Source organism: Bidens hawaiensis, unplaced genomic scaffold, assembly GCF_021521415.1.
Source record: "Bidens hawaiensis isolate Kalapana, Puna unplaced genomic scaffold, B.hawaiensis_p1.1 tig00001758_1, whole genome shotgun sequence".
NCBI lineage: Eukaryota > Viridiplantae > Streptophyta > Magnoliopsida > Asterales > Asteraceae > Bidens > Bidens hawaiensis.
Genome location: NW_027491099.1, coordinates 3,054,738 through 3,198,916, shown reverse-complemented (window position 1 = coordinate 3,198,916; position 144,179 = coordinate 3,054,738). Strand labels below are relative to the sequence as shown.

The window sequence follows — 144,179 nt, the reverse complement described above, 5'->3', positions numbered from 1 at the left end:
GTATTAATTGGAGAGAGAGTGCGTGTGCATTTATTGTTGCATTTACATCTTTTTTATTTATTTTTAATTATTTAAAACCTAAAATAAAACTAGTAGCTCATATTTATTTCTCTCATTTTTTGTAATAATTTGATTTCTTTCTTGAACTTAAACCTATATATATATGTGTGTGTGTGTGTGTGTGTGTGTGTGTGTGTGTGTGTAGACTATAGAAACTCGGATTTGAAACTATTATTTTACAAACCGTTAAACGACTCGTTTTATGTTCGGAAAATTTTATAGATAAAAGTATCGCGTTATTCGATTAACATTATTTTATTAATATTTATTTATCCTAATTAATTAATATATACACAATTACTTTGAAATATATATGTTTTTAACCCGAAACCAAACTTTAGCCTCCAATTGATCCCAACCCTAATCTCCAATGACTATTTTGCAAAATCTAATAACTGTAATCCAATAACCCTTAACCCGAATCCATATACCCGAAACCTTGAACCCACACCCGTTTATGTAACTTGAAGCATAATTTTCGTCTTAAAATTGGAATTGATTGGTGGATTTTGTTATTCTTGTCATTTGCGGCCTCATAGACTAATGCAATTAAGAGATGTAACATCACGAAAAATTAGAAGTGAAAATTCTGTGTTTCTGTCATATCGCAATACGCGACGGGACAAAGGACAAGTCCATCGCGTACCGCGACGGGCTTAGTTAACCTGTTTCTAGAAGAGTCAACAGCGATACGCGATCGCTGTTGAGCCTACGTCATCGCGTATCGCGATGACGTGGCCTGACACCTCTGGCACAAGACTGCCACGCGTCCACACGTGGCACATCTCTCGCCACGTGTCCGGACACCTGGCACATCTCTCGCCATGTGTCCGGACACGTGGCCACACATGGCATGTCGTCCGCCACGTGTCAACACGTGGTACACCGTCTGCCACGTGGCGACACGTGGCAGACCTATATGGTGACTGTTCTGGCCTACGTAGCGCTACGCGACGGGTGCCAAGGAGGCCGTCGCGTACCGCGACGGGTTTCAGAATTTTATCTATAAATAGCCACGGGATTTCATTTCAAGCACACCAAAACACACATACATATATCTCTCTAACTTCTCTCTAAACCCCGAGAACCCGACCCTCGATCCATCTCGAAAATCGTGCCCCGATTCCTCGTTTATCGTGCCAATATTCCTCGAAGTTCTTGCCAATAACGTATCGGCCAAGAAGGTGTTTTTAAATCTCGACATCAAGATGGTGATGAGTCTCGAAAGGCGTGCTAGAGAGTGTTGAAGTGTTTGGTGTTAATCTTTTGGCGAGCATAACGAAAGGAAGGGTTGATCGAGAAGAAAAAGAAGGAGAAGCGGCGTTGGAGTGCTGCTCGAGTAATTAAGGTTTCTATAAGCCGACAAAGGTAGGCGTGACGCCAATGAAAATAATAATAAAATATTATAAAAGGCTTAAACCTTAAGTCGAGGTTATACTCGATACCTCGATAAAAGAAAAGAAAATATAACAAAGAATTAATAAAAGATAGATTATAAATATTTAGAAATATGTATATATGTGTGTAAGTATATATATTCTTTGTTATAAATCTTATTTAAGGAATAAATAACTATTCTTAAATAATGAAAAGAAAGAATACGTTTCTTAGAGAAGAAAAAAAAAATAGAGTTTTATAAATAAACTAAAGTTTTATAAATTACTATTAAAACTAAAGGTCTTAAAGTAAAAGAGATTTTGAACTAAAGGTTCATCGAGGTAAAGTTGATCAAATAAGACTAAAGGTCTTAAGCCGGATTTTATATCCGACTAACAATTGGTCATACTTGTACTATAGGTGCGAGATAGCAACGGGAAAGACCCTCGGACGGTGTTGGAAACCGATCCAAATCAAAAGGTGAATACGCCCTTAACTTTTTACAAACTTGTTTTCAAACGAGTTAAACTTGTTATATGAATAACTTTACATGAGACTAAGTGTCTCTAAAACATTTATAAACGAGAGTATAAATACTGGTCTCAGGCTATAGTATATGTTTGTCTGGATCATTACATATGTGGTGGGACATCACACCTGGTCACAATTACGCTCACCTGCGGGGAGTATGACCTTGTGTATACGTATAGGCACTCAACTAGTCGAACGCTGCGGTGTTTGCTGGGGGAACCGAGTATAGAGACTTGAGTTTATGAATTGTGTTGTTTTAAATTGATTATTTCTAAGCCACGTTGGGCCGAGACCTACGTAGTCTCGAGGGGTGATTAAGTAAAGAAAATATTTTTAGCGTCAGCATATTCACTAGCATTCGTTGCTGACGTATTTTCTTACTTTTTGCAGGTGACCAAGATTAGCACTTGGAGTGATGAAGTGCAAGAATCCGATGGCTCGGATATTTTTGTTAAATATAATATAATGGTGGTTTGTTTTGTAAAACTTAAACAAGTAAACTTAATACGGGAACTTTTAAATCCCGTCTTTGTATGTATATATTACATTTTAAATCCACAAGTTTTTAAAGACTTCCGCTATTAAAACGTAACTCTGATTTAATTACAATTGTGGTACCAACATATGTGTCATACTCCTAGGCCACAGTCAGGGTGTGACAAGTGTTGGTATCAGAGCCATCGATCTTAGCGAATTGAGTATTAAAAGATAATACCCAAGCTTCAATCCAAGTGTAGGAAAATATTTTACTTGTTTATTTGAATAGGGATAAAATTGGCTGGTAACCCTTTCTTTCCCTCTCCTCATTCTAAACTACCTATCAAAGATGTTTTTCGAGAAATTAATGGAGTATTATGATAATGAAGTAAGAAGGACAAGGAAATACTACAAATTCCCAAAGGACATCAAGAGTAAGGACTATTTTGAATCATTCTTCAATTCCGTTGAGAAACATAATCAATACCCCAAACAAAGTCCAATCTACCATCTAGATAACACTCCAAATCAAGTATACCAAGCACCAAGGCACTCGAGCTATCATCCGTCAAGTTTACCCATATATCAGCCATCCGAAGTACCAACATATCATCCTTCCGATATTTTGACCTATCAACCGACTGAGATCCTTCCATATTACCCATCTGGAGGTTCGACACACTTACCACTGAATCCTCACCCTTCATACACTTTCCTCTCCAACCGAACAATCAAGGAGGAACCAAGGTCTTCCTGATCCGACTGGATGCAATGCCACTCAGATCAGCGAACGTGGCGTACCGGAACTTCTACCATGGATTCTGCTGACTCCTGCCTTAACAATGAAGGACCATCTCACAAGCCCAAAATGAGGGTGATGATGCCGTACGAGAACTTTCGTATGCCCGCAATGTCAAAGGAGACTGCCCAAATAATGGAGGAAGAGGACCCGGAGGAAGAAGATCCGGAAGAAGAGGAGGAGACAGAAGAAGACCCAGAGGAGGAATACCCCGACAATCCGAATGAAGTGACAACACCAGAGGAAGAACCATACTCTCAAAACCCAAGCTATGGTTCTATTGATCCGTACATGCAATTTCTCCATGAACTCAAAGGTAAGGCGTCAACAAGTTTTCCATCATACCAAGGTGAAATTCCGTCCATTGAAGAACAGGCCAATGAAATCCGTGAACAAAACGAAGCTGCCGAGGCCTTCTTCAACTACCAATCCGATGTGACTGCTTATCCATATCCGGATCCAAGGAATCATTTTGACGTGGTTATGATGGGGTACCGTGATCCATCACCTCGCTACGGTTATCCCAACGACATTCCCTAGTCACAGGAGGATCATCTTGACTGAGCCTTGCATGAGACGGATGAATTAAGGAAGAAGTTAGCTATTGACGGAAAGAAAAAGAAGAAGATAGGAGAGACGCTACTTCGCAAATGTAAAAAGCTAACGAAAGTGGTGAAGAAATTCATGAAGGAGTGAAAAGATGAAGATGGAGTTAGGTTATGGGAGCTTGTGTGTTAATGTAATATTATATGTTATGTGGTATGTGATGTATGGATAGGAATAAATATATACATCGAGTGTAGATGTATATATATATCTATGTGTTGTAATAATCCGTGTATATATCTTGTATGGTATATACATATGTTGAATAAATAAAACGTATGTTTAATAAGAGAAAATTTGTTAAAATTTCAGTTAAAGAAAACGTGAAAAAGAACAAATGTCTCAAAAAAGTAACAGCATAGAGAATGCTCGAAAAGAAGAAGAAATAAGAAAAGAAAAAGGGAAAAACCTTGAAAACAAACAAGATGAACCCATTCCTGATAAATATATGAGTCAAATACAACGAATGATAAAAGATGCGGTTAGGGAAGAATCCGAGGCTAGATCCCAATCTTGGAAATCTAAAAAATCTCAGTCTACTAACCCTTCTCGAAAATCTATTTCTAAACCTCGTTCTAGACCATCTCACCAAGACGCAAGTGTTCATGAGTCAAATGCCGATGGAGGTATTCATCAAGAGTTTAAAAAGTTGAACATTGGAGGTTGTTCTTTCAAAATTTTCAAGTATTTCGGGCCGAAAGAATTTCATGGAGACAAGGGAGCTATCACAACTGTAAGATGGCTCGAGGCGATGGAGTCGATTGTTATTATAAGCAAGTGTTCGAATCAAGAAATGATAGAATACTCCGCTCAGATGTTCAGAGGCGAGGCGTTGGAATGGTGGAACACTTTAGTTTGAGCAAAGGACATCAAGTTCTCTATAACCTCTCGTGGGAAGAATTCAAAGCGATGTTGTTGGCAAAATTTTGTCCCATGCATGAAACCGACCAAATTCAAACTAAGTTTCTAAATCATAAGGTCGTAGGACAAACCTCCGAGAGTACAACACCAAGTTCCAGGAGTACAGTCGCCTTGCTCCCCAACTGGTTAACCCTGAGTCCAGCAAAGTCACACGATACATTTGGGGATTGCCGCGGGAAATCCGCGACATGGTGAGGTCTCATTTACCTCAAACCGACGAATCCACGATGGAGTTAGCCAGTTATTTGATGGGCGGCCTAGTCCACAAAAAAGAAGAAGATAAGAAGGTGATAACAACCAACAACCAAGGAGAACTGGTGGAAGCACCCACTTCAAAGGCAAGGGTATAAATCAAAATCGATCTGTGTTCAACTCGAACGCTCCATTTTGCAAAGTCTGCCGAAAGCGCCACCGAGGGCAATGCCGACTTGTTTCGTCCACCGTTTGTGAATCATGCCAAATACCGGGCCATGCTGTTGCTGACTGTTGGAAGAAGAAAATGACGTGCTATACTTGTAAGGAGATGGGGCATCTAAGTTTTGAGTGCCCGAAGAACAAACCGCAACTAGAGGTGTGGGTGGAAGTGGTCAAAACAAGAAAGGAAACGCAAGAGTCTTCGTGCTTGACACGAAAAAGGCCGCTTGACCGGTACGTTTCTAGTCAACGACACCTATGCTAGAGTTTTGTTTGATTCAGGTGCCAACTTAAGTTTTATAGATTATAGCTTTTGTAGTCTATTAAACGAACCTTTAATAAAGTTAAATAAAACTCTAAGCATCGAGACTGCTAGTGGTGAAATAGTTAAAATCTTCGAAGCCCTTGAAAACGGAAAAATTTTCTTAGCTAGTTATATTCTGCCCATTCAACTTCTACCAATGACTCTTGCTGGTTTTGATATTGTACTTGGTATGGATTGGTTATCCGATAATCATGCTCGTATCATTTGCAATAGCAAAACCGTCGAACTTCAAGCCCCCGATAAACGAACCATTCGAATTGAAGGGGACAAAAATGCTGGCCATTTTAGCATAATTTATATGATTAGGGATAACAAATGTTTAAATCAAGGATGCTTAGCATTCATGGCCTACGTCACTGAAGAATCCAAACCAAAATAAAGCCAAGACGTTAATTTCTGAATAATCTGATGTCTTTCCTGATGAACTTCCTGGAATTCCTCCGGATCGTGAAGTAGAGTTTAGGATCAATCTTATTCCTGGTACTGCTCCGATTGCCAATGCACCATATCGTCTCGCTCTGACGGAAATGAAAGAACTAAAGAAACAACTCGATGAGCTTCTCGAGAAAGGCTTCATTCGACCGAGTTCATCACCATGGGGAGCGCCAATTCTATTTGTTAAGAAGAAAGACGGATCCATGAGGATATGTATCGACTACTGAGCTCTCAACAAAGTAACAATCAAGAATCGTATCCACTCCCTCGAATTGATGATCTATTTGACCAACTCCAAAGTGCTAGCTTCTTTTCTAAAATCGATCTTCGTTCCGGCTACCACCAACTTAAAGTCCAATCTGAAGATATCCCAAAAACCGCCTTTCGAACAAGGTATGGCCATTATGATTCCACCGTTATGTCATTTGGACTTACTAATGCGCCAGCTGTGTTTATGGACATGATGAACCGAATTTGTAAGCGTTACTTGGATAAATTTGATATCGTCTTCATCGACGACATACGTATTTATTCTAAGTCTAAGGACAATCATGAAAATCATCTTCGAACCCTACTTGAAATTCTAAGAACCGAGAAGTTGTACGCCAAATTCTCGAAATGCGAATTTTGGCTTCCCGAGGTACAATTTCTTGGTCCCATCATCAACGTCAACGGTATTCAAGTGGACCCCGCCAAGATTGAAGCTATCTCTAAGTGGGAGATCCCAAATTCGCCAACTGAGATTCGAAGTTTATTGGGATTGGCCGGCTATTACCGAAGGTTCATCGAAAATTTTTATGGTATATCCGTTCCTCTAACTTCTATAACTCGTAAAAATATCAAATATGAATGGAGAACAAAACAACAAGAGGCGTTCGATATACTCAAGCAAAATCTTACCCAAGCACCTATACTGGCCTTGCCAAAGGGTACTTAAGATTTCGTTGTCTTTAGTGATGCGTCTCATTCCAGCTTGGGATGCGTACTAATGCAACGAAAGAAAGTAATCACTTACGCCTCTCGTCAACTCAAGGTGCACGAGAAGAACTATACAACTCGCAATCTAGAGTTAGGCGCCATAATCTTTTCACTAAATATATGGAGACACTATCTCTATGGAGCAAGATTTATCGTGTACACTGATCATAAAAGCTTGAAACACATCTTCGATAAAAAAGAGCTCATTATGCGCCAACAACGCTGGATGGAAACACTCAACGACTACGACTGTGAGATCGTTTATCACAAAGGTAAAGCCAACGTTGTGGCTGATGCCTTGAGTCGTAAAGAGCACGAAAAGCCAAAAAGAGTCCGAGCGTTAAGAATAGAACTTCAAGTTGATCTATTTGAACAAATCAAATCTGCCCAAATTCAAGCGATCAATGAAAACCAAATCTCCGACGAAAAACGTAACGGCACCATTGACTCGCTAGTCAAAGGTGACGATGGTATCCTTAGAATGGGAAACCGGATTTGGGTACCAATCGTTGGAGACTTGCGCGAGAAAATTTTGAACGAAGCTCACAAGTCTAAATACATGATGCACCCCGGTAGTGACAAAATGTATCAAAACTTGAGGCCAAACTACTGGTGCAATGGAATGAAAAAGGACATCGCTTCGCATGTTGCGAAATGCTTAACTTGTTTAAAAGTCAAGGCTGAACACTAAAAGACTTCGGGATTGCTTCAGCAACCCGAACTTCCCGTATCGAAATGTGTAACATCCCAAATATTCTAATATTAAATAAAGAGAGTTGCTTTAAATTGTCGTGTGTTAAATAATTAATTAGTGTTAAATAAAGAAGAATGATGGACTTGGATAATTAAAAAGGATTAAAGGGTAATGGGCCTTAGGTCCATGTGCTTTAAGGGATATAAATACCCCTTAAACCATCCTAAACCCTAAATCATCATTCTTTCCATCTTATTCTCTACACACTCAAAACACACACACATCCTACACCACTATATACGGCCGAGAGGGAGAAGCGAGATCCGAGCAAAACAAAAGTCGATTCTTGATAGATCCTCGTAGTGCAAGATAAATACAAGACCTAAAGTTCATAACCAAGCTAAACCATAACTTTAAAACACGTACATGTATGTCTTTTATCCTTAAAGATCACGTTTTTTATGAACGGTTAGCCTTGAAACTTGAACCTAGGATAGATCGGGTATAAACGAGTATTAAAGTAGCGAACTTGATGTTAGAAACGAACTTATGAACTTACGGCTGCTATGACTCATTTAAAATAAACCCTAGACTTAGTACTGGACGTTTTAATCTTAAGGTCCAAACTTTATACACTTTCGGGTCATGTTTTATCCAAAAATGGCCATGGGAACGTTTGTGAGAATTATTAACATCTTATCAATGTATTACACATTAAAACGGAATGATTATAGGGGTTTTGGGATGAGCCGTAGCTGCTGCTGGGTAACTCCGCCTGCAGAAAGTTCGCCCAGCATGTTCGCTAAGCAAGCTCGCCGAACAAGTTCGCCGTATAAGTTCGCCTATGTCAACTTCGCTGTTGATTAAGTTTGCAAATGGTTAATTTTGTTTACTGACATGTTCTCTTAGTACTAAGTTCGCTTAATACTAAGTTCGCTTAATGCTAAGTTCACTTAATGTTTAACTTCGCCAAGTTAAATTCGCCTATATCTAAGTTCGCTTAATGTTTAACTTCGCCAAGTTAAATTCACCTAAGTTAAGTTCGCTTACACGTATGTTCGCTTACATTTATGACCGCTTGCAAATACAGGAGAGTTAAAATAATAATTTAAAATCCTAATGAAAAATACATTAAGACAGTTAATGGAAATAAAATTTTTCCAAGCTGACCTGGCAGCTTAACCCCAGCCAGGGGCTCTGCCCCTTGAACCCCACTAGGGGCTGCCGCCCCTAGAACCCCGCTGCCAGGGGCGCTACCCCCGGACCCCTGTTCGTTGTGGGGTATAATTGAACTAGAAACGCAATATAGATAGCGATAGTTGATTGATACATGTAATTGTTATATAGTTAGCCGTGCACATCTCAAGAAGGGAATAACAATTAAAGGTGAACGTAACAGTGTTCAGGTGAGTTTCTAGCCCCACTTTCTTGTTATGTTTTCGGGGCTGTGTGCATACTCTATGTGATAGTTAATACATTTACCTTAAGTGGTAAGTGTATGCGATGTATGATTTATATGTTATTTATGTATGTATATGTTGAATGTGAACAAAAGCCTGTCGGTATATGAACGATCTTTGGATATTGCACGTATTGACAAGGGAGGTATGTATATGATATATGAGTGTGTATGATAGATATATGTATAACATATGAATAAGTATGAATGAGTAAAGAACGTTTATGTATGTTACGGGTATGTAAAAATTTAATGTACGAAGATGAAGAAGTAAGGGATCAGACCCTAATAATATCTGAGATAGAGAAGAAAGCGATCAGACCCTAATAATATTTGAGATAGAGGAGTAAAGTGGGATCAGACCCTAATAGTATCTGAGATAGAGAAGAAAGAGATCAGACCCTAATAATATCTGAGATAGACAAGAAAGGGATCAGACCCTAATAATATCTGAGATAGGCAAAGGAAAGAGGGATCAGACCCTAATAATATATGAGATAGAATGTACAGTAACTATATAGTATGAAAGTAATAAAGTATGTATGTATGTATGTATTTATGTATGTATGTATGTATGTATGTATGTATGTATGTATGAAGTTATGTAATGAAAGTAAAATAGTAACGTAATTGTTATGTATCTTCGGATGCATAATCGAAGGTAAGTGTACGTGTTGTATGATATGTGATTAACTAAAACTCACTCAGCGTAGCTGACTTTTAGTATGCACGCAGGTGAGTAGAATGAGACATCTGACTTGAGCGGGGACACATGGCAGAAGAATAAGAGTCTGGCATCTGAAGACTGATGATGTTTTGTACTTATTGTTTAAATTTAAAAGACAAGAATGTTTTAAGACAAGTTATGGTTTATTATTGTTATGTTATTGAAAGTTTTATATTCCACGCAAAGTTTTAAGTAACTCTGATATTTAGAATTGTGTTTATGAGTAAATCCAACGTCCAAATGTGAGGCACCGGTAACGGGGCCTTACAAAATGGGAGTTAATAACCATGGATTTCATAACCAAACTCCCGAAGATGACTCGACAACATAATGCTATATGGGTAATTGTGGATCGTTTAACAAAGTTCGCACACTTTATACCTATCAATGAGTCATACTCAATGGATAGATTAGAACGTATTTATGTGAACAACATTGTTGCTTTGCATGGAGTACCGCTATCTATAATCTCCGATCGAGACAGTCGTTTCACGTCTCATTTTGGGAATAGCTTCCAACAAGCGCTTGGTACAAAATTGAACCTTAGCACCGCCTATCATCCACAAACCGATGGGAAAAGTGAAAGGACGATTCAAACGTTGGAAGACATGCTCCGAGCTTGTGTGATTGACTTAGGTGGAAGTTGGGACGACCACTTACCCCTAATGGAATTCTCGTATAACAATAGTTATCATACAAGTATTCAAGCTGCACCATTAGAGGCGTTATATGGTCGAAAGTGTAGAACGACCGTGTTTTGGTCTGAAACCGGAGATAATTAACTATCTGGACCCGAAATAGTCCAAGAAACCACCTACAAAATTCTTCAAATCCGAGAACGACTTAAGACGGAACGTGATCGCTAAAAGAGTTACGCCGATATCCGTCGTAAGCCATTGGAATTTAATGTTGGTGACAAAATTCTTTTGAAAGTCTCGCCATGGAAAAGCGTAGTTCGCTTTGGTAAGAAAGGAAATTTAAGTCCTCGATTCGTTGGACCTTTCGAGGTACTTGAACAAATTTTTACTGTTGCATACCGCTTGCGACTACCCGAGGAAATGCAAGGGATACACGATGTATTTTATGTCTCAAATCTGTGTAAATGTTTAACCGATGAATCTTTAGCTATGCCCTTAAAAGACGTCGAAATAAATGAAAACTTAAAATTCATAGAACGTCCAATTCAAATAGAAGATTCGAAAACAATAAAATTGAAAAGAAGAACATTAAAAATCGTGAAAGTAAAATGGGATTCCCGAAGAGGACCCGAGTATACTTGGGAACTCGAAACGGAAATAAAAAGGAAATACCCCCACTTATTCTTGTAAAGCAATCTCGAGTACGAGATTTATTTCAAGGTGGGGAGGATGTAACATCACGAATATTTCGAGCCAAAAATGTTAAATTTTCAAAGTCAAAGGACCAATTTTTCCAAATTCCAAACTCCAAGGTTAGAAGTGAAAATTCTGTTTTTCTGTCCTAACGCGATACGCGACGGGACAAAGGACGAGTCCATCGCGTACCGCGACAGGCTTAGTCAAACTGTTTCTAGAAGAGTCAATAGCGATACGCGATCGCTGTTGAGCCTACGTCATCGCGTATCGCGATGACGTGGCCTGACACCTCTGGCAAAATACTGCCATGCGTCCACACGTGGCACATCTCTCGCCACGTGTCCGGACACGTGGCCACACGTGGCATGTCATCCGCCATGTGTCAACACGTGGCACACCGTCTGCCACGTGGCGACATGTGGCAGACCTATATGGTGACTGTTCTGGCCTACGTCGCGCTACGCAACGGGTTCCAGAATTTTGTTTATAAATAGCAGTCACGGGATTTCATTTCAAGCACACCAAAACACACATACATATATCTCTCTAACTTCTCTCTAAACCCCGAGAACCCGACCCTCGATCCACCTCGAAAACCATGCCCCGATTCCTCATTTTTCGTGCCAATATTCCTCGAAGTTCATGCCAATAACGTATCGGCCAAGAAGGTGTTTTTAAATCTCGACATCAAGATGGTGATGAGTCTTGAAAGGCGTGCCGACAAGTGTTGAAGTGTTTGGTGTTAATCACTTGGCGAGCATAACGAAAGGAAGGGTTGATCGAGAAGAAAAGGACAGAGAAGCGGCGTTGGAGTGTTGCTCGGGTAATTAGGGTTTCCATAAGCCGACAAAGGTATGCGTGACGCCAATGAAAATATTATAAAAGGCATAAACCTTAAGTCGAGGTTATACTCGATACCTCGATAAAAGAAAAGAAAATATAACAAAGAATTAATAAAAGATAGATTATGAGTATTTAGAAATATGTATATATGTGTGTAGGATGAGTGTCATTACAGAACTGCTAAATTATTTAAGAACTTGAAGGAGCCATTGAAGCCTAATGTTTTTTATAAAAAATTTTGTATGTTAATGTTATGTGAGTGTAGTTTCATCATTTTGTATATCTATATTTACAATTACAATTTTGAAAATTAGTTTTTATACATATTTATGTTTTGTTTTACACCTATGTAAATTTGGTAGTACATAAATTTTACACATATGTAAACTTGTAATTAATATATGTAATCAAAATTTTTTATATAAAATATGATAAAACTACTCTTAAATAATGTTAGTATATAAAAAAATTAAAAAAATGTTTGATTGTTTAGGGTTCCTAAGAGTTCTTAACTTTTTTAGAGTTCTTAAATGATACCAACCCTATGTGTGTAAGTATATATATATTCTTTGTTATAAATCTTATTTAAGGAATAAATAACTATTCTTAACTAATGAAAAAAAGAATACGTTTCTTAGAGAAGAAGAAATGTAGGGTTTTATAAATAAACAAAAGGTTTATAAATTACTATTAAATCTAAAGGTTTTAAAGTAAAAGAGATTTTGAACTAAAGGTTCATCGAGGTAAAGTTGATAAAATAAGACTAAAGGTCATAAGCCGGATTTTATATCCGACTAACAATTGGTTATACTCATACTATAGGTGCGAGAGCAACGGGAAAGACCCTCAGACGGTGTTGGAAACCGATCCAAATCAAAAGGTGAATACGCCCCAAAGTTTTTACAAACTTGTTTTCAAACGAGTCAAACGTGTTATATGAAAAACTTTACATGAGACTAAGTGTCTCTAAAACATTTAAAAACGAGAGTATAAATACTGGCCTCAGGCTATAGTATACGTTTGTTTGGATCCTTACATATGTGGTGGGCACATCACACCTGGTCACAATTACACTCGCTTGTGGGGAGTATGACCTTATGTATACGTATAGGCACTCAACTACTCGAACGTTGCGGTGTTTGCTGGGGGAACTGAGTATAGAGACTTGAGTTTATGAATTGTGTTGTTTTAACTTGATTATTCCTAAGCCACGTTGGGCCGACACCTACGTAGTCTCGAGGGGTGATTAAGTCAAGAAAATATTTTTAGCGTCAACATATTCACCAGCATTCGATGCTGACGTATTTTCTTACATTTTACAGGTGACCAGGATTAGCACTTGGAGTGACGAAGTGCAAGAATCCGATGGCTCGGATATTTTTGTTAAATATAATATAATGGTGGTTTGTTTTGTAAAACTTAAACATGTAAACTAAATACGGGAACTTTTAAATCCCGTCTTTTGTATGTATATATTACATTTTAAATCCACAAGTTTTTAATGACTTCCGCTATTAAAACGTAACTCTGATTTAATTACAATTGTGGCACCAACATATGTGTCATACTCCTAGGCCGTAGTTTGGGGTGTGACAAGAAACAAGATCAAAAACAATATCAGTTTACTATATTATTGAAACCGTCTTTAAACCGTTATTTGTTATACATTAAGACGACAATAATAACTCAATTAAACCTGCATACACGACCTCTAACCCATCGCCCTCAATACCCCCTTACTGAATTAGATTATAATTGACGTCTATATCGTGTTCTTATTATGTTTCAAGCTGTCGCTGGCATGGCCAATTAAACATAGTTAAATCATCGTTAAAGGTAATATATATATATATATACACACACACACATTGAACTCATCTATAATCACTGGATAATAACCCTAAGCTTAATTACTCGAAGCATTAACGGATTAAACGATTAACGAATTAGGTTCATATGACTATCTTGGTTAATTCTGCTTCTGCATATAACTTTTTGGTTCTGTATTAGATCACACGTCCCTGGTTAGCCCAGTTGGTTAAGTCATTTGTTACAAGGTGGCAGGTTGCGGGTTCGAGTCCCTGCCACCCTGTTTTTGGATTTATTTTCGGTAATTAACCCTTTTAAGCCAATTTATTTAGTGTAATAATAATAATTATTATTATTAAATAAATTATTTTATTAAGAATCGATTACGGAACTTGTGTTTCTCGTGTCCCTCGTCCGTGTATGTATAATTAGTTATACATATATGTATATACTAGTTTTATCCCCCGTATTACGGGAGTTGTTTTATATTATTTGTTCTAATATTTATTTATTTTTTAAATTTGTATTTTTTTATTGTATGAAAGTTAATAATATACTTATGGTTTGATGATAAATTGTTTCACAAATAAATGAGATGTTATAACCCAGTTTAAAAGTTATATGGTTTTGATGAGACCCAATACCCGTTTATTTATTTTACTATAAAATTGGTTTTTTAATTATAAATAATATTTATGAAAGTTAATAATATAGTTATGGTTTGATGAGACCCAAGACCCTTTTTTTATTTTTTTACTATAAAATTGATTTTATAGTTTAAATAATACTGAGTATATATTACTTTTTTAAAATAAATAAGATATTAATTTTTAGTATATCATATTTTATAGAATTTTTACATCAATAATTTGGTGAGAATAATTTTTAATTTAATGAGATGTTATAACCCGTTTAAGGAAAATCTGGGTTTGGTAAGACCCATACCCATGAATTCGGGTTAAATGCATGAGATACCTCCATTTAAATATTAAGCAAATAAGGTGACTCCAAAAAAGAGGGGAGCGACCACATCGCGACACGTAGGATTTTTATGTTTTCGTTTATATATATTATAGATACGTATATATAGTATCACGCAAACTAATTTTTTTGGTTTCAGATAAACGAAAGGCAAACTTTATATATATCTATATACTTTAGTAAACTGATAGTCATTAAAGATGTATTTTATTCATATAATATTTTTATATATTATTAAATATTATAATATACTTTAAATGGATTAATAAACTAATATATCGTTAAAGATGGGTTTTACTTATACAATATTTTTATATAATAAAGTACTACATACTTTATTTGTAATTTAACAAACTAATAATTTTTAATATAATATCTTTACATAAAATAAAATATTAAATTAATTATGATTAAATAGAATATAATATCGCTTAACAATAATTATAGTTACCAAGCTTTCTTAATCGATCTAGTTCTTTAACTCACCGTATCCGTATTTCTTTTTTTTCCTTAGTAGACTTATCGTCAACGCATGATTTCCGTGAATCATCATTCCTAATATTTCTCTTTCCACTTTTGTTCGTCTATTGAGCTGAATACCACATTCCCCTCTTTTTACTCGTTTTCTCACGTTTTGAGGACATATGCGTAAATTGTATTTCTTATATATACTTTTTCACAAAACTACAACTATTGTCTTATATGTTAACAACTTATACCTTACTTGTTTATGTGCTTATATTATTTATGTGAACCGCATTCTGAGAGGTCCAACATAATCTCATAATAGAATGATCATACGCCAGTCTTTATAGCCTTTGTGCTTCTCGACATCTCAGATATACTTGCTCATTTGGTTAATTTGTTATTCTCATATGACTTGTTGCAATTGCTTATTTTTATATATACTATATGTACATTTAAACTAGTGTGTTGCTCACTTAACCTTGTGTTGACAAAACTACTTTATTTTAAACGCATATGCAGGTAATCGTGTGATGGGACGTAATTAAGGATGTATGCTAGAAGAAAATTAAACTGGTGTGATTGGACGTAATTAGAAAATCACTTAAGGATGTATGCTAGAAGAAAATATTAACGAGGCAATATTATTCATGATTTTTGATTTTTTGAAACATTATTGTTTTGTTTGAATATCGTATGTATTTTGTTTTATATGTAATTTAATTAATAGATATTGAAACTTATAATATTGTTTGATAGTAACTTTTGAAAACCTGTGAGCAATCAGTTCACGCCCCCAACATTTCTGCCGTAGGTTGGGGTGTGATAGATTGGTATCAAAGCCGAAGGTTTAAGATAGGTCGTTAGAAATTTCCTTAGACACATGTTTAGGAGCCCTATACGTGCCTATCTGTTTACCTTTATGTGTTCAATTTTAAATTGCTTACATCTTTCTTAGATAATTATTTATTATTTATTGTTATTCACATACTCAAAAACTCCAAGGTCATGCCTCAACATTTAAAGAAAACTTTTCGAAAATTAGATTGCTTTTATTTTCGGGAAATTCCTTAAGAATTCCCACCTGTTGTTTTTGCTCGTACACCTTAGGGCTAGGTTATGCGACATGTCCCTATGATAAATGAAATGGGAAGAGAAACTGTGAGTTGGACCTTGGCAAAACGGTTCCATGAACCAAAGGTAAGACGTTATTCCTTACCTGGGAGATAACCTAACCACAGTACTCGACCCTATGGACCCGAGCGAGACCCGCAAATGCCATATGACCGACAACCTAGGCTGTTAACCATAACCATGTTAGTGGTTGCATCTCTATAATATTTTAAACCGAATTCACAGTGATTCGTGGATAAAATCGGTTTTCCAGATTATTGTGTTCCGTTATATAATTGGTTAGTTGGGTGAAAAATCCATGAAATCCTTGGGCACTCCTACTATCCATTTCTTATCTTCTTTTTGTATTTATGTTGGTGTAATCAACGAGGTGATTCTCAAGATACTCCGATTACCCATATTTATTTCGATAGTTCGTTATTTAGTTTGGTCGGTTAAAATGCCATATAACGCTCATTAGAAAAACTATATTGCATTGATAATTCGTTAATTGGTTGGACAGTTAAAATGGCTCATGGGCCGTCCAACCCACCTGTTTTAATCGTTATTTAGTTGGTACAGTTAAAATGCCATGTAACGCTCATGGGCCGTCCAACTACCCTACTTTTAATTGTTAATTTTGTTGGGCCATTCAAATTGTCATGGAAAGCTCACGGGAGGCCAACATCCACAATTTATATTTCATTAGTTTATTGTAAACTTAATTATCTAAACTTTAAACTAACTTAACTCCTCATGTAGTCATCACACATTAATCATATCGACTACATCATTTAACAAATATTTATGCAATGTACCCCCCCCCCCTCATCTTATAATCTTTTACTCTTAATCCTTATGGCGCAAATCCTCTTACTTCTTAAGGCAACGTTATTATAAGTTATCTACATAATTAAACATTTTATTATTCTAGTGTTTTCCTCAACTTATCATTCATCTTATAAATTTTTATTTTTGGTCATCATAGAATATCTCATTTAAGAAACCACCATCATCCTCGACATCAATCGTTTGATTCTCACAACCACAGTGTGGCTGCCAGTATCGCCAAAGAGATAGCTGCTGTGATCCATAGGATATTGACCCGAATTCAGGACATCAATGCAACCGATTCAACTCTTCCCACTAATACCTTTGATGGTGACTACAAATCATCTACCACCACTCATCCTCACAACAAGAAACGTAAGAACGTTGCCGCAACAAATCCTACCCACCCGCAAGTCTCCTCAAACAAGAAACCTTACCTCAGTCCTTATCCGTTATGCTCCATTTGCAACCATCATCACCCAGTTAAATCCCTAAGCCGTCGCTGCACCCAATGTAACCTTTATGGTCATCTTGTTAACACCTGTCGTGTCCCGCCTACTGCACAAGCTGTCCCGCAACAACCTACCCCTCATGCTCAACCTGATGTTCCTAATACCCGTGCTCGCTACCATTATAAGGACCCAAATCATCTCCGTAATGCGTGCCCTCAACTTACCCAAGCTCATTGAGCCCAATCTACGTTTATACCCTACTACTTGACCCATGCTCACTAGGCCCAAACCCATCAACCTCATGTCCCTCAAGCTTCTCCCATCAATCAAGGTCAACCTTACTTAACCCAACACTACCAAACCCCACAACCGCAAGCTCAAGTTTACCAGACATATTTCCACCAAACAACCTTCTTGCACACCGTTCAAACTACAGTTATTCAAGCAATGCCGAATCAATCTGCCTCGACTGCTTCAACTCCTATGAATGCGACTCCTCATGGTGCTTCAAGTCACGTCAATTAAGCTACTCAACGATAGTGACGACTATTGCCGTTCCCTTTATCTATCTTACTTTATTTCGTATTTTTCTTAATTATGTATTGTAACGCCTCGTTTTGGCCTTGGATTATTTCAATTTGAACTATTTATCTTCTATCTAATAGATAAAGTTTCTTTTGAATAAATAGATTGTTTATTAAAGCCTACTTCTATCCTATTTATTTGCCTTCATTAACCTTAACTATTTATAAGCTACCCCTTCTTCAACTTTAAATACCTATATTTTTGCTATGTCTTGAAAAAAAAATACTTGCTTTAGTAAAATCCACAACAACTTTTGGAATTGTTTTATGCATTGGTGTTTTTCTAATTAAAACTCCTTAAATTTTTGTTTCCTAAAAATCATGTCTACTCAAATGTTTTGTAACCCACACAATGGGATGAGTTATGCGGACCATCCAATTATCTAAGTAATTATGGATGCATACATAATTACCAAAGCATGGAAATCATAATCCGAATAATTGTGTGTCATAATATGGAATCGTAAGTAGTTGAGATAATGGTACAAATATAAAGGTGACAAGGACATGGTGGATACGCCGCTAGTACATCATATATATAAGTGCGCTTATCGGATTTGCATTTGGAGCATTGTTTTAACTATTCAAAGTTCTGTGCTATGATAAATTTTAAAATTTTATTTTAAAATTTTCTTATCCTCAAACTTTAATAGTTTTGTTATTATATCCTTTAATTTCATGACGAAATTCCCTAAAGTAGAGGTGATGCAGCGGTAAAACGAAAACGAAGATCGAATCACGTTGATTCAGTGAATTCCGGTGATAAACTTCCAAAACCCTCAAATCCCTCCCAAAGGGTAAGGGAAAATAAAAAGAAAAATGATTATTAATAAAATTCAAGTCTGACCATCCATATTAGATAAACATGATATAAATAGAGTTTCTAATACGGAATGGGCCGAAAAAAGGTCATGGGCCAAACACAAACCCAAAAATAAAAATGCAAAAACTGCTGAAAATACATAAAAAGGCCCATACTTTATTTAGAATGCGTTTTTGGGCTTCGGACAGGCGCTAAACTGCCGTAGATTCTCTCGACGCTAGTTATGGTATTGGGCTTGGTAGCCACTGGCTTGTCCCCTTTCGATAGCTATTCTGAGTTCTTCAGCCAGTGTTCCAACCGAAGGCGGGGTTTTGATACCTCAAGGGGTTGTTGACGAAGTCAACCTCCTCCTGATGGCTACTAGGCTTAACAGGACAGTCAATAGTGTCGTGACCCCCTCGGCAAACCTCACACTTTGTGATGCCCTTAACGGTAAGATCTCTAACGAGTTTGTTCAAAGCATCAATCTGCACCTGCATGCTAGTGTTCGAATCCAGCTGAAGTACTCCTCTCAATGACATGGAAGAATTTCTGCCCCCGTGCCCCTTGTAGCTTGCTGCTAGATCATCAAAAAGGACTACACACTCATCGTGATCTTTGTTTTAGAGGAGGTTTCCGTTAGCAGCTGGATTCAACATCTCTCTAACGTGTTGTGTGGCTCCATTATAGAATTTTTCGATGAGCATCAACTTATCTAACCCATGATGAGAAAAACTGATGCAGCGGTGATATGATAATGAAGATCGAATCACGTTGATTCAAAGAATACCCGTGATAATCTTCCAAACCCCCAAATCCCACCCCAAAGGTCAGGGAAAGTGAAGAGAAAAATAATTATTATCAAATTCAAGTCTAACTTTTCAGATTACATTACAAGCATATAAAAAGACTTCCAAATACGAAATGGGCCCTAAAAAGGCCATGGGCAAACACAACCTCAAAATGAAAAATGCAAAAACTGACAAAAAAGATAAAAAGGTCCATAACTTTATTTAGGAGTCATTTTTGGGCTTCAGACAGGGGCCAAACCGATGTAGGCTATTTACCACAATGTGCTCATCGTTTCAAGCTTCGATTTGGCTAGTAATGGGCTTGAAACAGAGCTTCGTGGGCCAAGTTATGCCCGTTTTCGTGGGCCACCTTTGGAAGCGCGATCATGGGCCTCCAAATACAACATAGCACGTTCTTCAATACTTGGGCTTCCATCAACAACTAAGAAGGAGGTTCTTGAATCTTTCCAAAACTTCCCCGAAAGACTTGTCGGATCTCATACGGAAGGAACAAATTTCCTCATGGAGTCGAGCGGATTTAGATGGCGGAAAGAATTTGGTCATGAACTTCTCTTTAAGGCCCACCCAAGTAGTGATTGTGACATTCGTCAAATTCAGATCTCGAATTATATTCGTTTTTGTAAACTTTTAATACGTAAACCCAACTCAACATTTTAGAACCTTATTTATTTATTATATAATATTATAATAGACATCGATATTTAATAAACCGATGTTGTCATACTATAGTGACACTAAGAAAGACATAAGGAGTTCAAAACGATTTTTCGTAAAGTCGTTATAAGTTTTTACGAACCTTTAAACTCGTTTTAAACTTTGTTGAAACTTGAGGGGGGGGGGGTATTTTGAAAATATATATTACATATTTAAACACACAAACAAACCCTACATCACAAACACATCAGCCGCACCCTCTCCATCTCTTTCTTCCTTGTCCGGCGCCGTTTTCCGGCAACGGCGAGCCCGAACCTCCGGCGAACACTCACCTCCGGCCACCTAGTTTTCCGACGCACCACCACCACTGAACCACCACCTCCACCGCAGCCCGTAACACCTTCTCCGCGACATCCGGCCACCCTCACACCACCACCCCTCACTTTTCCTGTGAGCCTCGAGACTCCGGCGAGCAGCTCCGCCTCTCCTGCAGCTCTCTCTCCCTCCTTCTCGTATCTCTCTCTCACTCCCACTCTGTCCCGTTCTCTCTCTATCTTTCTCTCTCTCTCCGTGTTATCTCTCTCGCAGCTCTCTCTCTCTCGGCCTTCGTTTTCTGGCGACTGTTGTTGCTTTGTCTCCAGCGGGTTCGGTTTGTTTACTTCCCGGTATAGATCCACGACTCGGGAACAATTAATAGGTAAATTAATTTGGGGTTTTGGTATTATTAGTTTTCATATATTGATTTTCAGATTTAGATTGTTAGTAACCGGTTTTAGTTATCGGATTACATTCTTTGAAACGAGTTGGATGAGTATGGATATTGGTTTGGTTTGGGGAAAATATGAACAACCGGGTTCGAGTCTCATCCTAGGCCGATCTTGTGTTATCATTGTTAAAAATCGTATATTTAGTATAGAACTATTTAAATATATAAAACTCATGATTTATAACGATTATTATTATTATTATTATAAAGGAATATTATTAAAATTTGATATTGTTAATACTATTCATTTGTTTTATCGAACCGAAACCCATGTCGGGCCTAGTTACCATTTAACGTCGGCGTCACTTGAGTTATATTCTTATCACTAATACTATTATTATTAAAGGTTATAAGTAAGTTATTATCATTAATATGGCATATATAATTACAATAATAATAATTATTATTATTAGTAAAATTCGAATATATTAATAATGTAATCAACAACAAAAGTAATTATATGGTATTTGTTATTATTATTACTAGTATTAGTTTTAACAACAATCCTTGAGTTGTAGTATATTTAAATATCATCAACATTATCTTATATATATACCTATATATATATAAATATATATATATATATAAAACATATTTTAAAATCATTAATATCATTTCTATCTTTAACTATTCTTATTAGTATTATTAATAATAATCATTGTTATAATTATTATACGATATTAGTGTTATTAGTAGTAGTTATTGTTATTATCATTAACTTATATATCTATAATATATATATAGATGAGAACATATTTTAAAATCATTATTATCATTTTTATCTTTAACATTAATAATATTATTATAAACTTTATTATCAGTTCATTCATATAAAACCGAATCTTTGATTTAAAACCCGTCTTGTTTCTATTTAATTTTGGTTTAGTTATTTAAAAGCCCAATAAAATAATATTATTCTTATTTTAAATTATCAATTAAGTACGAGTCCCTAATTGTTAACAAATTAACCGGTAATCCGATCTATAACCGAACCTCATCGTTCATTGTTTCCAATATAGTTTCTTCATGGTTCCAAGTTCATTAATGTATATTACATTATTTATTTTAGCTAAGGTGTTTATCGTTTCAAGTCGGATCTGTTTCGTTTACCGTTCGAGCTTCATGTTTTTATCTATTTACTTCTCGGTTCATCAATCGAGGTGAGTACTTTCATACCCCTTTTTCCATCTTTTGTTTTAGGGTGACATTTCATACCTATCTAAACTAAATGGTTTATACTTGAATCTTAAACCAACAAACGTGATTGTATACTTTACTTAAATAATTGTTCGATTTGGTGTTCTATGCTTACATGCTTATTTGCCTATGTGTTTATCGCTTTTGGATGGTGGAACTATAAATCCTAGACCATATGGAAACCCCTCATGGCAAGGTGTCGTTAACGTAATGCAATTAACGATAACTATTAAATCCTAGACTACTTGGCAACCCCTTGTAGCTAGGTGGTGCTAATGTGTTTAGCAACTGTCTATAAAATCCTAAACTATTTGGCAACCCCTTATAGTTGGGTGTCGCTAACTTGTTAGCGATAAGTATTTTATCCAAATTTATAGCTTTTATTTATTGTTTTGTATACTAGTTTTGTGGCTTTTTATTACTATATACTTGTATGCTCAAACTTATGAATTGCTCACCAACCTTTGTGTTGATAAACTTTATTTTATGAAATGTTACAGGTTTGACTTTTGTCGACTCGAGGACTTGACAAAAACGTTACCAAGACTATTAGGATATTAGTAAAACGAACAATATAATTTTTGCTTGTATTCAACTTATTTGTGTAGACGAGATGTGTTGTTTATTGATTTGTTGAAAGAAAATGACTTGATTAAATATTGTCACTTTAAATAGTGTCTTGTGTATTTGGGCAATCGGTTGCACCCCGGCATGTTCCGCCGCCTTTGTCGGGGTGTGACAGTGATGGATCCAGCAGGTAGTGACTTCAGCCATTTGTAGGATTTGTCGGCTAGTGATAAGGGAAAAAGGCGAAGATAGATGGCTTCATCGTTAATGTTGCTGATATTTAAAGTTTCACAGATTTGAACAAACATGTCAATGTGGTTTGAAGGATCTTCTCTCTCAAATTGGAGTGCGGTTTTGATTAGTTGCTTGTCGTGGGCAGGAATGGACCAGTTGCCAGCGGCGGCATCGTCTGGTAAAGTAATGCTAGAATGAGGATTCGGGGTCGGCCTACTATAGTCAGCTACTACTCTCCTAGGCGGTTGGTCACCCATATTCCTATCCTTAGAAGATGTGGAAGAAACAGAAGACAAATCAGAACATGTCGGTGAAAAGATGGCTCTCTCTCAGGTTGGACTTTCTCGGTATCGGAAGTCGTTTCAAGCTTCGGTGATCCTTGTGAGTGGGTATGACGCATATGACTAAAAATAAAAACTAAAATTAACTAGGCTAAAATTAAACTAAAAACAAATAAAAAGCATATAAGCAAGTAAAAAGAAACAGGTAAGTCCCCAAACTTGGGTTGTTCTCTAATCGCCTCAAAATGTGTCCCCGGAAACGGCGCCAAAAATTTGATGTGCGAAAAATTATATATAAATAATAAACACGAATCGCAACTAACCTTTGAAAACCAAACAACCTATCCTAGTCCACACAAATGGCAAGTGTACCGGTTGCGTATAGCAAAGACAAGAAAAGTCCGGATATCGAACTCGAAGACACGTGAGAACGGCTACCCTAATCCAAGTCCTACCTAATAATATTTAATTTAATTTATATTAATTTATTTTATTCTAATTAATTTAAACTACTTTAACTTAACTTAACGAAACTAACTGGAATAATATTTAACGGCACTTACGGAGCTATCAAATATGATGGAGGGGAACCACCTAGGTAAGGTATCTTAACGACTATCAACGACGCTCGGGTGATAACGAACACATAAAAACCGAGTTCTAAAGATTATCTAACTAGACATGATAAGGGAAAATAGGTCCCCGGTCAATTTTACTAAAGACCCCTAAAAACGTCTAGAAAGAAGGATAAAGCACGGTTCATTTTCTAAGTACCCTAATGATTTATTAATTAGTGCGTATCAAAATCACAAACTACTCTAAGGATAGTAATCCTAACAAACCTAGGGAATAAGGGGTAATTCTATATTAAAGATTAAATAATTCAGTTTATAAATTAACCTAATCATCGGCTAGAAAACTGATCAAGGTCTCGCAACGGCTAACTAAATCAACTAGACCAAAGAGATAAACCAACTCTTAATGTCTTGGTCCGACTAAAAGGAGATAAACAACTGAGATAAACAACTCTAACCAATTAAACCCTATGGTGACGTATACCACAAACAACCGAAAACACCAAGTAATCAGTGTAGCATGCAATCCTAAACCAACACAGAACTAATTCATGTAAAGATAAAATCAAATGGGGTTTAATTATTATTAAATTGAACAAACTCTATAGAAATCATAGAATAAAATCATAATAATATGGACTTGACAATAGAAAATCAATCATATGTTCGTTAATCAACCCAAAACAATGGTTAAAAATCGTCAATCAACCAAACCTAGGGAGTTCCAACAAGTTTAGCCATTAATCATGTCAAACATTAATAATAAAAACATCAATTTTCAGATTCATAATTAAAAACAAAAACAAAATATAAGATTGTATGATTAGAGAACCAGAAATTCGAACCACAAAACCTTAAGAGTCAATCTAGTCCTTCACTCCAAACAATGATGCTAGAATACCACTAGCCAAATTATCTTCAAAGAACTCTTATTTAATTACGTGCCTTGCTTCTGGCTTCTTCCTTCTGTGGCCTCCCAAGCCTTGTTTATTTTATTCCAAAAGTTGTCGCCAACTTTTTGTCTTGTGGTCCAAGTATGTTGCTGTTATGTCCGACCCCTCGTAGGTTAAACCATTATTATTTATATTTGAGTACTCCATAAAATCTCAGTGGGCTACTTCCATTAACTGTGGGCCACAACATGTTCCTAACTCAAATACATAAAAATAAGATAATATAATTCAATTTAGCCTTTATTCAAACTCTCGTTTATATGTTTAATTTTTTATATGACTTATATTGAACATACATATGTTCACGGGACTTCCAAACAAATCTAAAATTGATTAAACTGAGTTCTTCTTCCATTTTTTCTTTCATTTTGATATTTAAATACTTAGTTTCTGTTGTTAGAAACTCATATCTGAACTCTTATTATATTTTAACATATACAATTTAAATATAAACTAATTAAGTATAGTGTTCACTAAAAGTAACCCAAAAATAAAACAAAGTGTAGGAAATATTACTGTATTTTACATATAATTTAAATCATATCAGAGACGCAATACCATGCTTTTGTCATGTAAAAGTTTTAAACCATGGGCGTTGTAATGACCAGGGGAAGGTTCATGTATATTTTGATCTTAAAATGAGTACGTAGGAAATATTGCAAATTTATTTAAAAATGCAAACGTAAGAAACAATACCAACTACAATACCAATCTACATAAACAATGACTTATAATAACAAAGAAAAGAACATAAAAACTACAACAAAAGAATCAAAATCAACAATAAAATAATAACAACATATACCAGCAAATACTTATAACAGCAAATGAAAACATCTAATAATAACAACAAAATATAAATAAGCAAATACTTATAACGTCTTATAATAAAAAATGGGCAAATACGAACAAAAAATAGCAGCAAACACCTAATCATAACAACAAATTGGTTCTCACCGTTTTCATGTTAAGAATAAAATGTATTTGATCCTGTTTCGTAATGACCATACCCTGTATGCCAACGCTTGGTAGTAGAATCTGTCTTGGTTGTTGCTTTGTTCGTGATGTTGCTTTCAGTCTTCGATGCATCAACAAGAAACATGTTGTTGTTGGCCACCATGACACTAATGACGACCTCATTTGAAGCTTTGCATCTAATGACACATCTATTGAAGAGGTAGGTCCCAGCAGGGCTCAGTTGGTCCCGCATGACTCACCTTGAACAGGGATGTCTGCGCAAAGACCATCTACTCCCGCAGGACCCACCATGCTCAGAGAAGCCTACGCGCAGTATGCAAGCTGCATACGCAGGGAAAAGCCTCCCAATGGTAAAGTAACCCGCCTGTTCCCGCAGTTGCGGATACAAGCCATCAGGGAAGGCTACCCGCACAGCATAGCTACACGCATAAGGCTTAACACTTACAAATATTCAGTGTCACCTGAAAGAATGAGCAAAGGCGGGAGGGGGAAAACTCCCGCCAAAATGGGCCAGTCCGTATGATGGAGGATCTTTTGCGTGATACCTGACGAGGTAAAGACAAAAGATCTGACCAAGAATGCGACAGCTCACTGACAGCAGCGTGGCAGACAGCATGCCACAGCACTGTGACCAATAGCCGCCGCCTGCCCACCAACTCCTGCCAGACCACGTGCCTAGCCTGCAGTTGGTAGAAGACGAAGAGTGCACGGCACGCCTGCTCTGTGTCAGCCGCTACCTATCCACCACTCACAGGTAGGGCACGTGCATAGGTTACAGTTGGTAGCGTGTTGGGCCGGCTAAACCCCTTGGAAACCTACCTTCGGCTATAAAAGACAGCAAATGGTATTATCATTTCATCATCTACTATCTCGTATAACTTACTTGATAACTGCTCTAATAGTATTCATATACTTTTATATTCAAAGAGCAATATAGACTGATTCTCACGCCGGAGGGTGGTCACAAGGAGGAACCCCCCCTTCTCAGTGACGAGCTTACGGTGTCTGTTTTGCAGGTTCCCTGAAGTACAACTTACTCTGCTGGACCTAACCTTCGTGGGAAACATTACTTAGCCCCCAGATTACCTATAATCTGCCCGGGGTCACTTAGTGTTTCTTCATTGGCGCCATCCGTGCATAAAGCTAGAACTACATCTTTCTCCAGTTTTTCAAAACTTCCAAGATGACTAGAGAAATTCCGGTAACCACAACCCCAGCCACTGGGGTAAACACCGGCAACACAATGTTTACAAACACTACCCCAGCCACCCAAGCTGGGGCAAGTGAAGTACATTTTACGAACACTACCCCAGTCACTCATGTAGGGGCAAGTGGAGTAAATATTCCACTGGGATTCACTGATACCCAGCTGAAAAAACGAACTCGAGCCCCTCGCCAAACACTTGATCAAGTGAAGGCATGGGCCGAGGCACGTCAACGAGAATTTCAGGCTGAGTTGGACGAACGCTTGCGTTCAGTCCAACAAGCTGAGGAATTCGGTAGTACTCGCCAGCACCTCAACATGAGTAGTGAGTACGAGCACTCGGACGACGAGAGGGAAGACTCCGACACCGACGCGAACCCTCGCCATAGGGCGAAAGGGAAGCGTAAGGAAACGGATCCCCAGCCAAAAAGGAATTTCGGAGAAGCATTCCAACCAGTCACGGAAAAAAGCTCGCGTGACTTCTCCAAGGCCTTTAGACCTACTGCCACAAACGCAGGAAGGTCAAAATTTGCAAGGGACATTGCAGAAGCAATCGCCCCGAGGAGTGCCAAACAAATGTCCAACATTGGCACATACGATGGTCTATCCGACCCAGATGACCATCTGAACAGGTTCATTGCGGGGGCAACCGTCAGTAACTGGACGGAACCCACGTGGTGCTACATGTTCCAGATGACTCTGGTAGGAGCAGCCAGAGCATGGTTCGACCGTTTACCGGTCCACCACATTTATGACTGGGCAGACTTCCAGAACAAGTTCAGTCAACAGTTTAGTCAACAGAGGAAGCACACTGAGGAGCAGTGGACGATCCTCAACTGTGTGAGAGAAGAGGATGAATCCTTACTGGACTTCATCACCCGCTTCAACTCCAAGAAGCTGAGTCTGGGCAACATCAGCGAAGACCTCGTTCGCGCCGCTTTCATTCAGGGCGCTGAGTACCCAGAACTTATCCGCACTCTGACGGGTAAAGACGGCATGCCATCCACATGGGATGCCATAATGACGGCAGCCAAGCGCTTCGCCGAAACGGAGAAACAGCTGGGAAGAGATCTCCCTCAGAATACAAACCTCTACACACAGAGGACAAGGGAGAACAATGTGAGAACCGCCCGGCTAAACAAAAAGAGGCGGCAAGGTATTTGGCAGTCAAGGATAAACTTTGACACCCCCTCAAGCTCTCGCCCTCTGGTTGGCGGAAGGGACAACACGCACCCTTCGAACCGGAAAAACCGTTGGACGCCACTCACCAAGAGCGTCACGGAGATATTTGCCACGGAAAAACTGCCATGGCCAAAAGCCCCAGCGATCCGACAGAAACCCAATGCGGATCAGAGCAAGTCTTGTGACTTCCATGGGACAAAGGGCCATAGCACTGAGGAGTGCACATCCTTGAGGGACATCGTCGAGACATTCGTCAAGGATGGGAGGCTCGCACACCTCGTGGCATCTATCAAGAAGGGAGGAAGGAACGACAACAGGTACAGGGGTAACGGACGAAAGCCCGTCGACATCAGCATCAACATGGTCCATGGTAAGGTCAGAGGAAGAAAGAGACCGATGACCGAACCATGCGCATGGAAGGAAGCAGAAGTGCGCTTCCCGCGAGTGCCGGGAGGCCCAAACAAAGAAGGCCCCATTATCATTAAAAGCCAGCTGGGGCACTACATCACCTCCCGCACCCTCGTTGACAATGGCGCATCGTCGACAGTGATGTACAGGCAGTTCTTCGACAAGCTCGATGATGAAGACAAGGAACGCCTGGAGACGGTCTACGCTTCAATGGAAGGGTTTGACGGCAGCATGAACACTCCCTTGGGCATCCTATCTTTCCCCGTCACTCTCACCGATGGGAATTATTCACGCACGGAGGATGTGGATTTTGTTGTGATGAAAAAACCACATCATACGTATGACATCCTATTCGGGAGAGACGGGATGGCAAGATTCAACGCCGTGGTATCCTCAGTCCACGGCATGATGGGATGGCCAACAACTGAAGGCGTAGCAATGATCACGGGCATTCCCCAGGTATGCATCGCATCTGTCTCCTCTAAACCCAAACCGAAGATGGCCAAACAAACCATCACTGAACCTGAACAGTGGGCATTCAATGGGAAATATCCCGATCAGGCCGTTACCATTGGCCCGACAATTGTTGATCCAACACGCACCTTACTCAAGCGCTTACTGCAGCGAAACGCAGACATCTTCGCGTGGACACCAGCCGACATGACTGGTGTACCCCGGGGAAAGGCAGAGCATAAGCTCAAATGCGATCCGGCCGTTACGCCGATCGTACAAAAGCGCAGAGTAATGGGGCCCGAGCAAACCAACGCGTGCAGAACCCAAGTCAAGGAACTCCTTGATGCGGGCATCGTGCGCGTCAGCAAATATCAAACATGGGTTGCAAATCCCGTAATGGTACCGAAGAATAACAAACAATGGCGCATGTGCATAGATTTCAAAGATTTGAATAAAGCATGCCCCAAAGATTGTTATCCGTTGCCAGAAATTGATCTCAAGGTGGATTCGGTGGCACCATTTCGCCTTAAATGCTTCTTGGATGCGTATAAGGGGTACCATCAAATCCACATGGCTGTAGATGACCAGGACAAAACCGCCTTTCGGATGCCCGATGGCACATTTTGTTATAAAATGATGCCATTCGGACTTAAGAACGCGGGGTCCACGTACCAACGACTAATGGACAAAGAGTTTCACGCCCAAATTGGGAGAAACTTGGAAGTCTATATGGATGATTTGGTCATCAAAAGCCCCGAGCCAGAGGCGATGTTGAAAGACATTGAGGAAACTTTCAACACACTCAGAAAGATAAACATGAAGCTCAACCCGAGCAAGTGTTCATTTGGGGTCGAAGAAGGGAAGTTCTTAGGAGTCATTATTACTAAAGATGGCTTCAGAGCGAACCCTGAAAAGGTCGAAGCCATTGTCAAAATGGAATCACCTACCACCATAAAACAGGCTCAAACACTTAATGGACGACTAGTCGCGCTTAACCGCTTTTTGGCAAACCATGCGGATAGGTCGTTCCCTTTTGTGTCAACGCTAAGAAATTGTTTAAAGAAAACGCACTTCCGCTGGACACCAGAAGCGGAAGCAGCTTTTCAGGAGATTCGATCACGCCTGATCGAACTCCCAACACTCACGGCACCACAAGCGGGGGAGGAGTTAATCCTATACCTCTCCGCAACAGATAAAGCAACCGGGGCAGTCCTGCTTGTAGAACGAAAAGGCATCCAGATGCCAATCTATTATGTTAGCCGCGTGCTGGCAGACGCGGAAACCCGGTACTCTACCCTGGAAAAACTGGTCTTGGCACTTATACACGCTTCACGCAGGTTGAGACGATATTTCCAGGGTCACCCAATCACTATTCTCACCAACTTCAAACTCTCAAATGTTCTAGGCAAACCCGAGTTATCGGGACGTCTAGCCAAATGGGCAATTGAATTGGGAGAATATGCGATTCAATACAAGCCGAGACCAGCCATTAAAGGTCAGGTCCTGGCTGATTTTATTGCAGAAGTCCCCGCTTCACGGGAGAAAGAGTGCCAGGAGGAGGTTCAACCCTCCCCAGCACACGAAATCGATGAAGTCTGGCGACTCTACACTGATGGAGCAGCTAGTAACGAGGGTTCAGGCGCAGGGTTAAAATTAACAAATCCAGCAGGCCAGGAATATACTTATGCTATTCGGCTGGATTTTCCAAGTACGAATAACGAAGCTGAATATGAAGCATTCCTGGCCGGATTGAGGATTGCGCGAAAGATGGGTGTAAAAAATTTGGAAGCCCACGTAGATTCCATGCTAGTGGCAAACCAAATAAACGGGACGTACACGGCTGTGAACGACACAATGGCCCTGTACCTTGCCCAAGCCAAAGCCATCATGCGCGATTTTAATGATTGTAAAGTGATACACGTCAAGCGCAGCGAAAACAAATCTGCGGATGCGTTAAGCAAGCTTGCATCACTGGCCTTCACCCACTTGGGAAAGGACATCCGCGTGGAACTCCTCGAAACACCATCAGTCCCGCACAAGGAAATTTGTGTCATCCAAACCGGTACAGAAACATGGATGACCCCAATAATAAAATACCTTGAAGCAGGAACGTTACCAGAGTCGAAGTCACAGGCAAGAAAACTACGCTGTAAAGCACTGAATTATCAGCTGGTTAATGACACCCTTTACAGACGTAACTTTCTTGGCCCATTGTTAAGATGCGTGGACAACCAAGATGCTGACTACCTCCTAAGGGAGGTTCACGAAGGCATCTGTGGAGTACACGCAGGCCCCCGCGCTGTGGTAGCCAAGCTAAACAACGCGGGATACTTCTGGCCGGGGATGCATATGGACGCGTTGGCATACATCAGAAAATGCAGATCTTGCCAGCTTTACGCACCCAACACGCATCGCCCGAAAAACGAACTTGTTCCTGTCACTTCCTCGTGGCCATTTCAGAAGTGGGCCATTGACGTAACAGGCACATTTCCAACAGCAGCTGGGAATGTTCAGTTCCTAGTGGTAGCCATTGACTACTTCACCAAATGGATAGAAGCGAAACCTTTAGCCCAAACAACCGCAAAGCATATCAAAAAATTTATTTGGGAATTTATTATTTGTCGTTTTGGACTTCCACAGAATTTGGTAAGCGACAATGGCACCAACTTTGCTGACAAGAAGCTGCAGCAGTGGCTGAAAGAACTTCAAATCACCCACACCTTTACCTCAGTGGCACACCCGCAAGGTAACGGTGAGGTGGAAAGAGCAAATAAGAGCATCGTCGAAGGCATAAAGAGAAGACTCTTGGAACATAGATCCGGTTGGGTGGACGAGCTTCCACACGTCCTTTGGGCAAACAGAACGCTGAAGAAGACCAGTACGGGAGAAACCCCGTTCAGTCTCACTTATGGCACTGAAGCCATGATCCCAGTCGAAATCGGTTTACCCTCACCAAGGGTCTTAATCCAACCAGAAGACAATGATGCGGAAAGACGGTTAGACCTTATGCTAACCGAAGAGCGCAGAGACTTAGCCGCCGTGCGTGAAGAAAACTACAAACGACAAATGCAAAAATACTACAACACGCGGGTAAAACTCTGCAACTTCAAGGAAGGAGACTACATACTGCGTAACAACGAGGCTTCGAACCAACAACGCCCAGGAAAGTTGGCCCCGATTTGGGAAGGGCCATACATTATCAAAGAAGTTCTGGGAAAGGGCGCGTACCGGCTCGAAAGGCTCGATGGCACTCCCATCCCTAGAACATGGAATGGAGCTCAATTACGCAAATGTTATATGTAGATCAATTCCAACTTGTAAAGAAAAGGCCTAGAGCCACTTCTAAGGGAAATGATTCTCCTTTCATGATGTATTAATAGCTTGTAACCTATGAACTTCCCTTACGGGAAGAAGTAGTTGCGTGTGGAAGGCGGCAATACCCGCATAAACACAACGCCAAAATGTTAAAAAGTTCTAAGGAAAACCTACACGCAGGTCAGATGTAGGTAAAGTTTAGCCATCCTTGTAAGTGCAAGTGACGGTCTTACCCGCACAATCACGAACAAGGAAGCCAAACTTAACTTACCGTCTACCACGTTAAAAGGTTAACTTATGAACACTTAAAGGATAAGAAAAACCTACACGCAGGTCAGATATAGGTCTAAAGTTAAAGCCATCCTACTAAGTGCAAGTGACGGTTACACCCGCACAATCACGAAAGAGGAAGCGAAAACTTTAGTCCATTATCAACCACGTTCGAAGGTTTAACTTAATGCCTTACAAATTTCGAAAAGGAAAACCTACACGCAGGTCAGATAGAGGGTAAAGATTAGCCATCCTACCAAGTGCAAGTGACGGTTTTACCCGCACAATCACGAAGGAGGAGGCGAAACTTTAACCCATCATCAACCACGTTCAAAGGTTCTTATTCTAAACACTTGGGAAATTGCTAATTTAAACTAAGTATGCAAGTCATAAGTTTATAAAGCAAAGAACCCAAGGAAATAACAATCTTATACGCAAAGAGATTAATATTTCACAATCAATTACAAGAATGGCTGGGTAACTACCCGCCTAAAAGAAATCTATACAAGGCTGTCTATCCTAGTAGTGGGAAGGGATCTTCAGGATCAGGCTTCAGGGCCACCTCCGCTTGGACCAGCACCGTCAGAGCGCGGCTGCCCAAGGAAAGCCTTAAGGATGCTTAGCCCATCATCAGCAGCAGCAGTTTCATTCACCTTCTCCACCACTGGATGCGGGAAGGCAGCGTACTGATTCACAGCTTGGTCATAAGCAGCTTCAGTATTAACATTGAATAAAGGGAAGTTGGAGGGCGGAAAGCCTCTCTCAGCAAACCCTAGACCAAGCAGGAAGCCAGTCTTCTGCCCATCCTCATGAGAAGCGTTGAGGGCTGCGCTCATTGCATCGTCGTAAGAGGTTTCTGAAAGGACCCGACGCACAACCTACAAAAGAATATTACAAGTTAGAACATTTTCTAATTACGAGCGGAAAGCGTAAAGAAAAAGATAAAGATACCTCAGGCAACGCTTCTCGAAGCAGCCATTGGAGGGTAGCTTGACTTTCTTTGTAAGCACGTTCGGCTCCGCTTTTATCAAGGTTGGCAAGTTGAACTTCCTTGGCGGCAGCTTCTTCGACGCTTTTGAGTTTCCTTTCAGTACGGTCAAGCATCCCCCTCTGGTCAAAGATCTCCTGCAGCTTCTTGGCATCTTCCATTGCCAAGGCGTCATGAGCATGCTGAAGAGCCTTTAATTTGCATTTAAGCTGCTCATTCTCTTCGCGAAGTGGCTCAGCAACAGCTTCAGCCTTGGCAGCCCTCTCAGTTGAGTTTCGCGCAGTCTCCTTGGCCAGCCGAAGCTGTTCATTCACAGCTTGGGCAGCCTTGGAGCGGGCCTCGAGTCGCGCCTGGACTTCAACCTCGAGGGCCTTGAATGCCCTCTCCTTCTCGGCTGCGGCAGTGGCCAACTGCCGGTTCTCCTCCCGAAGAGCCCGCGCTTCAGATACATCTTTGGCGCGAGCTGCTTTTAACTTGTCGTTTTCACGACAAAGCAGCTCGACGCGGGGCTGCGTTCGGGCCTGGAGAACCCGAAGCTCATTGGTTAGCCTACCCTCTTGGTAGCTAGCCATGGCTTCCCCCAACGCACCATGAGGAGCAGCGTGGCGAGCCCAGTCCACGCACTCCACAGGGGTGCGAAGGGTTGTTCCTCGGCGTATGTTCCATCTTGGAACATACACTTCATTGGAATCCGACACTGCAAAAGAAACAAAGGCAGTTAGGAAAAGATGACAAAAATATACAAAGAAAAAAGAACCCTACGTACCTGTAGGGTCAATAACAGGCCGATAGCCGCCAAACCCATCACCTGAACCTAAAGGAAATCCATCCAACAGGTCAGGCAGACGGGAAGGTGGCGTAGATCGGCGGGAAGCCCGGCGCGTACCTGATGGTCCGGCCGTCGGTGCCGGTGGCGCAGGTATAGTGGCAGCCGCCGTGGTAGCCATTGTTGGCGCCGTCTCCTCAGCAACAGTAACCGCCGGCTCCGTGAAAGATGCTGTAAAAATTGCACTCACGGCCGGCGGAGACACCTTCTCAGCTGGAACAGCCTCAGGAAGGCTGGAACCAGCGGAAGCAAGCGTAGACGCCTGGGTCGACGCCTCGGGAAGGCTGACCGAGCCTACCGTCATTGGCGGGGGAATACTTACTCCAACTCCACCCTGGAATGCGTCAACATCCACACCTGCACAAGCAAAAGTGTTAGAAAAATTTATTTGAAACAAATCTAGACAAGAATTATGGGGGTACTTACGGGGTTTCTTGAGCTTGAACGCACGGACGAGCGGGGGCGAACCCGATGGAGCCGGCCTCTTGACACCGGTAACCGTCGTCGTCGCTGCCTCCCCGGAGGTAACACCTGCAGCCTCCGGAGCGGTGGTCTCCTCACCACCGGCCTTCCCCGCCACCTCTGCATTATCTGACTCCGAGTCAGATAGGACTACCGGGTCGGCCGTAGAGGCCACCTTCTCCTTGCCTTTCCCGACGGCAGCCTTTTTCTTCCGCACCAGTGGAGGACCTTCTGCGGATTCCTCAGAAGAAGAAATGTCATGAACTCCAGCAGCAGGCACAGCATTGAGAGGTTCAGGGTAGAAGATAGGCTTACCTGGCCGTCGGTGGCTCAGGATCTCTTGGCCTGGCGGGTAAACCTCCACGAACCGACCCGCAGTCTGCTCTAAGATGGGCAACTCGTTCTCGTCCAGAGCACGAGTACCCATCCGCGCAGGACCATCTTCCTCCCGCGGATTCAGGAGCGACTGAAGATCGTTACCCTCTGAAATCAACAAGAAAGTTAGAAAAAATCGTAGTCAGCAAAAAAGAAACAAGACATACCATAAGGGGTAGAGTTCGAACCATATTCAAGGACGATCGGAACCTTATCCGCATTCGCCGCCTTCCACACCCGGCTCATCCCCAGCATCACCATCGCCGACTCCGGAAAACGGAAAACCGGGGACTGGACCCGGGATATCTTCGCGAACCATTCCGCCTCCTCGTAGTTGATGGCGGGAAGGTTCGGAAGCGGCTGGCCATTCTTGAACTTCATGGCAATGGGGATGGCTCGAGCGGATATAAAGAAGAACTCTCTTCTCCATGAGCGAAGACTCCGCTCGGTGGTACAAATCTTTAAACCCTTGATACGGGTTGTAAGAGTGTACCACCCTTGGATGCACCTCCAAGTATAGAAGGTCATCAGGCGGTCAACAAGGGGCTCAAGGCCCAGTATCCGGCACACCCACTCAAAGTGCCGGACCTTGGCAATGGCCATGGGGTGCACCTCTGTCAGGTGCACACCGTGCCTCTCTAGGACACGGTACACAAACTTTGTCAACGGAAACCTAAGGTTCCCGTAGACAAAGAATGCAGCATAAACCCCGATTTTGCCACTAGGGGCATCGTACACAGTATGGTGGGGCTCAGGAAACTCAGGCTCGAGAGACTCGAGCATGAACTTCCTGACGATATACTGGTACAGCTCGACAGGAAGATAACACTGGCATTCGCCAGCAGTCTTCTGATCATCAGCATCGTGAGAAGACATGGTGGAAGAAAGAAGAGATTTCAGAGCAATGCTTTACTGAAAAAGATAAGTTCGCCGGAAATTACTGGAGAAGAAGAGATGAAAGTGGAAAGTGTGAATTGCAAATAACCTTCTCCCCCTTTATATAGTAATCGCAATTAATGCGATGAATTTAATACGGAAGAGAGAGAAATCAAAGGTGCAATGAAACTATGACGCGTGGCAAAAGCAAACTGGCAACAGCTGTCAAAAAGGACGTGTGCCAGAGATTTCGCGGCTACGCGCCCGAAATCCCGTGCCCACGCGCCTGAAAAAGCAACTGGAATGACCACATAATGTCATGTCGCCATAACTTCTGGCACGTCCTGACACAGTCAGAAGAAACCGTCGCACGACGTTTGAGGTATTGGGTTGTTATCCATCCAACTCTTCAAATTTCAAAATTTAAAAATTTGAAGACTAAGGTTCAAAAAAGTAAGCGGGAAAATATCCCTTACCTTGGCAAACAAGTAACCATAAGCCGGGTGTGGGTACAGTGTAAAGGCAAAACCCTTCACATACCTAACACCCGCAGGGAATTGAAGCCAAAATATTTGGCAACCAAGTAACCATAAGACGGGTGCGGGTACAGTGTAAAGGCAAAACCCTTCACATACCTAGCACCCGCAGGGAATGGACGCCAGGAATACCTTGGAAGTAAAGTAACCGTAAGACGGACGCAGGTACAGTGTAAAGGCAAAACCCTTCACATACCTAGCACCCGCTGAGAATTGAAACCAGGAAGGATCTTCTGGGCAATGCTTGTGAAAACGGAAGTAATATCCCCGCATTGCGGGAACATCGAGTACTACGTTGTTTGAGGCTCCAAGATGGAACTGGTGGTTTAAACATAATTGATCACTATGTTCAAAAACTACCAGAACCACAGGGAGAATCCGCACAACTAAGACTCAATGCTCCTGACTTGCGAGGAGGTTACAGACCTACCCGCATCATACCCAAAGACCAAGCAGGAAACTCGGGAATTTCTGCAAGTGACAAGGACTTCCGCGGGAAGAACCCCCATGGAAAACCTTACAAAAACCCCTTTTCAAAACCCTTTGCTTAAGTCCAAAAATTCACCTCACTTTATTAGACATTCGTGAGAAGAACATTGGACTGGGGGGACTTGAAGAGGTAGGTCCCAGCAGGGCTCAGTTGGTCCCGCATGACTCACCTTGAACAGGGATGTCTGCGCAAAGACCATCTACTCCCGCAGGACCCACCATGCTCAGAGAAGCCTACGCGCAGTATGCAAGCTGCATACGCAGGGAAAAGCCTCCCAATGGTAAAGTAACCCGCCTGTTCCCGCAGTTGCGGATACAAGCCATCAGGGAAGGCTACCCGCACAGCATAGCTACACGCATAAGGCTTAACACTTACAAATATTCAGTGTCACCTGAAAGAATGAGCAAAGGCGGGAGGGGGAAAACTCCCGCCAAAATGGGCCAGTCCGTATGATGGAGGATCTTTTGCGTGATACCTGACGAGGTAAAGACAAAAGATCTGACCAAGAATGCGACAGCTCACTGACAGCAGCGTGGCAGACAGCATGCCACAGCACTGTGACCAATAGCCGCCGCCTGCCCACCAACTCCTGCCAGACCACGTGCCTAGCCTGCAGTTGGTAGAAGACGAAGAGTGCACGGCACGCCTGCTCTGTGTCAGCCGCTACCTATCCACCACTCACAGGTAGGGCACGTGCATAGGTTACAGTTGGTAGCGTGTTGGGCCGGCTAAACCCCTTGGAAACCTACCTTCGGCTATAAAAGACAGCAAATGGTATTATCATTTCATCATCTACTATCTCGTATAACTTACTTGATAACTGCTCTAATAGTATTCATATACTTTTATATTCAAAGAGCAATATAGACTGATTCTCACGCCGGAGGGTGGTCACAAGGAGGAACCCCCCCTTCTCAGTGACGAGCTTACGGTGTCTGTTTTGCAGGTTCCCTGAAGTACAACTTACTCTGCTGGACCTAACCTTCGTGGGAAACATTACTTAGCCCCCAGATTACCTATAATCTGCCCGGGGTCACTTAGTGTTTCTTCATCTATCATCGTTGAAAAGGAGAGAATAGCCTTTCTTTGTGAGTTATCCCACACTTAGTAGGTTATACTCAAGTTTGGGAGCATAGTAGACATCATCTAACAATTTGTACCTTCCGTCAGCTATGTCAATTCTAATCGTGCCTCTCCCTTCAACCTTTATTTCTTTCTTATCACCAAGATACACAACTAGTTTAAAAGTTTCATCTAGGTGTGCAAAGCTTGCCTTGATTCCTGTCATGTGATTAGAACAACCAGAATCCAGAAACCAAAAGCAAGATGTGTTACCGGCTGATGTTGAGTTTGTCACTAGGGAGAATTGCGGTTCGAGAACAAGAGCCATAAACAACCGGGGCTCTTCTTTTTCCGTTCTTTATCATCAGAAGCTACATTAACATGTTGCTTATCATTGTACCAACAATCGTTTTTGAAATTTTCAAGTTTGTTAAATATTGTGCACCGTGGTACACGACTTTATCCATATTTATACCTCGCCCTCTACCCCGAAAGAACCATGACCTCTGCCTCTAGATCCACTGTTAAACCGGGTTCCATTGCCCATTTGGGACTTATCAACATCACTTGTAATGCATGTTCATCACTTTTTACTTGATTCTCAAATGTTCTTCTGATGATCATGTCTTCATGGGAATGCAGTGATCCCATGAGTTTCACTAGTGAGAGTTTATATAGGTCATGTGATACTTCAATTAAGGGTACCACATAGTCAAACTTAGGAGTAAGACTAAGTAGGATCTCTTCAACAATGACTTGATCTACAATAGTTTCATTGAATGATCTTTTTTTGACTTACAATGGCCATAACTCATGAGAAATAATTTCCAATTTATTCATCTTCTTTCATGTAGAGATTTTCAAAATCCCTATGTTAAGTCTTGAAGTTTAATAGCTTGGACTTGAGAATCACATGGAAATTCCATTTTGAGGATGTCCCATGGATGATGAGGATAATTTATCACGTGACTGAGTCATTGACTCTTATTCAAATTCAAAGAAGCTGAAAAATAGAACTGGATAATGAATCACATGATGCATAAGTTTGTATCATTATTCAATATACCCCCTAGAAAAAAAACAACTTTCATATTATACCTTTAAATCATATAATTAACAAATTAGCCTAAATTTTAGGATTCTGGATTATTTTCTTACAATGTTGCGTATTCTATTTATGATTTCGAGTTTATGGTTTAGGATTTTGTGTTTAGGGTTCGGGTTTATGGTTTATTTTATATATATATATATATATATATATATATATATATATATATATATATATATATAGGGTTTGGATCAAATACAAATGAAATCAACGTGCTAAACGTGAGAATCAAGTAGAGTAATTATATATACAAGTAGATTAATTATTTAATGATCAAATTATAGAGTAATTAATTAATCTGTAATTTAATTATATAATTACTTTATTTGATTCTCATGTTTAGCACGTTAATTTCATTTTTACGTTTACTTTCCCCTATATATATATATATATATATATATATATATATATATATATATATATATATAACAGCACCCTTATATATACCTTAAATAAATTCAAGGTCCACCTGATAATTATTTTGAAATGCGTGCACGTTTGCTATTGAATATTTTGATCATTTGAAGGTGATAATTACAACTTTTGAGGAAGCTGTTGTAGGCATATCTTTAAAAGGTAAAATATGAACATATGATCATAACTTTTCCCACACAATTTTTCTATGAAACTACGTGTTGTAGGTAATCTAGAAACGGGCTCAAACAACTGTTGGAAATTTTGAACCGGTCCGATTAATATAACACGGCCGACCGAGTTACACCTTGAGCAACGAAAGATAAACCCGCTTAACTTGCTTAATTGGTTATGACTAAAAAACTAATGGAACGCATTATGTTTATATAATTATATGGCCCAGGATTCGTTTCATCAGTAAAGCGGGCATCACGAGATGTAAGAAAGTGATTAGAATGGATAGGTATGAGAAACCAGATTTGAATCGAGTTCCTGACAAAACTTGATTTGTTTGGAGAATCGACTCGAAATGGAAATTAAACAAATCGAATCGAAATGAAGCAAATCGAATCGACTAATTAAACAAATCGAATCGAACTGAAAACTCGATTCGATTAGAATGAAAACTCGATTCGATTAGAATGAAAATTCGATTCAATTAGAATGAAAACTCGATAAATTAGAATTGAAACTCGATTCGATTAGAATGAATCTCGACTCAAATGAAACTCAATTCATTTAAACTTTAATTTTTGATGAATTTTACGTAAAGGCATATTAATAGAGTTTTAAACTTCAGCTCGACCACAGCCACGGGCTCTGCCCCTTGGACCCCGCTAGGGGTTATTGCCCCTTGGACCCCACTGCCAGAGACGCTGCCCTTGGACCCCGTTTGTTAGGGGTTTTACTAACCTAGAAATATGATTTAACTAGGGGCAGTTAACTAACGTTTAAATTGTTAAACAGTTAGTCGTGCGTAGCTGAGAAGAGGTGTGAGCGCATACCCAAAAAGGATCCTTCACTTTGAATGTTTTGGGGGCTGTGTGCATACTTGTAAGACTGAAAGTGTGTATATATATATATATGATGAGTGTGAATGATATTGTAAAGAATGAAAGAATGTTTGTAAGAATTTGTAATGTGTGTTTACTTTGCTTTCTTATATGTAATTGTAAGAGACAATAGTAGAATGCAAGATTCATGGTGGCAGGCTTTTCCAATACCTGGGCATGAGTAGAGTGGCCAACTCTATGATATATGTGCAAGAGTTAGGGCGGCAGACCCTTATAATATATGTGCAAGAATGTATGAATAAAGGTATGATTATGTAAGAATGTATAAGACTAAATATATGTACATGTAAGAAGTAAGAAAGTAAGTACAAGTCAAGGGTAAGAATATTATCTTCGGATACGAATAAATGTGTAAGATTAACTTGTGACCTGTTAAACAAGAACTCACTCAGCGTAGCAGACTTTTAGTAAGCATGCAGGTGAGTAGGATGAAATAGTTGGCTTAAGGTGGGACACATGACATCGAAGAATAAAGATTGGCATCCGAAGAAGCAAGAGTCATGTTATGATTTATGTTTTGATTTTGAAAGACACGTGTTAATGTTATTTGAAAGAGTTTTTGATATTTGTAACAAATGGTTGATATTATTCCGCCCAAGTTTTAATTTACTCAAGTATTTAAACTATGTACATGAGTAAATTCAATATCCAATGTAGGGCAACGAGATCGGGGCCTTACAAATATTTTATACAAAACAATATATGTGTCTTATTTGTTTATTTCATTTCTCATTTTTCAACTTGATGTGTCTGTGCTATATTTCAAATAAATATTGTAGCCTTAATAATGTCATATGTGATATGAAATCTACTTCATGTTTCCATGTATAATCATTCATTGGTCGGGGTTGTGACAACAATTCACTTGTAGAAGGTTTAGGGTGTGTTTTAGAGTCTCCTTCCGGGGGAAGAGCTCTCCCCAAGTTGACATTGTAGAATAATGAAAACCCCATAAGGTGTAATCTATTATTGATAAGCTATATATAGGAGTACAATAAGATAAATACAAGGAAACATAATCAAATACAATCTCCTAATTAAGGTAACATTATATTACTAAAACTCTAATAATATATTCTATAATATTCTCTACTCTCTAATATTCCCCCGCAGTCAGAGCGGTAAGAAATCCGACACTCAGACTAAAGCGAAAAGTTTGTGAAGATACATGATCGGCTGTCACGTAGAGCAGGAACTCGATCGGTTGTAGAATCTAAGAAGATCGACGACGTCTTGACCGTGGTCAGGCGGCCAGGGATGATGACAAAAGCTTCTACTACAACGGTAGGAGCTATAATTGAGTCGGCCGAAGCAACGACTTAGCAGCCCATTGTGGTAATTTGTTTCTTGCGAAGAATAAAACTAAATAAATAAAAACTAAAAGCAAATACAAATAAAAATTTCAATAATTAAAACAAAACCTCTATGTTTCTGTCTCGTCGTTCTTATTTTTTTTAAATAATAATAAATAAACAAAACAAATAACTTTAAAACAGAAAAGGATAGATAGTAAAAGAAGGAAAAAGAAAGAATATTAAAAGAAAAAACAAATAAAGATTAAATAAGAAATCCGGCTGGGTTCTACTTGTAATTGAACGGAATGTAAACTGGTGGCAGTTGTATCATTTACTTTAGCCCGAAGGCATGTAAATTTGATATAGAACAGCAATAAGAAGTAAATAGTCGAGAGAGGATGAAAACAAATATATCAAAAAAAGAAAAAAATAATAATAAAGATCAAATACTACAAAATTGGTTCTCCATGTTTAAAAAGTGATTATACATTACGTCGGGAACCAAAAAACAAAATTGGGTAGTTGGCGACGCTTGAGGAAGCGGTGGCGCATAGACCGTAGTCAACTATATATTGTGTGTATAAACGTCCCCGGGGCATGACAAGTTTGAGAAGAAGAGAAAGACAAGCCCAGAACCTTAAGGCTCTGATACCATGTAGAATAATGAAAACCCCGTAAGATGTAATCTATTATTGATCAGATATATATAGGAGTACAATAAGATAAATACAAGGAAATATAATCAAATACAATCTCCTAATTAAGGTAACACTATAATACTAAAACTCTAATAATATATTCTATAATATTCTCTATTCACTAATAAGCATGACCATTTAATAGATTGTATGTGTCTATATATGATGTTCTTCATTTAAATAATTCGTGTATTGTAATCAAATAATCAATACAATCACATAATTACACATCAATTATTGAGGGTTTCATATAATTGTTCATTCTATTTATTTCTTATGATGTATCAGGCCAGCACAAATGTCTAGATTAATTCAAGAACAATTACATTTTGTTATGCAACCCGATCAATATGTTCAAATTTCGTATTTCATGCGATTTTCGATCCTGTCAGGGTGTTTATTGGTTTTCATGTTTGTATAAAATTTAGTGTTATGGTAATTTCATATTTGATTTGTATTAGAGTTTATGGTACTTTTATTAGAAATAAAATGACGTCATTTTGTATGATGTTCTTATTGGTGTGGCGTTTACAAATTTGGTAAAAAAAACCTGGGTAAAAAACAAAAAAAATTAATAAAATAAAAAATCTTCTACCTTTATCAAATATGACGATTGCAGCAAATACTTCCGGTTATTGCATAGAATAAGTTGCGATGAAAGCAATCTCCATGACATGTCGTTCACATAGTTGCAACGCCAAATGTAGAGGTAGGGTATGAAACCCACAATTTGATATAAAGTATAACACTAACTGCATACGTTGGGCGGAGCACTAGGCGCCAAGAAATCACTAACGCCAGGCGAAGTACATGGCGCGATGAGTGTAGTCCAATATAACTTTTCCTGACACCTCGGGAATGGTTAACCCAACCTTCGTTCCAGTGGTACAGAAGCGAAGGAAGATGGGACCGGAACAGGCAAAAGCCTGTGATGAACAAGTTCAGCAATTGATTGACGCGGGTATAATCAGAGAAATCCAGTACCAAACATGGGTAGCCAACCTGGTAATGGTAGCCAAGGCAAATGGCCAATGGCGCATGTGTATAGACTTCAAAGATCTTAACAAAGCCTGTCCAAAAGATTGTTATCCACTGCCAGAGATCGACCTTAAAGTTAACGCACTAATACCCTTTCAGTTCAGATGTTTTTTAGACGCGTACAAAGGGTATCACCAGATCCACATGGCGGCGAAAGACAAAGACAAAACGGCGTTCAGAACGAACAGCGGAACAAATTGTTACAAAATGATGCCATTTGGTCTCAAGAACGCCGGGTCTACTTACCAAAGGCTGATGGACAGAGAGTTCAAACCTCAGATCGGAAGAAATTTAGAAGTCTACATGGACGACGTGGTCATCAAAAGCAAGACGGAAGGCGCCATGTTAAAGGATATCGAGGAGACCTTTGGAACTCTAAGGTCAATTAGCATGAATCTTAACCCAGGAAAATGCTCCTTCGGCATGGAGGAAGGAAAATTCCTGGGAGTAATCGTGACGAATGGTAGATTCAAAGCCAACCCAGAAAAATTGGAAGCCGTGCGGAAAATGCCGTCGCCAAAATCGATCAAACAAGTGCAAACGCTTAACGGCCGATTAGTCGCATTGAATAGATTTTTATCTAGTCATGCGGAAAGATCATTCCCGTTCGTCTCAACCCTGAGAAACTGCCTGAAGAAATCTCAATTCCGATGGACGGAAGAAACAGATACGGCGTTCCAAGAAATTAAGTCACGCTTAGAAGAACTACCAACACTTACAGCCCCTAAAGCTGGGGAACCGTTAATAGTGTACTTAGCAGCATCATAAAGAACATTCAGCGCAGTCTTGATAGTGGAAAGAAATGGCGTTCAAATGCCCATTTATTACATAAGCCGCACCCTGGCAGACACAGAAACAAGATACTCCACCTTGAAAAAGTTAGTCTTATCCTTGGTCCAGACAGTGCGACGATTGAGAAGATACTTCCAAGGCCATCCGATACATGTTCTCACCAACTTTCGCTTACAAAAGGTGCTAAGCAAGCTAGAATTGTCAGGGAGGCTCGCGAAATGGGCAATAGAATTGGGAGAACACGCCATCGAATATAAACCAAGGCCAGCAATCAAGGGCCAGGTTTTGGCCGACTTCATCACAGAAATCCCTCAAGAAAAGGAGGAAGAATGCAAAAGAGAGATCGAAACCCCTGAGGATCAAACGAAAGATGAAGTCTGGAATATGTTCACAGACGGAGCTTCCAACGATGAAGGCGCTGGAGCGGGCCTAAAGATAACCAACCCAGAAGGGCAGCACTTCACGTACACGTTACGCCTAAAAATCAAAAGCACAAACAATGAGGCGGAGTACGAAGCATTGTTGGCAGGGTTGAGAATCGCTAAAAAGCTATGGGCGCGCTACTTGGAAGCACATGTAGATTCCATGTTAGTGGCAAATCAAATTGAAGGATCGTACGATGCAAAAGACGATAAGATGGCATCATACCTAGCGCAAGCTAAAACGCTAATGGCAACTTTTGCCACATGCAAGGTGAAACACATTAAGAGAAGTGAGAACAAACAGGCGGAATCAAGAAAAGGTTGGCAAACCACGGATCAGGATGGGTCGATCAACTACCGCATGTACTATGGGCCATAAGAACGCAAAAAAACACAAGTAATGCAGAAACGCCGTTTAGCCTAACCTATGGTACCGAAGCAATGATCCCCGTTGAAGTCGGCGTTCCTTCTCCAAGAATCACTTTACCAAATGACAACGATGCAGAAAGGCGGTTAGACTTAATGCCTCTTGAAGAACGTAGAGATTTGGGCGCAATACGAGAACAAAATTACAAGCGCCAGCTGCAAAAGTATTATAACACCAAAGTAAAGATATGTGAGTTCAACGCCGGAGATTACGTTCTTCGCAACAACGAGGCATCAAGAGCACATGCACAAGGCAAATTGGCGCCGTCTTGGGAAGGCCCATATCAAATCAACAAAGTGTTAGGGAAAGGCGCCTACACTCTGATGCATCTTGATGGCTCAGCGATTCCTAGAACATGGAACGCAACACTATTGCGAAGGTGTTATATGTCAATCGATTCCAATTGTAAAAACAGGCCAAGGGTCGAATTTGAATGGAAACGATACTCCGCATTTCACAAAATAAGCATTCATTTCATTTATATACAAAAAGTTACAAGCGAGCAATAATGCTCGCACACAAAAAAAAACAAAATATAATACAAGCCAAGATGATAGCCTAATCTACATCGTTGACACTCTTCACGGAGTCAATGACAGCGCTATCTTCTTGACCGCCAGCAGGAGCAGCGGAAGGACCAGCTTGCGAAGTCTCAAGCAAATTCCTCAACAGCTGCACGCCATTTTCTTCCTTAGCATACTCAGCAACTTGCGAAAGAATAGGAAACGTAAGAGAATCATATTCCGTCTCGGCGGCAGTATACTCCTTATCCACATCAACAGCGTGAAGAGCGTAGGCCTCAAGCGGAAGGTTCTCACGCAAATGCGTAAGGGCTTCCTAAAAACCAGCTTTGTGGCCAAGCTGTTGGGAAGCATTGACAAGAATTCCAACGCAACACGTCAAATCATCATCACAAATGATACGTTGGGCAACCTACATAAAAGAAGCGTTAGTAGGATAAATAAAAAAAACAAAAAAGCATTAGGGGATACCTTGCGAATAGCATGCTTCAACAACCCATCGCGGTCAGCAGCAACGGCAGCAAGCTCAGAAGTTAAAACTTTAATGGCTTCCTCATTAGAAGCCAACGTGTTAGCTAGCTTGCTAGCATCCGCCTTCCTTAATGCAGTTTCCGCCTCCAATTCTTCAATACGCTTGCGGAGCGCAGCGTTTTCACTCTCGAGTCGGGCGGAAGCCTCCTTCGCAGCAAGAGCGCGACTACGTGCGTCTGCAAGATCAGCATTAGACTTCTTGCATGCAGTCTCAAACTCCTTATAACGGGTGGCGCGTTCGCGGGCAGATTCCGCAAGATCAGCCTCGGCCTTTGCCAGTTTCGCCTCCACTGCGCTTAACGCTTGGCGATGATCAGACGACTCATTACCAGCTCTCCAAACGCCGGCCTCAGTATCTTTCACCATTTGTTCCATTTCTCTCATGCGAGCACCGACATCAATTTTGTCCGCGTGAAGCGCACGGTTCTCGCGCAGCAACTCCGCAAAACAAGAGAAAGCCTGGACTTGGTGAAAAGCGGTGTCGGAATACAAAGTGCCGCGAGGCTGGATCTTACGGGCAATGCGCTCACCTGGAGGAATAGCATACTCCAAAAATTCGGAGCAAGTGGCAAGATCCTCAAAATTAGCGCCACAATTAACGTTCCAGCGAGGGCGGAAAATTTGGCTCGCCTCCATAGAATCGCGGGGGTCCATATCCACATCAAGAACACCCCCACTCAAACATCCGCTAAACCCGCAACTTCTACTTCCTTGGAGTTTAAAAAATTTACCTTGCACCGTCGCACCAAGTTGAAAAGGGGGCAGCGGCACAGCCTCATCACCATCAAGAACAAAACCCTTGTCTGGTGAAGACTGTCTCGATCTCAATAAATCAGCAACGGAAAGGCTTGCTGATTCAAGACTAACCTTAGGCGATTCGTCCACAATAGCCTTCATCGGTTGAGCAGACGAAGCTGGTAGTGCGGCAACTAGAATTGGCCCAGTTGGCGCACGAACAGTCGTCACAATGGTTTTGGCCTCAGATGGGCCAACCACACCTGTCATCATCGGCAAACTCAGCATTTGTACAGTAGCCCAGCCTCCAACAAGCCGCCAACACTTGTCATCATCGGTAAACTGGCAAACAGGGCCGCCAGAGATGAAGCAACGCCAGAGGTGGCGGGAGAAATAGTCAATGAAAAATCGCCAGCACGCCTGAAGTGAACAAAAACGATTTTAGAAGCGAGTCAATTTTAATCAAAAGAAAGTTGTAAAAATCATACCTGACGATTTAACAAGACTACGCTTGACAAACCCGCCAAGACGAGGTTTCTTGAAGACGTGGGGAACCTCTTCACCATCTTCATTAATCACAGGGGTGGGGCCCAAATGGTGTGGAACAGTGAACGCCCCACCCGCAGAAGAGGAGAAGGAAAAAGATGGACCGGTAGATACGAAATTTGTATCCACAACGGTTCCAGAAGTTGCAGCTGCAGAAACCACATCAGTTGCCACCAAAATTGGAGTGGCAACCGCTGTAGCAAGCGCAGACACAGCAACCACAGGCCGTGAAACTGTTAGCGAGGAGAAGCCAACAGAAACCTGTGCGGAGGTGGTTGGGGAAGACGCCATGCTGGCACTCAAACCGAGTGCTTCAAGCAATGATGCCGAAGAAGGAGCCAGTTCCTCAAAAGGAACATTAGAGATCATGACGACATCGTCATCATCATCCACGACGTCTCTTACGGCGGCGTCTATCGGAGATGCAACCGTCTCCCCAACACCGAGTTGTACGCCCCTACTACTGCACTTAGGAAAGCGCACAACGTTAGATCTTCTACCTGAAAAAGAAAACGAGACGTTAGCAAGATAACCAAATAGAAAGAAAAATGATAAAAACAGTTGAACCTACCACTCTGAAGGGTAATAGAGCTAGGAGGTGGCAGCGGTCGCGAGGCAGGTGATCGCCCCATAGGAAGTGGAAACACGACGTTTCGGGCAGTCTGAGTGAAAATCGGCTCCTCGCGGGGACCTAACTCCCTTCGCGCCAACATCTTGACGCCCTCAGACGCAGGCTGCAAGAGGAGCAGGCGGTCGTTCACCTCTGAAAGAAAAACAAGTTAAAACATCGCAAAAGAAAACACACTTCGGAGCAAAAAATAAAAACGACACTAACCTTGACCTCCGTTAAGAATAATCGGCGCCAACGCCGCATCATCCCAAATGCGGCTCATGCCGAGTAGCACCAACGCACGCTCCGGATAATGACGGAGTGGAGAGAGGCTGGCCTGCAAAGTGACAAACCAGTCCGAATTGGTGTAAGGAGCCACTTTCGGCTCAGGAAGCTCTTTCACATCCGTAAAGAACATAGGATGTGGAACCACGCACGCGGAGAAGTAGAAGAACACACTCTTCCACTCTTGCAAACTGGGTGGCGCATCTAAGGCGATAGCCTTGGCACCAGGGCGAGTATGCAGGTTATACCATCCCTCGGTGAAACGCCACCGGTAGAAAGCAGATAACCTGTCAGCCGTCGGAGTAATGCCGAGGCAATGACAGGTATATTCGAAATGGCGAAGACGAGCCATTCCGAATGGGTGAATCTGGCTGAGATGAAGCCCAAACACAGCTAGAACGTCCACCAAAAACCGGGTAAGGGGCAACCGAAAGTTAGCCAAAAAGAAATACTCCCGGTATACGGCAATCTTGCCGATGGGAGCCTCTCGAGCCGTCTTGCCGGAGGCAGGCAACTCATGCTCATACTCAGGGGACAAGGTTATAAACCCTGACCACATTGTTGTTGTCGGCAGACATACGATAACCGACGAACTCCATGCTATTATTCTTCTTAGTCTTCGAGGTTTGAGACGATTCAGCCATAAAATAAAGAAGGCTTGGAGGAAAAGAAACGGTGAGAAATGGTGTTTAAGATGGTGTAACCTCCCCCTATTTATACTAATCGCAATTAATGAGAAAGGAGGGATACAAAAAGGATAATTAACGCGTGGCCCAATCAGAAAGCACCACGATAATACGATGGCAGAGGATATGTGCTACAGCTGGGCGCGTCACCGGGATTCTCGCCCACTCGCCTGACACAGGCAGAAAGCCTGCAGGGCAGAGCAACCGTCGTCAAACTGTCACGTCCAGCAGTCGTTTCACTGACTTGCATTTAATTCACCCATCAACGCCAAACTACACGTTATCCATATAAAGGGAAACAAAGATAATATGGGTTGGCCAAGTTAGGCTCCGCCTTGGGATGATTTAAGCTAAATCACCCGCCAAACCAGGCTCCGCCATGGGATGATTTAAGCTAAATCACCCGCCAAACCAGGCTCCGCCATGGAATGATTTAAGATAAATCACCCGCCAAAACATGCTCCGCCATGGAATGATTTAAGATAGATCACCCGCCAAAACAGGCTCCGTCAGAGAATGATTTAAGATAAATCACTCGCCAAAACAGGCTCCGCCATGGAATGATTTAAGATAAATCACCCGCCAAAACAGGCCCCGCTATGGGAATGATTTAAGATAAATCACTCGCCAAAACAGGCTCCGCCATGGAATGATTTAAGATAAATCACCCGCCAAAACAGGCCCCGCTATGGGAATGATTTAAGATAAATCACCCGCCAAAACAGGCTCCGCCACGGATGATTTAAGATAAATCACCCGCCAAAACAGGCTCCGTCAGGGAATGATTTAAGATAAATCACCCGCCAAAACAGGCTCCGTCAGGGAATGATTTAAGATAAATCACCCGCCAAAACAGGCTCCGCCATGGAATGATTTAAGATAAATCACCCGCCAAAACAGGCCCCGCTATGGGAATGATTTAAGATAAATCACCCGCCAAAACAGGCTCCGTCAGAGAATGATTTAAGATAAATCACTCGCCAAAACAGGCTCCGCCATGGAATGATTTAATATAAATCACCCGCCAAAACAGGCCCCGCTATGGGAATGATTTAAGATAAATCACTCGCCAAAACAGGCTCCGCCATGGAATGATTTAAGATAAATCACCTGTCAAAACAGGTCCCGCTATGGGAATGATTTAAGATAAATCACCCGCCAAAAACAGGCTCCGCCACGGGATGATTTAAGATAAATCACCCGCCAAAACAGGCTCCGTCAGGGAATGATTTAAGATAAATCACCCGCCAAAACAGGCTCCGTCAGGGAATGATTTAAGATAAATCACCCGCCAAAACAGGCTCCGCCATGGAATGATTTAAGATAAATCAACCGCCAAAACAGGCTACGCCATGGGATGATTTAAGATAAATCACCCACCGAATAGGCTACGTCAGGGAATGATTTAACATAAATCACCCGCCAAATAGGGATGACATAACATGAATCAATCGCCAACCTGCGGTTACGATTAATAAAGTCACCCACCTGATACATGGAATTATCCACAAAAATAAACCAAACCAACAAGGAAAATCAATGAAAACCAAAAGCCCATGATAAGTCCACAGCCCCCACTTTTTGAAAGAAGGGCAACTATGGACTAGGGGGACTTGTAGAGGTAGGGTATGAAACCCACCATTTGACAAAGTATAACACTAACTGCATACGTTGGGCGGAGCACTAGGCGCCAGGAAATCACTAACACCGGGCGAAGTGCATGGCGCGATGAGTGTAGTCCAATATAACTTTTCCTGACACCTCGGGAATGGTAGTGCAAAGGTCCCACCAGCATGGGACAAAAGATGGTAACCCACATAGGGATAAACATCAAACCAATGGGGATTAGACAACACATAAAGGACGGTACAAACAGTACAACCACGTCCTTGTCAAAAGGCCATGATGCCCACCAACTTCTACCAACCACCACGATTGCACGAGTGGAGAATATTATTGGTAGAAAACCTGATAAGGTGGTTGGTCACACTCTCTCTCCTCCGGCTATAAATACCAGTAAACCTCCAAATGGTAAATCATATACTTTTGCCTACTATCACTATCAAATTATACTACTTCGTACTATCAAGTACTGATTCTCACGCCGGAGGGTGGTTACGAGAGAATCCCCCACATTCCTCGTAACGAGCTAACGGTGTTCTGTTTTGCAGGTTACACTTGTCTGCGCCAAGAAGGTTTTATAACCCCTCGTGTAGAATACTTAACCATTACCCTCGGACTAACGTGTTAGACCTTGAGGGGTGGATTCGTGTTTCTTCATCAAACGTAAATCATAGTTTTGCTAAACAAGCGGATGAGTACATAAGTACTTAATATATGAGTTAACATGAATGAATATACCACATATTCGACAATTTGACTAAATCCAATACAACAAAAACAAACAAAAAGCATAAACATATAAAATCAACACACCCCGTGGGTCAACTTGTATTAAAATTTAGTGCAAGAATAAATACCATAACCTGAATGAGGTAAAACAACATTAATCACCAACTATTATCATCAACATCTTCATCTTCAGATGTAACTACATAAGAGAAGGATTTAATGAACTTTTGTTAGCTATTTCAGAACCAATGATTTAAGATTTTGCTAGCGAATCATGCATAATGAGACAAATAATAAAGTTATGTATGCCATTTGAATAGGTGAATATATTTTGTAATGTTTATAGTTTGTAGGATATTCTATAAAATATTAAATATTATTTATGTTAGCAAAATCTGTGTCTAAATTTCTTATACTGTATCATTGTTCAGAACAATAAAACTTCCACTACTCTTTTCCGGAAGAACTAGAATGTGATGTTCATTTTCTTTTCTTTTCTTTATATATATATATATATATATATATATATATATATATATATATATATATATTTTGGACAACTACAAGTCTAGAAGTCGAATGTTGCCTGAAGAATCAATTCTGATTTTTGGAATATGAAAAACTTTAGGCCAACTTTTTTTGCACCATTTGCTAACATGTTTACATTCCCTTATCTCAAGTTCTGTCATATCCTTGAAACTTTGGATCTCAGCAGGTAAAGAAATTAACGCTCCACACCCTTCCAATTTTAAAACCTTGAGTTTTGGAAGTTTACTTGGCAAGGAAATCAAATTTGGGCACATGATAATGTTTAATTCTTGCAAACTAAGAAACATATAGGTGTTGTCTACTGACTTCTTTATTTTCTGATCATGGAAACGCTCCAAAGAATCCATGCCCAGCAACTTGACGACCTTGAGATTGCGTAAGCTTCCAAGAGATGGAATATGTTTACACTCCTTACATCCAAAAAACTCAAATTTAATCAAATTCTGTAAATTGACCATCCAACTTGGAGAAATTGTGTTTCCCATGTAAAAAGATATTCTCAGTTCCTTGAGACTCGGATTTGGTTCTAGTCCTTCAAGCACTTGTTCATCATATATAAACGTTTCCCGTTTACCTTCTCTCATATAAATGCTTGACCAGCTTAGCTTTAAAACCGAAAGGTTTGTTTTGTATTTGAGATTGGCAGTCTTGGCCTCATGGAAACCACCAACATTCTCAAGCGGTGTTATCTCCAACTCCCCCTCAAGAGTATTTAGATCCTTCAATTCCCCTAATTGGGCCCCAATCTTGTTACCAACAAGAAACTGAGAAAGTATTCGGAGGTTAGTTAATTCTTTGATTCCTAATGGCAGATGCTGGAGTAAATCACAAGAATTGATATTCAAAAGGTGAAGACTTCTCATGTATCTCAAGCCATCAGGCAACTTACACAGGTTATAACAGAAAATGAATAGTGGTCAAAGAATAGCTGTCACATTTAACCAGTTTGGGCAACCTGTAGGAGATGAAGGTACTGAACTTGTTCAGTACCTTGGGACACTTGTGAGGATGTCCGATCATGTATCGATAGAATATACTGATTGGAGAAAGGTTCCCGAGCAAAAGAAAGAAGACATGTATTTACTTGTTAAGGTATAGTCTTTTATCAAACTTGATATGTGGTGACTCATTAAGATGTATATGCTAATATATAGTTTTTATTTGCAGTCCAAATTTGTTATTCATCCGAAAGAAACAGATGAGATTAAGAAATGGATCTTATGTAGCATGGGGAAAAAATGGAGAACGTGGAAAGGTTCATTGAAGACACGCGCATATGATTCAAGCAAATCTGTTGATGAAATTGTGGCACAACAAACCAAGGATGACAATAGATTGGATCCAACTCAATTTAAAAAACTTGTTACTCGTTGGTTCACTCCGGAATTTCAAGTAACAATGATCTATAACTTTGATGTCTTATACAATATATATAATTATGGAACTATATTAAATAAATCTAACCATGTATTAATTAACTATTTACCATAGAGTACATGTGATGCTAAAAGGTCGAGCTGCTCAAAGATGAATGAGCCTAATGTTACCGGGACAAAATCATTTACTAGACTTTCTCATGAAGAGGTATTATTTTAGCTATTTTGAATTAAATTATTTCCTTCTTTTTGTTTCTTGTCCCTTACTAAACATCAAACACAATTGTAGGCCATGAATAATAATGGTGTACACCCAACACGAGGAGAATTATATATAAAAACTCACACTCGTAAAGATGGAACAATTGTTGATGCGGAAGGCGCTAAAGTTGTGGTAATGTATATATATGTAGGGATGAGCTTGATAATTAGTACCGATAACGAATTAGCCGAATTTCTTGGTTCGGTACCGATATCGAATTCTAAACATCCCAAAATTGTACTATATAATTGTAACCATGAAACAAAAAACAGAAAATAAGATAAAAATCTAAATAAATGTTACTGATTTTATTGCATTTTATAAATCTAAATGGTACCGATTTCATTGCAAAACAATGAAATCATAAAATTAATGAAATTAGAGTTGGCAAGCAATCCATTCAAGAACCGAATACAGGAGCCAACCATATGCAATAATAATAATAATAAATATAGAAAATTGACAAGAAAGAAAGTAACAGTGATCAATTTACTAACATTAAAAAAACATCAGTTTATTAATATTGTGTGCGCTTAGGTCTTTTTAAAATTACTTACCTTTATTATTTTGTATTTAGGCTTCATTAAAAGCTATAGCAAGTGACTCTACAAGTAAATCTTGAGATCCATGTGATTTTTCAAATGATGACTACTCAAAAGTTAAAGGCCCGGAGAAAAGGGGATACATTCGATTAGTTGGAAGGATGCCGACCGCAAAAAGTAAAGGTGATTCTTCAACAAATTCACATAAAGTTTATCGACTAATGAGTGTTGTCAATGTTATGTTGAACGTTATTCAAGAACATATTCCCAATGCAAACTTGTCTTCGATTCTTAGCGATATGAACATAGAGGTACTCACATTCATAAACTATTGTTTATTATTTTTATTGTAACATATCTATATATTGACATTTTTTCTCATTTATATGTTTTAGGTACCGAGTGCAATTTCTTCGGTTAACCAAGTATCATCTACAATAATGGTAATTTGTTTTATGTGATTTGTTTGTAACTCGAGGTGCAAATCCTAACTGGTTAACCGAACCAAAACCGGTTACTTTTCAATTGTAACTAATGATTAGGAACCGGTTAGGGATTTTCACATAGGAACCATTTAAACTAAACCGGTTAACAAACATATATATATATATATATATATAATAAAAATATTTGCCTCGTTAACCGGCTCGAGCTCGACAATGAAACTTGGGCTCGTTTATTGAACGAGCTTATTTTTAGGCTCGGGCTAGTTTAGTTTTTTCACAAGCGTTGAGATTGTTGAATTTAATAGGTTATTATCGATTTTAGATTAATAACTAAGTATGCTACATAAGTTAGTGTCCATATTACTTACATATTGAAAAGTTTTTAGTTTTCTTATTAGGTACCTTGCATAAAGATTGAAGATGGTGAAAGATGTTAACAAGTGTGGTGAAGTTTTTAGTTTTTATATGATTGATATTTGACTTGACTTGAGAGTTATTAGACATATAATATGCATATGTAATGCGATTGGTGTGTTTTTAGAATGCGGTTGAACTTTTAGTTGTGGTAAAGATATTGTAATTTCTATGTTTGACGATTTTATTTTTATTTTATGTTGGTAGACGGATAAAAATGCCATTGAAAGTCCAAAATGTTATTAATGGCATACGGAAACAAATGCCACTAAAAGTCCAAAAAAATTTTAATGGCATAGGGATAAAAATGCCACTTCATAGCCAACATTTGGGTGGAATGAAACCATTTGACACCCACAACTAAATCACTTCATCCATTTCCACTTCATAGCCAACATTTGGCACGTTCCTTGGGATCATTTGACACTTCATAGCCAAGATTCTTGAATAATAACCACGAGTCCTCTTCTGACAAACAACTCAAATGATGCTGTAATATGGGAATTTTCGCCAACATTTGGCACGTTCCTTGGGATCGTGTTGTCGTCACAACAATACTCCCTTCTGCCCCACAAGATAATGTTTCACATAACAGGTCCCACTCTAACCGTCTATCTTCTTCAATCCAAACATTATCTAATACAATTAGAATTTCTTTCCCCGTAAGTTGTTACCAAGGGACTCTTGCAACGCCACTAGCTGCGTAAGTCTGCACTCATAGTTCTCTATGGATGTAATTATACTTTTCATTATGTCGTCAACTCGATAGTTTTCAGAGACATCACTACAAATAAAAAGCCATTTAATGGCATACAAAAAGTGTCACAAGAAACCAAATAAGTGCCTCTAAAGAACCTTGTTGGAATGAGTGGCACACAAAAAAAGTGCCACTAGAAGCGCTACCACTAAAGCCTTTTAGTGGCACTTTTCTCGTCTGCCACACAAACTTTTCGGCTTTTAGTGGCACTTATTTTCGTATGCCATTAAAAATATTTTGGACTTTTAGTGGCATTTTTTTTCTATGTCATTAAATATTTTAGACTTTCAGTGGCATTTTTATCCGTATGCCATTAAAATTTTTTGGACTTTTAATGGCATTTTTTTCATATGCCATTAATAACATTTTGGACTTTCAGTGACATTTTTTTCATATGCTATAAAAACATTTTGGACTTTCAGTGGCATTTTTATCCCTATGCCATTAAAATTTTTTTGGACTTTTAGTGGCATTTGTTTCCGTATGCCATTAATAACATTTTGGACTTTCAATGGCATTTTTATCCGTCTACCAACATAAAATAAAAATAAAATCGTCAAACATAGAAATTACAATATCTTTACCACAACTAAAAGTTCAACCGCATTCTAAAAACACACCAATCGCATTACATATGCATATTATATGTCTAATAACTCTCAAGTCAAGTCAAATATCAATCATATAAAAACTAAAAACTTCACCACACTTGTTAACATCTTTCACCATCTTCAAACTTTATGCAAGGTACCTAATAAGAAAACTAAAAACTTTTCAATATGTAAATAATATGGACACTAACTTATGTAGCATACTTAGTTATTAATCTAAAATCGATAATAACCTATTAAAATCAACAATCTCAACGCTTGTGAAAAAACTAAACTAGCCCGAGCCTAAAAATAAGCTCGTTCAATAAACGAGCCCAAGTTTCATTGTCGAGCTCGAGCCGGTTAACGAGGCAAATATTTTTATTATATATATATATATATATATATATATATATATATATATATATATATATGTTTGTTAACCGGTTTAGTTTAAATGGTTCCTATGTGAAAATCCCTAACCGGTTCCTAATCATTAGTTACAATTGAAAAGTAACCGGTTTTGGTTCGGTTAACCAGTTAGGATTTGCACCTCGAGTTACAAACAAATCACATAAAACAAATTACCATTATTATTTCGTGTAGATGATACTTGGTTAACCGAAGAAATTGCACTCGGTACCTAAAACATATAAATGAGAAAAAATGTCAATATATAGATATGTTACAATAAAAATAATAAACAATAGTTTATGAATGTGAGTACCTCTATGTTCATATCGCTAAGAATCGAAGACAAGTTTGCATTGGGAATATGTTCTTGAATAACGTTCAACATAACATTGACAACACTCATTAGTCGATAAACTTTATGTGAATTTGTTGAAGAATCACCTTTACTTTTTGCGGTCGGCATCCTTCCAACTAATCGAACGTATCCCCTTTTCTCCGGGCCTTTAACTTTTGAGTAGTCATCATTTGAAAAATCACATGGATCTCAAGATTTACTTGTAGAGTCACTTGCTATAGCTTTTAATGAAGCCTAAATACAAAATAATAAAGGTAAGTAATTTTAAAAAGACCTAAGCGCACACAATATTAATAAACTGATGTTTTTTTAATGTTAGTAAATTGATCACTGTTACTTTCTTTCTTGTCAATTTTCTATATTTATTATTATTATTATTGCATATGGTTGGCTCCTGTATTCGGTTCTTGAATGGATTGCTTGCCAACTCTAATTTCATTAATTTTATGATTTCATTGTTTTGCAATGAAATCGGTACCATTTAGATTTATAAAATGCAATAAAATCAGTAACATTTATTTAGATTTTTATCTTATTTTCTGTTTTTTTTTTCATGGTTACAATTATATAGTACAATTTTGGGATGTTTAGAATTCGATATCGGTACCGAACCAAGAAATTCGGCTAATTCGTTATCGGTACTAATTATCAAGCTCATCCCTACATATATATACATTACCACAACTTTAGCGCCTTCCGCATCAACAATTGTTCCATCTTTACGAGTGTGAGGTTTTATATATAGTTCTTCTCGTGTTGGGTGTACACCATTATTATTCATGGCCTACAATTGTGTTTGATGTTTAGTAAGGGACAAGAAACAAAAAGAAGGAAATAATTTAATTCAAAATAGCTAAAATAATACCTCTTCATGAGAAAGTCTAGTAAATGATTTTGTCCCGGTAACATGAGGCTCATTCATCTTTGAGCGGCTCGACCTTTTAGCATCACATGTACTCTATGGTAAATAGTTAATTAATACATGGTTAGATTTATTTAATATAGTTCCATAATTATATATATTGTATAAGACATCAAAGTTATAGATCATTGTTACTTGAAATTCCGGAGTGAACCAACGAGTAACAAGTTTTTTAAATTGAGTTGGATCCAATCTATTGTCATCCTTGGTTTGTTGTGCCACAATTTCATCAACAGATTTGCTTGAATCATATGCGCGTGTCTTCAATGAACCTTTCCACGTTCTCCATTTTTTCCCCATGCTACATAAGATCCATTTCTTAATCTCATCTGTTTCTTTCGGATGAATAACAAATTTGGACTGCAAATAAAAACTATATATTAGCATATACATCTTAATGAGTCACCACATATCAAGTTTGATAAAAGACTATACCTTAACAAGTAAATACATGTCTTCTTTCTTTTACTCGGGAACCTTTCTCCAATCAGTATATTCTATCGATACATGATCGGACATCCTCACAAGTGTCCCAAGGTACTGAACAAGTTCAGTACCTTCATCTCCTACAGGTTGCCCAAACTGGTTAAATGTGACAGCTATTCTTTGACCACTATTCATTTTCCATGTTTCAGCCTTTTGTGTATAACCTCTGACATTTTTGGGGTTACCTAAACAAGTTGTTACTAATAAAAAAATATGATACAACCGGATAAAAAATAATAGAACTGAATCAATGAAAACCAAAAGTATAACCTGGACAAAATATTTGTTTAACGATCAATACCTAACTACAACTAAATAAACATTATTATAACTAGGTGTACATGTACAGGGGCAGTTTTGGAATAATGAATTAGAGCATATATGTGCTCATACTTATACGAGTCAAATACTCGAAACCAAATTTCAATAACCTGAAGTTTAATTTCTAATCAAAATTATAAACTAAGTAACACATGCTACATGAAACAAAACATCATACAGAAATACATATATCTACAACAACAAAATAAATTGTACCACTAGTGTACATAGATTTACACAGTCAAATTAGGTTAAATCGTTACCTTGTCCATTTGTAAACCTACATTCTTCGAAATCTGATTGATCACCTTGAATTTTGCTGGTATCATCACCTTGAGTTTCATATCGCTCATTATCTACAACATTTTCTTCAACAGTCTCTTCCATGTCGCTGGAAACTATACATAGCCTCTTGCGCTTACCCATACTATCTATTATAAAACATATAATTCAAACATCATTACTAGCATATTAATTACTAAACAGCCTGTTTGACTGTATCATTCCTTGAGAGACACTAAGTAATCAAGCAATTATATGAGAATAGATTGTATCCGCTTCAAAAACATTACATTCGAGTATCAAAATATTATATAAAATGTAACATCTTATCATTTACTAGCATATTAAACCTAACAACAACTGATTGATTCGATAATCGATAACAATCAATTAAGAAATAACTAAGCCGCAATTAAATGATTCAATAACCTAACAGCTCAATTATCCAGTTAACCTAATTTCAACTAACATCTCAATCACAATTCAGGACAATTAAGCTCAATTGCATAATCACTATTCATTACAAATAACCTAATTTCAGTAAGCTCAATTACATAATCACAATTCAGAACCGTTAAACAATTAAGATCGTATATCAGCTAAGCACTTAAAACTAATTTCAATTCGTATACAAGTCGCTAGAGATTTGGTGATGTGTAGAAGTTACCGTCGTCGGAGATTTGGTGTGTCACGTCATCGGAGATTTGGTCACCAGAGAAATATCGCCAAAGAAGTGTCACGTCATCGGTGATAGAAATATCGTGGGTTTCTTTTTAGTTTGTGCAGAACGATATTATTATTTAATAGACTTAATGGTTTTCTATTGATACACTTGATGGTTTTTCTTAAACAATATTACTATTTAATAGATAGGATATTAAAAAAGTTATCAAGTCCATTCACCTTTTTATTAAAAGTTATTAAAAAAGGTTGAAATTTATTATTTAATAGATAGGATATTTGTTGCTCAGTGAATATAACAGACAAATAATAACTAAACGGAGTTTGAGCATATATATATATATATATAAACTAATAAGCCAAAAGAGCTAATAAACCAAAAAAGAAGAGTTATTATGTTTGTTAGTTACTTATTTGAACTTCTATGAATACCCTTGCACGCTCCAAGTAAAAGTAATCATAGTTGGATGGAGTCATGGAGAATGTATTTTACTTTTGCCTGTTTGTTTCTTCAATTTCTTGTAATTGTGTTTTTCATTTGTTAATTTCATGTATGTAGCTGTTTAGGTTATAATAGTTTTTCATTTGTTAATTTCAGTACTGATATATTATAGAATGATGACAATAATATAATTATGATTTTGGATATTCAAACTGCAATTTGATTCAAATGGTTTTCTTCAATAATCTAATAGTTATTGTTTGTTGATTTCAGGTATTAGTTAACTAGTGTATTATATCAATCTTTAAATAGTTTAACTTAACCAAATCAAGAGCAATTTTTTAAGTCGAGATTGTGATTTCTAACACGGTTAACAGGAAAAAAAACGACAGATGGGATAATGGATGAGAAAACCCATGCATTCCATGAGCAATTCAGACACAACATATTTATAACAACCATAAAATGTCCAAAAACACAAACAAACCAGCCAAACTTTCTCACAATCAACACTAAATAACAGACACAGTCAGTCACACATGTTTATATTTGTTTCTAAGGCTGGAACAAGGTGTACGGTTACATTCTGGTTAAAAGTGTATGATCGCATTTGGGTGACTGCAAATCGCTAGAGAGTGCTCGTTGTTCCTGGCCACGTGTTCCAGTAGCTCAGTCAACACATGCGGGCAGCTTTCTTTTATGTAGTCAAAACTGTCTGTCTGCATCACAGCTGAACAACAACAGAAGTTTTAGATTTATTATTTAATCATATGCTAAAAGACAAGAAATGAAAACTTATGTAACTACGTATAACATATGCTCACTTTACTAACTATTATTAAAAAAAAAGTTTGCTCGACCCGCTTTTTGGTATGCCAAAAGTTGCCCACCCTTTTTGCCACATACAAACAGAATGCATCACGTATATCGAGGGTGACAATATCGAACACAACACGACAAGAAAATAAACAGGTTTTGGGTTCACGTGCCTAACTGTTAAAATTATATATTAATTGTCATTTCTAATTCTCTTATATTTACTCTTTTGTGAGGTTTAAAATAAGAAGGTCAAAGGGTGCGTTTTGTCAATAAGGAAAGGAGTAGGTGACTTGCACAATTGAAGAGATCTCGTGGACTGGCTATGAGCTGTGCTCGTATTGTGGCTGCTATTTAATCTTCCTATTCTACTTGACAAAAAGAAACACACCAAAAACATCATCTTCATCACATCTCTTAAATCATTCGACTGGGACAAAGTGTCTCGAAGAATCATTGTGTTACTTGCTCGTGTTTCAATCTGTGATAACTAGTATTTATACACTACTAGATTGTTTGATTGGTTCTGCAATTGTAACCCTACTTTAGATTCTGTTTATGAACATTTGTTCTTGTTCTTTTGGTATTCAATCAAGGTTTTTTTACATGGTACCAGAGCCTAGGTTCCTACTCGTGATTGAACTCTTCGATTGATTCTTCAACAAAACCGATTCGCTGTTACTCTCCGGTTTAGGGTTGATTGCCATTCTTTGAACTGTTAATCTTACCTATAGTCGAAGAAAAAATATTGCGGAATTGGTGTCAGTCCGTTCTTACTGTGAACGGGAAGATAAAATTGAAGCAAAATTGGTGTTGGTTCATTCTACAGTGGACGAGATTTCAAGGATCCCTAATCTTAAGGGTTTGTTGCTGCAAGTGTTATCCTGGATCATATTACTTCTTATTTGGGATTTAATCACCCAAATCTGATACAATATTCTGATTATCATATCTGTATCCCTAATCAAAGGATACAGACTCGTTTACCCTATTTAAGGGCACACCCACTGTAGGTATTTCTTTGCTCTTATTTTTTTCCCCTTATATTGCATTAGGCTTTTATTTGGCTGAGTTAGAAGGACCATCAAGTGGTTTTCTTAACAGGGAGAGTCATCTCCTATTTTGTGGTGTGCATTGTGATTTTCTAAATTGCTATTTTTTCCGTTGCTTCTGAGTTTTTCTTATGACAGATCAGATTGTTAACATTAATAATAATAATAATCAAATGAGTAACCTTGACTTCGGCGACACGCTTTATCTTCATGCCTCGGATACCAACAATCTGACCATTGTTAATATTAAGCTAATAGGGACAGAAAATTATAGTATGTGGGCCAATTCTATGGAACTAGCTTTAAATGTAAAAAACAAAATTGGTTTTATAGACAAAACATGTAATCGGCCCACCACAAATGAAAACCTGGGGAAACAATGGGATAGATGCAATGCAGTTGTGTTATCTTGGATTTTAAACTCTATTTCCGAAGAACTATTTATGGGTCAAGCGTGCGTCAGTTGTTTGGGAGGAATTAAAAGAAACTTATTCAAAAGTTGACGGGTCTATCATGTTTAACCTTCATCAAAAGATTTCTATGTTTAAACAAAATAGTTGCCCTATTTCTGAATATTATCATAAACTTACATCTATGTGGAGGCAATTTGACTCGTTGTCAGATTTACCTTCATGTACCTGTAATGCAGCTAATGCGACAAGTAAATTTAATAAAAATTTGAGATTGATGCAATTCCTTATGGGTTTAGACGATGTTTATCAGCCTGTGAGAACCTCCATTCTAACCAAGGATCCTTTACCCACGGTAAAGGGTGCCTTTGCCATTATATCTAGTGAAGAGTCTCATAGAACGATAACATCATCTAATAAATCTCAAGCTGCTGCATTTGCATCTAAAACTTCTAATTACAAGAAACCTAGAAGTCCTCTAAAATGCACTCATTGTAACAAAAATGGTCATGTGGTTGAGAAGTGTTATGAACTTGTTGGGTATCCAACAAATTATAAGGCTAAAATAAAAAACACAACAAGCAACAATGTTGTGTCGGAAGCAAAGAAGACCGATGAAGTCCGATGTCAATTGACTCCTGAACAATACTCTAAACTCATGATCATGCTAAATGGATCTGTCACTCCGGATCAAAATACTTCACATGTGGCTGGTAACTTTCACTCCGCTTGTACTACCTCTTTTTTCACATGTGCTACTCCACCTAAAGAGGGAAATTGCAGGGGTTGGGTAATAGACTCGGGTGCTAACCAACATATGGTCTTGTTAAGCTAAAACATGTTTGACCTTGTCGACGTGTCAAACTACAACATGAGTGTTGGTCACCCCAATGGGACTAATGCAAAAATAACATCAATTGGCAAACTTAAAATAAGCAAAAATGTTGTCCTTATTGATGTCTTAGTTGTTCCTGAGTATTGCGTTAATATTTTGTCTGTCCACAAACTTGCAAAAGATAACAAACTTGGTAGTTGGTTTAATGAATTTGAATGTCTAATTCAGGACCTTACTCGCACGACGACACTTCTGACCGGTAAACAGGTCAATGGCCTGTATTACTTTGGGGATATCCCTTCAGGTATGTTTGTTTGTGACAATGTTATTGGCCCTATTAATGATAGCTTAAAATTGTGGCACTCTAGACTTGGTCATCCCTCACATCAAGTTTTATCCGTTTTAAAACCTGAGCTCAATCTTAAAACCCATGTGTCAAACACTCCATGTGATATTTGTCACCGGGCTAAACAAACCCGAAACCCATTTCCTCTAAGTGAACATAAAACTCAAACAGTAGGAGAACTTGTTCACCTAGACTTATGGGGACCTTTTAAAATAACAAGTAAGGATGGGTTTATATTCTTCTTAACTGTGGTGGATGATCATTCTAGAGCAACATGGGTATACCTAATCAAGTCAAAAGATGAAGTCTTTCAAAATATCAAGAGCTTTGTAATGTTAATTAAAACTCAGTTTGATAAACAAGTCAAATGTTTTAGAACCGATAACGGAACTGAATTTGTTAACAATCAATTTGAAACATATCTTAAAACTAATGGTATTCTCCATCAAACGACTTGTGTGTATACCCCACAACAAAATGGGATAGTTGAAAGAAAGCACCGACATCTCTTAAATATTGCTAGATCTCTACTATTTCAAAGTGGCATTCCCTTACACATGTGGTCTGAATGTATTCTAACTGCTACCTACTTGATTAACAGGACTCCGTCTTCCGTGTTAAACGGAAAGTCCCCTTACGAGTTGCTAATAAATAAAAAACCCTCTCTATCGCATCTTCGGTCATTCGGTTGTCTATGTTTCTCAACTAATCTAAACCCAAAAACAAAATTTGATAGCGAAGCCTCAAAGTGTGTTTTTATTGGATACGCTTTTGATAAAAAAAGGCTACAAAATGTATTCCTTAGATGACAAAACTGTGTTTTACTCACGTGATGTAAAGTTTTATGAAAACTATTTTCCCTTAAAAGATAAAATAAAAACTTTACTCGAAGAAAACGGTCTAAATAATCTGAATTTTTTTTACTTCTGTTTTGAACCGAATGATTTCGATATTAAAATGCCCAATGATGAAGGGAGGGAATCCAACGATGTCAACCAAAACTTGGATGGTTCGACTGAGAATGAGTATAGTCATAAGGACAACTCTGGGAACCAACAAAGGTCAGCAAACAATAACTTAGACAGCAGCCCAATAACTGTTGCCCTAGATATTGGTTCAGACCCGTTGGAATCCGATGTTCCAATGGACAACAACATTCCCAGTTATCAACCAGTTGAGGTTGAAAATTTCAATGAGGAAATAGCTGATGTTAACTTCCTTGAGGGCACCTCCACCGATCATAATAAAAGCACTCGTAAGTCAAGTAGAGTTAGCAATTTTCCGAAAAAATACACATACTATGTGGTAGACGGGAACGTTAAATATGGGATAGAAAATTCTGTTAATTATTCTAATCTATCCTATAATAATAAATGTTTTGTTTCTCTTCTTGACAAAAGTATTGAACCCAAAACTTATTCTGAAGCGTGTAATGACATTAACTGGGTAAATGCTATGAATCAAGAAATGAAAGCTTTAAACATAAATAAAACATGGATCATAACTGACTTACCCCCTAACATAAAAACTATAGGGTGTAAGTGGATCTATAAAGTAAAATACAAGTCAAATGGTGAGATTGAGAGATACAAGGCCAGACTTGTTGCTAAAGGGTACAATCAACGTGAGGGTCTTGACTTTGATGAAACATTCTCTCCCGTTGTCAAAATGGTGACCATACGTATCTTACTTGCCCTTTCGGTTCAAAATAATTGGAATATTTTTCAGCTTGATGTTAACAATGCTTTCCTCTATGGGAAGCTAGATGAAGACATCTACATGACCATACCCGAAGGTATGGTAATAGTGTTGATGTCAAATCTGGAAAAGTTTGCAAACTTGTTAAGTCACTATATGGTTTAAAACAAGCACCAAGAAAGTGGAATGAGAAACTTACCTCAACCCTAATCAACATTGGTTTTATACAAAGCAAAAACGACCCATCCTTATTCATGAAAATTACAAAAAAATCTTCAGTTTTCCTTCTTGTTTATGTAGATGACATTGTCATAACTGGAAATGATGATTTAGAAATAAATGAAGTTAAACAAAAATTAAGTCAGTGTTTTCAAATTAAGGACTTGGGAAAATTAAAATACTTTCTTGGGATTGAGGTTTATGAAAACCAAAATGAATTGTATCTATCTCAACGCAAGTATTGTCTCGACCTAATTCATGAGTTTGGTCTCCTTGTAAGTAAACCAGTTGGGAATCCCTTGGAACAAAATGTTGCTTTACATAACAATACTAATGCAGAGAAAGATGATTTTGAATTAAAAAACATTACTCAATACCAAACTCTGGTCGGAAAATTAATTTACCTAACCCTTACCAGACCTGACATCTCCTACACGGTGCAATATCTGAGTCAATTCATGCACAAACCCTTAAATTCACACTTAAAATTTGCCTTTAAGGCTTTTAAGATATCTAAAAGGCTCTCCGGGAAAAGGGTTAAATTTTAAAAGGTCGTCAGATTTTTCTTTAGAAGCTTACTCTGACTCAGATTGGGGAAAATGTTTGGTTACTTGAAGGAGTGTTACTGGTTTCTGTTTGTATCCTGGGGACAACCTAATTTCTTGGAAAAGCAAGAAACAAAGTGTGGTTTCAAGATCCTCTACCGAATCAGAATATTGGGCTATGAATACTACAGGAGGTGAAATAATTTGGGTCTTAAACTCCTAGAGGACTTAAAGGTCAGTCACACTCTCCCTGTTCCAATATATTGCGATCACAATGCTGCAATTCTAATATCTGCTAACCCTGTTTTTCATGAATGCACTAAACACTTTGAAATAGACCTTTTCACTTTAAGAAAAAAATTTATGGCAGGAGTGTTCAAAATTAAAAAGATTGACACTACAGAACAACCTGCTGATATATTTACTAAAGGTCTAGGCGTGACACAACATAAATTCTTGTGTGATAAATTGGGGTTAAAAGATTACTTTGGGAATAGAACTGAGAGGGGTGCTAAAATTATATATTAATTGTCATTTCTAATTCCCTTATATTTACTCTTTTGTGAGGTTTATAATAAGAAGGTCAAAGGGTGCCTTTTGTCAATAAGGAAAGGAATGGGTGACTTGCACAATTGAAGGGATCTCGTGGACTGGCTATGAGCTGTACTCATATTGTGGCTGCTATTTAATCTTCCTCTTCTGCTTGACAAAAAGAAACACACCAAAAACATCATCTTTATCACATCTCTTAAATCATTCGACTGGGACAAAGTGTCTCGAAGAATCATTGTGTTACTTGCTCGTGTTCAATCTGTGATAACTAGTATTTATACACTACTAGTTTGTTTGATTGGTTCTGCAATTGTAACCCTACTTTAGATTCTGTTTATGAACATGTGTTCTTGTTCTTTTGGTATTCAATCAAGGTTTTTTTACACTAACCCGTTTTAAAGAACGGGTTGTGTTTGAGGCATTTACAATTTGATTACTACTCGTTTGACCCATTTAAATAAATAAGTATTTAAGTTTGTGGGGTTATCCTACCCGATTAACACCCTTAATTTATATTGGCACACACCGTTAAGCATTGTAACCAAGTTTCGGTCATCAATCCAACCATATGCTTATGAGCTGGTTATTTTCACCAAAGGGTCAAATTGGTGAAGTAGAAAATAAACGGGCAAACCAGGTACACAAGGCTCCCAGATGCGCGAAATCCAGATAGTGTCGGGCTGACTCAGGCCCACTGTACGCATCCTATTTGATCAATATAACAACCTCCTAGTTTCAAAAAGTGTGCATAAACTAACTAAATTCTATCCTTATTGGCCCAATACTGAATGAAGACCAGCCTATAAGTTCTCTTTCTATAATGCATAAACTACCCTTCCATATTTTACTTCAATTTCTAAAGTATTTTGTCTTTTCCTACAAAAGATGTAGACTTTTATTTTGCCAAAAAATGACCAATTTGCCCTTGATTAATATGAGAAGCAGCAGAGTTACTGACCCACAGCTTCTCCCAACATATAAAACGAACCTAAACAACTGGGCCTTCCAAATGTCAAGTTTGACCATAAATAGTCAAACATGACCAAAATGCTCAAACTGTACAACTTATAATCTTTATTCCAACAATCTTTTTTATTCTAAAGTAACAGACTGGTCACTTGATTATTTGATTATGCTTTCCTTCGTAATTTAGAATACTTGTGCCAAAAGACCATATTATCCTTATAGCAGAAAAGAGTATATTAAAATACTTGTGCCAAAAAGACCATATTGTCCAAATGTACCCAGAATACCAAGTATTTTGACTTTTGACCTTTTACCAAGATCATTTTAGGATTCTTTATTCTTTTCACATTCTGAATCAAGTACAATCAAGTAAGAACCAGAACATATGATTTAAGTATATTTATTATTTTAAATATATTATATATTATATATATGTATACGGATATATTACTAAACATAAATAAATATAACAAATGCATATAATATAGATTACTATATATTGGCAGTAAATAATACTTACAAATTTATAATATTGATGAGTAATCAAAAAAGAAATGAGTCGTCATCATTTTCTTCAGCATCTACTTCACGTTCTATATCAGATGTAATGTCCATGCCATCTTCACCATCATTTCCAACCCGATGCAAGTTAGGCACATCAAATGTGCAATCAGTCGAATAAGGACCAACTTGATCATCAACAATTCCCATATCAAATGCATCTCTTACTTTTACATATCTAACGTCCTCCCAATCTTTATGCTTAGGATCCGTGACATAGAACACCTTATCAACTTGTGATGCCAAGACAAATGGATCATCATTTAAATCAGCCCCTGTATGTGTCTTGTATGAGAAATTCACCAATGTTACACCATTATCTATCTTGCAACCCCTATTGATGTCAACCCAATCACATTTGAATAAAACTACTCGTATTTGACCGGAGTAATTTTCTCAATAATGTCATTCAATTTACCATAGTAGTTACCCACGCCATGATTAGGCCCTCTACCTCTAATATCAGCACCTTCTACAATAACAACAACACCACTATTTTGAGTTTTTAAAACTTTCTCTCGCTTTTGTGTGTGAAAACGGTAACCCTTAACAAGGTACCTAGAGTAACGTTTCACACTTCTAAGTGGACCACGAGCGAGACATTTTAGATCTTCCGTTACATCTTCATCTTGCTCTTCCATACGTGCAACCTACAACACAATTGTTCATATTTATTACACTATGATTACAAATAACAAGTAATAACATATTCAATATTCATTTAAAATTACCCTTCTCTTGAACCAATCAGCAAACGTTTGCACATGAATCTTGTTCATTTCATAATCTCGCATCCTACGAGAACGATATTGTCCCTTGACTATCCGTTTGTGTTCCCTTAAAAAGAAAACTTATATTACTAAACAAATGATATTTTCCTTAGATGAATGAAGAGCAAGAGTATCTAATAACAAACGTAGATTATCTTACTCTCGAAATGGTGTAATTGACTCAACATTAAATAATACATAACGATGTGCTTGAGTGAGAGACTTCTCATCAATCTTTAAATTTGAAGATCTCTTTCTTTTTTAACGAATACCTTCAAAGGCAATTTACGACCTATGGCACGACCAGGGCAAAGATTGTTGGATTCTTCAATGTGATTTTGGTCACCCTCATCATCATTCCTAATTGCTCTAGTGAAGAGAGTTTCTACTTTCGATAGATATCTCGAGCAAAATGTTATACTTTCCTCAGCTATATAACCTTCAGCAATTGATCCTTCAGGATGAGCTCTATTATGTACATATGACTTGAGTTTTAGAAGTTCCCTGTTCGAGTCATACAAGTCACTCATAATTTAGAAATTATAAAAAGTAGCAAATTAAGATTTATAGAAATGTTATTTACCTTTCAATAGGGTACATCCACCTAAATGCAACGGGACCTCCCAACTTAACCTCTCTAGTTAAATGAATCACCAAGTGCACCATTACAGTAAAAAATGACGGAGGAAATATCTTCTCGAGTTTGCACAAGGTAAGAGCAACTTTAGACTCAAGAAAATGTAGATCAACTTCAGATAAATCCTTGTAGCAAATGGTCTTAAAAAAATCACATAACTCGATTATAACCGAGCTTACATGGTTTGGTAAAGTTCCACGTAATGCGATTGGCAAATACTCTTGCATCAACATGTGGTAGACATAACTTTTCATCCCAATTAATTTGCGCTCATTTAATTGTACACATCGAGAGATATTGGATGAAAATTCATCGGGAGGCTTGATGAACTTGAGGATCTTTAAAAATTCTGTCTTTTCGTCTCGAGTCATTTGATAGAAAGCTTTTGGCATGAAAGTGATATCACTTCTAAGTTGCTTTTTTGGATGAAGTTCCTTTCTTATACCCATTTCTTTTAATTCAAGCCTTGTTTTATAGTTATCTTTTGACTTTCCTTCTTTTCCCAATAAAGTCCCCACTATGTTGTCACAAACGTTCTTCTCAATGTGCATCACATCAAGATTGTGACGTAACAACAAATGTTCCCAATATGGCAACATAAAAAATATACTTTTCTTTTTCCATGGACCACCAGCATCATTGTCAACAAGAAATTCCATATCATCTAGCTGTTGTATAACTTCCTCTCCAGAAGGGGGAATCTGAGCAACTCTAAGTTCCTGGCCTCCAACAAAGGATCTAATGTCTGAACGCCACCGATGGTCAGGTGGAAGCCACCTCCTATGACACATGTAACACCACTTCCTTCCATGAGTTAGCCATTTTGAATCAGTATCAAAACCACATACATGACATGCAAGTTCTCCTTTTGTGATCCACCTGGATAGATTGGCATAACCTGGAAAGTTTGATATGGTAGAAATAATGGAAGCCTTCAATTGGAAGTATTGTTTGGTTGATGCATCAAATGTATTAACTCCATCTTCCCATAACTCCTTTAATTCTTTAATCAAAGGTTGCATATACACGTCTATTTTGTTTCCAGGGCCTTTTGGACCTGGGATGATTAATGAAAGAATTAAATTCGGTTGCTTCATAACCAACCATGGTGGCAAGTTGTATGGAATTAGAAAAACTGGCCAGATACTATGTGCCACATTCATTGTCCTAAATGGGTTAAAACCGTCACTTGCCAGAGCTAGACGAACATTACGAGGATCACTAGCGAATTCAGGAAACTTTTCATCAAAATATTTCCAAACTAATGCATCTGCTGGATGTCGTAACTTTCCATCTTTCACACGCTCTATATGATGCCACTTCATAAGGTTTGATGTCTTTGATGACATATACAATCTTTGAAGTGTAGGCTTTAAAGGAAACCACCGTAATATTTTTGAAGCCTTCTTTGGGGGAGGACTTTCTTCATTTTCTGGATTAGCTGCATGAACTTTCCATCTAGAAGATCCACAAAAAGAACAAACCTCATCTTTCTCCTTGTTATCCCAAAACAACATGCAACCATTAGGACATGCATGGATCTTTTCGTATCCTAATCCCATGTTGGCCATGATTTTTTTTCACTTGTTGTGTTGTTTTAGGTAGCACATTTCCTTCAGGTAACAAATCTTTTATAAACTCTAACAACATAGACAGTGATTTGTTACTCCATCCATTTAGACATTTTAAATGGTACAAATGCACCATACATGATAATTTGTTGTACTTGCAATTCGGGTACACCTTTTCTTCAGCTTCCTTGACAAGGTTATCAAAATTACTTCCTCTATTGTCCGTCTCTTGTCTATTACTGTAAGTATTCTCATGTATCTTTTCTCCACTTCCGTCTTCTGGTAGAAAATTTTCATTCAACATTTCATTCATTTCATGGTGAAATACTTCTTCCTCATTAAGGGTTGTGCTCATCGATGTAGTTGTTGTGTCTTCCCCATGATACACCCATTTCAAGTATTCTGGTCGGAACCCTGAACATATGAGGTGATCCAGAACAATCTGCCTACTTTGAAATTTCATGTTTAGACAATGTGTACATGGACACTTTATCGTGTCCCCATTGACACATGCTCTCTCAAATGCAAAATCCAAGAAGGTTGACACCCCGTTAACAAAAGTTTGACTTGTTCTTGGTGCGAAATACATCCAAGACCTATCCATGACTAATCAAAATGAAAAGTAACAGATTATTATCACAACGTAAACATTTTTATAATTATAAAAATTATATATATATATATATATATATATATATATATATAATCATTCAAATACAATGTAACGAACCTAATCTTAGTTTTTCAAATTCAAACCCCTCAAAGAGAGTTGAATGATAAGGCTGGAAAGTTCGTCGGGATGGTCGTTACTGTTTGACCACATATTTTAGTATTTTATTTTACCACATGATTATTTTTTTATTTAATTCAAACTATGTGGTTTATATATAATATTGCATAGTTATATTGATTTTAATACCACATGATTCAAGCAAGTCATTAAAAGCAGGTAAAATTAAGGGGGGGAAACATATATGAATTACAAACAATTCAAGACATTATTAGTACTTAATTGCTTACATCACACAAGTAATGAACCCTAATTGTAAAGAAACTGAATCAAATTGAAACCATAATGAAGAAATAATTTCCTTACATCGCATAAGTAATGAACCCTAATTATTAAGCCGTCGAAACCATGAGGCAGATTGCTTTCGGTGGGAAGCCGTTAAAGTTGTTTGGGAAGCCGACAAATTGAAAGAGGATTGATTGAGAAGTCTGTGCGATTAAAATAAACCTATAAAGTTCATTCTCATGAGAAGTCTGATTCCTAACCCATTCAAGATCGATTGATTTAATCTTTTTATTTTTTGTTCATTCTGTGAATTAGGTAAGTTTGCTTAGTGTTTCACTTTAGACCCCTTATATCCTTAAAAGAACAAGTTCGATCCATGCTTCCTGAATTTCTTTTTATTTTTCCAAAATAAAGTTTTCCCATAAAAATCCAATTTTATTACAAAATCGTAGCTGGATCATTAATAGCAATAATTAAGAACACCTTTTTAACTAATTAATTTTAAAAACACCTCGTTAAGGTATATTATGTAGAGATTGCGCCAAAAAACAAGATTTTTAGTTAAGGTCATTAAAACGTGTGGCACTAGATTTTTAGTGGCATAAAAAAGTGACACTGAAATCATAAATTAGTGGCGTTAAAACTAAGTGCCATTAAAAATCTAACTTAGTGATACAAAAGCTAAATGTCATTAAAAACGTGTGGCACTAGAATTTTAGTGGCATAGTAAAGTGCCACTAGAATCATAAATTAGTGGCACTAAAACTAAGTGCCACTAAAATGTGTTATAAGCAAAGATGGTATACGAAAAGTGCCATTAAAAACAAAAAATAGCGGCACAAAACCTACATGCCATTAAAAACGTGTGACACAAGATTTTTAGTGGCATAAACAAAGTGCCACTAAAATCATAAATTTGTGGCACTAAAACTAAGTGCCACTAAAAGTTTGTTATAAGCAAAGATGGCATACATAAAGCGTCATTAAAAACCTAAATTAGTGGCATAAAAGCTAAATGCCATTAAAAATGTATACTACTAAATGGCTTTTTATTTGTAGTGCATGCATCCAACATCTTAAGTCAAAACTTTTATTCACCCTTTCATGGTTATAGACTAACTCAGCTAGAGTAGTCTTTCCCACACCTCCCATACCCCATATGCAATATACATTAATCTTATCATTATCATACTTTCCTATATCTTTGTCACATATTTTTTCAATTACCATCTCCATGTCTTCATTTCTTCCAATAACTAGCGAATTATCATATATAAGCAATCTAATTTCGTTTTCTGGCATCTCATGTATAATGTCAACAACGACATGACTTGTGTCAGTAGGGGTCAATTGTAACATAAATCTCCTGGATGCAACAGCATCAAGTTTCCTTTTAACGACTATAACTTTGCGAGTGAGCCTAAGACGAACCATAAGCTGATTATGATCGGAGGAGAAAAAGGCTCTTACCCTGTACTTGATGCCTCTGTCTTTGTGTAGACGTTGTACCATAACTTCGGTTGAGATCTCGTCCAGCACGTTTTCTACCATCAAGGAGGCAGATTTGAGTGTCTTGAGCCATAACTCTACCTTCTTATCTATGCTGAGTTTCTCTTCGGCATCACGAAGAACAGCTTTAACCTGGACCAAATCATCCTTGAGAGTCAAAATATAGTCTTTGAAACCCCAGATTAGACCAAGATCCTGGATAGATTCAGAAGTCAGTCTCCTTAATACATCATTGACAAGAACCGAAAGAGCCACATCTACCATAATTAATATTTCAAATTATTTTAATCAATAATTCGTACGTGTGCAATTGAAAGATCGATCGTGTATGTATAACTAAAATTAGCCAAAGCAAGAATTTGGGGACCTTGAAAATGCAAAGTTAAAGCGTTAACGTCTGGTCTCTATAATTCTTTCTTTCTTTTTAAAAAGTATTGTTCTTTATTTAAAGAAATCTAACAGCAACATTTTTATTCTTCTTCAAGTGTAATGCCTTACAGCTCACGCAACTTAAAGTTACTTGATGACATACGTACGTTACACATTAGTTCATAACTTTCAGCTCCCACATGCAGACGGAATTGGTAGGGATAACTAGGCGGATTCTAGGCGGTCGACTGAGGAGTTGGGAGGAGTACTCGGCCTTAGTCAGAGAGTATTCGAGGATGGCTCACCGAGAAATTGGTCTAGACGGGGATAACTCGTTGAGTACTCGATGCTTAGATGCGATTTTTACAACCATGCGTGTAATTATCGTATGCATGTTAGAATACAATGGATTTCATAACAAGATTTTTTTTCTTTTGTCGCAAATGCGTAGAAATGCAAAAGAAATACCCCATAAATCATTATCGCTAAACTAACAAAATTAATGATTGAAATGAATTAATAGTATTGAACTTATACAACTGTTTTCATGGATATTCTCTAATAAAATTAATGATTGAAATGAATTGAACATTTGAACGTATGCAACATTAGACGATTAAATCAATTTTAGATATTTACAATTTTCAGGTCCTAGAAAACCAACCAATCAGTGTAATCAATACGCCAATGAACTGGTGATAGAATTATAAAAGAAGGAGTTGAGGTGTTTTCTTCTACCCAGATTTGATTCTTGCTTCCATCATCTAGTTTCGGCGACATCAGGTAATGATGGGAGACAAGATTGGATCCTTCAACTGAACGAGTTTTATCTCACCGTACTGTGCCTTCAGGCGAGTGTGCACAAGCGCTGGCCTTAGGTGAGTTTTTCTCGGATTAAAAGACAATTATATCATGATGTGATGAATTTAGACAACAGCTCATTAGTAGAACGTTAAAAAAGAGGAGAAAGAAAAAGAGAAAAGAAAAGTGTAATTAATCAGGAGAATAAAAAAAATGGCACCCACATATTCTGTCGCTTTTAGATATAGATATCTCCATTTTCCAATTATAAAATCACCTCCGTACGTAATTTGTTGAACACTTCTTAAAAAAAAAAAGAATTCACGTTATGCATATTCTTATCCTTGCAAATTCCTCACTTGAGTGATTATTTTGAGGAGATCAATCAAAGCAAAGCAAAGGTTATAATGTTGATCAGTTTCTATAATCGATGATATAATGTAAACAAGGAAATATGTAATACCTGTTAATCCAGTGATGTTTGAGATTGACATCTTCTTAATCTGATCGAGTTCCCCTTTAGGGTGTATGGTTAGGATGGAGATTAGGTGTTCTTGATGAACACGATTTGAGGGAGAGAGGTAGGGGATGATTCTTATGGTGTTATTATTCATCATTAGTTATTAACCTCTCTAATAAGCTCTCTATATATACACCCAAGGGGAAACCCTATTAATGTTAGTAAGGGTAATTCCGTCCATCAAGGATTTACCTGTTATAAACATAAGGTTATTTAGGTCAATGATCAATAATAAGATAAATAATTATAAGGGCCATATATAAAATATATATAAAATATATATTTATTCTAACATTCTCCCACTTGGCCTAGTAATTATTTATTATGAGCATTAGATTAGTTTGATCAGAGGTTAATACTCATTTTAGTTCTAAACCCAAATTGCAGCAGAGAAATACAGTCGTTGAATCAATATTCGACTCAGGACCCCCATTAATCATACTACAACTCAAATTTAAAACCTAACTTTAGGATCAAATTGACAAATAAGCCCTTACCGTTGATTTGTATAATTAGTGTCTATACGTGTCACACCCGGCCCTGAGCGGCGGAAACAGCCGGGCGCGCGCGAGTGGGGATTGATAATTAAGCACGGGCCATTGCAAACATTCAAAGATTTTTATTGCGCATGAAATGTTTAATACAAATACATTACATTGTTTAAAAATTACATAAAAACATCCAAGTATAAAAACTGTTGAAGATTTCCACGCCATATCCCCTTGCGCGGCGGGAACAACCACGCGCATCGAAGGGATAGAACTAAAATCTTCCAAAAAGCTAGTTTTAGATGTTCAGCGTGAGGTGCTCTAAGTGTGACTCCATGCGCTACCTAGTTATCTCCTGAAAGACACGTAAAAACATTTGAATCAGTATAAACTGAGTGAGTTCACAAGTTTTAGTAACTTGATAAATCGTATTGCATCATAATCTTGATACAAATCATTCTGAAACATAATTCTGATAGCATCATTAAAACACATGCTTGGTAAAACATAGTCCTATCAACATATTCTGATAAAATCGTTCCGCGGGTTACGCGCGAACATTTCTGGGAACTGTGCTCGTCTATGCAAAGTGGCGCTGCCACTACGAGCTAAAATAAGTAATACCGTCCCGCGGGTTACGCGCGAACGTTTCAGGAAAATGTGCTCGTCCATGCAAGGTGGCGCTGCCACTACGAGCTAATCAATAATTCCGTCCCGCGGGTTACGCGCGGACGTTGTGCCGGAAAACAAGGCGCTCGTCTGCGTAAGAGGAGCGACCTCTACGAGCGGGCTCAATCCCATAGTACTGCCCCGTGACATGCTAGGCACTCGTCTGTGTAAGAGGTGCGACCCCTACGAGTGGGTGGATCAAACCAGCAGTCCCTACCCTTAGAGTTCCAATGGTAAAGTGATCACTTACTCGTATCGCACTCTCATCGAAAACCATAAATAACCGTTTGCATTGCTCGTAAATATACCATAATGAAACATTATTTAAACACATAAATGTTTGCATTGCTTGTAAGAGTATCATGATAAAACATAATTTAAGTACGTGTCCCTCGCCCCAAAAATAGTTTAAAAAATAGTGAAAACGGTGAAAATAGGGGCTGTGAGACTCACCTGTGGTTCTTGTTAAGGGATTAATCGAGATTCGGGTTTTCTTGGTGTTGGCCTCGGAATCGAAGGTCTAGAATACGATTAAATAACAAGAAGTATATATATTAAGATCAAGAAATAGGAGAATATAAGGGTTGGAAAGTAGATCTCAAGGTTATATTCTCGGCTTACCTAGTAACAGGATCGGAAATGAAAACAACGGATGCTTGGGAGAGGATTAGTGCAAGTTTGCAGTTCTTTGAAGTGTGTTTTGGGTGATAATTTAGGTTACATATTTATAGGCAAACTCAAGGGAACACAATCCCTTGCTTTAGGGGATTGTAATCTTTTCATATCTAGGGGTAATGATGATAAAGTATAGAAATTATTATTATTTATTTAAAAGTGGAGTAGTGGATAAAAGATTTTGATTTTGATTTGGTCAGGACATGCAGGTCTGGGGTTGGTGAGAATAGGGTGGCTGACAGTTGACTTTTCATGTTGCAGTGTGCTTTTTCAGGTACTTTTGTCAGTGTACAGTAAAAAAAATGGAAAATCTCTGAAACACGCTACTGTTTCCTTTTGGGCGGGAGTAATCTCCTTACGTCTGGAGAATAGACTAAGTGTTCCGTGCGTATCACTTTGTGCGCATAGCTTTCTGCGTGAAGGACATTTCTTTGCTGCGGGTAGGTGCGTAACCTTCTCGCAGTTAGGGACATTGAGTTTCATTTGTAGATTCTCCAGGTGGTCTTGGTATTTCAACATAGTGATCAGTCATGTTGAAGTCAATTCCATCTTGGAGCTTCTAGCTCTCAATGTTCCCGCCATGCGGGGAGGTTAGTTCCCTTCCGCACGCGCATAAACGATTTAGGATGCACCCGCCTTAGCATCATGCGGGATGGCCAACCCATTAGACAACATAACGTTAAGTTACATGAAAACATAAAGCCAAAACATTCGCGCATGGCGCATATAACATATGCCCACGCTGGTTCTTAACATGGCGCGCTCGCGCAGGGCGCACATAACAAATGCACGCGCTGTTTCTAACATGGCGCGCTCGCGCAGGGCGCATATAACATAATTACCTAATATTTAGGTTGATTACTTGGTTTAAGGGATTGGGAATTTACCGGGTGTCACATTCTCCCCTTGTTAAGCGAATTTCGTCCCGAAATTTAGGAGACGTTGCTGGCAGAAGCCATGCTCTGAAAGAGGTGAGGGTATTTCATACGCATCTGGTCTTCTCTTTCCCAAGTGAATTCAGGCCCACGCCTCGAGTTCCATTGAACCTTTACTAACTTGATTCTGCTTCTGCGTAACTTTTGTTCTTTCCAATCGGTTACTGCTATAGGTTCTTCTACGAAGTGCAGCTGTTTGTCGATGTGAATCTCTTCCAACGGCAAAATCAACGTTTCGTCAGATAAGCACTTTTTGAGGTTGGACACATGAAACGTATCATGAACTCCACTGAGTTCGGCGGGTAAACGGAGTTTATAAGCAACCGGACCGATCCTTTCCAGGATCTCAAATGGTCCAATGAAGCGCGGATTCAACTTTCCTCGCTTGCCGAAACGGGGGACTCCTTTCCATGGAGAGACTTTCAAAAGTACTCTATCCCCTACTTGAAACTCCAACGGTTTCCTTCGCACATCTGCGTAGCTCTTCTGTCTGTCGCGCGCTGTCTTAAGGCGATCCCGTATCTGAAAAATCTTGTCTGTTGTTTCTTGGATCAATTCTGGACCAGTCATTTGCTTGTCACCCACTTCAGCCCAGCACAGTGGGGATCTACACTTGCGCCCATACAAAGCTTCGAACGGCGCAGCCTTAATGCTTGTGTGATAGCTGTTGTTGTAAGAAAATTCAACCAATGGGAGATGAGTGTCCCAGCTACCTCCGAAATCGATCGCACACGCGCGTAGCATATCTTCCAATGTCTGGATTGTTCGCTCGCTTTGCCCATCCGTTTGAGGATGATAAGCTGTACTCATATCAAGGCGAGTACCTAGAGCTCCTTGTAACGATCTCCAAAACCTTGATGTGAACCGACTATCTCTATCAGAAATGATGGACACTGGGACTCCATGTTTTGAAACTACTTCTCGAATATACAATCGGGCTAACTTTTCCATCTTATCGGTTTCCTTGATCGGCAGGAAGTGCGCTGACTTAGTTAGCCGATCCACAATAACCCAGATCGTGTCGTAACCCCCAGGTGTCCTTGGCAGTTTGGTGATGAAGTCCATAGAGATTTGTTCCCACTTCCACATGGGAATTTCTGGCTGCTGAAGCAACCCTGATGGTTTCTGGTATTCAGCCTTCACCTTCGAACACGTCAGGCATTTACTGACATACGTCGCGATGGCGCCTTTAAGATTGGGCCACCAATACAGCACTTTAACATCTTGGTACATCTTGTCTGCGCCAGGATGTACGGAATACCGTGTCTTGTGAGCTTCGTTTAGTACTTGCTCGCGCAATCCTCCCTTGAGAGGGACCCATATGCGGTTAGCGAAATATAGATTGCCGTTCTCTTTAAGCTCCAAACTCTTAGTCATACCCCCAAGGCATTCGTTTTTAACACACTCTGGTTTCAAGGCTTCTTGCTGAGCGTCTCGGATGCGGGTAGAGAGATCTGCGTGAATGGTCAACCTTAGAGCCTTGACTCGTAGCGTTTTTATTCGCTCCTTCCTACTTAGCGCGTCTGCTACCACATTCGCCTTTCCAGGGTGGTACTTAATTTCACAATCATAATCATTCAACAACTCCACCCATCTTCGTTGCCTCATGTTTAAATCCTTTTGATCAAATATATGTTGAAGACTCTTGTGATCCGTAAAAATTATACACTTTGTACCATAGAGGTAATGGCGCCAAATCTTTAGCGCGAAGACAACCGCTCCAAGTTCCAGATCATGCGTTGTGTAGTTCTTTTCATTGGTCTTGAGTTGGCATGAGGCATACGCTATGACTTTGTCTCGCTGCATAAGGACACATCCAAGTCCCTGATGTGAAGCGTCGCAGTAAACAACGATGTCATCCGTCCCCTCGGGCAAAGACAAAATTGGCGCACTACATAACTTCTGTTTTAACGTTTGAAATGTTGTTTCCTGACTTTCGCCCCAAACAAACTTCTTGTCTTTCTGAGTTAGCGCGGTCAGAGGTAGAGCTATCTTGGAGAAGTTCTCAATGAAGCGTCGATAGTAGCCAGCTAGTCCTAGGAATTGCCTCACCTCAGTTGGGGTTTTTGGCGCTTCCCAGTTTTCGATGGCCTTGACTTTGGAAGGATCAACGTGTATTCCTTTCTCGTTTACAACGTGACCGAGAAAGTGAACTTCTCTAAGCCAAAACTCGCACTTGGAAAACTTCGCATACAACTTTTCTTTCCTCAACAATTCCAAAATCAATCTCAGGTGTTGCTCATGCTCGGCCTTGGTCCGAGAGTAAATCAGAATATCATCTATAAATACAATCACAAACTTGTCCAAGTATGGTTTGCATACGCGGTTCATCAGATCCATGAATACAGCCGGCGCATTAGTTAGCCCGAAAGGCATCACTAAGAACTCATAATGGCCGTATCTAGTTCGGAAGGCTGTTTTCGGCACATCTTCCTCATGGACCCTAAGTTGGTGGTATCCTGACCGTAGATCTATCTTCGAATAATAACTGGATCCCTGCAACTGGTCAAATAAGTCGTCAATCCTCGGTAAGGGATACCGATTCTTGACTGTCAGCTTATTCAGCTCCCTGTAGTCAATACACATTCTGAACGAACCATCCTTCTTTTTAACAAACAGTACTGGAGCTCCCCAAGGTGAAAAGCTTGGGCGTATGAAACCCTTATCCAATAGTTCCTGTAACTGATTGGATAGCTCTTGCATCTCAGATGGAGCTAGTCGATAAGGCGCTCGAGCTACTGGCGCAGCTCCTGGGACTAAATCAATACGAAACTCGACTTGTCGCGGCGGCGGTAATCCGGGCAAATCTTCAGGAAAAACTTCTGGAAATTCGCGCACTACTGGTAAGTCTTCAATTCTTCGCTCATCTCCTTTCTTCTCTACGACATGCGCCAGGAAGGCGTAGCACCCTTTCCTTAGGCACTTACGCGCCTTTAGGCACGAAATCAGTTTCGTCGCAACTCCCCTTCTTTCCCCTTGAATTACCAGGGCTTCTCCGTTCAACAGTGGGATCCGAACCTGCTTCTCATGGCAAATAACTTCCGCGCGGTTCTCGACTAACCAATCCATACCTACCACAATGTCAAAACTTCCCAAGTCTATTGGCAACAAATTAATATTGAACCCGTGACCTCCCATGACTATTACACATTGTTCAGTTCTTTCGTTCGCGCATAACTGCCTACCATTGGCTAGTTCTATAGTATAAGGCGTGTCTAGCCTACTGGTTGCTAGGCCTAGGGAGTCTTTAAACTCAGCGGATATAAAACTTAGGTCAGCGCCAGTATCAAATAAGACAGATGCAAAATGTCCGTTAAGCAAAAACGTACCGGTTACCACATTCGGCTCTTCTTTAGCTTCGCCTGCGCCGATCACAAAAGCTCTCCCGCGAGCTTGGTTTCCCTTTTGCGGGCAATCCCGACTAAAATGCCCTGGCTTCCCGCATGCGTAGCAGTTGTCGCTTGCTCCAGCTTCTCTGACACGGCAATTCATCGTCTTGTGCCCTGGTCTGCCACATTTGGCACATTCGATTCTTGCGCATTCACCCTCGTGGTGATACTTGCATTTGCTGCACCATGGGCGAGGCCCGCTGTATCCTTTTCGTGGTGGCTCCGCGGCCTGAATCGCGTAAGTCCTTGCGCTCTCCTGCTTCTTGAACGGTGGCTGCTTGGAGTCGGACCCTCGGTGGTGAGAGTTCCATTTCCTCTTGGGATCAGAGGTTCGCTGCTCGATTCCGCGCGTAGTTAACATACCCGCACGGACCGTATCCCTTGTAAGGGTGATGGCCCGCGCTACCCGCCTCATCAAAGGTTGGAGGCGCTGCGGCGTTGAGCGGAACCCTAACAACAGGAGGTAACCCAAAAATATACCTCTCGATCTTCTTTTCCTCCGTGTTTGCCATGTCTGGCACCAACTGGCAAAGCTCGTTGAAACGGTTGTTGTAGGCGTCGATATCCGTTCCTACCATGGTGTGGTTCCAGAATTCCTGTTGTAGACTCTGGATTTCTGCGCGAGAGCAGAACTTTCTCATCATCATTTCCTTCAGTTCCTCCCAGGTCTTGTGGAGAGCAACTTCTCGCCCCAATGTTTTCGTTTGAAGCTTCCACCAAGACGAAGCTGCTTCTTGGAACATGCAGGTCGCGTAAAGGACCTTCTGGTTCTCACTACATCCGCTAATGGAGAGAACTGTCTCCATCTTGTCAATCCAGTTGTAGAGCCCAATGGCCCCTTCGGTACCCTTGAATGGCCAAGGCTTACAGGCCATGAATGTCTTGTAGGAGCATCCTTTGTCCAAGGCTCCTGATTCGGGTTCTGGGGTCTCATTCTGACGACCCTGACTTGATTCGGCCTTGCTGGCCTCATGTGTTGCGTTGCTTGCGCGATTATTTCCGCGAGTTCCTCGGGTGTCATGGTAATTCCTTTGGCTTTAGTTGGAGGCATTCTCGCTTTAAAAGAGAATGAAAATATATCAAACTTAGCGCATGTACTCTGAGCACATAATGTTTTTCTTTATTTACTACACTGTGTGACCCGTGTTCCTAAGTGTGTGTATAGTTTCTTTTGAAAATATTTTCTTTGAAAAATATTTCATGCGATTCTCCAACGGTTATAGTCTAGGTTAAAACTTCTTTTCCTAGTTCGCTATAACCAGTGCTCTGATACCAATCTGTCACACCCGGCCCTGAGTGGCGGAAACAGCCGGGCGCGCGCGAGTGGGGATTGATAATTAAGCACGGGCCATTGCAAACATTCAAAGATTTTTATTGCGCATGAAATGTTTAATACAAATACATTACATTGTTTAAAAATTACATAAAAACATCCAAGTATAAAAACTGTTGAAGATTTCCACGCCATATCCCCTTGCGCGGCGGGAACAACCACGCGCATCGAAGGGATAGAACTAAAATCTTCCAAAAAGCTAGTTTTAGATGTTCAGCGTGAGGTGCTCTAAGTGTGACTCCATGCGCTACCTAGTTATCTCCTGAAAGACACGTAAAAACATTTGAATCAGTATAAACTGAGTGAGTTCACAAGTTTTAGTAACTTGATAAATCGTATTGCATCATAATCTTGATACAAATCATTCTGAAACATAATTCTGATAGCATCATTTAAACACATGCTTGGTAAAACATAGTCCTATCAACATATTCTGATAAAATCGTTCCGCGGGTTACGCGCGAACATTTCTGGGAACTGTGCTCGTCTATGCAAAGTGGCGCTGCCACTACGAGCTAAAATAAGTAATACCGTCCCGCGGGTTACGCGCGAACGTTTCAGGAAAATGTGCTCGTCCATGCAAGGTGGCGCTGCCACTACGAGCTAATCAATAATTCCGTCCCGCGGGTTACGCGCGGACGTTGTGCCGGAAAACAAGGCGCTCGTCTGCGTAAGAGGAGCGACCTCTACGAGCGGGCTCAATCCCATAGTACTGCCCCGTGACATGCTAGGCACTCGTCTGTGTAAGAGGTGCGACCCCTACGAGTGGGTGGATCAAACCAGCAGTCCCTACCCTTAGAGTTCCAATGGTAAAGTGATCACTTACTCGTATCGCACTCTCATCGAAAACCATAAATAACCGTTTGCATTGCTCGTAAATATACCATAATGAAACATTATTTAAACACATAAATGTTTGCATTGCTTGTAAGAGTATCATGATAAAACATAATTTAAGTACGTGTCCCTCGCCCCAAAAACAGTTTAAAAAATAGTGAAAACGGTGAAAATAGGGGCTGTGAGACTCACCTGTGGTTCTTGTTAAGGGATTAATCGAGATTCGGGTTTTCTTGGTGTTGGCCTCGGAATCGAAGGTCTAGAATACGATTAAATAACAAGAAGTATATATATTAAGATCAAGAAATAGGAGAATATAAGGGTTGGAAAGTAGATCTCAAGGTTATATTCTCGGCTTACCTAGTAACAGGATCGGAAATGAAAACAACGGATGCTTGGGAGAGGATTAGTGCAAGTTTGCAGTTCTTTGAAGTGTGTTTTGGGTGATAATTTAGGTTACATATTTATAGGCAAACTCAAGGGAACACAATCCCTTGCTTTAGGGGATTGTAATCTTTTCATATCTAGGGGTAATGATGATAAAGTATAGAAATTATTATTATTTATTTAAAAGTGGAGTAGTGGATAAAAGATTTTGATTTTGATTTGGTCAGGACATGCAGGTCTGGGGTTGGTGAGAATAGGGTGGCTGACAGTTGACTTTTCATGTTGCAGTGTACTTTTTCAGGTACTTTTGTCAGTGTACAGTAAAAAAAAATGGAAAATCTCTGAAACACGCTACTGTTTCCTTTTGGGCGGGAGTAATCTCCTTACGTCTGGAGAATAGACTAAGTGTTCCGTGCGTATCACTTTGTGCGCATAGCTTTCTGCGTGAAGGACATTTCTTTGCTGCGGGTAGGTGCGTAACCTTCTCGCAGTTAGGGACATTGAGTTTCATTTGTAGATTCTCCAGGTGGTCTTGGTATTTCAACATAGTGATCAGTCATATTGAAGTCAATTCCATCTTGGAGCTTCTAGCTCTCAATGTTCCCGCCATGCGGGGAGGTTAGTTCCCTTCCGCACGCGCATAAACGATTTAGGATGCACCCGCCTTAGCATCATGCGGGATGGCCAACCCATTAGACAACATAACGTTAAGTTACATGAAAACATAAAGCCAAAACATTCGCGCATGGCGCATATAACATATGCCCACGCTGGTTCTTAACATGGCGCGCTCGCGCAGGGCGCACATAACAAATGCACGCGCTGTTTCTAACATGGCGCGCTCGCGCAGGGCGCATATAACATAATTACCTAATATTTAGGTTGATTACTTGGTTTAAGGGATTGGGAATTTACCGGGTGTCACAATACGTCTTTAGGCATGCATGAACGTATTTAGAGACAAAACAAATTTTCAACGTATGAGGAAAAATTAATAATTAATCATTCATAGTACGATACGCAGTTGCGCTTGGTCATTGGTAAAACCCGTCTCTATTATTGGCCATTTAGGAGACTTATGGGTGACAGACCTTTAATTAGTGGATCCATAAGCATATCATGAATGCATTCGATACAAAAGTTTAGTTTCCTCTATTTGTTCTTAAGTCATAAGCGAACAATAATTTAGACTTGTATCGAATTCTAATGCAGCTCCGCTTGAACTGTTACTGTTCAAGAAATAAGGGTAGCTGACTTTATCACAATAAGTCTTCAATATTGGATTTATATGAAGTTAATAAATTATGAGTCAACTGATAAAGTTTTCCAACAACATTTAGTGACACGTTGCGTTATGATCAGCAACATATTATGTCATTATAACTTAGGTCGTTGTTATCAGTTAGTTAGGACTCCTTCATGAGATAGTAATGTCTGCTGACATAAGGATATACCCAGAAGTTGACAAAGTTAGAATATTAGTAGTCAACCGTTTTTTTTTTTTTTTTTTTTTTTTAGTTCTCACTTCTTCTTCTTTAAATTATTGTGTCTCGCTTCTTAGAGATATTGTGATATTTTATCAGATGCTTCACAATAGAAATAATTAGTCTAGTGTTTAGCAATGTGACCAATATCTAAACGAGTATAGATTTGAACCTTCTTAAGGCATCTAATTAATGATGCATAAGGAAATAATCTCATTTATCCTATTAGCCTCTAAAGGAGAGCAATATTGTATGTTACAAGTGTAAGGACCCGTTTCATGTAAAACATATAAAACTAATGAGTCTATCTCGGTGTATTTTGATAACTATTAAATAAGAGGTATCTCCGAGATTGATTAGGTCAAGATATGCGTTAACAATACTTTGACTCATGTAACATATACTTGTCAAAAGAATGTCATCTATATAAGGACAAGTTTACATTAGTTGCTCCCACTCATCTTGAGGTAGGTAAATCAATCCACTTAGTTCTTGATGAAGAGAGTTGCATTATGATTTCATTATTGATTCTTGCATCAACCCATACATGGATTTTATTGACTTACAAACTAAGTGTTCTTAACCTTCAGTTTAGAACTTACAAGTTATTTTACGAACATGTAGGCCAGTGTTAGGGAAAGTTGTTTTAATGTTCATGTAATGTAGCTCTAAATTATTATAAGCTACTAGAACAGTGATGATCCTCAATGTAACCTTTTGTAAGACAAGGAACTAGGTTCTTTGATAATTTATTCCCTCTTGATTATACCTTTATCAATCAATCATACCTTTAGTGTATTAACGTTATTCATTCATATTTAGTTTAGTAATGACTACCTTTTAGGTAATTCAACCAAATCCCAAACGTTATACTATTTTAGAAGATTGATTGATACTAATGGTTTAATTAGAAGAGGTAGGATCATTAAACCTTCCAAAATCCATTTAATCTTTAGTCAGGTAGGGTACATAATCATCAAAGTTAGTAGGCCTTTGAGACCTAGATGACCTCCTGAGTTGATTATTGGGTTTATAAGGAGTTTCATATTTTCAGGTATATTAGGAGCAATATTAGTTTCTAAGTATGTAAGAGTTGGTGCAGTATGGTGTACAAGAGGTGTAATCGGAGTTAAAGTAAGCGACAATCTCTCCCCCCGCGTCTTGTACTTAGCCAAGTTATGATAAGGACTTTTACTGCTCCTACTGACCTTAGAAATATGTAAGAATTCAGCATGCTTAGGGTCAACATCAGAAGACCAAAAAAATTCTAATTGAGGATTATATTAATTAGTCTTGGTAAGAAATCTAAGTTTTCCCATATTTAGGTATCCAACAAAATTTGTTAGGAGTAGCATTAAATGTTAAGGAGACAAGATATAATGGAGCAGTGTCTTATACAAGGGATGTTTTATGAGGTAGATTAAGTTGTTTCTCCCCCATCTCTTGCATATAAGGACACTCAGTGCTCCCACTGATCTTTTAGGCCTCTAAAAGTCCATACAAGTTTTGGCGATTCATGTCATAGGAAACTTTCATACATTTTAGACTTGATTTCCTTATTGTCCATATTTCATAAGAAATTTTAAGGACATATTTAGAAGGAATACTGATAAGTATATATGAATTGATTTCTTTAAAGAACTTGTCCAGTAGGAAACAGATTAGATACAAGTTGATATTCTTCTAAGCTCCACTAATAGCAGTGAATTATAACTTATGGTGGACCTCACTTACTCCCTTTATCCAGTTTATATTTAGGGCATTTAACACATGCTTTCAAATCACTAAGAATGAGATTTAATGGCAATTCATCCTTTGTCAACCGAGTCATGATTTCTCATGAAAATTTTGGTCTTAATGGATGAAGTACGTAAGTCTCATTTATCTTTTGTTAAATTCTCATTTCTATGATAACAAAAGGTTGTGAAATTTGTAGCATCGCTTAGTTTTATCTTATAAGGTTTCTATTCAGATAATAACGACCGATAATATGATAGTTTTAGTTAGTAGTGACTTTGTTTTGGTCATTTAAAACCTTATAACTGTCAAAATGTAGCTTTAGTATTGATACTAAATTCTGAGTAAACTCTAGAATGTTTAAGGTATCATAAAGCTTAATACAAAACAGCTTTTATGGTTCTTACAACCTTAACACTAAATGAGTCACTGACTCTCATCTTAATTATTATCGATTTCTGATAAGGAAACGTATAAAACTAAACTCAACTAACATGTGTTAATAGGGATATTAATATTAGTGGAGTTAAATATCATTAATTGGTAACTACCTTTCTTAGCCAACTGTTCCCTTGAGGTATGGATAGTCTCTTTGCTCGTGCCTAGTCTAATGGCATGATTTTGCAGTGAGACTTTCCCTTTGAGAACTTAGAGCTGGAAGCAGTACTTGTATTTTGTTTCAAGACTTTAGAACTATCCTCTTTTAAGGTTTAGTGGTAGTAAGGTGAATAACATTTGATTTTCAATTTTAGGCATTCCTTTTCCTGTACATATATTGCTAGCAACACACTCAGTTTCCTTTAGTACTTCTGAGTGTTATAGTTGATTCTTAAGGCATCTAATTGTACTGGTGGAAAAGTAATACACTGAAAAGACTTCATTAAGTTCCATGTATAAGCTCTCAGTTTATGGGTCATGGAATTAAATATTAGGATGTATTCACAAATGCCAATTAACCTTTTTATTTAGAATTAGAGTGTTTTGCATGCATCTTAGGAATTGTTTTGATTCTATTATTTCCATAGAAAAAAAAAAACGTTAGTCTTAGGAATTTTAGAATCCGTAATTGCTCACCTGATAGGAATCATGTAAGGAGTTCTTGATTATCATAAGAGACATATTTATTTATCCCACTGATTATGCTCAAGTGTTTTTCTGTAATACTTTTATCAGAATGAGCAGTAAGAATTTCAAGTCTTTAAGGATAATCAAGACTCAAAAGGGCAAATTTTATAAGACCCTTTTAGAAGCAAAACTCTTCTTAGGTTTTGTAATAAGAGTGGATGATTTAGGTTTGAGATTCAAACTTTATAGAAGAATTTTAGAGTGATTTATGTTATGAGTAATCTAATAAGGCAGACTGAAATTAGGATCATTAATGAAGGATCATTAATGTAAGGATCATTATGAAGATGTGATAATTTTAAGTATAACACCAAAATTAATTTTATTATACTTAAATAAAATAGATCACCGTTGGGCAGAAAATGTATTATTTAAGTATAAAATTCTTGTGCGAAAATAATTGTAACAAATCACTGTTGGGCAGAATTGGAACAATCAAGTTGTTATGCACAAGGTAAGTTTGCAATACATAAATGTAACCAATCACCGTTGGGCAGAATTGAGACATTTAAGGTATTTAAGGCAAAGTTAATGTCATTTGAGTATCTAGCAATTTTAGGATACTCATCTTTTAGATGACTATGCTTAGTTAGACTAAAACAACTTTGTTAAGCTACCACATCACCATTGGGCAGAAGTGAACTCATGAAGTGTTGTTTAAGTTAAGCAAAACTAAAGTCATGCGAATGTCTGATAACGTTAGGACATACACTTTTAAGTGACATACTTAATTAGACTTAAATAACAATATTAGGTTACACATCACCGTTGGGCAGAAGTGAACTATAAGTGTTATTTAAGTTAAGTAATTTAACGGAGCAGGGCCCCTTAATCAGTTAGGTTATATATAAGGGTTTCTGATCATTTCGCAACATGTAAGATATAAGTAAAGTTGCGATTTCTTCGAAGTGATGTTGCGAATTTGGTTAGGGGATTTTAGATGTTGCGAACAGTGCAGTCATAAGTAATGTTGCGATTGATGTTTTATAAGAGATGTTGCGAATGATGTTGTTATGAGAGATGTTGCGAATGGAGTTGTTGTGATGTAATCAGCATTGTTGCGATTTAAAGCACTCGCAACATAATTGTTGCGATTAAGAGTACTCGCAACATCCTGTGATTTTATGGGCTGATCGCAACATCAATAGGTAATACTCGCAACATCTTGCAAAATTAGCTCGTCGCAACATCTTAAGTAATACGCAACATCTTAAGGTTCGCAACATTAGTGACTTTTCGCAACATATGTCCCTTCGCAACATTCTGTGATGCTAGGTTCTGATCGCAACATAATTAGTGGACATTCGCAACATGTTACTCGCAAGATAATATGTAATTCTCGCAACATCATGCGATTTCGCAACATTTCATTTGTTGCGATTAGAGTCCACTTGTTGCGAATATATGCCTTGATTCGCAACATTAGCAGAATTCGAAAAGAATAATCAACCTGATAACCTTTTCCTAATTTTAAGGGATTTGGGAGATTCTGTTATAAAGTTTTAGATTATCCCAAAATTTAATAAGATTTCAAAATTATATCTTTTATCTTATTTAAAAGATTTTGAAATTAAACTTAGAGATAATATTATCTCTTTAAAGTTTTAGATTATCTTTAATTTTAATAAGATTTCAAAATTATATCTTTTATTTTATATTAAAGATTTTGAAATTAAACTTAGAGATAATATTATTTCTTTAAAGTTTTAGATTATCTCTAATTTTAATAAGATTTCAAAATTATATCTTTTATTTTATTTAAAAGATTTTGAAATTAAACTTAGAGATAATATTATCTCTTTAACAGATTTCATTTTCCCAAGTTAATCCTAATTAAGGTTAGTTTTCGAAAATTATGATGTTCTTCAAGAACATCTTCGAAAAAAAAAATAAACAAGAACAGTTTCAAGAATTTTACGAAACTGTTTTCGATTATATTATCAGATTTAATACTGGAATCGAAATCTGAAAGTTTTGTAAAACAGATTTCGAAAATAATCAGGTTTTTATAATGAACAGGTTTTAATCAGACCTAACAATTCGTTAGAAGTAATACGAACATCAGATCCAATCAGTTTTATGATGATGATCAAAACCGTAAACATAAGGGTTTTAATCAAAAACTCGTTTCCTATTTTAATTCCAGTTTTTTATGGACATCGAAGAAACTGATTAATCAACATCATGCTCTGATACCACATGTTGATCAGTTTCTATAATCGATGATATAATGTAAGCAAGGAAATATGTAATACCTGTTAATCCAGTGATGTTTGAGATTGACATCTTCTTAATCTGATCGAGTTCCCCTTTAGGGTGTATGGTTAGGATGGAGATTAGGTGTTCTTGATGAACACGATTTGAGGGAGAGAGGTAGGGGATGATTCTTATGGTGTTATTATTCATCATTAGTTATTAACCTCTCTAATAAGCTCTCTATATATACACCCAAGGGGAAACCCTATTAATGTTAGTAAGGGTAATTCCGTCCATCAAGGATTTACCAGTTATAAACATAAGGTTATTTAGGTCAATGATCAATAATAAGATAAATAATTATAAAGGCCATATATAAAATATATATAAAATATATATTTATTCTAACATATAACACATGGATGTGGAGCGTGGAGATGTTGCAAGTATCGTTCATAAAGCTGTCCAAAGTCTTTTGAATAGTGTGGAAGAAAAAAATAGTGTCACCAACAAATTTTCACCATCTATATACGAGGCTCCTAGTACCCTCCGAGAACTCAGCCCGAGTTCTTTCCAACCGCGGGTTGTTTCTATTGGGCCTCTACACAGAAAAGACCAAAATTTGCAACGGTTTGAAGTGCGGAAAGCTACCTTCGTGCATGATCTACTGATTCGTCCTCCAAATTCTCCACCAACATATACGCAAACGTTAAAAGAATGTGTGCAGAAGGTGAGCACCATAACAGAGAAAATCAGGGGATGTTATGCTGACGTGAAGTCTTATGACGACGTCGAACTCTTAAAAATGATGGTTATGGATGCTTGTTTCATACTTGAATTCATTTACTCTATGAGAAAGGTTTCAGCCTTAAGGTGGGAGGACCAGCACATACCCTATGACCTGTTTCTGCTAGAGAACCAAATCCCATTTTTTGTTCTTGAACAAATATATGAGTGCATTAAATATAAATTTAATAAAAATCCACCTCGTCTTGCGTGTAATTGTACCAATCTCTTCCAAACAAACATAAAACCCTCATTTACCAGTCATAATCATATTCTTGACTATTTGTATCATTGTTACCGGCCTCAAAATAATATTTCATCAGATTTTCCGCGTTCAACAATCCACACGGCTGTAGAACTTTACAGGGCGGGAGTAAACTTTAAGCCTAACCAAGATATGCAGAATGGCCAATGGCCATGGAAGTGAGAAAGCCTAGGTACAGTTTAAGCAAATTCTGGTTTTCGTTTAAATATACTCTCACAATGCCGACATTGCGTATCGATGATTTCACAGAGTTGGTTTTAAGGAACCTCATTGCATACGAGCAGTCGTATAAGCTTTATCCTTACGTCACATCGTATGCCAGGGCCATGGACATGCTAATCGATACTCATGAGGACATTGCATTGTTGGTGCTATCAAAAGTTATGGTCAATCATATAGGTTCAAATGAAGAGGCTGCAAAAATGATAAACAAGATATGTAAAGAACTTGTCCCTGAACAGTTCTATTACACCAAACAGTGGGAACAACTGGATATCCATTTCAGAGGTTACTGGCCCACAAAGATTGAGAAGTTGAAGCGTACTTATCTTAGTAGTCCATGGAGTACCATTGCTCTATTTGCTGGGTTCATCCTTTTTGTGCTTGCTATGCTTCAAACCATCTTTACCATTATGTCTTCCTAAAGAAATAACAAAGACTAAATTATTCTTACAAATGATTAGCTCAATCTCAACCATGTGGCATGTTTACCAGATTTGGGTGTAACGGTATTAAAAGTACTTCAAATAATGTCTATGAGAGTCTCCACGCGTTGTTTTTCTTTGTTTATTTAGTGTCTTCCTGTTATCATCAAGTACGTGGGTCAATTACTTTCTGTACGTTTATTTCTCATGTAGTGTTGTTTGTATTTTGCTTTTATATTGTAGAGTCTTTTGGTGATGAATGAGAATGATGAGTCTTCTGCCAAGTTGATGTGTAGCTTATCTACCACCATTAGTTGTTAAATCGGTAACAAGAAGCGGACCTATTATGTCCCCATGGGGGTCAGCCGCATCCATGAAATTTTCATTTGATAGGTGGCTGCGTAACTTCTCGCCCGCTTACTTGCCTCTCTATTGTATAAATTGAATCCTTTTTTTTATAGAAAACATTATACACGTGATTTAGTTCCGAGCAACCCCATGGTATTTTGCAATTAAAGAGGAAAAGATATAAATAGAGACGAACACACCAAGATTTTGAAATTTTGAAAGCATAAACCCTACTTCTTCATGTTCCTTTGCATCACATAGATCTATAGGAAATATAAATGGTTAAATGGCTTTAAAACAAATGGATATTGGTTTTTAATACTTTCAACTTTCACCCTGTTGGCTGATATCGCTTCTAACTTTCGATTTGTTACTCACCAATCCCAACATTCACCCTATTTGTTTCTGGTAGTCCCAAACTTAACAAACCCTAACCCTATTAGTTTTCTTGTTGGCGTACTTCACTGACGTGGCATTTGTTATGCTGACTGAACTAACCACCCACCCATATCATCATCATCCCTTGCCTTCTCCTACCTTCGAGTCATAACTCCTACCCACCATAACTACCACCACAACACCACAATCCACATTTCTTCTCTATTTCCAAGAAATCCAAATCACCCCCCCTCTCTATCTGAACCAATAACACACCCCAATCATCAGCACTTCTCTTCAAAAACACACATTTAAGAACGCACCTTAGCTTCCACCACCATCACATAGCCATGACCATCGTCATCAATAGCACTGCACCGGAAACCACCACCAATCCCAACTCCGCATGAATTCACCATTGCCGCCACCTCCTGTAACTCATGCTCACTACTACCAAACAGCCACCAACATCAAAGCCCTAAATTAAGAACTAATTCTCTATCCAGTTTCAGCTGATCTAATGTTTTAACCTTAAATTAGGAATTGATTTGCGGTGACGAAGTGGTCTCGTGATAAAGGTGGATGGTGGTATATTATATGGTATTAGCTTTTTTTAAAGGTATTTCCACATAAGCATGCCATGTGTGTTAAACAAATGTCACGTCAACAAAAATACTAATGGAGTTATGTTCTGTTAAGTTTGAGAGTGCTAGAAACAAATAGGATGAAAGTTGGGAGTGGTGGGTAGCCATTGATAGTTAGAAGTGACATCAGTCAACAAATAAAATTGAAAGTATTAAAACCCAATATCCCTAACGATGGCAAACGAGCTTAGTTTGGATTGAAAATACCCGACACTAACAACACACACACAACAACGGTTCCCGCGAGATACAGTCACACCACCCGCAAGCTTCGTTGAGCAGAATAAAACTAGCTCAGATTCTCGATACAGCCGCACCACGAGAACATGAACTAACCGTCCAAGATCACCTTGTAAAACCTGCCAAATTTTAGAATAGCAATGGAACAAAAATACTCTCTTGGTGCAGAGAATAATATTTTTTTGAAAACTCAAAAACTGCTTTTCATTTCCTTTTTCCCAATACATATGCGAAACAAAATAACCACCAAACACTACCGTCCCACGTGATACTAAATTTGTGGAAATCTCACAACTACTTACTTTGAAAAAGTTCAACACAAGAAAATACTTAAAACATAAAAGAAAGTACTAATAATAGAAACAATATGAATTAAAAATAGAGTGGGAATACAACTATGAGTGCATTAAGTCTTTGAAGCCTCCAACTGAACAGAGTGACCCATTTCCCATTCGGGTTTGGTGCCTCCCTATCATACTCCCCAGCATAAGTTTGTCCTCAAACTTGGAAGGGGTTCATCAGGATCAAAATATGGTTGCAGGTATGCCACATTGAAGGCAGCCGCAACACCATATGTCCCGGGCAGATGATCAATCTTGTAACCATTATCGTTTACCCTGGCAATGACTTTGAATGGGCCATCCGATCGTGGACTCAACTTAGAACGACGTTTAGTCGGGAATCGTTCTTTACGTAAATGTAACAATAAATATGATAAACAGACCCAGCAAGACTGCCTGTTTCAAGAGTTCGGCAACAGAAACCAATAGACACTCAGATCCGGCCTCGGCAGCTTTCGAGGTGATTCTGCCGGAGAAACTGCCGGCGTAAAACTTGTATGGGATGTGAACGTTGGTGGCCGTTGGGAATTGTACGGAGAGTGTAGAGAGAGATGATTCTGATAAGAGTTCGGCAACATAAACCAATAGACGCTCAGATCCGGCCTCGGCAGCTTTCGAGGTGATTCTGCCGGAGAAACTGCCGGCGTAAAACTTGTACGGGATGTGAACGTTGGTGGCCGTTGGGAATTGTACGGAGAGTGTAGAGAGAGATGATTCTGATATCGTATCAGAATCATCTCTCTCTACACTCTCCGTACAATTCCCAACGGCCACCAACGTTCACATCCCGTACAAGTTTTACGCCGGCAGTTTCTCCGGCAGAATCACCTCGAAAGCTGCCGAGGCCGGATCTGAGCGTCTATTGGTTTCTGTTGCTGAACTCTTGAAACAGGCAGTCTTGCTGGGTCTGTTTATCATATTTATTGTTGTTGGTGGAAACGAATCCTACTGCCGTACGCTGTAACGTTTTTTCAACATCTGAGGTGGTGGAAACGAACGCTAGCTTATGTACGGCGACCACCACCGTTTTCAACATCTGAGGCGACAGAATTTGAGCTGTTAACGGCGACCACCACCGTTTTCCGTTTTTACGTAGGGAAGAGAGTCATCTACGGCAAATAGACTCGTTAAAGGTTGAGGTAGCATTCATTGTTTTTTTCAGGCGACCACCATTCCAGGACACATTTCCGGCGACCTAGATACGACCGCCGCCCATCTCCAGTCACTCTTCCCGTACACGGGAATAAAGATAAGCTTTTTTTGTCTCTGTTCCTATTATTATTATTATTATTATTATTATTATTATTATTATTATTGTTGGTATTATTATTATTATTGTTATAATCTGTTTCATATACACTTTGTTAAGTGTATGTCACTTTGTTTACAATTAACTTTAATTATTATAATCTGTTTAACATACACTTTTGCATTAGGCAGTTTATGTCTCTTTGTATGTGCGCAATTATTACCTATTTGTTAAGTGTACATTAGGCGAATTTTTATAAGACTTTTTCATCAACGTCTGTTCGTGGTGTGTTTGCGTTGGTGTTTTGTGTTTTGTATTGCTTTAAATAGTTAAAGTTAATTGTAAACATAGACGACAGTAGTCATGTCAGTCCGCTGAGATCGTGTCCAAGGACGAGGGGTGCGGGAAAGGGAAAAGGTAGGTGGTATAGTTTGCGAGTGGCATCATGGAATGTAGGAACTCTAAGTGATAAATTGTTAGAGGTGATAGATGCTCTTAAGAGAGGTAAGGTCAATAGCATGCCTCCAAGAGACTAGGTGGAAGGGGCAAAGAGGGGTAGAAAGAAATGGGTACAAGCTATTGCATTCGGGGGCGGATGGAGCTAAAAATGGAGTAGGTTTTCTACTAGCTATAGAATTGCATAAGAATGTGAATGAGGTGAAAAGATACAACGATAGGGTGATGGTATTAAGGTTAGTGTTAGGAGTTGAAGTAGTGGCTGTGGTTTGCGCTTATGCACCACACATGGGACTAGGAGACCAAGAAAAGAGGGAGTTTTGGGATTGCCTAAATGGAGTAGTGAGGGACGTATCTAGGGAGGAGACCATTTTCGTAGCAGGTGATTTCAATGGTCATATCGGTAAGGATAGTGATGGATTTCAGATGGTTCATGGAGGTTTTGGTTTTGGGGATAGGAACGAACCTGGTAGGGATCTTTTAGATTTTGCAGTGGCCCATGACCTAGGTATTCTTAACTCTTTCTTTAGGAAGAGAGATTCAAACCTAATCACTTTTATAGTGGGGGAAGGAATACACAAATCGACTATATCTTGATGAGGCGAAACGATCGAAGACGGTGGAGAGACTGCAAGGTGATTCCGGGGGAGACCGCAGCAGCCCAGCACCATTTACTGGTGGCAGATGTAGTACTGAGAGAGAAACTGACTATGATGGAGAGAAAAGGGCGGTCTAGGATAAGATGGGGAAATTTGAAAGGCACAAACATTACGTTGTTCAAGGACAAGGTCATCTCTACGACAACAATTCATCCTGTTGGGGACGCAAACCAGATGTGGGAGGATATGGCAGCTTCCGTCACTCAAGTGGAAAAGGAGACGCTAGGGGTAACGACAGGCAGGACAACTGGAAACAAGGAATCTTGGTGGTGGAACGAGGATGTGCAGAGCAAGATCAAGGATAAGCAACAGAGTCTTAGGGATCTTTTAAGGTGCACAAACGAGGGGGAACGTTGGAGGTTGAGGGAGAAATACAAAAACGCTAGGAGAGAGGCGAAGAAGGCGGTGATAGAGGCAAAAAACACAGCGTATAGACGGATGTATGCACGTCTAGAAACAAAGGAGAGGGAGCATCATATGTTCAAGATTGCTAAATCCAGGGAACGTAGAAGACAGGACCTAGGAGTTGTGAAATATATAATGGGAGAGGATGGGCATGTCCTAATCAAGGAACAAGACATTAAACAAAGATGGCAAAATTATTTTAACAGTCTTTTTAATGGCAGACAGACCGACCAACGAGAAACAGACAACCCAGTTGCGCAGAGAAAACAAAGGAATAACTCCTACTGTAGAGGTATCACACAGGGAGAGGTGAGGATAACACTGAGGAAGATGGGAAGGGCTAAGGCGGTTGGTCTAGACAACATACCGATTGAGGCTTGGAAGTGTTTAGGGGATGAAGGAGTTCAGTGGCTCACTACTCTATTCAACCTTATTTTCAAGAATGGAAAAATGCCAGATCAGTGGAGGAGTAGTGTAGTAGTTCTCTTATACAAGAACAAGGGAGACGCACAGTGCTGTGGAAATTACAGAGGAATTAAGTTGTTAGGTCATACTATGAAATTATGGGAGAGAGTAATTGAGACCCGAATTAGGAGACAAACGCAGGTTATGATTAACCAATTTGGTTTCATGCCAGGATGGTCAACCACGGAAGCGATGCACATATTGACAAGATTAATGGAGAAGTATAGGGAGAAAAAGAGGGACCTACATATGGTATTCATCGACCTTGAAAAAGCTTATGACAGTGTGCCACGCAGACTAATTTGGGATAGTTTAGAAGGTAGAGGGTTACCTAGAAAGTATATAGACTTAATTAAAGATATGTATGACATGACTAAAGCTAGTGTTCGTGCACCGGTAGGAGATACTGATTTTTTCCCGGTGGAGATGGGACTCCACCAAGGATCGGCGTTAAGCCCGTTTCTTTTTACGGTAGTGGATGAGCTGTCCAAGTCGATTCAGGAGCCTGTCCCATGGTGCATGCTCTTTGCGGATGATATTGTGTTAGTGGCTGAGACTAAACAAAGCTTGAACGAAAGGCTAGAGGAGTGGCGTGTAGCTTTAGAGGATAAAGGTTTAAGAATTAGTCGCTCTAAGACAGAGTACCTTTGTTGTGACTTCAGTGGTGTTGGTGATAGCGAGGACACCCAGATCACTATCGAGGACCAGGTGGTTCCGCAGATAACGAAGTTTAAATATCTAGGATCGTTTGTCCAAAGCAATGGAGAGATAGACAGTGACATAACCCACCGCATACAAGCTGGATGGTGTAGGTGGAAAGCAGCCACTGGGGTTTTGTGCGACAAGCGGTTCCCATCTAAATTAAAGGGGAAATTCTATTGACTCGCAGTTAGACCTGCAATGTTGTATGGAACAGACTGTTGGGCCATCAAGAAGACACAGGAGCGTAGGATGGAGGTGGCAGAGATGAGGATGCTGAGGTGGATGTGCGGACACACTAGATTAGATACGATTAGAAATGAGGTCTTCAGGGAAAGATTAGGAATAGTTAGCATATCAGAGAAAATAAAGGAAGGGAGATTGAGATGGTTTGGGCATGTGAAGAGGAGACCGACAACAGCGCCAGTTAGAGTAGTGGAAGCCTTCATTGTGGAAGGAAAGAGGAGTAGAGGCAGACCTAAATTGACTTGGGATGAGAGAATTAGACATGACTTGACAGAGTTGCACCTCTCTGAGGACATGGTCCAGGATAGAGATTCGTGGAGACGTAGGATTAAGGTTAGCGACTTCTAGGGGAAGGCACCTAGTTAGCTTAGCTTTCTATTTAGGGTCTAGTTGGCTAGTCTTGATCCTTGTTGCTTATGAATATTTTTTTGTTTTGATGCTGCTTTTTGTTTCTTATGCCCTTTTATTAGTAGGTTACAGATTCCTTGCTTTTTTGATAGTTTGTTATCTATGTATTACTAAGTATCTTTTGCTTGTAGGATGTATGTTTACTATGATTACCTGTATGTAGCTTTATGAGCCGGGGGTCTCTCTGGAAGCAGCCTCTCTATTCTCTCGGATAGAGGAAAGACTTGCCTACATCCCACCCTCCCCTGACCCTACCGATGGCGTGCTATGCGGTGGGATATACAGGGCTTGATTGATTGATTGATTGATTGATTGATTGATACCCATACGAGATCACCCGGCTGAAACATAACATGTTTACGACCATTGTCACGACGATACTTTAGCGACTAATTATTCTTCGTAACGCGGTTGTGTGTTTGCTGATGAATGGCCTTGATATCAACTGCTAAATCACTGGCTTCTTGACTGAACTTTGAACTCGTGTCGAGAATGGTAAGATCTAGTGGAGTGTGTGGATTAAGCCCATAAACAGCCATAAAGGGGCTGACTCCGGTAGTTTTATTTGGTGCCCGATTGTATGCAAATTTCGTGTGTGGCAGTAATTCATCCCATTGTTTAATATTGGTCGTGATGAGTGCCCTAAGCAAGGAACCCAAGGTTCGATTAGTAACCTCAGTCTGGCCATCGGTTTGGGGATGGCTCTATGTACTGAATTTCAGCTTGGTACCCAGTTTTCGCCATAGTGTTAGACAGAAATGACTCGAAAACTTAGCGTCTCGGTCACTAACAATGGTCCTCGGTATTCCATGAAGATGAACAACTTCTTTAAAGTATAGATTGGCAACTTGAACGGCACCATAGGTGGTGTGGCAGGCAATAAAATGGGCCATCTTAGAGAAACGATCGACAACTACCGTTATAGAATCCTTTTGGCGTTGAGTTAATGGTAAACCGGTAATAAAATCAAGACTAACATCTTCCCAGGGGACAATCGGTACCGGTAAAGGCATGTACAAGCCATGAGGGGAAGAATGACTCTTCGCGTGGTGGCACGGTAAACACCACCGAATAAAATGTTCAACGTCTCAGTTCGATTTGGGCCAAAAAAATTACCGCGTAGAATGTGGGTTGTTTTTTCAACACCAAAATGCCTCGCTAATCCCCCTTCATTGGCCTCTTGTATTAACACTTGACGAATGCTATGGCAAGGAATACACAGTTGTTGTCCTTTGAACAAAAATCCATTTAGATCACGATAGTTACCTTTAGGGTGGTTTTCACAGCTAGCAAACAGCTCCCCAAAGTCAGGGTCTGCTGGGTACTTGATGTGTGGGTAAAAATATGTGTATTAAGTGTGTAAATTCGTGTGTTTTGATTAGTTATATATTGTGAACACGATTACCTTGAGTGAGTTTTTGGTTACAGGTGTGCGGAGCTTAACGGAGCTTAATGGAGCTTAAAGAAGGTAATTTTGAGAATTCATGATGGAGTGGAAATTAAAGTAAAGATCTATGATAGGATAGAGAATTGAAATACGAAGACGTGGCCGCAAACGGGGAGGAAAACATAGTTGAAACGAAGATTTTATGAAGAAAACAGTTTTGACCTATCAGTGACCGTAAGGCAGAGTCAAGAGACCGTAGCTTACGGTCTAACCGTATGCTACGGTTGCCAGACCGTAGCTTACTGTCCGGTCTGACGGAAAATGGGTTTTTGGTGGTTTTGTTCCATATTTAAAGCCTAAAAACCCTAAAGTCAAAATTATTCAATATTATTCAGGATTGTGACTTCTTGGAGGCCATCATACATCATCATAACACCTCTCAATCACTAAATCATCCATGGTTTCATCCTTCCAATCCATATTCGAGTCAATAATGATGCAGAGGCAAGGCTAAACCACTTGTGACCACTTCAGGTGTAGGGTTTGCATATGAACTGATTATTTTTATGAACATTACATGTGTTAGGATTTAGTTTTGATTAATCTTTTGGTTGATTGAATCTAGCTATATGTTTATTGGAATTGATTAAACAGTTGTGTTTTGGGGACTTTCATTTATCATCAATTATTTGGTTTGTGTTTATCAACATTTAGGATTAAGTTCTTATCGTTATTGAACAGTTTACCATTAATCATTGATAGATGCTAAATTTTATATTAATGAACTGGTAATTAAGTTGACAGTATTCAGTTTTGTCAATTCTTCGGATTAAGTTCTGTGAATCATCATAACCAAACTATTGTGTCTAGTAATTATTTATCTATTCTAATACACGAATCATGTCTATGTGATTTCCCGATTTGTATAAATTATTGTCAGTCAGTTTATTGCATATCCCGAACCTGAAGTGTGGTCACTATTTTCATATTATTGTTTTACAAACTACTTTTAAACTGCTTGACATCGTTTGTCCGCTTAGTTAATTAGTTATTAAGTATTGAACTTGATTAGAACTTTCCACTGATTCCATGTAGATTTGACACCTTACTTGCCCTAGCTAGTAAAGGTTTTATAAATGTTTTTGATTGACCTTTCGACATCGATCGAAATGGCACCGTTGCCAGGAAATCAACGCGCAAAGTGCTAGTTTAGTGTTTAGTTTACTTTTAGTTTTATTTTATTTTTGTCAGTTTTACATTTGGTATTTGTGTGTCTCATGTGTGCAGGTAACTGAAGATGACGTGGAGGACGATGACTCGTACCGTACACATACATATCATGGCCCACCTTCACAAAACTCTCAAGGCTTCTACGAGTCAGATAACCAAAGGAGCTTCAACCAGCATGGCCGCAACATGAGTTCTCAATCTGAGAAGAGAATTAGTTGTTACCAGTTTGAGGATGATTCGGAGTATGATAGTGAAGGATCCAATACGCCAACTTTTGTAAGTTATCAAGAAGAGGATGACTACTACTACCATGAACATCCTCAACCAATATACGAGGAAGTCTCTCAACATTATAATCATGGTGGTTCCTATCAAAGGATTTATCAGCAAGATCAAGAAGATTCCTCGGATCACAAAGAAGTGTCTTGGAAAGACGTTATGGATTTCTTAAAGCAAATGAAGATAGATCAAGAGACTCAGAATAAAAATCAAGAGGCTCAAAATAAGGCTTTAAATCAAATGTTAGATCTTCAAGAAACGTCTAATGCTGCCCAAGATAAACTGGTGAGTCAACTATTAGAAGAGGTGGCTCAAATTGAATGAGAACAAGAAAAGTTGGCTAGTGGTGCCATGGTTGATGAGGAAGTGATAGAAGAGGATCTTGATCAATTAGAGAATGAAGTTGAGAATGTGGTTGTGGAGACTAATACCATACCCGGATGAAGAGATAGTGGTAGAAGAAGTAGAGACTAAGATAGTTTCAGATTATCTCGATAATCCTCCATTACACATTATTCATATTAATAAAGTCGGGGATGATGATTTGAACTCAAATAAAAAGAAGGTGAATGTGAAGAATAGTGGGAAAAATGGTAAGAAGTGGGATCATGTGGGTTCTACAGATCTGTCAACCATGAAAAATAAGGTATGGGCACAACACCTCAACTACCGAGCATACATAGGGAATTCGGTGGGAAAATGTTCGGTTCGACCACGATCGAATCCTAGTGTTTTAATCTCAAGAAAGAGGGTGCGGGCTCGATGTGTGAAATACCGGGCATATGTGGGAAACGTTGAAAGTAAATGTTCATTCAAACCGACTCATAATTTTTTATTAGACATCTTGAACATGAAGGAAGAAGCGGATCCGAGATGTGTCAACTACCGAGCTTTTATAGGGAATTCAGTGGGGAAGTGTCCACTTAGACCACCGTAAACGTCATACCAGGTAACGGTCTGGCTGAAGACCTTAACAAAAACTTAGCGCTAATCGGGAGGCAACGGATTTTATTTTCAATTTGTATTTTATTTTATTATTATTTTTTTGTAGTTTGTTTAACCGTTTTATTTCAAGTGTGCCATTGTAGCAAAAGTCAAGTGTGGGGATGCCACACATGGAAAAGTCGGAGTGTGCAATGTTTTGGTAAAGAATCATGTTGACATGAGTTGCAGCTACCCAAGGTGCTTTCATGTTCCTTTTGCTATGGTTAATTCAGATACATGTATATTTTTGTTGTATCCGAACTTTGTGGTAGTAGTTCACTATAAACCCTCACGAGACCTTACTCGTCCACCCGGGCTACCGGGGGGTTTAAAGGGCTTGTTGCATATGCTAAATGCAATCGTGATTCCTACGAAAGTGAGTTAGGTCTTTTAACATTTTTACTCGTTTAACAAATTCAATTATGAAATTTATTTAACTCGGCTTGGTAATTATAATCAACAGTTTTGCAAACAGTTTAAAAGGCATATTCTAATATTGTGAGAAGCATGCTTCTACACGCGTGAGAGTTTGCAGATATTGTTGAGTGAGTTGAGGAGACAGGTTCATCTGGAGCAAGCACGAGTGCACACGAGTTACCTATATCAGGTAATTTCGTTTTCATAGTTTTCTTTGTTTTATTAGTTGCGTTGTTAAAAGTGTAATATAAATTGTTATGACCATCACATTAAGCCCGGTTTTAGAATTAAAAAAAATAAGCAGTAAATTTTAACCCCTTTCTCGTTAATGTTCTTTTAAAAGTTATATTTTTAAACATTGAGGACAATGTCAACCTCAAGTGTGGGGATGGGGGAAAAATGAAATTTTTGGCATTAGAGTACCTTTATTGTGCGCAAAAGCCGGAATTGTAACTTGTTAATTGCTAGTATAAATGCCAAGTAGAGGTATTTGGTCATGGTCAGTTTTTAAGCTTCTCAAAAGTCTTCCCATGCAAATGGTTTTCAAAAATTAGACAATTAAAATAAACCGTTTAGATGGAGATAACGAGTTATGGGGACAGGTACACATGTTTCATGTCGGCAGACTAATTCCTCCGGTACGTGTGTAAGATTTGCCTTATATATATAATACGCATATAATATATAGTATATACACATGTCATTTGAGTGCCATTATAGAGAGTAACCAGTATGCCCATAATATCTAGAACTTGGATGTCTCCTGCATTTCGAGATCTTAGCTTGGCATGAATGCAAAAGTGATAGAGGCAATTAGGTTAAGCCTCGTCTGGATGAGTGAGAGTGTGGGTATTGGGGGTTGGGCCTCATACGTTATATATATGAGCGTGAATAATGAGAGGGGGGTGGTTCTCTTAGAAAACATTTCTTGGACCTATTTTTCATTTGATTAACCCTGATATTATTGTACGAGACGATCCAGCTTAATAGGTTTCTTTGTATTTGTTTTAGTATTTATCAGTAGGATGTATTAAGCATTGTGTTATTATGCTTCAATATATATATATATATTGTGTTAAATTTGCAATGTTCAAGTATTACGAGTCTAAAAAAATAGAGAAAAAAAATGAAAAGTCAAAGAAAAGCTCAAAAGAGTCAATGTTCTAGTCAGTATTGGTTGTAAATGAAAGTTAGTGAGTTTGTTTATTTGTTTAGTAGTTGGAATAAATTGGTCAGTGGTTTATGTTAGTTTTATTTAGTTGTTTTGTAATAAGCCGGATCGGATCGTTTGAGCTACTTTCAAAATTCCCTTCCATACCCTTACACTTAGCCCCAATGCAACTCGTGTTAAACCCTCTTGATTTGCATTTGTGTCAAAACATTTATATGGGTGGTGATATGACTTCTTATTACTTTGTGGTCATACTTGGTATAGAAGGTAGAGAGATACTAGCACATCTTTTGCTGGTCCAGATATTAAACCGAGAGGAGAGGTATTATATTATAAGGGGTATGACCATGTGTGCCTTAACCGGAAACAAAGTACACTCGTTTGGACGGTTTCAAAGTTTTAAAATGTATCATTAAATTTTTTGGTGGGCTATCAACCTTGACAGTGTCAGTTCTTGGGAATTGGGTATGACCTTATACCTCACTAGTATTAATACTGATAATTGATGAACCATCGATCGAGGTGTATGTATTGAATGAGAGTTTGTTTGAGGGCAAGCGAATGATAAGTGTTGGGATGTGATGTGTGGGTAAAAATATGTGTATTAAGTGTGTAAATTCGTGTGTTTTGATTAGTTATATATTGTGAACACGATTACTTTGAGTGCGTTTGTGGTTACAGGTGTGCGGAGCTTAACGGAGCTTAAAGAAGCTAATTTGGAGCATTCATGATAGAGTGGAATTCAGCACATGTCACTAAAAAGCACGGGGGCGTGCCCACGTAAGCACGGGGTCGTGCTTCATACTCCATATTGCCTATAAATAGTGGCTCATGTTGCACTCATTTGGTGTGCCTTGAAAAGAATTCTATCCGGCCTCTCTTATAAAAACACACACTAACACTCACATAGAAGATTTAGTGAAGAGTTTGAAGGCTTGGAGTTCATCACCATCAACCATCATCATCATCATCATCATTAAGAAGGAAGATTCATCCACATTTGGTTAAATTGTTCAAGTTTAATCATGTGTTTGTTATTATCATCCATCCTAATGTTAATCACCATGCTCATTATGAGCTAAACTCCATTTACCATCTAATATCTATGAAGAAGCTTTGTTTTACTTGATAATTATATAAAACATGTGGTGTAGTCTAGTAAAGTACATGGTTATCTTACAATTATCTTTTGACGAGAAATGTTTCACCATCTTAAATCACTAATTCAAAGTTGGTGATTGTCAATTCTATTGGCAATCAATCACGATCGATTCATGTTCTTGAAAAATAGAAATAATTTGATACATTATCAAAACATGGATCCTTATATTGTACTTAGAAATAATGAGATATAAGTTATGATATATTTGTATATGTCTTGGTACTCCGAAAATGGCTTTGCTTAGGATATCATGCTAGTTAAAAAAGTCATATGTTAACGGAATGTTTAATTATAACCTACATAAATCAACCAAGAGGAGGTTGTTTGAGTTAACTAAAACCACCCGAAGTTGTTAGAATTGGTATTTGATAAATCGAAGTCAATCCTAATCTTTCTACTTTACGAAACTACTTGCCAACTTAAATTGACATTATTGAGGTAGCATGACATTAGGAAAGGATGGACTTTAAAATGCGCATGTTACCTCCTTTCTGCCAAAGATGCTCACTTAAGGCTTAAGGTGCTATCTATCATATATTGCTACGACAAGTTTACCACATGTTTGAATATTAATTATCAATGCTAAAATGGAGTGGATTCTTGAATTTAGATGGTAACCTTTGCGTAATTGAACAACTTGTTTAGAATCTCTCGTATTGGTCACCTATATATTATATATAAGTATTTACATTTTATAAAAATCTCAAAAAGTAACCCCAAAATGATTAAAACCTCCGACTAAAGTAAAACAGCGATTTGTTATTAGAAACATTTGTATCCACGGATCCATACTTGGTTCTTACCAATACTATTCTACATATACGATAGGTACACTTGCCTATTTTGTGTGTGTTTAGTCTTTGTAGAAATCACTTTTATAATTTTAAAACACGATCTTGTGCAAAAGCAAATCATTCCATCCTTTATATTTTAACTGCAACGCACACAGCACATCAGCAAGGCTAAACCACTTGTGACCACTTCAGGTGTAGGGTTTTCATATGAACTGATTATTTTTATGAACATTACATGTATTAGGATTTAGTTTTGATTAATCTTTTGGTTGATTGAATCTATATGTTTATTGGAATTGATTAAACAGTTGTGTTTTGGGACTTTCATTTATCATCAATTATTTGGTTTGTGTTTATCAACACTTAGGATTAAGTTCTTATCGTCATTGAACAGTTTACCATTAATCATTGATAGAAAAGCAAAAAGATATGAATGATGCTTAGGTTGCGGAAACTGGTCCCACGAAGGAAGATGTAGAAAAAGCCAAACTCAGTCTCAGCATGAATATACCGAACTAATGAGGGTGGGGGCTATTAGGCTCAAAGCCGAACGATCCACTAGAGTTGGAAGTTATGTTCAGAACAGGATTGAGGAAGAACTGATCCACATCTTCGACAAAACCGGTGTTGACGATCTGACCTTAAAAGAATCATTAGGTCTCTAAAAAAAGTTGTATTTACCATCCTCAACCAAGATCCCTTATCCACCATAATTCCAACTAACACAAAACCAACTCATATTACCTTCTGAATTATGCAACCCTTCACAAAGGTGGAGATTTGAACTTGTTACAAGCTTATTTATAACAGGTTGCATTCTGACTAAAAGTGATCACATACATACATCACAGGTATGATCAGATATAAAACCGAGTGTGAGTGAACATTGTGAGAACGTGACATTCTACATAAACGGAAGCTCATAAAAACAAAATTTCCTTCTTATTTATCACTAATACAAATTAAGATTGGGTATTTTGTTTCCATTTTCTTGGATCTCAAGGGATGGCTATAATCCGAGTTGCTGTTTTTAGAGAATATTTATAAAGATTACTTGAGGAAAAGCAATGTTCAAGTGTGGGGATGTTTGATGTACATAAAATTATATCTTTTTGACATCAAATAATCTCTAAAAACTGCAATTTCTATTAAATAACATAGGACAAAAGGCTACTTATCATAATAAAATGTAATTGCAGGTGAAACCAAGCCCCAAACAAAGAAACAAGCGAAAAGACGAAGAAAAACAGAAGAAAACACAAGAAAAGCAAAGAAACACGCCCCCATGCCCGAAGAAACCCGCCCCCATGCTTCTGAAAACCAGAAAAGACAAAAATCTACAAGAAAAGACAAAAAATGGGAATAAAAGCACGGGGGCGTGCCCACGTAAGAACGGGGCCGTGGTCGTCTACCAGAAAAGACAGAATGAATTCAGCACATGTCACCAAAAAGCACGGGGTGTGCCCACATAAGCACGGGGCCGTGCTTCATACTTCAGATTGCCTATAAATAGTGGCTCATGTTGCACTCATTTGGTGTGCCCTGAAAAGAATTCTATCTGGTTTTCTCTTATAAAAACACACACTAACACTCACATAGAAGATTTAGTGAAGAGTTTGAAGGCTTGGAGGTCATCACCATCAACCATCATCATCATCATTAAAAAGGAAGATTCATCCACATTTGGTTAGATTGTTCTAGTTTAATCATGTGTTTGTTATCATCATCCATCCTAATGCTAATCACCATGCTCATTATGAGCTAAACTCCATTTACCATCTAATATCTATGAAGAAGCTTTGTTTTACTTGATAATTATATAAAACATGTGGTGTAGTCTAGTAAAGTACATGGTTATCTTACAATTATCTTTTGATGAGAAATGTTTCACCATCTTAAATCACTAATTCAAAGTTGGTGATTGTCAATTCTATTGGCAATCATTCATGATCGATTCGTGTTCTTGAAAAATAGAAATACTTTGATACATTATCAAAACATGGATCCCTATATTGTACTTAGAAATGATGAGATATAAGTTATGATATATTTGTATATGTCTTGGTACTCCAAAAATGGCTTTGCTTAGGATATCATGCTAGTTAAAGAAGTCATATGTTAACAGAATGTGTAATATAACCTACATAAATCAACCAAGGGGAGGTTGTGTGAGTTAACTACAACCACCCGAAGTTGTTAGAATTGGTATTGGAGAAATCGAAGTCAATCCTAATCTTTCTATTTTACGAAACTACTTGCCAACTTTAATTGACATTATTGAGGTAGCATGACATTAGGAAAGGATGGACTTTAAAGTGCGCATGTTACCTCCTTTGTGCCAAAGATGCTCAGTTAAGGCTTAATGAGCTATCTATCATATATTTCTACGGCAAGTTTACCACATGTTCGAATATTAATTATCAATGCTAAAATGGAGTGGATTCTTGATTTTTTATGGTAACCTTTGCGTAATTGAAAAACTTGTTTAGAATCTCTCGTCTTGGTCACCTATATATTATATATAAGTATTTACATCTTATAAAAATCTCAAAAAGTAACCCCAAAATGATTAAAACCTCCGACTAAAGTAAAACAACGATTTATTATTAGAACATTTGTGTCCACGGATCGATACTTGGTTCTTACCAATACTATTCTACATATACGATAGGTACACTTGCCTATTTTGTGTGTGTTTAGTCTTTGTAGAAATCACTTTTATAAATTTAAAACACGATCTTGTGTAAAAGCAAATCATTTCATCCTTTATATTTTAACCGCAACGCACACAGCATATCAAGTTTTTGGCGCCGTTGCCGGGGACACGGTACGTTTCTAAGAACGATCCAAGTTTTAATTTAATCATTGTCTATAATTGTACAAATATTTTTTTAACTTTTATTTTACTTTATTTTTTTACTAACTATTTAGCTATATAATTTTACGGCTAGCCTAATTTTTAATCTTTATTTAACTCACCTTTACTTTAGCTTAATTAATTTAGACCTTAGTTTAAAATAGCTTAGCTTAACTCGTAGTTTAACTATAACTAACTTTTACTTTATTTTAATTTACTCCCATGTATGTCCTCTACTTTTGAGCCTGAGTTTGTTTCTCCAATTTCTGAACCGGAACGACTTTTTCGTCGACGAGCACGTAAACGGACTGTAGAAACCACCGAAGCAATCAAAGACGAATCAGTAGACGCCACCACATCAGGAGAAAATCAAACCGAAGTAATGATGGCGGCCCAAAACAATGAGCCGAATATGAGCCAATATGCCAAGCCAACTCTCGAAGGCTACGGCAATGGAGTGGCTCCACCCGAAATTACCGAAAATTTCGAAATCAAATCAAGCACCATTCATATGGTGGAAAATTCAGTTCAGTTTCATGGTCTCCTCGACGAAGACCCTCTTTCTCACATATCTTGATTCTTACGAATCTGCGGAACCTTTAAAATTCAAAATTGTTCAAAAGATCAAATCAAACTCAAACTCTTTCCTTTCTCTCTAAGGGGTCAAGCCCTAGAATGGATAGAATCTCTTTCTTCTAGTTCCATCACCACTTGGGACCAGATGGTTGAATAGTTTCTCCTTAAATACTTTCCTCCTGATAAAACTGCCAAATACCGACCCAGCATTACCGGATTCCGGACCGATGATGATGAGTCGTGACACGCAGCATGGGAGAGATACAAAAGTTTTCTGAGAAGATGCCCACATCATGGACTGAGTGTATGGTTACAAGTGCAAACTTTCTTTGACGCACAATCCAGTCAAAACAAACAGGCCATCGACCAAATCGCTGGTGGAGACCTGGGATCCAAATCACCTAACGAGGCATTTGAAGTCCTGGAGATGGCCGCAAAGAAGAGTTTCGCTTACAACCCACCAAGATCTATGCCAACCCATAAAGGAATACACCACATTGACTCCAACACTTTTGTCACCGCACAGCTTGAAGCCCTTTCTAAAACATTCGAACAACTTCAAGCCGAGCTATCAAAAACCAGACTCACCTGTGACACTTGTGGAGGAAATCATAAAGCAAGTGACTGCAAACAAGTCATCATGGCTATGGAAGAAGTCGATTTCATCGCTCGATAGAATAACGCTTTCAGCAACAACTACAATCCAGGATGAAGAAACCACCCGAATTTCAGCTGGAAAGACGGAGGTAACACTCAACCCTTACCCGGATTCGAGAAAAGACCGATGAATCAATCCTTCCAGCCTAAACCTCAATTCCAATAGCAAAGTTCCAGTAGCCATCAAAATCCAAGCTACTCGAAAATCGAAGAAATGCTAATCCAACTCATGACCAAAAAAATGAAGCAGAAAAGAAGGTCGACTCAAGAACTGTTGATATTAGCGGAGTATTATTAAAACATGAAGCCGATCTCAAAAGTCAACAAGCATCACTTCAGAATCTAGAAACTCAAATCGGACAAATTGCCCGACAATTATCCGAAAGACCACCTGGCACTCTTCCAAGCAACACAATCACCAACCCGAATGCAACCGCTAATGCTGTTACACTCAGAAGCGGTACGACCACTGTCGCCTCACCAACCTCAGAACCAATTAAGGAAAAGGAACCTCTTGATGAAACGCAGGAAAGACTGACCCCGACAGGCACCGTACAACCCAAGGAGCCGGTCCGAACTTATGTTCCACCTATTCCATACCCTGGAAGACTGAAGCAGGAACGATTGGAAGCTCAGTATGGGAAGTTTTTGGAACTCTTCAACAACTCCATATCAACATCCCTTTTGTCGAAGCCATCGCTCAAATGCCAAAATATGCCAAGTTTCTCAAAGAAGTGCTGACAAACAAAAGGAAGCTGGAGGAGCTCTCACATGTCACCCTAAGTGAAGAATGTTCAGCAGTCCTCCAAAGCAAGCTGCCAACAAAAATGACCGATCAATGGAGCTTTACTATCCCTTGTCTTATAGGAAATTTGTCTGTTAGCAATGCCCTGGCCGACCTAGGAGCTAGTATTAATTTAATGCCTTATGCTGTTTTTATAAAACTAGGAATAGGAGAACCAAAGCCCACCCTCATGAGCATTCAATTAGCTGACCGATATATTAAATATCCTCGGGGCATTGTTGAAAACATGCTTGTCAAAATTGACAAGTTTGTTTTCCCAGTAGATTTTGTGATTCTAGACATGGAGGAAGACAAAAGTGTACCTATGATTTTAGGAAGACCCTTTTTAGCCACCGCAAAGGCTATTATTGATGTTTGCACCGACAAACTCACTCTCAGGGTAAATGAAGAGGTAATCACTTTTGATATAGGAAAATCTATGCAAATCCCGCAACATCACGATGACACATTATACTGTGTTGACATCATCGATTCTATCATGAGTTGCTATGTGCGGAAATCTTCCCTTAATACCTCATTAGAAACATAAATCTTAACTGACACTATTACCATACCCATTTTAGAAAACGATAATCTCAATACTGTGAATAACTATCAGGAAGCATCAGAAGTAGTATATGAGATCACTGAATGCAATGAAAATTCAAAACCATCAATCAAAGAACCACCAGCCTTAGAATTAAAAGAATTAACAAACCACCTCTCACGCCTAGAATGCCCAGCTTCAGAAGAGCTTCACAAGAAAATTATCAACGATAATTTCTCACATGAAATTCTCATGCGCATTCAAGCGGTCATAGAGGAAAGGACGAAAGTCCTTGGTATGCCGACTTCGCAAACTACCTAGCCTGTCGGATTCTAAGAAAAAGACTTACTCATCAGCAACGAAAGAAATTCTTCTCCGACCTTAAGTTCTACTTCTGGGAAGATCCATACTTGTTTAGGGTAGGCGCTGATCAAGTTATTCGTAGGTGTGTAGCAGGAAAGGAAGCCTTAGATATTCTCAAACACTGCCATGAAGGAGCAACCGGTGGGCACGACGGTACCACCACTACGGTCAGAAAAGTGTTTGATGCAGGATTCTTCTGGCCCACCATATACAAAGATACACATACTTTGATTCAAACATGCGATGCTTGTCAAAAGGCCGTGAACATCTCATCAAAGAATGAAATGGCTCAAAAAGGCATTCAAATTTGTGAAATCTTTGATGTATGGGGAATAGATTTCATGGGCCCATTTCCTGACTCATTCAAAAATAAATACATCCTTGTAGCAGTCGACTACGTGTCTAAATGGATTGAAGCACAAGCTCTTCCCACTAACGATGCTCGAGTAGTTGTACGATTTCTGAAAAAGTTATTCTCACGATTCGGTACTCCAAAAACCCTAATCGGTGACAGAGGTACTCACTTCTGTAATGCTTAAATGAAAAAAGTCTTAGCGCGATATGGAGTTCACCACCGACTGGCAACACCATACGACCCTAAGACTAGTGGTCAAGTAGAGGTCTCGAATCAAGGAATTAAAAGGATTTTAGAAAGAACCATAGGGATGAATCGCAAAAATTGGGCAGAAAAGTTAGATGACGCTTTGTGGGCCCTCAGGACGGCTTACAAAACCCCCATAGGAACAACACCATTCAAATTCGTTTACGGGAAAGCATGTCATCTACTAATAGAATTAAAACACAAAGCCTACTGGGCTCTCTGAGTAGTAAACTTTGATCTAACGTCCACCGACATAAACCGGAAAGATCAAATTCACGAGCTCGGGGAACTAAAAACATTAGCCTGTGAAAATTCATGGTCGTACAAGGAAAAGACTAAACGCTTGCACGACGCCCATTTGAAAGGAAACAAGAAATTCCAAACAGACGATCGTGTACTGTTATACAACACTCGTTTATGCCTTTTCCCAAGAAAATTGAAATCACGATGGACAGGTCCATACATAGTTGAATCAGTTTTTGACAATGGTACAGCTGAGATCTCAAATTCAAATGGTCAAAAGTTCAAAGTAAAAGAACATCGATTAAATCCATATATTGATGGGCCATTTGAAGAAGTTCTGGAGGTATTAGCCCTCCAACTCCCTAAATAAGAAATCAAGGAACTAAGGTCTGGCCAAGACCTTCACAAAACTAGGCCTTGTAAATACGTAAGCATATATAAAAAACACGAGGGCGTGCTTCCAAAAGCACGGTCCCGTGCCAAAAATCGTGGGCTGGAATCTTCGCTGCAAAAATCTCAGTCAGACTGGTTTGTAACAGAATTGTCAGAACAAAGACACGTGCCGTGCTTTCAAAAGCATGGGGTCGTGCTTAGGGTACTGGTTGGATATAAAAGGCACCTTGTGTCATTGCATTCCTTGCACCAACCAAAACCATCCCAATAGTCTCTGAAAATTCAACATGCCGACTGAGATGAGTGAAGCAATCCCCGCTTCCCGACACCCGAGGAACAATGCACGCCATGTTTCCAAAACTGAGCTTCTCTTGAAACTTCAAGAACTCGTTAAAGAACTCACCGAAATGAATCTCCTGGCTGATATTCACCTCGTTCAACTCACCAAATAAGTGGAAAATATGAAAATGGAACTCCGAGACATCAATGAACAACTCCAGTTTCAAGTTCTCGGTTTCACGTATTTTCCACCACCAGGACCATTCGGAGGAGGACAGCCTTTCGGGGACATCTAGGAAACTTAATTTTCTACTTTTATGTGTAAACAAGTGCATTACGCACAATGTGTTAGGATTTCGGGCTTAACCCGAATATTTTCTTATTTTTAGGAAAACCTGGCTTATCCCGTGTTTGTTTTAGGACCTTTTAATGAAAAGTAATTTTTAGGATGACTAAACTTCTAAGTCATCATACTAAACATCATTCTAAAAATTCCAGCTCTCTCATTTTGTTGAAAATTACTAGAAAATTATCTGTGACAAAAAGCACGGGTCGTGCTTCCAAAAGCACGAGGCCGTGGTCACCCTAGAATCTTCAGCAAGATACGTGCTGACTCCGTACAATTCTCTGACTCAGAAACATTTATACCCCTAGCAGCACGGGGCCGTGCTTCTAAAAGCACGGGGCCGTGTTCAACTTTCCAGTCTGTATATAATGCATGCATAAACTCACAATTCCATTCACACCAAACACAACATCACTGGAATGGAAAGCAAGAAGGTTGAATGGAGACCAGTGAGGAAAGGCAAGCAACATGAATCTTCCTCAAATCTTGAGGAGGAGATCATGAGGCTACAATGCATCACGAGAGACCAAGTTGAAAGCAACATTCAAACCGAAGCTCGCGTAGTCGAGCTAATCAACAAAGTCGACCTACTTAGGTTCGACAAACTTCCATGTTGTGGATGGCTACCAAAAAGATGTGACTTCCAAGCTCAACTTTCTCAACCGAGAAATCGTTAAGCTCGACAAAAAGCTTGCCGAGCTCTTGGAAGCCAAGCGAGCACCACCACACATTCAAGACTTGTTCGGGAATGGTGGTCGTTGAAGTCCCTACTTTGTTTTACGTTGAAGTTGCTACCGCTAGCATTATGTTTTAAAATCTAGGATTGTCGTTGTACTGTTCATTTCTACTATGTTTTAATTATGTCTTTATATTTTATGTTTTAAAGAAATTTAGGACTTTTTATTGTTGTGTTAAACTAACCAGTAAGGAAAATCAGTTAAAAAACAAACCAGCTCGACAAATTAACAAAAATCAAAGAAATATTGTCTGCATCATGCATCACGGTACCGTGCTTCCAAAAGCACGGCGCCGTGCTTTTATCCCCAGTACAGTTACGATTTTATAATTATTAAAATAACTTTTCCCAACCATTAACCCTAACAACCACTTCGTTTCTGGAAGATAAACCGCCAACCAACCCTTATTTCACTAATTCCCTTTTCATTTCTTCGCTTTCGAACCAAATGTATGTTAATTTAACAATTGTATTATTCAAAATCATCTTTCTAGGATTAGTTTAACCCTAAAATCTCTCAAATTGACCAAATCGTGTTTAAACCCAAAAATGATATGGGTTATTCTATTAGTTTAGGATGAATAGATTGTTGAATATTTTATTGTTAAGGTTTAATTTGTAGGAACAATTCGGGTTTTGGAGCTTGAGATGAATATCCAACAAACTAATAAACCCAATTGTTATAACCGGTAGAAACGAGGGTTCGAATCTGAATAGGGTAGAAATTAGTACTAAAAACACGAGACGTGCCCGAAACAACACGAATCATGGTCAACCATTAGTCAACCAAAAGTCAAAATCAAAAAGAAATGAACAGCAGCAACAGCACGGTACCGTGATTTTGAAAGCACGCCGCCGTGCTTTGCTCTCTGTTCTAGCACATTGAAAATTTTGATGAATTTTGACTAATTTGGGTATGAATTGCAGATGGCCGAGTATGATGAAGATTTGCATGCATTTTTAGTCTTCCCTGGACGGAGGGCAAGGGACAGACAGGCTAATGCAAGATTAACCTACTTAAACAGGAGATTTCCATAACCGAACTTCCACGTTTGCCAAAGCACATTGCGCCAAGTTAATCAATGGAACAGATACCACACATTTGTAAAAGGGCCATGGAGAAGGGTATTTTATCAAACGGGAGAGGCAATAACAGAACTAACAAAAGAGTTCTTGGCTTCTTTCAACATAAAGAAGAAGAAATTGGACATTGTGGGATGAAGATGCAATCGAATTCAGATGTAGGGGTGAATGGCGAACAACTTCTGTCACCCAACTGGGAATTGATCTAGGAATCTACACGACCGAGGAAACTTACTCAGAAATCTGGTTTGAAGCTAAGACAACATTTGCAGATGAAGATGCTGATGAGGAAGCTGAAGCGGGAAACACACGTTAAGAGTCCTGGGAACAATTGAGTTATGGCACTTAGGAATACAATGCAAGTGTCTCAAAGAGCACAGCAATACGTGATCTGCTCATGAGATACATTCACCGTCTGCTCAGCCACACTGTCACGACTCGAGGTCAAAGTGAGGGAGTTGTTAACTTGAGGGATCTTTGGGCACTGTACTGCATGAAGAATGACATAGCATGCAACATCACAATGTTATTCAGCAAGCTATTCATGACAAATGCAAATGCCAAAGGAAACACACAGATATTTGGTGGGCCATGGATCTAAAACCTGTATGGGGCCTATAATGTGGACAGATAAGGGACTCGAAGCCGAGACCCGATAGCTCTCAGCCTTGACTATTGTGAAAGCATGCAGATGATTCAGCGAATCGAGCAGAACCCAGATGTGTGGAGATTTTGTGACAGGAATAACCAGGTTTTGGATCCAGAAGACCCTACAGAGATGATGCTCCAGGATGTGCCCGAGAGATGAGGATCACCACCCAGAAAGTATCGCCGCCGCACCTACCATCAGCAAGGAGGCCCATCTTCAGCAGGGGCCGGCACCAGCTCGTCATACGACAGCCGATACTCTTCGAGGGTCTGTATGGACTCATTGATCAATTCTCAGCTAACACTACTGCCTCATTTGACAGGATTACAGAGCAGATGGCTGCCTAAGATGCACAAAGGGCAGCCGAATATGCAGAGACGAGGTGGGAGATTGATCGGTTGGGCTATCGCATGGACAGACAGTGGGGACCATTTGACCCGGACACGGGTAATTGATGACTAGCGGCACTGGTAGGTCGGGCATGGGTTGGTAGTACTTTATGACATTATTATTATTATGTATGTTTTTAAACAATTTACCTTCTGCCGTGTTTTTTTATCCGTTGGTTTGGTTGGACAACTTTATGGCCGTGGGTGCCAAAGACATTATGGTACGTACTAATTTAGCCCGATAGGGCAAGGGATGGACGGTTCCATACCCAATTTTCAGCAAATTATGCTTGGTTGTTTGTGGTTGTTTGCAGTTTTATATTATACAGGTACAAAAACAGGAAAACGGACGATAAATAGGGGACGCTCTGTCAAAATTTCTTTAGCCCGTAGGGAAGTAACTCTCCATTTTAAAACCACCATGATCAATTAGAATTTTTATCTATTCATGAATCTTTTCACATTGAGGACAATGTGAGATTTAAGTGTGGGGAGAGGAATTACTTGACCAATTGTTTGTTCAAATAATTATAAACAATTCTCTAATCAATAAATATTTTTTTGCAGCAAACAAAGATTATTTTTAAACCTAAAAGAGAAATCCAAGAAAATTTTTGCAAATAACCAACTATAATACAAAAAGTGAAAAAGCAAAACGAAGTTTTGTAATATTGAGAAAAAATTTATGCAAAAAATGGTGTTTATACCCAATTCCTCCGTTACTGTGAGATAAGCCTCGTGCCATATAAATTGTTGTTTATTCGGAAGCTTTGAGTGAGTCATATGTTTCGGGTGATTTAGAACTTGTCGCAATTATTCATTTCAAGACCGCACGAAGCGTTGCATAAAGAAGAAGGCAATATTGACACAAACCCATCAAACCATTCTCCAAATTACAAAAGCCAAAAACCTTACCGCACCACTTTATCCATCTCACCGGTAAAATGCAACACTGGTCTTTTACCGGCAGACCCTAAAGAACTTGAAATGCATTCTTTCGATTTCAAATTCCCTTGCTGCAGACATTTCACAAAACCTAGGTTGCCTCCAGAACTTAGCGAGAGAATCTTTCTCTTTAGCAATGAGGTGAGGAAAAAGTGGAGCCAAGACGAATAAAGGCCACCATTTTGTGGAATTTCCAAAAACACAATAAAGAGAAAAGCAAAAGGATATGAACGATGCTTAGGTTGCGGAAACTGGTCCCACGAAGGAAGATGTAGAAAAGGTCAAACTCAGTCTCAGCATGAATATACCGAACTAATGAGGGTGGGGGCTATTAGGCTCAAAGCCGAACGATCCACTAGAGTTGGAAGTTATGTTCAGAACGGGATTGAGGAAGAACTGATCCACATCCTCGACAAAACCGGTGTTAACGATCTGACCTTAAAAGAGTCATTAGGTCTCTAAAAAAAAAGTTGTATTTATCATCCTAAACCAAGATCCCTTATCCACCATAATTCCAACTCACACAACACCAACTCATATTACCTTCTGAATTATGCAACCCTTCACAAAGGTGGAGATTTGAACTTGTTACAAGCTTATTTATCACAGGTTGCATTCTGACTAAAAGTGTTCACATACATACATCACAGGTATGATCAGATATAAAACCGAGTGTGAGTGAACATGGTGAGAACGTGACATTCTGCATAAACGGAAGCTCATAAAAACAAAATTTCCTTCTTATTTATCACTAATACAAATTAAGATTGGGTATTTCGTTTCCATTTTCTTGGATCTCAAGGGATGGCTATAATCCGAGTTGTTGTTTTTAGAGAATATTTATAAAGATTACTTGAGGACAAGCAATGTTCAAGTGTGGGGATGTTTGATGTACATAAAATTATATCTTTTTGACATCAAATAATCTCTAAAAACTGCAATTTCTATTAAATAACATAGGACAAAAGGCTACTTATCATAATAAAATGTAATTGCAGGTGAAACCAAGCCCCAAACAAAGAAACAAGCGAAAAGACGAAGAAAAACAGAAGAAAACACAAGAAAAGCAAAGAAACCCGCCCCCATGCTTCTGAAAACCAGAAAAGACAAAAATCTACAAGAAAAGACAAAAACTGGGAATAAAAGCACGGGGGCGTGCCCACGTAAGCACGGGGCCGTGGACGTCTACCAGAAAAGACAGAATGAATTCAGCACATGTCACTAAAAAGCACGGGGGTGTGCCCACGTATGCACGGGTTCGTGCTTCATACTTCAGATTGCCTATAAATAGTGGCTCGTGTTGCACTTATTTGGTGTGCCCTGAAAAGAATTCTATCCGGTTTTCTCTTATAAAAACACACATTAACACTCACATAGAAGATTTAGTGAAGAGTTTGAAGGCTTGGAGGTCATCACCATCAACCATAATCATCAACCATCATCATCATCATCATCATTAAAAAGGAATATTCATTCACATTTGGTTAGATTGTTCTAGTTTAATCATGTGTTTGTTATCATCATCCATCATAATGCTAATCACCATGCTCATTATGAGCTAAACTCCATTTACCATCTAATATCTATGAAGAAGCTTTGTTTTACTTGATAATTATATAAAACATGTGGTGTAGTCTAGTAAAGTACATGGTTATCTTACAATTATCTTTGGATGAGAAATATTTCACCATCTTAAATCACTAATTCAAAGTTGGTGATTGTCAATTCTATTGGCAATCATTCATGATCGATTCATGTTCTTGAAAAATAGAAATACTTTGATACATTATCAAATCATGGATCCTTATATTGTACTTAGAAATGATGAGATATAAGTTATGATATATTTGTCTATGTCTTGGTAATCCGAAAATGGCTTTGCTTAGGATATCATGCTAGTTAAAGAAGTCATATGTTAACGAAATGTGTAATTATAACCTACATAAATCAACCAAGGGGAGGTTGTGTGAGTTAACTACAACCACCCGAAGTTTTTAGAATTGGTATTTGAGAAATCGAAGTCAATCCTAATCTTTCTACTTTACGAAACTACTTGCCAACTTAAATTGACATTATTGAGGTAGCATGATATTAGGAAAGGATGGACTTTAAAATGCGCATGTTACCTCCTTTCTGCCAAAGATGCTCACTTAAGGCTTAAGGAGCTATATATCATATATTGCTACGGCAAGTTTACCAAATGTTTGAAAATTAATTATCAATGCTAAAATGGAGTGGATTCTTGATTTTAGATGGTAACCTTCGTGTAATTGAACAACTTGTTTAGAATCTCTCGTCTTGGTCACCTATATATTATATATAAGTATTTACATTTTATAAAAAGCTCAAAAATTAACCCCAAAATGATTAAAACCTCCGACTAAAGTATAACAGCGATTTGTTATTAGAAACATTTGTTTCCACGGATCGATACTTGGTTATTACCAATACTATTCTACATATATGATAGGTACATTTGCCTATTTTGTGTGTGTTTAGTCTTTGTAGAAATCACTTTTATAAATTTAAAACACGATCTTGTGCAAAAGCAAATCATTTCATCCTTTATATTTTAACCGCAACGCACACAGCACATCAGCAAGGCTAAACCACTTGTGACCACTTCAGGTGTAGGGTTTGCATATGAACTGATTATTTTTATGAACATTACATGTGTTAGGATTTAGTTTTGATTAATCTTTTGGTTGATTGAATCTATATGTTTATTGGAATTGATTAAACAGTTGTGTTTTGGGGACTTTCATTTATCATCAATTATTTGGTTTGTGTTTATCAACATTTAGGATTAAGTTCTTATCGTTATTGAACAGTTTACCATTAATCATTGATAGATGCTAAGTTTTATATTAATGAACGGTAATTGAGTTGACCGTCTTCAGTTTTGTCAATTCTTCGGATTAAGTTATGTGAATCTTCATAACCAAACTATTGTGTCTAGTAATTATTTATCTATTCTTATACACGAATCATGTCTATGTGATTTCCCGATTTGTATAAATTATTGTCAGCCAGTTTATTGCATATCCCGAACCTGAAGTGTGGTCACTATTTTCATATTATTGTTTTACAAACTACTTTTAAACTGCTTGACATCGTTTGTCCGCTTAGTTAATTAGTTATTAAGTATTGAAATTTATTAGCACTTTCTACTGATTCCTGTGGATTCGACACCTTACTTGCCCTAGCTAGTAAAGGTTTTATAAATGTTTTTGATTGACTTTTAGACATCGATCAGTACTCTTCCTGTAACATATCAAAACTAATGAATTTTGGTTGGAGAGTGGCGAGAAGGGAGTACCTGCGAGAAAGGGCGTCGGCCCCCTTATTCAACTTCCTGGACTTGTGCTTTATGGTGAAACTAAACACCTGTTAGAACTCCACCCATTTGGCATGTCGGGGTTGTAACTTATGTTGGCCTTGGGTATAATTCAAAGCTTCATGGTCAGAGTGCAAAATAATTTCTTTAGAAATCAAGTAGTGTTGCCAGTGATCCAAAGCTTGAATTATGGCATAAAAACTCTTTATCATATGTTGAATATCGTCGTTTTGCGTCGTTGAGTTTTTCACTAAAATAAGCGATGGGGCGACCAAGTACCCTAATGATTTATTACTTGGTCCGTATCAAAATCACAATCCTCACTAACACTCGAGCTAATTATAAACCTAGGAAGAGTGGGGTAATTCAATAATAAGGATAAAATAACTCAACTTACAAACTAACCTAGTTGATAGCCGCACGTGGTCTCGCAATGGATAACTAAATTAACTAAAGTAGAGAGATAAGCTAACCCCTAAGGTTTTGGTCCAACTCAAAGGGGATGATCCTACTGATCTAAATGATTCAAGAAACACAAACCCTAATAGCACGCGTCTACCACAATCAATTAACACACTCAGTATTAACCGAACTAGCAATTAACGACTACACGAAACAAATTCATGCAATAATCAACTACTTGAGGCTCATGCAACCTAAAATACATCTAATGGCAGAAAGATTCATGGAATAATATCACAAATTATGAACTTTACAATAACTAAACAATCAAACACGAAATTAGCACCAGAAAAGTGATAAATAAATCGTTAAACATCAAACCTAGGTGATTCAAACTAGTTTAGCCAAGCATATTGAATGAACAAAAGATAAAATAGATAAATATGATAAACATGTTCATTAGAATCTGATTACAACTTGTTTGAATGTCTAAAACTCAAAAACAAACTCACAATCGTTAAATACTCAAAACCGACAACCGGGTGATGAAATAACGAACCGACTGCTCCTCCTCCTTGGTATTTTGACTTGAACAGATGTGATGGCTGGAAAGATAATTAAAAATCATTCATAGGATATAAACCCTTTATATTTATGTTTAAAAACCTCTTTCCTAATATAAAATATGTTATAACAAGCCCACAAAACCCGCTAGAAGACAAAATTGAAATAACGATGGACAGGTCCATACATAGTTGAATTAGTTTTTGACTATGGTACAGCTGAGGTCTCAAATTCAAATGGTCAAAAGTTTAAAGTAAAAGAACATCGATTAAATCCATATATTGATGGACCATTTGAAGAAGTTCTGGAGGTATTAGCCCTCCAACTCTCTAAATAAGAAATCAAGGAAATAAGGTCTGGCCAAGACCTTCACAAAACTAGGCCTTGTAAATACGTAAGCATATATAAAAAAATACGAGGGCGTGCTTCCAAAAGCACGGTCCCGTGCCAAAAATCGTGGGCCGGAATCTTCGCTGCAAAAATCTCAGTCAGACTGGTTTGTAACAGAATTGTCAGAACAAAGACACGGGCCGTGCTTTCAAAAGCATGGGGTCGTGCTTAGGGTACTGGTTGGATATAAAAGGCACCTTGTGTCATTGCATTCCTTGCACCAACCAAAACCAACCCAATAGTCTCTGAAAATTCAACATGCCGACTGAGATGAGTGAAGCAATCCCCGCTTCCCGACACCCGAGGAACAATGCACGCCATGTTTCCAAAACTGAGCTTCTCTTGAAACTTCAAGAACTCGTTAAAGAACTCACCGACATGAATCTCCTGGCTGATATTCACCTCGTTCAACTCACCAAATCAGTGGAAAATATGAAAATGGAACTCCGAGACATCAATGAACAACTCCAGTTTCAAGTTCTCGGTTTCACGTATTTTCCACCACCAGGACCATTCGGAGGAGGACAGCCTTTCGGGGACATCTAGGAAACTTAATTTTCTACTTTTATGTGTAAACAAGTGCATTACGCACAATGTGTTAGGATTTCGGGCTTAACCCGAATATTTTCTTATTTTTAGGAAAACCGGGCTTATCCCGTATTTGTTTTAGGACCTTTTAATGAAAAGTAATTTTTAGGATGACTAAACTTCTAAGTCATCATACTAAACATCATTCTAAGAATTCCAGCTCTCTCATTTTGTTGAAAATTACTAGAAAATTATCTGTGACAAAAAGCACGGGTCGTGCTTCCAAAAGCATGAGGCCGTGGTCACCCTAGAATCTTCAGCAAGATACGTGCTGACTCCGTACAATTCTCTGACTCAGAAAAATTTATACCCCTAGCAGCACGGGGCCGTGCTTCTAAATGCACGGGGCCGTGTTCAACTTTCCAGTCTGTATATAATGCATGCATAAACTCACAATTCCATTCACACCAAACACAACATCACTGGAATGGAAAGCAAGAAGGTTGAATGGAGACCAGTGAGGAAAGGCAAGCAACATGAATCTTCCTCAAATCTTGAGGAGGAGATCATGAGGCTACAATGCATCACGAGAGACCAAGTTGAAAGCAACATTCAAACCGAAGCTCGCGTAGTCGAGCTAATCAACAAAGTCGACCTACTTAGGTTCGACAAACTTCCATGTTGTGGATGGCCACCACAAAGATGTGACTTCCAAGCTCAACTTTCTCAACCGACAAATCGTTAAGCTCGACAAAAAGCTTGCCGAGCTCTTGGAAGCCAAGCGAGCACCACCACACATTCAAGACTTGTTTGTTTGGGAATGGTGGTCGTTGAAGTCCCTACTTTGTTTTACGTTGAAGTTGCTACCGCTAGCATTATGTTTTAAAATCTAGGATTGTCGTTGTACTGTTCATTTCTACTATGTTTTAATTATGTCTTTATATTTTATGTTTTAAAGAAATTTAGGACTTTTTATTGTTGTGTTAAACTAACCAGTAAGGAAAATCAGTTAAAAAACAAACCAGCTCGACAAATAAACAAAAATCAAAGAAATATTGTCTGCATCATGCATCACGGTACCGTGCTTCCAAAAGCACAGCGCCGTGCTTTTATCCCCAGTACAGTTACGATTTTATAATTATTAAAATAACTTTTCCCAACCATTAACCCTAACAACCACTTCGTTTCTGGAAGATAAACCGCCGACCAACCCTTATTTCACTAATTCCCTTTTCATTTCTTCGCTTTCGAACCAAATGTATGTTAATTTAACAATTGTATTATTCAAAATCATCTTTCTAGGATTAGTTTAACCCTAAAATCTCTCAAATTGACCAAATCGTGTTTAAACCCAAAAATGATATGGGTTATTCTATTAGTTTAGGATGAATAGATTGTTGAATATTTTATTGTTAAGGTTTAATTTGTAGGAACAATTCGGGTTTTGGAGCTTGAGATGAATATCCAACAAACTAATAAACCCAATTGTTATAACCGGTTAGAAACGAGGGTTCGAATCTGAATAGGGTAGAAATTAGTACTAAAAACACGAGACGTGCCCGAAACAACACGAATCATGGTCAACCATTAGTCAACCAAAAGTTAAAATCAAAAAGAAATGAACAGCAGCAACAGCACGGTACCGTGATTTTGAAAGCACGCCGCCGTGCTTTGCTCTCTGTTCTAGCACATTGAAAATTTTGATGAATTTTGACTAATTTGGGTATGAATTGCAGATGGCCGAGTATGATGAAGATTTGCATGCATTTTTAGTCTTCCCTGGACGGAGGGCAAGGGACAGACAGGCTAATGCAAGATTAACCTACTTAAACAGGAGATTTCCATAACCGAACTTCCACGTTTGCTAAAGCACATTGCGCCAAGTTAATCAATGGAACAGATACCGCACATTTGTAAAAGGGCCATGGAGAAGGGTATTTTATCAAACGGGAGAGGCAATAACAGAACTAACAAAAGAGTTCTTGGCTTCTTTCAACATAAAGAAGAAGAAATTGGACATTGTGGGATGAAGATGCAATCGAATTCAGATGTAGGGGTGAATGGCGAACAACTTCTGTCACCCAACTGGGAATTGATCTAGGAATCTACACGACCGAGGAAACTTACTCAGAAATCTTGTTTGAAGCTAAGACAACATTTGCAGATGAAGATGCTGATGAGGAAGCTGAAGCTGGAAACACACGTTTAGAGTCCTGGGAACAATTGAGTTATGGCACTTAGGAATACAATGCAAGTGTCTCAAAGAGCACAGCAATACGTGATCTGCTCATGAGATACATTCACCGTCTGCTCAGCCACACTGTCACGACTCGAGGTCAAAGTGAGGGAGTTGTTAACTTGAGGGATCGTTGGGCACCGTACTGCATGAAGAATGACATAGCATGCAACATCACAATGTTATTCTGCAAGCTATTCATGACAAATGCAAATGCCAAAGGAAACACACCGATATTTGGTGGGCCATGGATCTAAAACCTGTATGGGGCCTATAATGTGGACAGATAAGGGACTCGAAGCCGAGACCCGATAGCTCTCAGCCTTGACTATTGTGAAAGCATGCAGATGATTCAGCAAATCGAGCAGAACCCAGATGTGTGGAGATTTTGTGACAGGAATAACCAGGTTTTGGATCCAGAAGACCCTACAGAGATGATGCTCCAGGATGTGCCCGAGAGATGAGGATCACCACCCAGAAAGTATCGCCGCCGCACCTACCATCAGCAAGGAGGCCCATCTTCAGCAGGGGCCGGCACCAGCTCGTCATACGACAGCCGATACTCTTCGAGGGTCTGTATGGACTCATTGATCAATTCTCAGCTAACACTACTGCCTCATTTGACAGGATTACAGAGCAGATGGCTGCCTAAGATGCACAAAGGGCAGCCGAATATGCAGAGACGAGGTGGGAGATTGATCGGTTGGGCAATCGCATGGACAGACAGTGGGGACCATTTGACCCGGACACGGGTAATTGATGACTAGCGGCACTGGTAGGTCGGGCATGGGTTGGTAGTACTTTATGACATTATTATTATGTATGTTTTTAAACAATTTACCTTCTGCCGTGTTTGTTTATTTGTTGGTTTGGTTGGACAACTTTATGGCCGTGGGTGCCAAAGACATTATGGTACGTACTAATTTAGCCCGATAGGGCAAGGGATGGACGGTTCCATACCCAATTTTCAGCAAATTATGCTTGGTTGTTTGTGGTTGTTTGCAGTTTTATATTATACAGGTACAAAAACAGGAAAACGGACGATAAATAGGGGACGCTCTGTCAAAATTTCGTTAGCCCGTAGGGAAGTAACTCTCCATTTTAAAACCACCATGATCAATTAGAATTTTTATCTATTCATGAATCTTTTCACATTGAGGACAATGTGCGATTTAAGTGTGGGGAGAGGAATTATTTGACCAATTGTTTGTTCAAATAATTAAAAAAAATTCTCTAATCAACAAATATTTTTTGCAGCAAACAAAGATTATTTTTAAACCTAAAAGAGAAATCCAAGAAAATTTTTGCAAATAACCAACTATAATACAAAAAGTGAAAAAGCAAAACGAAGTTTTGTAATATTGAGAAAAAATTTATGCAAAATATGGCGTTTATACCCAATTCCTCCGTTACTGTGAGATAAGCCTCGTGCCATATAAATTGTTGTTTATTCGGAAGCTTTGAGTGAGTCATATGTTTCGGGTGATTTAGAACTTGTCGCAATTATTCATTTCAAGACCGCACGAAGCGTTGCATAAAGAAGAAGGCAATATTGACACAAACCCATCAAACCATTCTCCAAATTACAAAAGCCAAAAACCTTACCGCACCACTTTATCCATCTCACCGGTAAAATGCAACACTGGTCTTTTACCGGCAGACCCTAAAGAACTTGAAATGCATTCTTTCGATTTCAAATTCCCTTGCTGTATACATTTCACAAAACCTAGGTTGCCTCCAGAACTTAGCGAGAGAATCTTTCTCTTTAGCAATGAGGTGAGGAAAAAGTGGCGCCAAGACGAACAAAGGCCACCATTTTGTGGAATTTCCAAAAACACATTGAAGAGAAAAGCAAAAGGATATGAACGATGCTTAGGTTGCGGAAACTGGTCCCACGAAGGAAGATGTAGAAAAAGTCAAACTCAGTCTCAGCATGAATATACCGAACTAATGAGGGTGGGGGCTATTAGGCTCAAAGCCGAACGATCCACTAGAGTTGGAAGTTATGTTCAGAACGGGATTGAGGAAGAACTGATCCACATCCTCGACAAAACCGGTGTTAACGATCTGACCTTAAAAGAGTCATTAGGTCTCTAAAAAAAAGTTGTATTTATCATCCTCAACCAAGATCCCTTATCCACCATAATTCCAACTCACACAAAACCAACTCATATTACCTTCTGAATTATGCAACCCTTCACAAAGGTGGAGATTTGAACTTGTTACAAGCTTATTTATCACAGGTTGCATTCTGACTAAAAGTGTTCACATACATACATCAAAGGTATGATCAGATATAAAACCGAGTGTGAGTGAACATGGTGAGAACGTGACATTCTGCATAAACGGAAGCTCATAAAAACAAAATTTCCTTCTTATTTATCACTAATACAAATTAAGATTGGGTATTTCGTTTCCATTTTCTTGGATCTCAAGGGATGGCTATAATCCGAGTTGTTGTTTTTAGAGAATATTTATAAAGATTACTTGAGGACAAGCAATGTTCAAGTGTGGGGATGTTTGATGTACATAAAATTATACATCTTTTCGACATCAAATAATCTCTAAAAACTGCAATTTCTATTAAATAACATAGGACAAAAGGCTACTTATCATAATAAAATGTAATTGCAAGTGAAACCAAGCCCCAAACAAAGAAACAAGCGAAAAGACGAAGAAAAACAGAAGAAAACACAAGAAAAGCAAAGAAACACGCCCCCATGCTTCTGAAAACCAGAAAAGACAAAAATCTACAAGAAAAGACAAAAACTGGGAATAAAAGCACGGGGGCGTGCCCACGTAAGCACGGGGCCGTGGTCGTCTACCAGAAAAGACAGAATGAATTCAGCACATGTCACTAAAAAGCACGGGGGTGTGCCCACGTAAGCACGGGTTCGTGCTTCATACTCCAGATTGCCTATAAATAGTGGCTCGTGTTGCACTCATTTGGTGTGCCCTGAAAAGAATTCTATCCGGTTTTCTCTTATAAAAACACACACTAACACTCACATAGAAGATTTAGTGAAGAGTTTGAAGGCTTGGAGGTCATCACCATCAACCATAATCATCAACCATCATCATCATCATCATTAAAAAGGAATATTCATCCACATTTTGTTAGATTGTTCTAGTTTAATCATGTGTTTGTTATCATCATCCATCATAATGTTAATCACCATGCTCATTATGAGCTAAACTCCATTTACCATCTAATATCTATGAAGAAGCTTTGTTTTACTTGATAATTATATAAAACATGCGGTGTAGTCTAGTAAAGTACATGGTTATCTTACAATTATCTTTGGATGAGAAATATTTCACCATCTTAAATCACTAATTCAAAGTTGGTGATTGTCAATTCTATTGGCAATCATTCATGATCGATTCATGTTCTTGAAAAATAGAAATACTTTGATACATTATCGAAACATGGATCCTTATATTGTACTTAGAAATGATGAGATATAAGTTATGATATATTTGTCTATGTCTTGGTAATCCGAAAATGGCTTTGCTTTGGATATCATGCTAGTTAAAGAAGTCATATGTTAACGGAATGTGTAATTATAACCTACATAATTCAACCAAGGGGAGGTTGTGTGAGTTAACTACAACCACCCGAAGTTTTTAGAATTGGTATTTGAGAAATCGAAGTCAATCCTAATCTTTCTACTTTACGAAACTACTTGCCAACTTAAATTGACATTATTGAGGTAGCATGATATTAGGAAAGGATGGACTTTAAAATGCGCATGTTACCTCCTTTCTGCCAAAGATGCTCACTTAAGGCTTAAGGAGCTATATATCATATATTGTTACGGCAAGTTTACCAAATGTTTGAATATTAATTATCAATGCTAAAATGGAGTGGATTCTTGATTTTAGATGGTAACCTTCGTGTAATTGAACAACTTGTTTAGAATCTCTCGTCTTGGTCACCTATATATTATATATAAGTATTTACATTTTATAAAAAGCTCAAAAATTAACCCCAAAATGATTAAAACCTCCGACTAAAGTATAACAGCAATTTGTTATTAGAAACATTTGTGTCCACGGATCGATACTTGGTTATTACCAATACTATTCAACATATGTGATAGGTACATTTGCCAATTTTGTGTGTGTTTAGTCTTTGTAGAAATCACTTTTATAAATTTAAAACACGATCTTGTGCAAAAGCAAATCATTTCATCCTTTATATTTTAACCGCAACGCACACAGCACATCCGCAAGGCTAAACCACTTGTGACCACTTCAGGTGTAGGGTTTGCATATGAACTGATTATTTTTATGAACATTACATGTGTTAGGATTTAGTTTTGATTAATCTTTTGGTTGATTGAATCTATATGTTTATTGGAATTGATTAAACAGTTGTGTTTTGGGGACTTTCATTTATCATCAATTATTTGGTTTGTGTTTATCAACATTTAGGATTAAGTTCTTATCGTTATTGAACAGTTTACCATTAATCATTGATAGATGCTAAGTTTTATATTAATGAACTGGTAATTAAGTTGACCGTGTTCAGTTTTGTCAATTCTTCGGATTAAGATGTGTGAATCATCATAACCAAACTATTGTGTCTAGTAATTATTTATCTATTCTTATACACGAATCATGTCTATGTGATTTCCCGATTTGTATAAATTATTGTCAGCTAGTTTATTGCATATCCCGAACCAGAAGTGTGGTCACTATTTTCATATTATTGTTTTACAAACTACTTTTAAACCGCTTGACATCGTTTGTCCGCTTAGTTAATTAGTTATTAAGTATTGAACTTGATTAGCACTTTCTACTGATTCCTGTGGATTCGACACCTTACTTGCCCTAGCTAGTAAAGGTTTTATAAATGTTTTTGATTGACCTTTAGACATCGATCAGTACTCTTCCTGTAACATATCAAAACTAATGAATTTTGGTTGGAGAGTGGCGAGAAGGGAGTACCTGCGAGAAAGGGCGTCGGCCCCCTTATTCAACTTCCTGGACTTGTGCTTTATGGTGAAACTAAACACCAGTTAGAACTCCACCCATTTGGCATGTCGGGGTTGTAACTTTGTTGGCCTTGGGTATATTTCAAAGCTTCATGGTCAGAGTGCAAAATAATTTCTTTAGAAATCAAGTAGTGTTGCCAGTGATCCAAACCTCGAATTATGGCATAAAAACTCTTTATCATATGTTGAATATCGTCGTTTTGCGTCGTTGAGTTTTTCACTAAAATAAGCGATGGGGCGACCAAGTACCCTAATGATTTATTACTTGGTCCGTATCAAAATCACAATCCTTACTAACACTCGAGCTAATTACAAACCTAGGAAGAGAGGGGTAATTCAATAATAAGGATAAAATAACTCAACTTACAAACTAACCGAGTTGATAGTCGCACGTGGTCTCGCAATGGATAACTAAATTAACTAAAGTAGAGAGATAAGCTAACCCCTAAGGTTTTGGTTCAACTCAAAGGGGATGATCCTACTGATCTAAATGATTCAAGAAACACAAACCCTAATAGCACGCGTCTACCACAATCAATTAACACACTCAGTATTAACCGAACTAGCAATTAACGACTACACGAAACAAATTCATGCAATAATCAACTACTTGAGGCTCATGCAACCTAAAATACATCTAATGGCAGAAAGATTCATGGAATAATATCACAAATTATGAACTTTACAATAACTAAACAATCAAAAACGAAATTAGCACCAGAAAAGTGATAAATCAATCGTTAAACATCAAACCTAGGTGATTCAAACAAGTTTAGCCAAGCATATTGAATGAACAGAAGATAAAATAGATAAATATGATAAACATGTTCATTAGAATCTGATTACAACTTGTTTGAATGTCTAAAACTCAAAAACAAACTCACAATCGTTAAATACTCAAAACCGACAACCGGGTGATGAAATAACGAACCGGCTGCTCCTCCTCCTTGGTATTTTGACTTGAATAGATGTTATGGCTGGAAAGATAATTAAAAATCGTTCATAGGGTTTAACCCCTTTATATTTATGTTTAAAAACCTCTTTCCTAATATAAAATATGTTATAACAAGCCCACAAAACCCGCTAGAAGACAAAATTGAAATCACGATGGACAGGTCCATACATAGTTGAATCAGTTTTTGACTATGGTACAGCTGAGATCTCAAATTCAAATGGTCAAAAGTTCAAAGTAAAAGGACATCGATTAAATCCATATATTGATGGACCATTTGAAGAAGTTCTTGAGGTATTAGCCCTCCAACTCTCTAAATAAGAAATCAAGGAAATAAGGTCTGGCCAAGACCTTCACAAAACTAGGCCTTGTAAATACGTAAGCGTATATAAAAAACACGAGGGCGTGCTTCCAAAAGCACGGTCCCGTGCCAAAAATCGGGGGCCGGAATCTTCTCTGCAAAAATCTCAGTCAGACTGGTTTGTAACAGAATTGTCAGAACAAAGACACGGGCCGTGCTTTCAAAAGCATGGGTTCGTGCTTAGGGTACTGGTTGGATATAAAAGGCACCTTGTGTCATTGCATTCCTTGCACCAACCAAAACCAACCCAATAGTCTCTGAAAATTCAACATGCCGACTGAGATGAGTGAAGCAATCCCCGCTTCCCGACACCCGAGGAACAATGCACGCCATGTTTCCAAAACTGAGCTTCTCTTGAAACTTCAAGAACTCGTTAAAGAACTCACCGACATAAATCTCCTGGCTGATATTCACCTCGTTCAACTCACCAAATCAGTGGAAAATATGAAAATGGAACTCCGAGACATCAATGAACAACTCCAGTTTCAAGTTCTCGGTTTCACGTATTTTCCACCACCAGGACCATTCGGAGGAGGACAGCCTTTCGGGGACATCTAGGAAACTTAATTTTCTACTTTTATGTGTAAACAAGTGCATTACGCACAATGTGTTAGGATTTCGGGCTTAACCCGAATATTTTCTTATTTTTAGGAAAACCGGGCTTATCCCGTATTTGTTTTAGGACCTTTTAATGAAAAGTAATATTTAGGATGACTAAACTTCTAAATCATCATACTAAACATCATTCTAAGAATTCCAGCTCTCGCATTTTGCTGAAAATTACAAGAAACTTATCTGTGACAAAAAGCACGGGTCGTGCTTCCAAAAGCACGAGGCCGTAGTCACCCTAGAATCTTCAGCAAGATACGTGCTGACTCCGTACAATTCTCTGACTCAGAAACATTTATACCCCTAGCAGCACGGGGCCGTGCTTCTAAAAGCACGGGGTCGTGTTCAACTTTCCAGTCTGTATATAATGCATGCATAAACTCACAATTCCATTCACACCAAACACAACATCACTGGAATGGAAAGCAAGAAGGTTGAATGGAGACCAGTGAGGAAAGGCAAGCAACATGAATCTTCCTCAAATCTTGAGGAGGAGATCATGAGGATACAATGCATCACGAGAGACCAAGTTGAAAGCAACATTCAAACCGAAGCTCGCATAGTCGAGCTAATCAACAAAGTCGACCTACTTAGGTTCGACAAACTTCCATGTTGTGGATGGCCACCACAAAGATGTGACTTCCAAGCTCAACTTTCTCAACCGAGAAATCGTTAAGCTCGACAAAAAGCTTGCCGAGCTCTTGGAAGCCAAGCGAGCACCACCACACATTCAAGACTTGTTCGGGAATGGTGGTCGTTGAAGTCCCTACTTTGTTTTACGTTGAAGTTGCTACCGCTAGCATTATGTTTTAAAATCTAGGATTGTCGTTGTACTGTTCATTTCTACTATGTTTTAATTATGTCTTTATATTTTATGTTTTAAAGAAATTTAGGACTTTTTATTGTTGTGTTAAACTAACCAGTAAGGAAAATCAGTTAAAAAACAAACCAGCTCGACAAATAAACAAAAATCAAAGAAATATTGTCTGCATCATGCATCACGGTACCGTGCTTCCAAAAGCACAGCGCCGTGCTTTTATCCCCAGTACAGTTACGATTTTATAATTATTAAAATAACTTTTCCCAACCATTAACTCTAACAACCACTTCGTTTCTGAAAGATAAACCGCCGACCAACCCTTATTTCACTAATTCCCTTTTCATTTCTTTGCTTTCGAACCAAATGTATGTTAATTTAACAATTGTATTATTCAAAATCATCTTTCTAGGATTAGTTTAACCCTAAAATCTCTCAAATTGACCAAATCGTGTTTAAACCCAAAAATGATATGGGTTATTCTATTAGTTTAGGATGAATAGATTGTTGAATATTTTATTGTTAAGGTTTAATTTGTAGGAACAATTCGGGTTTTGGAGCTTGAGATGAATATCCAACAAACTAATAAACCCAATTGTTATAACCAGTAGAAACGAGGGTTCGAATCTGAATAGGGTAGAAATTAGTACTAAAAACACGAGACGTGCCCGAAACAACACGAATCATGGTCAACCATTAGTCAACCAAAAGTCAAAATCAAAAAGAAATGAACAGCAGCAACAGCACGGTATCGTGATTTTGAAAGCACGCCGCTGTGCTTTGCTCTCTGTTCTAGCACATTGAAAATTTTGATGAATTTTGACTAATTTGGGTATGAATTGCAGATGGCCGAGTATGATGAAGATTTGCATGCATTTTTAGTCTTCCCTGGACGGAGGGCAAGGGACAGACAGGCTAATGCAAGATTAACCTACTTAAACAGGAGATTTCCATAACCGAACTTCCACGTTTGCGAAAGCACATTGCGCCAAGTTAATCAATGGAACAGATACCGCACATTTGTAAAAGGGCCATGGAGAAGGGTATTTTATCAAACGGGAGAGGCAATAACAGAACTAACAAAAGAGTTCTTGGCTTCTTTCAACATAAAGAAGAAGAAATTGGACATGTGGGATGAAGATGCAATCGAATTCAGATGTAGGGGTGAATGGCGAACAACTTCTGTCACCCAACTGGGAATTGATCTAGGAATCTACACGACCGAGGAAACTTACTCAGAAATCTGGTTTGAAGCTAAGACAACATTTGCAGATGAAGATGCTGATGAGGAAGCTGAAGCGGGAAACACACGTTTAGAGTCCTGGGAACAATTGAGTTATGGCACTTAGGAATACAATGCAAGTGTCTCAAAGAGCACAGCAATACGTGATCTGCTCATGAGATACATTCACCGTCTGCTCAGCCACACTGTCACGACTCGAGGTCAAAGTGAGGGAGTTGTTAACTTGAGGGATCTTTGGGCACTGTACTGCATGAAGAATGACATAGCATGCAACATCACAATGTTATTCTGCAAGCTATTCATGACAAATGCAAATGCCAAAGGAAACACACCGATATTTGGTGGGCCATGGATCTAAAACCTGTATGGGGCCTATAATGTGGACAGATAAGGGACTCGAAGCCGAGACCCGATAGCTCTCAGCCTTGACTATTGTGAAAGCATGCAGATGATTCAGCGAATCGAGCAGAACCCAGATGTGTGGAGATTTTGTGACAGGAATAACCAGGTTTTGGATCCAGAAGACCCTACAGAGATGATGCTCCAGGATGTGCCCGAGAGATGAGGATCACCACCCAGAAAGTATCGCCGCCGCACCTTCCATCAGCAAGGAGGCCCATCTTCAGCAGGGGCCGGCACCAGCTCGTCATACGACAGCCGATACTCTTCGAGGGTCTGTATGGACTCATTGATCAATTCTCAGCTAACACTACCGCCTCATTTGACAGGATTACAGAGCAGATGGCTGCCTAAGATGCACAAAGGGCAGCCGAATATGAAGAGACGAGGTGGGAGATTGATCGGTTGGGCTATCGAATGGACAGACAGTGGGGACCATTTGACCCGGACACGGGTAAATGATGACTAGCGGCACTGGTAGGTCGGGCATGGGTTGGTAGTACTTTATGACATTATTATTATTGTGTATGTTTTTAAACAATTTACCTTCTGCCGTGTTTGTTTATTTGTTGGCTTGGTAGGACAACTTTATGGCCGTGGGTGCCAAAGACATTATGGTACGTACTAATTTAGCCCGATAGGGCAAGGGATGGACGGTTCCATACCCAATTTTCAGCAAATCATGCTTGGTTGTTTGTGGTTGTTTGCAGTTTTATATTATACAGGTACAAAAACCGGAAAACGGACGATAAATAGGGGACGCTCTGTCGAAATTTCGTTAGCCCGTAGGGAAGTAACTCTCCATTTTAAAACCACCATGATCAATTAGAATTTTTATCTATTCATGAATCTTTTCACATTGAGGACAATGTGAGATTTAAGTGTGGGGAGAGGAATTACTTGACCAATTGTTTGTTCAAATAATTATAAAAAATTCTCTAATCAACAAATCTTTTTTTGCAGCAAACAAAGATTATTTTTAAACCTAAAAGAGAAATCCAAGAAAAGTTTTGCAAATAACCAACTATAATACAAAAAGTGAAAAAGCAAAACGAAGTTTTGTAATATTGAGAAAAAATTTATGCAAAATATGGCGTTTATACCCAATTCCTCCGTTACTGTGAGATAAGCCTCGTGCCATATAAATTGTTGTTTATTCGGAAGCTTTGAGTGAGTCATATGTTTCGGGTGATTTAAAACTTGTCGCAATTATTCATTTCAAGACCGCACGAAGCGTTGCATAAAGAAGAAGGCAATATTGACACAAACCCATCAAACCATTCTCCAAATTACAAAAGCCAAAAACCTTACCACACCACTTTATCCATCTCACCGGTAAAATGCAACACTGGTCTTTTACCGGCAGACCCTAAAGAACTTGAAATGCATTCTTTCGATTTCAAATTCCCTTGTTGCATACATTTCACAAAACCTAGGTTGCCTCCAGAACTTAGCGAGAGAATCTTTCTCTTTAGCAATGAGGTGAGGAAAAAGTGGCGCCAAGACGAACAAAGGCCAACATTTTGTGGAATTTCCAAAAACACAATGAAGAGAAAAGCAAAAGGATATGAACGATGCTTAGGTTGCGGAAACTGGTCCCACGAAGGAAGATGTAGAAAAAGTCAAACTCAGTCTCAGCATGAATATACCGAACTAATGAGGGTGGGGGCTATTAGGCTCAAAGCCGAACGATCCACTAGAGTTGGAAGTTATGTTCAGAACGGGATTGAGGAAGAACTGATCCACATCCTCGACAAAACCGGTGTTAACGATCTGACCTTAAACGAGTCATTAGGTCTCTAAAAAAATAGTTGTATTTATCATCCTCAACCAAGATCCCTTATCCACCATAATTCCAACTCACACAAAACCAACTCATATTACCTTCTGAATTATGCAACCCTTCACAAATGTGGAGATTTGAACTTGTTACAAGCTTATTTATCACAGGTTGCATTCTGACTAAAAGTGTTCACATACATACATCACAGGTATGATCAGATATAAAACCGAGTGTGAGTGAACATGGTGAGAACGTGACATTCTGCATAAACGGAAGCTCATAAAAACAAAATTTCCTTCTTATTTATCACTAATACAAATTAAGATTGGGTATTTCGTTTCCATTTTCTTGGATCTCAAGGGATGGCTATAATCCGAGTTGTTGTTTTTAGAGAATATTTATAAAGATTACTTGAGGACAAGCAATGTTCAAGTGTGGGGATGTTTGATGTACATAAAATTATACATCTTTTCGACATCAAATAATCTCTAAAAACTGCAATTTCTATTAAATAACATAGGACAAAAGGCTACTTATCATAATAAAATGTAATTGCAAGTGAAACCAAGCCCCAAACAAAGAAACAAGCGAAAAGACGAAGAAAAACAGAAGAAAACACAAGAAAAGCAAAGAAACACGCCCCCATGCCCGAAGAAGCACGCCCCCATGCTTCTGAAAACCAGAAAAGACAAAAATCTACAAGAAAAGACAAAAACTGGTAATAAAAGCACGGGGGCGTGCCCGCGTAAGCACGGGGCCGTGGTCGTCTACCAGAAAAGACAGAATGAATTCAGCACATGTCACTAAAAAGCACGGGGGTGTGCCCACGTAAGCACGGGGTCGTGCTTCATACTCCAGATTGCCTATAAATAGTGGCTCGTGTTGCACTCATTTGGTGTGCCCTGAAAAGAATTATATCCGGTTTTCTCTTATAAAAACACACACTAACACTCACATAGAAGATTAGTGAAGAGTTTGAAGGCTTGGAGGTCATCACCATCAACCATAATCATCAACCATCATCATCATCATCATTAAAAAGGAAGATTCATCCACATTTGGTTAGATTGTTTTAGTTTAATCATGTGTTTGTTATCATTATCCATCCTAATGCTAATCACCATGCTCATTATGAGCTAAACTCCATTTACCATCTAATATCTATGAAGAAGCTTTGTTTTACTTGATAATTATATAAAACATGTGGTGTAGTCTAGTAAAGTACATGGTTATCTTACAATTATCTTTGGATGAGAAATATTTCACCATCTTAAATCACTAATTCAAAGTTGGTGATTGTCAATTCTATTGGCAATCATTCATGATCGATTCATATTCTTGAAAAATAGAAATACTTTGATACATTATCGAAACATGGATCCTTATATTGTACTTAGAAATGATGAGATATAAGTTATGATATATTTGTCTATGTCTTGGTAATCCGAAAATGGCTTTGCTTAGGATATCATGCTAGTTAAAGAAGTCATATGTTAACGGAATGTGTAATTATAACCTACATAAATCAACCAAGGGGGGGTTGTGTGAGTTAACTACAACCACCCGAAGTTGTTAGAATTGGTATTTGAGAAATCGAAGTCAATCCTAATCTTTCTACTTTACGAAACTACTTGCCAACTTAAATTGACATTATTGAGGTAGCATGACATTAGGAAAGGATGGACTTTAAAATGCGCATGTTACCTCCTTTCTGCCAAAGATGCTCACTTAAGGCTTAAGGAGCTATCTATCATATATTGCTACGGCAAGTTTACCACATGTTTGAATATTAATTATCAATGCTAAAATGGAGTGGATTCTTGATTTTAGATGTTAACCTTCGTGTAATTGAACAACTTGTTTAGAATCTCTCGTCTTGGTCACCTATATATTATATATAAGTATTTACATTTTATAAAAAGCTCAAAAATTAACCCCAATATGATTAAAACCTCCGACTAAAGTAAAACAACGATTTGTTATTAGAAACATTTGTGTCCACGGATCTATACTTGATTCTTACCAATACTATTCTACATATACGATAGGTACATTTGCCTATTTTATGTGTGTTTAGTCTTTGTAGAAATCACTTTTATAAATTTAAAACACGATCTTGTGCAAAAGCAAATCATTTCATCCTTTATATTTTAACCGCAACGCACACAGCACATCAGCAAGGCTAAACCACTTGTGACCACTTCAGGTGTAGGGTTTTCATATGAACTGATTATTTTTATGAACATTACATGTGTTAGGATTTAGTTTTGATTAATCTTTTGGTTGATTGAATCTATATGTTTATTGGAATTGATTAAACAGTTGTGTTTTGGGGACTTTCATTTATCATCAATTATTTGGTTTGTGTTTATCAACATTTAGGATTAAGTTCTTATCGTTATTGAACAGTTTACCATTAATCATTGATAGATGCTAAGTTTTATATTAATGAACTGGTAATTAAGTTGACCGTGTTCAGTTTTGTCAATTCTTCGGATTAAGATGTGTGAATCATCATAACCAAACTATTGTGTCTAGTAATTATTTATCTATTCTTATACACGAATCATGTCTATGTGATTTCCCGATTTGTATAAATTATTGTCAGCTAGTTTATTGCATATCCCGAACCTGAAGTGTGGTCACTATTTTCATATTATTGTTTTACAAACTACTTTTAAACCGCTTGACATCGTTTGTCCGCTTAGTTAATTAGTTATTAAGTATTGAACTTGATTAGCACTTTCTACAGATTCCTGTGGATTCGACACCTTACTTGCCCTAGCTAGTAAAGGTTTTATAAATGTTTTTGATTGACCTTTAGACATCGATCAGTACTCTTCCTGTAACATATCAAAACTAATGAATTTTGGTTGGAGAGTGGCGAGAAGGGAGTACCTGCGAGAAAGGACGTTGGCCCCCTTATTCAACTTCATGGACTTGTGCTTTATGGTGAAACTAAACACCTGTAAGAACTCCACCCATTTGGCATGTCGGGGTTGTAACTTATGTTGGCCTTGGATATATTTCAAAGCTTCATGGTCAGAGTGCAAAATAAATTCTTTAGAAATCAAGTAGTGTTGCTAGTGATCCAAAGCTCGAATTATGGCATAAAACTCTTTATCATATGTTGAATATCGTCGTTTTGCGTCGTTGAGTTTTTCACTAAAATAAGCGATGAGGCGACCAAGTACCCTAATGATTTATTACTTGGTCCGTATCAAAATCACAATCCTCACTAACACTCGAGCTAATTACAAACCTAGGAAGAGAGGGGTAATTCAATAATAAGGATAAAATAACTCAACTTACAAACTAACCTAGTTGATAGCCGCACGTGGTCTCGCAACGGATAACTAAATTAACTAAAGTAGAGAGATAAGCTAACCCCTAAGGTTTTGGTCCAACTCAAAGGGGATGATCCTACTGATCTAAATGATTCAAGAAACACAAACCCTAATAGCACGCGTCTACCACAATCAATTAACACACTCAGTATTAACCGAACTAGCAATTAACGACTACACGAAACAAATTCATGCAATAATCAACTACTTGAGGCTCATGCAACCTAAAATACATCTAATGGCAGAAAGATTCATGGAATAATATCACAAATTATGAACTTTACAATAACTAAACAATCAAACACGAAATTAGCACCAGAAAAGTGATAAATCAACCGTTAAACATCAAACCTAGGTGATTCAAACAAGTTTAGCCAAGCATATTGAATGAACAGAAGATAAAATAGATAAATATGATAAACATGTTCATTAGAATCTGATTACAACTTGTTTAAATGTCTAAAACTCAAAAACGAACTCACAATCGTTAAAATACTCAAAACCGACAGCCGGGTGATGAAATAACGAACCGGCTGCTCCTCCTCCTTGGTATTTTGACTTGAACAGATGTGATGGCTGGAAAGATAATTAAAAATCGTTCATAGGGTATTAACCCTTTATATTTATGTTTAAAAACCTCTTTCCTAATATAAAATATGTTATAACAAGCCCACAAAACCCGCTAGAAGACAAAATAGTCGTTTTTATGATTTATGGCTGTTTTTGGCAGCCTTGGAACATGTTGGAATCCACCACATGCTGCTTAAATGGTACGACATGGTCGCGTAGCTCGGCCATGCCATTTTCTGGCGTTTTTCGACTTCTAGCTCGTTTATCTTCATATGCGCGTACCGGCTTCATTCGAGCTCCGTTTTAGCTGATTCTTTCTCCATTTAACTCATTTTCTCGCTCTCTTCAACATGGGACCTATAACATACACCAACGTGTAAATTCACGCAATAACTATTGATATTCGTTAACGTTTAAGCACAAAATATAGGGCTGGAAATTGGGTACCTGTTAAAGACACGATAAGACCTGTTAATCAAAAAAGTGTGGTAGGTGATTTTTTGTATTTTCTTAATTAATTGAAATTAGTAGGCTAGACTCTCTCATTAACCCTTTTTGGTATACAAAACTTAAAACTGTCTTATAGTCATGACATATAAAGTAGTTAAACGAGTTGTATTCAAGTTTTATATTTGTGTCACGCGCGTCGCCTCTTACCTGTTAAACCTGTTAAGACACGAATTTCCAGCCCTAACAAAATAGCATAAAAACTATTAGGAAAACATGTGTGTTTTACACCACACCAAGCGATCCGATCGCATCCCGATTGTTGCAATTGGTTTTCCAACTCTTGTTCGCTCTTTTTCCAATTGGATTTTAACATCCTGGACCTAAAAAATGTTACAAAGTATATAATTAATACATAATATATATACTTATAATATCGGGAGTGTTGTGCACCATGAGTTTGTACCACATGCTTCTATGTTTGTACACAATTTGGTAGTCTGTTTTTTTGCTAGGTGTCCTGGCTATTTCTGTTTTGTTTACACGTTTCAATAACGAGTGTTTCTTGTAGATAGACACATATAAGTCTGTGACACCCTTTTTGGTACCACCGCACTGCTTCTCTCTTTGGCTTCTTTCTCTTGCTACCACCGCTTGCCTCACCACCTCCAGCCACCACCTTCAACGCCGCCATCTTAATGCATCTGGTACCTTCATTTTCAATCCCTTCGATTCCATTTCTGGTTAACCTACTGCTGCCGGGTTGTATTTGGAAACCCTAGGCGGCGGTGGTGTTTTCCGCCAGGTGTACGACGCCAACCTACTGTTGCCGGGTTCTACTTGGAAACTGTAGGTGGCGGTGGTGGTCCGGCGATGTTTTACAGCGACTGTAGTGGTCTGGTGGCCTCTTACCGTCTGTCTCAACCTGCCGTCCGTTGCTGGCTTTCGTAGGGTGGTGTGTGCAGTGTTATATCAGATGGTGGTTGCTGATGATTTCATAACCGTAGGGGCGGTGTGTGGTGGCGTGTTCTTACCTTAATTTGGCTTATTTTCCTTCTTTTTCATCAATTACGGTTACCACATTCATCATCAATCCCGACTCAGGTATGTATTTTTTTTTTAGTTTTTCTCCATCAATTGTGTAACCAAGTGCTTTGGTTAGAATTTCAGAAACAAAATTTTTAAGACCTACTGGCTTTTGTTGATGTTGATGCTGATATTATCAATCAAAGTAGGAACTAGATGAGTTGTACAATACATGTCACAAACCACATTATTCTGCTGGCTTTTGTTCAATTACACTTTGATTTCACCGAAATTACTGATTTTGCTATCTTTGGCAATTGGGCATTCTACCGAAGACAAGGTATGAAGTGATTTTAGTTACGTGATGTTTACTATTGACTTGGTTTCTTTTATGACTATAGTAGTTTGATACTTTGATTAGTGATAGCTAATAGGAAACACACCGTCTTATGGATTTCTTATATAGTTGCTCTTATAATTATGTGTGTTAGCAATATAATTGTGAAGACTATTGATTTAGGTCAAAAAGGCTTTAAGTTTCAAGTTTATGTTAGTCGTTGCCATTTTTATATTCTAAATTTAGTTGCGGGTCCGAAAGGTCATTATGGGTTTGGGTCAGACAGTCTAGAAATATTTCATAAAAGGATGAGTCTGCAATTTTAGTATTAATAAAACGCAGTTGGTTTTGAATCTTGATGTTATTTTCCACTCTACTTTGTTTGGTGGAGTTATGAAATTAGTTTCAATTTAATGTTAATCAATGTGCAGTTGTAGTTACCGTTTCCCTTAAAATGTTTTGGCTTGATCTTGATAATAATAGATTTATGTCTGCTCTGTTTTAGTTAAAGGTTACGAGTATTGTATTTATTTGTGGAATATCGTATGTGTTGGTCAGCGGTTGGCAGGTCACTATTTTGTGTTTTAGTTGATTCATTTGTTACGTTGTTTGGTAGGTTTATATGATGTTTGCTACTATATTGTTGTGTATGGTTGCTGGTTTGGTTTGACAGAATTTTTTTCTCATTTTGTTCTTATTTAATCAAGTAGAAAATGAGAGTTAGTGATTTGTCCCCAAATTAGTATTCATGTAGATTAATTATGAAGTGCATAAAGGAACAAACCAAATTGTTGCTCAGGTAGATATCTTTCCAAGTAGTCAATTTGTGTCGGTGGTGTGGTGTTTTCGTCACATTTAGTGTGTCATTCAAACTACTTCATGGATACTTGATTCCTTCATGTGATTAGCTCATAGGTTGTTTTGTCATTGTTGGGCTGTGTTTTCGTTAATGATTTGTCTCATTTTGTGGTTGTCAGTTTTCTGATACTGTGTATGTTGTATGCTGCTGGTTTTATCATATAGTGATTCATGCGAAGATCGTCAGGTTTCCACCACCTACACCAGACCCTAAATCCAAGAGGCCAATGCAAGAAACACCAGGTACAAAACTTTTTTAAAAAACAAAACTGCTACTATGCGTAGGTCAAATATGTTCTCAAGGACATTATGGTCAAATCTGATATGAAGCGCAGTTTGGTCAAAATGCAGTTCCAAAAAGTAGTTGTAAATTGGTAACAAAAGATTACTTAAACATACAACCATTGATACCAATTGCAACTTAATTTTTAACCATGCCGTTGGAGAAAAATGCACTTTGGTCAATCTGATGTGAGTCGCAATTTCGGGACTTTCCTAAAACTGAAGTTTGACTAATACACCCTTGATGTCATATAATCTGTTTGCTTTTGTTTGTAGGCGTCAATCA

The 144,179-nt window shown here is 38.5% G+C and overlaps 4 protein-coding genes, 1 long non-coding RNA gene and 2 pseudogenes across 5 annotated transcripts; 5 read left to right on the top strand and 2 right to left on the bottom strand.

Annotated features, from left to right (window-relative positions):
- Window positions 1-44,920: 44,920 nt before the first annotated feature.
- On the top strand, window positions 44,921-45,700 carry LOC143597220 (uncharacterized). Its single transcript, XM_077075787.1, has one exon. The coding sequence runs from the start codon at window positions 44,921-44,923 to the stop codon at window positions 45,698-45,700; it is 780 nt and encodes a 259-aa protein (XP_076931902.1).
- A 62-nt stretch (window positions 45,701-45,762) lies between these two features.
- LOC143597211 (uncharacterized) lies at window positions 45,763-46,257 on the top strand. Its single transcript, XM_077075780.1, has one exon. It carries the CDS (start codon window positions 45,763-45,765, stop codon window positions 46,255-46,257), a length of 495 nt encoding a protein of 164 aa, XP_076931895.1.
- Window positions 46,258-52,574: 6,317 nt separating this feature from the next.
- Window positions 52,575-74,619, bottom strand: LOC143597201 (putative disease resistance protein RGA1; annotated as a pseudogene).
- On the top strand, window positions 53,488-54,399 carry LOC143596900 (uncharacterized). Its single transcript, XR_013146806.1, has 3 exons — window positions 53,488-53,655; window positions 53,731-54,147; window positions 54,229-54,399. It is a non-coding gene; the product is annotated as an uncharacterized LOC143596900 (long non-coding RNA).
- On the bottom strand, window positions 56,888-59,307 carry LOC143596889 (uncharacterized). The gene is made up of 4 exons (XM_077075551.1): window positions 59,077-59,307; window positions 58,777-59,001; window positions 58,585-58,677; window positions 56,888-58,503 (listed from the first exon to the last, which is right to left on the bottom strand). The coding sequence occupies exons 1-4, from the start codon at window positions 59,092-59,094 to the stop codon at window positions 58,252-58,254; spliced, it is 588 nt and encodes a 195-aa protein (XP_076931666.1). The 5' UTR covers window positions 59,095-59,307; the 3' UTR covers window positions 56,888-58,251.
- Window positions 74,620-91,718: 17,099 nt separating the features above from the next.
- LOC143596906 (UPF0481 protein At3g47200-like) lies at window positions 91,719-92,995 on the top strand (annotated as a pseudogene).
- A 4,252-nt stretch (window positions 92,996-97,247) lies between these two features.
- Window positions 97,248-98,563, top strand: LOC143597182 (uncharacterized). Its single transcript, XM_077075764.1, has 2 exons — window positions 97,248-98,518; window positions 98,560-98,563. Exons 1-2 carry the CDS (start codon window positions 97,248-97,250, stop codon window positions 98,561-98,563), a joined length of 1,275 nt encoding a protein of 424 aa, XP_076931879.1.
- Window positions 98,564-144,179: the final 45,616 nt, after the last annotated feature.

What these genes read in the sequence shown, in the direction of transcription:
- LOC143597220 (XM_077075787.1), top strand. Translation starts at nt 44,921, where the DNA reads ATGCCCATTTATTACATAAGCCGCACCCTGGCAGACACAGAAACAAGA.
- LOC143597211 (XM_077075780.1), top strand. Translation starts at nt 45,763, where the DNA reads ATGATCCCCGTTGAAGTCGGCGTTCCTTCTCCAAGAATCACTTTACCA.
- LOC143596889 (XM_077075551.1), bottom strand. An exon ending in GGTTCACTCCGGAATTTCAA is followed by an intron (nt 58,678 to 58,776) that starts GTAACAATGATC and finishes TATTTACCATAG; the next exon opens with AGTACATGTGATGCTAAAAG. An exon ending in CTAGACTTTCTCATGAAGAG is followed by an intron (nt 58,504 to 58,584) that starts GTATTATTTTAG and finishes ACACAATTGTAG; the next exon opens with GCCATGAATAATAATGGTGT.
- LOC143597182 (XM_077075764.1), top strand. Translation starts at nt 97,248, where the DNA reads ATGAGGCGAAACGATCGAAGACGGTGGAGAGACTGCAAGGTGATTCCG.